Source organism: Ursus maritimus, unplaced genomic scaffold (assembly GCF_017311325.1).
Source record: "Ursus maritimus isolate PB19 unplaced genomic scaffold, ASM1731132v1 scaffold_3, whole genome shotgun sequence".
In the NCBI taxonomy this organism is placed as follows: domain Eukaryota; kingdom Metazoa; phylum Chordata; class Mammalia; order Carnivora; family Ursidae; genus Ursus; species Ursus maritimus.
The window spans coordinates 6,712,465-6,851,448 of NW_024425563.1; the positions used below are offsets into that span (position 1 = coordinate 6,712,465).

General features: G+C 53.0%; 4 protein-coding genes and 10 non-coding genes across 22 annotated transcripts in view; 6 read left to right on the forward strand and 8 right to left on the reverse strand.

Moving 5' to 3' along the window:
- Positions 1-11,485, reverse strand: part of SSPOP — a 51,156-nt gene extending 39,671 nt beyond the window's left edge. The window contains 27 exon segments of the mRNA XM_040644530.1: positions 16-185; positions 272-365; positions 497-646; positions 977-1,086; positions 1,174-1,301; positions 1,428-1,624; positions 2,285-2,419; positions 2,746-3,002; positions 3,181-3,275; positions 3,396-3,585; positions 4,343-4,577; positions 4,819-4,984; positions 5,188-5,415; positions 5,499-5,674; positions 5,760-5,874; positions 6,682-6,826; positions 7,125-7,365; positions 7,571-7,742; positions 7,960-8,097; positions 8,569-8,648; positions 8,737-8,895; positions 9,567-9,666; positions 9,762-10,006; positions 10,259-10,438; positions 10,553-10,635; positions 11,046-11,204; positions 11,436-11,485. Of these exon segments, the coding sequence (XP_040500464.1) occupies positions 16-185; positions 272-365; positions 497-646; positions 977-1,086; positions 1,174-1,301; positions 1,428-1,624; positions 2,285-2,419; positions 2,746-3,002; positions 3,181-3,275; positions 3,396-3,585; positions 4,343-4,577; positions 4,819-4,984; positions 5,188-5,415; positions 5,499-5,674; positions 5,760-5,874; positions 6,682-6,826; positions 7,125-7,365; positions 7,571-7,742; positions 7,960-8,097; positions 8,569-8,648; positions 8,737-8,895; positions 9,567-9,666; positions 9,762-10,006; positions 10,259-10,438; positions 10,553-10,635; positions 11,046-11,204; positions 11,436-11,485 (4,198 nt within the window).
- Positions 11,486-14,401: 2,916 nt separating this feature from the next.
- Positions 14,402-23,007, forward strand: ZNF467 (zinc finger protein 467). Of its 8 annotated transcripts, none has more exons than XM_040643832.1 (6): positions 14,403-14,939; positions 16,548-16,702; positions 16,948-17,023; positions 17,507-17,623; positions 18,425-18,538; positions 21,118-23,007. In XM_040643832.1, the coding sequence occupies exons 3-6, from the start codon at positions 16,990-16,992 to the stop codon at positions 22,614-22,616; spliced, it is 1,764 nt and encodes a 587-aa protein (XP_040499766.1). In that variant the 5' UTR covers positions 14,403-14,939; positions 16,548-16,702; positions 16,948-16,989; the 3' UTR covers positions 22,617-23,007. The 8 variants fall into 8 exon arrangements, with proteins under 8 accessions (XP_040499771.1, XP_040499772.1, XP_040499766.1 ...); XM_040643833.1 differs by having other exon boundaries at positions 14,403-14,852; XM_040643835.1 differs by lacking the exon at positions 14,403-14,939 and adding an exon at positions 15,519-15,558.
- Positions 23,008-47,901: 24,894 nt separating this feature from the next.
- On the reverse strand, positions 47,902-62,998 carry KRBA1 (KRAB-A domain containing 1). The gene is made up of 17 exons (XM_008697387.2): positions 62,965-62,998; positions 62,443-62,562; positions 61,626-61,772; positions 60,845-61,000; positions 59,810-59,941; positions 59,400-59,573; positions 58,094-58,249; positions 57,211-57,429; positions 56,602-56,775; positions 56,053-56,226; positions 54,201-54,353; positions 53,321-53,503; positions 52,321-52,497; positions 52,092-52,223; positions 50,982-51,083; positions 50,378-50,539; positions 47,902-48,922 (listed from the first exon to the last, which is right to left on the reverse strand). The coding sequence occupies exons 1-17, from the start codon at positions 62,996-62,998 to the stop codon at positions 48,003-48,005; spliced, it is 3,315 nt and encodes a 1,104-aa protein (XP_008695609.2). The 3' UTR covers positions 47,902-48,002.
- A 10,843-nt stretch (positions 62,999-73,841) lies between these two features.
- TRNAC-GCA lies at positions 73,842-73,913 on the reverse strand. The gene has a single exon. It is a non-coding gene; the product is annotated as a tRNA-Cys (tRNA).
- Positions 73,914-77,215: 3,302 nt separating this feature from the next.
- Positions 77,216-77,287, forward strand: TRNAC-GCA. Its single transcript has one exon. It is a non-coding gene; the product is annotated as a tRNA-Cys (tRNA).
- A 3,848-nt stretch (positions 77,288-81,135) lies between these two features.
- Positions 81,136-81,207, forward strand: TRNAC-GCA. Its single transcript has one exon. It is a non-coding gene; the product is annotated as a tRNA-Cys (tRNA).
- A 3,752-nt stretch (positions 81,208-84,959) lies between these two features.
- TRNAC-GCA lies at positions 84,960-85,031 on the forward strand. The gene has a single exon. It is a non-coding gene; the product is annotated as a tRNA-Cys (tRNA).
- Positions 85,032-90,014: 4,983 nt separating this feature from the next.
- Positions 90,015-90,086, forward strand: TRNAC-GCA. The gene has a single exon. It is a non-coding gene; the product is annotated as a tRNA-Cys (tRNA).
- A 6,693-nt stretch (positions 90,087-96,779) lies between these two features.
- TRNAC-GCA lies at positions 96,780-96,851 on the reverse strand. Its single transcript has one exon. It is a non-coding gene; the product is annotated as a tRNA-Cys (tRNA).
- Positions 96,852-104,701: 7,850 nt separating this feature from the next.
- Positions 104,702-104,773, reverse strand: TRNAC-GCA. Its single transcript has one exon. It is a non-coding gene; the product is annotated as a tRNA-Cys (tRNA).
- Positions 104,774-106,126: 1,353 nt separating this feature from the next.
- Positions 106,127-106,198, reverse strand: TRNAC-GCA. Its single transcript has one exon. It is a non-coding gene; the product is annotated as a tRNA-Cys (tRNA).
- Positions 106,199-107,152: 954 nt separating this feature from the next.
- On the reverse strand, positions 107,153-107,224 carry TRNAC-GCA. The gene has a single exon. It is a non-coding gene; the product is annotated as a tRNA-Cys (tRNA).
- A 4,122-nt stretch (positions 107,225-111,346) lies between these two features.
- Positions 111,347-111,418, reverse strand: TRNAC-GCA. The gene has a single exon. It is a non-coding gene; the product is annotated as a tRNA-Cys (tRNA).
- An 18,577-nt stretch (positions 111,419-129,995) lies between these two features.
- Positions 129,996-138,984, forward strand: part of ZNF746 (zinc finger protein 746) — a 19,149-nt gene continuing 10,160 nt past the window's right edge. For both annotated transcript variants that reach the window (XM_040643828.1, XM_040643829.1), the window contains exons 1-4: positions 129,996-130,092; positions 133,090-133,389; positions 133,520-133,601; positions 134,562-134,675. In XM_040643828.1, coding sequence (XP_040499762.1) covers positions 130,069-130,092; positions 133,090-133,389; positions 133,520-133,601; positions 134,562-134,675 — 520 coding nt within the window. In that variant the 5' untranslated portion in view covers positions 129,996-130,068. The remainder of the gene's footprint in view (positions 130,093-133,089; positions 133,390-133,519; positions 133,602-134,561; positions 134,676-138,984) is intronic.

Below are 138,984 nucleotides of genomic sequence, written 5' to 3' on the forward strand. Positions count from 1 at the left end.
GGCAAGGACACTCACCCTCCTCGTCTGAGCCATCGCCACAGTCATCCTGGTTGTCACAAAGCCACGTGTGGGGCACACAGTGCCCACTCTCCTGGCACGGGGCCTCCCCCTCCACACAGCCAGGCGCCGGCTCCTCACAGCGGGTCCCGGTGCTCCCGCAAAGCCACTGACTTTCCTGGCATGTGCTGGGCACACAGCATCCTGGGCTCAGCCACGGCGCTGGGCTTTGCCAGCCCAGGGTCAGGGGCTCCCCTGGGGCCCCCCCACTCACCAGTTGCCACAGTCCTTCTGCAGCACAGTCCCCGGCGGGAAGAAGCTGCCCCCTGACTCACAGGGGCAGGAAGCGGGTTCTAAGCAGACTCCTCCTGGGATCACAGAGGGCAGGACAGGAGCAGATGGGACACAGCGGCTCCTAGCGCCAGCCATGTCACCACGGCCCTGTGGCTGTCTTCCTCGTCCCAGCGCTGCCCCCCCCTCAGATTCTGACCCTACCCACCATGCAGCAGAGTCCCCTCGGGGCAGAAGCAGCCCTCCACACAGGCGACAGCCTGGCAGTGCCACCCTGGCTCAGGACCATGGTCATGACAGGTGGGGGGACACACGGGGCCACAGGCCTCGTACACCTGGCCCCCTTCACACTGCAGAGCTGGGTAGAGAGGAGAGAGGCTTGAGTCACTGTGGTGTAAGGGCGCCAGGCTGCAACGGCAGCAAGAAAACCAGCCCACGATGATTCACACGGAGGGCACCGGGAGCACAGTGTAGACTCTTACTGAGCCCCTCCCAAGGCTGTTTGCAACATGAAAGTTCTCCAGGAAAGCAAGCTCAGCATGCTTGGTTCATCTAGAAAGTGTGCCCACCCCACATATTTGCCCTTGAATGAATACATGGCTTGCTTGCAGGCCGGGAGGGACACGCACAAAGGAGCTGAGGGCATGGTGGGACAGGGCTTTGGGGATCGAGGGCAGGGCACACTCACGGCAGAGCTCCTGGCTGCGCCAGCGCACGTGGAACCCATGCCGGGCACACTCGTCTGCATAGGTGGCTACGGCCGAGCAGAGACACTCACAGTCGCCCCCTGAATCGCAGCTGTGGAAGGGACTGTTCAGCCGCTGGACCCCCTCCCCACCCCCTCCCGACCCATTCCCACCCTGTCTCCAGGCTCGCCCCTCTCACCCGCAGGCATCATGCACACACCACTCGTAGTGCTGCTGTGGGGGCACCTCTCCATGGCACCGGGCAAAGAGCGACTGCAGCATCACCCCGCAGCGGGTGCGTGCCCAGCTGGCCCGGTGGGCATTCACCTGCGGGCACCGCACCGTGGGCCACCAGACCCCATCCACAGCACCCAGCCTCCGGATCCTCCCCCACCCCCAGCAGGTTTCCTGCAGCTGCCCCCCACGCCCTTCCCCCTGCCTGCCCATGCTCACGGTGCAGGGGTGTAGCAGGTCTCCTGGCTCGGGGCAGAACGGACTCAGGTGCCAGGAGTGGGCAGCCAGCTCAGCTGTGGGTTCCAGGACCCCCTGGCGGCTCCGCAGGTCATTACTGGCATCTCCATCAAAATCTCCACACAGCCCAGACACACGGCCGCGAAACTGCGGGGACAGCTGCACCAGGACCCGGGTGCCTGGGCAGGGAGGGCAGCAGGGGGCAGCGTTGTGGAGAAATGACCCCATGGACCTTCCTCAGGGCCAGGGGCTGGTGTTCTGTGGGCCTGTTCAACCATCTGCACAAGGCCCATCGCCTGGTTTTTCCCAGAGGCTGATTGGCCATGATAAGAGACGTACATCTGGGGGGCAAGGGCAGAAGTGAGAGCCTACTCTCCTAACCAAACCCAGGTTAGGGGGAGCAGGGAAATTCTCCAGTGGGCTGGATTCCAGGTGGGAACCAGGCTCCAAGACGGACTGTGACACCCACCCGCCCCAGAGACCTTGGTGGCCGGAGGCTCAGAGGCAGCCCCACTGCGCTACCGAGGCAACTCCTTCCCTTGTCAGGGGTTACTTCGGTTTTCCTCAATTTCTTAGTAACTGGTATTTCTCAAATGCTAACTGCTTGGGTTTGGGTGGTGGGAGGTTAGATTTGTTTTCATTTCTTCTTTCCCAAACTGGGTATTTTCTAAATGTTTCTTTGGCGAGGAGGTATTGCTTTTACATTGAAGAGAAACATAATTTTAAAAACATAATTTGGGAACTCCCACCACTCGTATGGAAGAGGAAGAGTCTGGGGGGAGTCGGCCTCACGATGCTAAGGTGGGCATGGGTCAGGTGGTTAAGGGTGGGGGCCTGACCTCCATCCCAGAGTAGGCTGAGGCCCAGGCGGGTCGTGAGCAGCAGGAAGAGACCAGCGCGACGCAGGCTCAGCCCCGGGCCCGTGTAGACCTTGGGGAGTGTTATGCTCACCCCATTCACCATCACTGCCCGGCCTAGGGAGGAAGAGAAGCATTCAGTCTCTGCCTTGGAGTCGAAGGGCTCCCAGATTCCTAGAGCCCTTTCCCAGCCTGCCTCCAACCTTCTTTTTTGCTTCTCTGGCTATGTGACCTTGGTCAAGTCATTAGGCCTCTCTGGGCCTTAATTTGTTGGAGCCTTCCAGAATTAGGATTCCCAACCAAGAGGAGAGAGGAGAGGCACCCGCCCCACTGCACTGATGGTGAGCAGTGGGGGACCCCAGGCCTTGGCCCCCTACAGAAGTGTGATGCCGGCCGGCGTGCCCCTCCCCCCTGGCAGTGCCACCCTTCCACGTGGCGGCCACCTCTGAGCATGTGCACAGCAGTGCTCTGTAGCTGCACGGTCAGCGCCTTGGTGCAGGTGAGGCCGCTGGCCCCACAGGGCAGGTTCTGGGCAGAGACGGTGAACCGGCCGCTGGCCTCTCGCACCAGCAGATATTCGCAGGCTCCAGGGAAGGTGAAAGCCAGCCCATCGAAGGTCACGTAGTGGGGGGCACCAGACGCCTGGCACCATCCGCCGCACCGGTGGCTGGTGCAGTGCCACTGCCGCCCCTGACATACGCTGTGGCGGGGGGGGGGGGACAGAGGCATGAGGACAAAGACCCAGGGCTGTATCCAGGGGAAGTAGCTGTCCAGGTTGCAAGCAGCAGACCCTCAATGTGGGGGAATCCTGGAGTGCTCCCCTTGCCCAGACCAGTGTGGATATCCCACCCCAACCCAGTGCAAGGAGCTAGCCGTACCAAATGTTGCAGTCCTCCTGGATGGTAGCGTTGGGCGGATACCACTGCCCGCCGTGACGGCAGGGGCAGAGCTCAGGAGGCACGCAGCGCTCGTTCTGGGCAGAGGTCGGGGACAAAGGGGCACCTTGGAGGGCTGCCTGACCCGCCACCCACTGTTTCAGACAGCCAGGGGGCTAGGCCAGTGCCCTGCGTAGAGCAGCCCATCCCAGACTTACCAGCAGCACGGTGCCTGGGGGACAGACACAGCTCCCTGTGCTGTCCGGGGGGCAGGGGTGGCTGGCACCAGGGCTGTCACAGGTGAGGAGGCAGGCACCAGGGATGTAGACAAGGTCACGGGGGCAGAATGTCTGCTGGGGACCACAGCGGTGAGCAGAGCAATTCCAGACGCCCCTCTCCTGGCAGACACTGCCGAGGTTGGGAGGCAGGTAAGAGGCAGGCCCAAGGCAGGACTCACCTCCAGGCGCCTCTGGTCTGACCTGGGAGAGTCTCAGAAACCCAGGGGCGTCCAAGCCCCTAACGGCGACTCCAGAGACCTGACTGTCTCGTCCCCACACCCCAGTTATAAGCACAGGAAGTGGGGCTGCTCACCGCACCAGCCATACCCGGGATGGACACAGCCACCCTTTCCTGCCCCGGCCCCAGTGGGGCCATTCTCTGGGCTCTGAGGTTCTCAAAGAGCCCCCTTCCCAGCCAGGAAGGAGAGGGATTCTCTGAAGTCTCATCCTCACCCACCGAGCGCCGGCCACTGGCCCTGCCTCCACGGGTCCAGAACCAGCCTTTACTTCTCCCTCACCCTTGGAAGAGCCTCTGGACCACACTGAAGCAGAGATCTGGGTTCTAGCCCTTCATCATTAACCAGCTGTGTGACTCTGCAAGTGGTGTGGCCTATTGGAGCCTCAGTTTCCTCATCTGCAAAATGGGAACAATTCTTCCACTTCCTACTTTACTAGGTCATTGTAAGAATTCAGTAGAGTTACATAAGACAACTTTAGCTTTATAGGCCTGAAGTGCTCCAGAACCAAGGAGACGTTATCAGTGCTCTGTCACCCGGTGTGTGCATGTCAGGCCCTAACCCACAAGTCTACAAGCCTGGCCCCTTTTCTCTAAGCTCCCCCTCCTCACCCCCAAGCTCTTTGCCTCCCCTCAAGGCCACCGCCCTCACCAGTGGTTGCAATCCTTCATGGTGGCACTGCCAGGGGCATAGCGACGAGTTCCAAGCTGGCAGGAGCACAAGCTGGGGGGCACACACTCGCCCTCGGGGTCCCACAGCAGTCCTGGGGGGCAGTTACAACCAGCCACACAGCTGCCCAGCTCCCCACAGTCTTCTGGCTCCCCACAGTTTTGACCACACGCTGGGGCACACTCCTGGTACTCCTGGCCCGCAGGACACAGGACAGCTGGGCACAGAGACACATGCAGGTCAGGGGCATAACTGCTGCTGCTCCGCCCACCCTTCTGGAATTCACACCCCCTATGCCTCTGAAAGAAGGCAAACCCAGCAATCTGCCAAGGTCAGAGGGCCTCCTGGGGACCTACCCCTGCTGTGAAGCTTTTGGAGCCCTCTGGGCCATTCCTAGAAGGGGCGGGGACGAGGAGCTGGGGGGAGAGGGCAGGGTCTGGCTGACTGAGCAGACTCACGGCAGAGTGTCTGGGTCCTCCAGAGAGACAGGGCACCCTCCTGGGCACAGCGACGAGCAAAGGCAGCGAGCACAGGGCACAGGCAGTCCTTGCCAGGAGCACAGCCGCACACGGCTGCCAAGCAGCGCAGGTGGAAGGGCTCCCTGTCCACCAGGCCTTGGCATTCCTGAGGGGGGAGAGGAGGGAAAAATTGGGTCGGCCCCTCCTCCGCAGATTCCCCTGTCCCCTCGGGTCTCCACTGCCACCTCCCTGTGATTGGTAGCCCTGCCACGGCAGGGAGCAGGGCCCTCCCAATAGCTGAGAGTGAGGGCAGAGCAGGTGCTGACCCCGTCTTACCGGTGCGAACAGGAGCACCCCCAATCTGGCTACCTGGAAGGTTGGGCCACGCAGGACAGCACAAGCTGCCTCCGCAAAAACGTGGCGCTGAGTGTGGGTGCCACAGGGGGAAAGTGGGGCGCTGTCTTCTGAGGGGCACCTTCCCTCGCCTGCTGCCTGGAACTTGCTAGCAAAGGCTGCAATGCTGGTCTCCACGTCGCCAGCAGGTGTTAGGAAGTCATCCTGCTGGTTCCAGGTGAAGGTGCCACACAGACCCTGCACCTGGGCCACAGGAGTGGGCATGGGACAGTCGAATCCATGCCCACAGTAGCTTTGCCCAGCCACTCGCCTGCCCCCCAGCATACCTGGTGGGCATGGCGGGGGTCCAGAGTGATGTAGGTTGCAGGGTCAGACACTCCCCAGAGGACCTGGGCCCCAGGCCAGCGCAGCAGTAGGAAGGCGGAGGAGGCGCGGGAGACCCTGAGGCCCTTAGGCCCACTCCACGGCAAGCCCACATCCTGCCCATCAATGAGCACAGCCCCTGGAATAGGGAGCCTGTGAGGGGCTGCCCCTGCGGGGCTGGGCTGATGAGGACTGGAGGGGAGCACATCACAGGAGAGGGCTACCTGAGTCTCTGAGCTGGATGTGGGTGTCCCCCAGGGAGACAGAGATGGCGTGCAGGCAGCTCCCAGTGTCACAGGCCCCGTGCTCCAGCACAATCAGCAGCTGCCCCTTCAAGTCCTGGGGCAGATGGAGAGGAAGGTGGTAGGGTGGGGATGGGGAGGACCCCGAGAACAGAGTGTTCTGCACCTCCTCCTGTTCTCCAGGACACCTACAGCACCCACCCGGAGGCAGCTCCCACCCAGCGCATGACCACCTTCCTGCCAGCCAGACTCTGTGAGGTATAGGGCTTAACCCTGGCAAGCGTTGGCACTCTCGAGTATCTCTATGTGTGTATGCACACAGGCATGTGTGTGTGTAAAAGTGTGTAGAGGTGTGTGTGCACACGTGTGTGTGTGTGCATGTTGGTGCAAGATGCCTCCCCCCCTCCTCCCCGTGGGTATGTAGTCTCATGTCTCTGTCTCTATGCATACACAGCTCAATCTATGTGCACTGTCATGAGCCTGCTGCATATGTACACACCTGCCTGTGTCTATGGACCTGAACATGGTAAATCACCTAACTTGATTGGGGGAGGGCTGGGGAGGAAGGAGAACCCAGATTTCTCCTGGGGTTGTTTTGCAGGAAATAGCCTGTGATAAGCCCAGCCTGTCCCATCTGTGAGAAAGGACTGTGAGGATGGGTTTTGCCTTGTGCTCCTGGGCTAGGGTGGGAACATTCGCGGGAACCTAAGGCGGAAGTGAGGACCCCAAGGGGAGATTTTAGGGGTCTGCGGCAAGCCATCCTCCCCCAGAGTCGGTTCTCTCAGCTTTTCCCGGAATGACTGTGTGTTTCTCATTGATTTACTTAGAGGTTCCCCGACAGTCACCTCTCCCCCACAGCACCCCAATGAGGGCTCCCCCCGCCCCGCGTTAACCCCCTACCCACCTGCACCAGGCTGGAGCGGCAACCCGGGCTGCCGCGGAAGGAGAAGCTCCGCCCATCGAAGGTGAGGTAATGGCCGTCCCCGCCCACCGCGCACTCGGCTGGGCACGGCGCCTGCGCGCAGAGCCAGCGGCCGTCCTGGCACACGCTTTGGGCGCACGGGGCGGGGAGCGCACTCATTCAGCGCCCAAGACCTCCTGCCCCCGCCCAAGCCCGTGGCCCTCCCTCCCCCAGCCACCCCTCTAACCCTGCAAGGTCTGGAGGTCAGCTGGTGGAGGTCACTAGCTAGGTCTTTAAGCAGGGCCATCAATTATGCCAGGAGGGGTCACAGGTCCCCTGTGAGGGGCCCCCGGAAGGGGAGGCAGGTTCAGGAGATAGCATAAGGGAGGGCTCCGAGGGGACCGCGCGGACTCCAACCCCAGCCAAGGGCCAGCCGGCGGACCCACCACGGGTTGCACAGCTGGCGCACGGTGTCTCCCGGGGCGTAGCGCCGGCGCCGGTGGTAGCAGGGGCAGCGGGCTGCAGGCACACAGAGGGCGCCGTCCCAGAAGAGGCCGGGCGGGCACTCGCAGCCGCTCACGCACGCTTCCCGGCAGGACCCCTCCCCTCCTTCACCCACTGCCGAGCAGCTGGGTGGGCAGGCCGAGGTGCAGTCCGAGTACAGTTGGCCCCCAGGACACAGACGCTCTGTGGGCACAGGAGTGGGCTGTGAGGTCCGAGGGTCCTCCTCCTCCTGCCAGACCCCCCTTGCCTGCAGCCCGAAGAGAGGGTGCTTGGGAGGAGGCCCAGCTCTCAGGAAACCAGGGTCATAGGGCTGCTGTCTGGCCGTTCCCAATTCTGCCGGGTGGGGAGGCCAGGGGCTATGCAAAGGAGGGACAGGCACCAGCCCTACCGCAGAAGCCTGGCTTCCTCCAGCCCACGTGGATATGCTGTTTGGCACACTCCTGGGCATAGTTGGCCAAGGTGGTGCACACGGCTTCCCGACGGGCCTCTCGCCCACTGCCTGCTGGGGCCCCAGAGCAGTAGGCAAAGAGGCAGGCCTGGTGGTACTCAGCAGGGGGAACCTTCAGAGAAAGGACAGCCCCTCAGTCAACCAGCCTCACCAGGTTGTTTCCATCGTGCCCTGACTTATTATAATCAAACAGAATGAGCACTCGGAGGGACCTCTGAGATTCTACATACAAAGCAGTGACAGGACCAGAGTCCCTGTTTGGCACCTCTCTAGCACCCACCCTTTCCCGCTCCTCTGGTGGTGGAGACCGCCTCCACCCCCAGCCATACCTGGGCGTGGCATTCCCTGAATGGACTGTCCAGCAGCTGGTGGCACACATCCTGGGCTTCAGCCTCCATGCCTGCCTCTGTGCCGCTTGGGGGGTCCTCACAGCCCTGGGCTGCCTCCACGGAATCCAGACACCCAGGCTGGAGACAATTGAATTCAGGTCAATGGGGGATGAGGGACATTAACCAGGACACCAGGAAAATGGACACTACCCTCATGGCTGCTTCAAGTCTGCACTGTCATGGCCACCAGCCCAGACAGCCTGAGGTTGGGGGGTGGCAACAAAGTCATAAGTTCTGGTAGGGGGTGGGGGAGCTGGGGTCACATCAACCCAGAGGCAGGAGGTTTGATAACTAGCTAGTTAACCAAAACTGGTCAGTGACCGGGTTGCTGAGTGTGTCCCCTGGGTAGTCAGTTCACCACTTAAATTCCATGGGGACCCTGAGCCTGCCCCCCACCAAGGACCTGGGAGAGGGCCAGGCCCTGTCCCTGAGAAAAGGCCAGTGATGAATACAGAGAGCAGAGGCTTGGAGGTATCAGAGAAGCCAGGAGTCGGGGGGCCACCAGGAGCACGGCAGAGAGCCTGGGCTCCGTGAGGCCTGTAGGCTCACCTCTGAGTCAGGGAGCCTCCAGGAATTCCCAAAGGTGGCAGCTAACACAGCCAGTCTCCCTCCAGGCTCCAGAAAGTCATCTGGGGAAGGGTGAGGCAGAGGTGTGGTGTCTGGGCTCTCCAGTCTTTCCTTCCCTCCTGTACCCGCAACCGAGGCATGCCCACTTACCCTCAGGCTGGCCATTGTAGACTCCACAGAGACCTTGAGTTTGTCCCTGGAGCTCATAGTCCACAGAAATGGAGACCGAACTGGACCTGTCCAGGCGCACAGTGACCCCCAGGCCCCCTGACAGCACCAGCCAGTCCCCTTGCCACTGCAGGCTTAGCCCTGGGCAGGAGAAGGCAGGAGTCACCCTTTCTACCCCTTCCACCATCACGCCAAGGCACAGACTGCCCAGGGAAGGAGAGGAGGTGGTTTTCCCATCAGAGCCCTCTTTGAGAAGTTCGTGGACACTACAGGTGCTCTCTTGAGCAAGTACTAAAGTAGTAATTAAACTACAAAGCTCCCGCGAGCACACACACAACCCCACCCCCACCTCACTTCATGGACGGAAGACCAGGTCCATCTCATGACCCCGAGATCATGACCTAAGCCGAAATCAAGAGTCAGAGGCTTAACCAACTGAGCCACCCAGGAGCCCCTTGACAATTTTATTTTTGAGTAATCTCCACACCCAACATGGGGCTCAAACTCACAACCCTGACATCAAGAGTCCCATACTTCACCAACTGAGCCAGCCAGGCATCCTGACACTCAAAGAGGTTAAGTAGGGGGACTCGCCCTAAGCCACACTGTGAGGAGGAGTCAACTTGGACACTAGGTCCGTGCCTGGCTCCTCAGCGGCCTCCCTCATTTCCAAATACCTCCCTGTAGCAGTGGGGGCGGGACAGCAGTCTCCCACTCAGCTGGCCCTTTTGCTGCCCCCTGCCCCGGGGGATAGGCAGGCTGTCCCCGAGGAACAGATGGGGCCTTGGGAAGTCCCCTGCTCCCTACAGTACCGTGGAGCAGCTGAGACTCCGCATCAGGTACCAGCTTCCCGTTCACAGAGACGTTTTTGCCCTGGATCAGCACCTCCTCGGGTCCCATCATTACTCGGGCCTTGGGGGAGACACAGGGTGGAAGAGGGGTTCAGTGGCTCACCTCCTCCCACGTCCAGCTCCCTTCCTGTGTCCTTCCCCACCTGCCTCCCTCACCAGCTGACAGTGCTCAGGCTGGGGGCAATGCCCCCTGGGCGTGAGGTGGACAGCCCAGGTGGCATCAGCGGCCCCTGCCAGCAGGTAGGTGCAGCGACCCAGGAAGCGGTAGTGGCGCCCATCAAAGGTTCGGTAGTGGAAGCCTGACCAGGTGGCGCAGGTGGCCGACGGCTGCTGGCGCTGGCTCCAGAACTGGGCCACGGCCCCCGCCAGGGGCTGCAGGAGGGCTGGCGCGGGAGCGTTGCCTGGAGGAAGTACACCCACGGTGAGCCGCTGAGGGCAAAGGCAGGAGCGTGGAGGATGAGGATGCAGGGCTTCTCCCAGAGCAGGGGGCAGGTCAGAGTGAATGGTCATTCTGGACGCGGGAGGGATGGGAGGTGACTCATCCGAGAGCACAAGGGAATGGGCATGAGCCCTGCAGGAAGGCCCAGAGCTCAAGAATTCTCTGTGGCAGTGCCTGCAGGGGGAGAGAGTGCTGGCCAAGGCTGCAGACCCACCTGGGAGGTGTCGGCTAGAGCAGCTGAGGCAGGCCCAGGAGCTGCCATCCCGCCAGCTGTGTCCCCAAGGCCAAGCACAGCACTCCTCCAGGCTTCCTGCAGAAGCATTAGCTGAGCCTGCTTGCGGCTGGCACTGCTGCGTGGCAAAGCAGTGGCCCCCAGGGCTGGCTCCTGCAAGGGCTGTGGTGGCTGGAGGGAGAGAACGGGGCGACCCAGACAGTCAGCCTGGACCCAGCTTCCCTCCCCACGCCGCCTCCACGAAACCACAGATCTGGGCTAATAGCAGGTGCTTACCCAGCGTGCAGTGGGTGCCCCCCCAGCCTGGGCAGCAAGCCCTCACTGTCCGGTTCCTTGCAGCAGGCCGGGTTTCTGGGGGCCTGGGTCCACCGAGCGGGCAGCAGAGAGAAGATGTTAGTATTTATCCCAGCCCCATCTCGGTCCCTGAGTATGGCCTGGGACATTCACTCTGGTCCTCTATTCTCTGAGTGCTTTAGCATCTAATTTCCCTTCCAGGTCTTAATTTCCCCTTGTGCAAAGTGAGAATGATGTTGGGAAGGCAGAGTGGAGGGGAGGCACAGGGAACAGACATCGTACCTCTCCCTGCGCTGCCTGATCCCTGCGCTGCCTATCCCCAACCCCACACCCCTGAGTCTTCTCGAACCCAGCCGGACCTATTGCCCTAACACCTGCTTCCCCAGAATACCACCCGGTTTACCTTCCCCCCAGAATGTTGGCTCCATTGCTCTCTCCTGCTCAGCAGCTAACCCAGGCTCCGAGCCTCACTCACTTGTAGATGGGACAGAGCCCGGCACGTCCACTCCAGGACGGATCCAGTTGCCAGCCCAGGCGCTGGTAATGGTAGAGGCTGGTGCAGGGCACCAGGTCCTCCTGGCGGGGGGTCACTTCCTCCTCCACCAGGAAGGTTTCCGTATGTTCACACCACCGCCTGCCCACAGATGGGGACAGCCACTGCCACCAGCCCTTCTATTGCCAAGAAGCCCTGTCCTGTGATCCCACTCCCCAGAGAGTCCCTCCCAGGGAAGTGTTAGCAAACTGAGGAGGAGGCTGGTTGGGAGCAAGAAGCATAGGGGACAGCGCCTGGCTGCCCCAGAGGGTCCTGTTGGTGAGGCGGGAGCAGAGGACCTCCGTCAGAGGGGCCCCAGGCTGGGCTGCTTACCCGTTAGCCAGGGTCCATGCCATCCCAAAGAGGAGGGCAGGCAGCAGCATGGTGCTGCCCCCCAGGTCACCTTTGGGGGGCTGTGAGGCTTGGGTCTGGGGAAGGCAATGCTGCGGCAGGTGAGCAGAAAGGCCAGTGCTGGGCTTCCCCGCCCCACACTGCAGTCTCCGGCAGCCAGGCGTCGATGTGCCCAAGGCAGCCCAAACAGCTAGAATGAGGCCCGTGGGGCTGGGGAGGCTTTATCTCGGCCCGTGCCCTGGGGCACCAGCTGCTCGGAACCAGATTGGACCTGCCTGCACATTGCACAATCCCCTCAGAGGCCAGCTCTCCCTGGAAACAGTCCCCTTCCTACCCTTCTTGTGTGTGTGTATATATGCATGTGTGTGTGCGTGCTCGCGTGTGTCTGTGCGCTCGGTGGGGGAGTGCATGTGCCCCAGGCCACAGCCAGACACTCTAAGCCTCTGATATTTTTCCACCCTCAATTGTACCTCAAATTAAGGCGGACTCCGGACAAGCCACCTTCTCTTTCTGAGCCTCAATTTCCTTGCTAGTAAAAAATTTAGGGACTTCCCAGGGATGCTGGGGGGGGGGGACTCAGGGGCTCCACTTGTGTGTGGGCAGGGGCACTTGGTTGACTCGGCTGATTAAGCATCGGACTCTTGATTTCGGCTCAGGTCATGATCTCCGGGTTGTGGGATCAGGCCCTAAATCAGGCTCCACGTTCAGCATGGAGTCTACCTGAGATTCTCTCTCTCCCTCTGTCCCTCCCCCCACCTCACACCTGCACAAGCGCCCACTCTCTCTCAAATAAATAAATCTTAAAAGAAAGAAATTGTGTGTGTACACATTTTCCTGAGGATAGTTCCGTAATTGTTATTCAATTCTCCAGAGGAACCAGGACCCCACAAAATGGTCAAGTTATTGTGCCAAATGACTGATATGGTCTTCTAGCCCTAAAATTCTGACTCTGATTCTCTCCCTGCTTCCTTTCCTGCCTCCTCCTGCCCCCTCTCCCAGCAGGCACTTGAGAAGCCAGGACCAGTGAGCCGAAGGAGCTGAGTTTCCAGGCTGGTTGGACTGTGTGGAGACAGGGGGAGAGCATGTGCCCTTTCCTCTGTGGTCTGACTTCTTACTGGGGGTGATTATGTGTGGCTGGCTGGGTACACCCTGGTCTTCTTTTGAGAGAGTCTCCTAAGGTCCAGAACCAGGAAGCCTGGGCAGGGGAACAGAGCAAGCTTCAGGAAGGACTGGCAAGGGTGGAAAGTGTGTGTGTGGGGGGGGGGGGGGGGTAGGAGACAGAGGGGCTGGAAGGCAGCTCCCCCAACCCTGGGGGCAAGGCAGCCGGATGGGATCATCTGAGTATCCGGTTGGGGCCGGAGGTGGCCCAGGTGAATCCTGGTTACATCTTGGTTACCAATTCCCAGGACACCCAGGCCAGAATGTGGCCTGGGCCTCAGATTCCGTAAACCTCGATCCCCTAAATCTGTTGTCCTGCTGAGCACCCCACATAGTTACCCCACCTAGGGCCAGGAAGCTGCTGGGAACCAGAGCCACGCTAGGCATTTCTCTTGGGCCCACCATTGGTCCTGTGGCCCAAAGAGGGTGCAGGGAGTTCCTCAGGGAACTCTCAGGTGGGGTCCTCAGAAAAGGCCAGGGTTGGGCCATGGGTGTGTTGCTGTTGCTAATCTCTCACACATGTACCCCATACACTCTCTCCCACACCCCCGCTGCAGGTCTCACAAGTGCTCACACCTCACCCTAGCACAGAGATACACTCTGCTCCCAGGGCCATGAGACGGCCGGGGGCACTGCCTAGCTGAAGGAGCCCATCCAGGAGGTTGAAGAGCCTTTCCCAGCTGATTCCAAGGTACCCCGCGCTCTTCCAGGCACCACCTGCTCCCATGCTTCTCCTAAACATCAAGGAATATTGATGGTGCCCCTGCTGTGCGCTGTGCTTCTCTCTGGAGGCCTCACTCCCAGCTATGGATTCTAACCGCAGGTGAGAAGGCAACCCTTGGATTGGGGAGAAACCCAAATCACAATGCCCCTTTCCCCTAAAGGGGACAGAAGGGAGGAAGCTGGAAGCCAGGGGAGATTGCAGAAAGAGATGTGGGAGAGGGGGCCTGGAATAACCAGCCCACATTTCAGCTCGACAAGGACAGGATATAGGGAGCTTCCAAAAGGAGTCAGGTGCCTGGGTGGCAAGGCGGAAGAACACCATCATAACCCAGGCAGGGACTCCCAAGACCCCCAAGTCCCCCCAGAAACCGGATCTGAGGGCGGAGGGCATCGCTCCACACCTAACTGGGACAGGGTTCCAGGCCAGTAGGAGGACCAGCCCCCACCCCGCCCAGAGAACTCGCCCCTCTCCGCAGCCCCCTCCCCCGGACCCCGCCCTCAGAGTCTCTGCCCAGCCCGTCTTCAGCCTCACCCCCCTCCCCGTGCCTCCTCTCCAGCCCCGCCTTCTCCCTGGGGACCCGGCTCAATGCCCCCACCCCAATTTCTGCTTCAAAGGGCCCGTTCTCGCTGAGGCTCAGCTCTGTCTCCTTCGGCCACGGCCACCCCTCGCTGCCCCAGGGGACCCGGCTCCCGCCGCGGGTGTCGCATCGGGTCCTCCGGAATCGGGGTCGGCGGTTGTGGGTCTGAGCGGATCCGGGTGGAATCGGAGTGGAGAGCAGGGGCGGGTCTGAGTTTCCCAGACCAACACCACAGACCGACAGTCCGGAGACTCGATCCCACCGCGAAGCGCGGCACGGATACGCTCCAGGGGGGGGCTCGCGATTCAAAGACAGCAAAACAGACACTCACGGGCTCTCCTCCCCCGAGCACGCCCCCTCCTCTTCCCCTCCCCAACTCCTCACCGCACCCCCTCCCCTCGCGCTCCACCTTTCCCCTGGCTCCTCCCTCGGCGCCTGCGAGCACCCTCCCGCGCAGCCAGCGTGCCCTTCCTCCCTGCCTCCTCTCCCTCCTCCACCCCTCCCCCACACTCCTCCCTTCCCTTCCCCCTCTTCCCTCCCCCCCCTCCTCGTTCCTAGGCTCCCACTTTCCATCACCTACTCTGGGCCTCCGTCCCTCCACACCGTCACCTGCACGCCTAACCCCGCCGTGCGCCCTCCCGCGACCCCACTCCAGCACCCCCCTGCCCCTACCTCCCCCACGGGGTGCCCCGCAGCTCCCCTCCCGCTTCCGCGCTCCCCTCCCCCCTGCCGGGCGCTGCTTCCCCGCTCCCGCTCCCTCCGCGTCTTTTCCTCTCCCCTCCCCGCGAAGTTTCGGGGCTGTCAGTCTGTCAGTCTTTCGGGCAGTCGGCACCCGAGCTACAGGCAGCGGGCGCCATTGCGAGCAGAACCGGCCGGGGCAGAAGGCCCGGGCGCCTGGGTCCCGCCAGCAGCGGGGAGACCCGACCGGCCAGCCCGCCAGGTACGGGCCGTGGAGGCGCCCAGCGGCAGGCGGCTCCGCCCGCTTCCCCTTCTACACCGACACTCAGTCACTGCCCGCTCCGCGCAGGTGACAGCCCCGGGGGTGGGGGCGCTGGGAGCGCTGGAGGGGTGGGGTGGGGGGGGAAGAAAGGGCAGGGGAGGGGCAGGGGCTGGAGGAGGGAGGGGCTGGGGCTGAGGAGTGAGGGCCTGGCTAGGGGGTGGTCTTGGTAGTAGAGAGGAGAAGGAAGCCCGGGGGTCTGGAGGGAGGGGCGGAGGCTGCAGAGTGGGGCCGGGTGGGAGTCCGGTGGGAGAAGGTTGGGAGGCTCCCGAGGGGAGGGAGTGAGGAGTCTCCGGAATGGGGAGAGAGAGTGTGGGAGGGGGTCGTGGGGGAAGGGGGGCACCGAGGCCAAGGGATCAGGCCTTTCGGGAGGGGCGGGAGAGAAGGGCGCTGACAGGTGAGCCCGGGAGCCGGGGAGGGGCCGTGCCGTGGAGTGAGGTCTGGGAGGAGAGGCTCTAGGGGACAAACGGAGGCGGGGAGGTGGGACGGCAGGGGTTTGGTCGGGAGGAAAACTTGGGGGGGGGGGTAGAAGTCAGTGGGGAGCAGAAATGGGGAAGGTAGCCACTGAGAGAGAGGGGAGGGAAGCGGAGGTGTGTTGGGAGGCAGGGGTGGGGAGGAGCAGGGTCAGGGAGAAGGTCCAGAGCGAGCCGTAAGCCACAGACTCCCAGGCTTGGGGGAGCCTGGGGACAAGGGAAGGAGCTCGGGGAGCGGACTGGAAGGGGGAGGGGAAGAGCGGTTCTAGGGACTGGGGACCGGGAGGGTAGGGAAGCGAGAGCCTGCTGGGGAGGCAAAGGGGGAAGGGAGACGGGGGCCTCGGAGGGGAAGGCAAGCTGCAGGAGGGAGGCAGGGGGGGAGGGAGGGAGGAGGATGGTGTGGGGAGAGGGGAGGAGGGCTGGGGAGGGGGGAGGAGGGAGGGAACTGAGGTGAAGAGAGGAAAGGAGAAGGAAGGGAAACCAGAGTGGGGGAGGAGAGGGAGAGGGGAGGGGAGTGCGGGGTGAGGGAGAAAAGCGGGGAGGAGGAGGGCGGCGTTAGGGAGGAAGGAAAAGAGGAGGGGGAAAGGAAGGGAGAGGGTGTGCAGCCGGGGAGGGGGATGGAGCCTGGGGGGAGAACCGGGAGGGAAGGGAAAGGCGGCCCTGAGCCGGGGAGGAGGAGGGGAGCGCTGTCGCCGAGACTGCCCAGAGCTGAGGGTCAGGGGGGCGGTGGCTGGGGAGGGCCTACCGGTGGGGGCCGGGAGGGGCTGGCCCGGCTGTGAGCAGGGGGAGGAGCCGGAGGGGCGGGGCAGGGGGCGGAGCTGGGGAGCCGGCCAGATTCGGTGGGGAGAGAGGGCGGAAGGCAGAGGGAGTCGGAGAAGGGAGGGGCAGAGGGAAGGCTGCCAGAGAGATGGGGGGGAGGGGAGTCTGAAGGGGGAGGGGCAGGGAATCCGCTGGAGGAGGAGCTGGGAAGGGGGCTCGAGGGCGGGGTGTCCCTGCCAGGGGAAGCCCTGAGGGGGAGGGGCGATGGTTTTGAGGTAGGGTTTTGGGGAGAGGAAGCAAAAGCCATTTCCTGCCTTCAGCAAAGACCCTCTTCTGAGGGCCTCCCCCACCAGTTGCCCAACAGTGACACTCACCTCCGCCCCTCCGCTGGCTCCTATTTCACCAGCTCCTGCAGTGACAGCTGGAGGGCCCAGGAGATGAAGTTCCCGCTCCCCACCCCGGTCTTCCACTCTCCACCCTCTCCCCAGAGAATCGATTGATTCCTGACGTCCCCAGGCAGGGGAGCACTGGTGGGCTGGGCCTGCTTCAGAGACCTGCCAGGTGAGGGTAGGGGTGCAGCTGATTTCTGGAGCTGACCAGAGCCTGCAGAAGTGGCTTCAAGGCCTTGGCCTTCAAAGATCTCTTTGCTTTCTGAAACCCATCTTCCCTCATTCCCCTTACCTGTACCTGGGGACATCACCTTTGGAGCTCCTGGGGATCGCTGATGGGGAGAGGCTGGGCAGAGCCAAGGCCCAGGTGGCAGCTGTCCGGAGAAGAATGTGAACAAGGATGTGTTTTCTCCTTAGGGTGTGTGGCCTGATTCCCAGGAGGAGCTACCCTGGGTTGCCATGAGAGAGACCTTTGAGGCCCTCAGCTCCCTGGGTGAGCCAGCAGCACTCAAGGAACGTGGGTGGATGGGGGGCAGGATTCAGGGGCACCCTAGGCCTGCTGCTTCCCTACCATTCGGACAGTCAGGAGATGGCAACCCTGAGACCCCAGAGACCCCCAGGGAGCCTGTAGGGCAGCCTCAGCTCCACCAGGGTCTATTTCCATGTCTGGCCCTGCGGAGGCTGTGCCGGATTGTATGTGCACAGGCGCACATGGGGACTCACAGAGCACCCGGATATTTAAATCTGTTCTCTTCCTTCACCTGCCCTTGACTCAGTGCAAAGGGACTGAGGTGGATACCTGGACAGGCTGCTGGGGAGCCTCGCTGTCCCCTGTCATGCTGGCTAGAGACCCTTCCTTCCTGAGCAAGTTGGAACAAGCCCCTGAGCTGTGTTTGGGAAGGGAAAGAGGCCCTCCCTTTGATCACCTGTTCTGTACTAGACGCTTTACTTGGTCCCATCCTTCTGCCTGTAACAGGATTCTCTGTGGGACAGCCGGAAATGGCCCCCCAAAGTGAGCCTGGGGAAGGGTCCCATAATAACCAGGAGCGGATGTCCCCTTCCAGGGAAGACAGCATGCTGGGCACGTGCTCTGGTAAGTAGGTGGGGACCGTGAGCAGTGGCTTGGGGTGGGATCTACCTTTCCTTCTTCATCAACTATTTGTTGAGCACTTACTAAATGCCAGGGTGCTATTCTCCATATTTGGAATACCTGAGTGACCAAATAAAGATCCCTACCTTCCAGGAGCTTAATCTTAGGGCAGAAAGTCAGCAAACAACAAATACAAAAATAAATGTACTTATAAACTGTGTCAGAAGGGGATATGTGCTATGGGGAAGGGCCCGAGGTGGGGGTGGGTTGGGTTGCAGCATTAAATAGTGTGAGAGTGAGAGCAGGCCCCGTTGGGGAGGTAAGACTTGAGCAAGATTTGGAAGAGGTGAGGAAGGTGGCTAAGGAGCTCCCAGAGGGAGAAGACGCAGAAAGTAGGCCCGCGTCTGGCTTCTTGACATTCTGATCTTGCACAAGGATTTGCCTGGCACTTGGGTCCATCTGGTGGCTGGGAGGTCTGCAGCTGTCCTCCTAGGAGTCTTATGCAAGCCTCAGGGCAGGGACCTTTCCTTGCTTCCACTACCTCCCACACATGTTCCAGAAGCTTCTCACAGCTGTGGCTCTCACCACCTGCACAGCCTTTGCTTGCAGCTGCCCCTGCTTGAAGGAGCCTGAGGCTGCCTGGGGGAGGCTGGGAATTCAGTCCCTGCAGGTATGATGTGGGACAAGATCCTGCCGGTGGGGCTGGGACTAGGGTTTCAAAAGCCCCTGCTTGATAGCACCAGTGGGGACCTCTGTCCGGCTGTGATGTCTTTGGAGTCCTTGAGGTAGCCTGTTCTCTGCCAGGGCACGAGGCCCCCAGACCAGAGGAAGGCACCCACACGGAAGAAGCTCAAGCCGCCTGCAGAGGAGGCCAGGCATGCGCACCACAGAAGGCCGAGCCCATGGGCTCCTGCCCAGGTAAGTCTGCCCACCTCTCCAGCCCACCTGGGGCCCAGGCAGCAGGGACAGGGGCTTTGTCAACTCCCAGCTGCTATCTGATGAGGCAGCCACTTCAGGCCCTTCCAACTTAAGATGAATCAGTCCCTGGCCCCTTTCTGCTGTAGAGCTTCCGCCCCCAGAGGGAACTCCACACCACAGAAGACAGAACTCAGAGAGGCCGGTCACCCAGAGAAACTGACCCTCACCTCAACATCCTCTAGAAGTCTTCTCCTCCCACCTCCCCGTCTACGTGTGTACTTGCTGACTTGACTTGAATTACCATTACCATGAAGACCTACCTTTTCATTGCCTCACCCCAGACAAGCTCCCTCCCCCAAATCTCCACTGGTCTCACGGGTACCCAAATGCCCCAAATCCGTTGTACTGGGCTCATCTCCCCCACACCCAGGGTGATGGAACAGTTGATTTCTCTCTCCACAATGCTGCCATCACTCCCTTCCACTACCAGCACGCTTAGCACCTTCTGCCTGACTGCTATCATTTATTCCAGGGGTTTATTCAGTGCCTGCTGGGTCCAGGCTGTGTTAGGCAGAAGGGAATGAGATTGCCCCTAGGCTGACACAGACTTGGTTTGAATCCTTCCTCCCCATTTCCTTACAAGTGACCTTAGATAGGCTCCTTCACCTCCAGGAGCTTGCTTGTTCACCTGTGAGCAGGGAGATGAGTCACTTCATGGTTGCTGCGAAGCTTTGGGACAGTGGACGGACGGGGTGTCATCTGTGGTTGGCACTCAATAAATGGTGGCAATCCTCATTTTTATTAGACACATACAGAAATGGAACACAAGATGTCTGCCTTTCAGAAGCTAAAATCTAGCTGAGATGACATTAATTTGAATAGAATAAGGAATTAAAAGAACAAATAAAAATAAAGCCATTGCAAGGCCATGTAGCGGCGTTAACAGTTAAGTGCTATGGGTAGATAAGAGATCCTCACCTGCTGGATTTGTCAAAGATTTTGGGGATCTGTGCTGCATTTTGAGGGAGGTGTAGACATCAGCTCTGATGGTGGGGTAGAGGGTGGGAAAACATTCTAGGCTGAGAAGAGACTTTAATACAGAAAAGTTGATGTGTGGCTGGGGTTAGAGCAGACCAGCTTGGCTGCAGAAGAGCGTTTATGCCTGGAGGTAGTAAGAAAGTTGGTCTAGGTGGAACTTACTTTATCCTGTAAATGATAGGGAGCTATTGATGGTTCTTTTTTTTTTTTTTTTAAGATTTTATTTATTTGACAGGAATAGAAACAGCCAGCGAGAGAGGGAACACAAGCAGGGGGAGTGGGAGAGGAAGAAGCAGGCTCCCAGCGGAGGAGCCTGATGTGGGGCTCGATCCCAGAACGCCGGGATCCCGCCCTGAGCCGAAGGCAGACGCTTAACCGCTGTGCCACCCAGGCGCCCCTATTGATGGTTCTTGAGTAGAACAGTGGCGCAATGAAAATGAAAGCAGTATCACAATAGGATAAATAGTTGTTTGGAACTGATGGATCGGTAAAAGAAATTGAGAGTAAATCTGTGACAGTCCGTGTGCGCATGTCCAATAGTGCTCGGGCTATTTCAGACTTTCAGAGCCAGACAGCAACTCAGATCATCTGGTTCAAGGGCTCTTAAACAAGAATGACTTTGGGAGCTTTAAAGAAAGAGAACCCATTCATGCACCCTGCTCCCACAGATGCATTTGGTAAAAGTCCCCAGGAGAGTATGATGTGGCGCCATGCTTAGGAACGGTGAACTAATACAGCCCTTCTATCTAAGCAAACTAACACAGTGAGCTCAGAGCAGTAACAGAGGTAAGCGAACCAAGGTCACAGTACTGGCTAGTGGCAGAGGAGAACCCAAGTAGACACAGTAGACACTCCCAGTCTGGGTCCTGAGCTCCTTTCTCTTGGCTCGACCATTGCAGTGCCCAAGAGGGGCAAAGCTCCAGTGGGACCCACCTCAAACCTGCTCCCCCAGAAGGCACTCTCCACTTCTCCAGAGTTGGCACTGTTCACTGGTTCCCCAATTCCTGTAAACTCCATCCTCCTCTTCCTAAACTGGGATTTCCCACCTGGCTCCAGAGGCAAGAATGAAGGGAGTTAGGGGCAGGGGCAGCTCCGTAGCCACCAGAGGGGAGTTAGAGCTGCTCAGCTCATGGGAGACTGGTTCCAAAAAGGGCTGCAAGATCTGGGGGGAGCCAACAATGTGAGCAGATGAACCTAGAGTGAAGCCTGAGGACCGAACTTGGAGCCACGTCTATCTTCGGGGACACACAAGCACACTGTGCCTCTGCAGCAGAGGCAGGGAAAACACTCCTCCGTCGGCGGAAGCGTAAGAGACGCCCCGGGAGGAGCTGGGGGCTCCCACCAGCTTCCCGGGCTGCAAATAACCAAGGAAGAGGACTGAACGGTGACCTTCGGATTTGGTCATTCCCCGGAAACTTCCAGTAGAATGGAAAGAACAAAAGCCAGACTGCGGGGCTCCAGAAGTGGTGGTCCCATTGGCAAATAAACGTGGCATAAATAAAAGTGGGGCTTAATTGGCTCGTCTGGTTTTGACTTTTCAGGGGATGAGTGGATGATACGGAAGGTGAAGGTGGAGGAGGACGATCAGGAGGCAGAAGAGGAGGTCGAATGGCCCCAGCATCTGTCATTACTCCCCGGCCCTTTTCCAGCGCCGGACCTGGGGCCTCTGGCCGCCGCGTACAAGCTGGAGCCTGGGGCCCCAGGGGCACTGGACGGACTCGCGCTGGCCGGCTGGGCCCCGACCTCGGAGAAGCCTTATGGCTGCGGGGAGTGCGAGCGGCGGTTCCGGGACCAGCTGACTTTGCGGCTGCACCAGAGGCTGCACCGCGGCGAGGGCCCCTGCGCCTGCCCGGACTGTGGCCGCAGCTTCGCGCAGCGCGCGCACATGCTGCTGCACCTGCGCAGCCACCTCGGCGAGCGGCCTTTCCCCTGCTCCGAGTGCGACAAGCGCTTCAGCAAGAAGGCCCACCTGACCCGCCACCTGCGCACGCACACCGGCGAGCGGCCCTACCCGTGCGCCGAGTGCGGCAAGCGCTTCAGCCAGAAGATACACCTGGGCTCGCACCAGAAGACGCACACGGGCGAGCGGCCCTTCCCCTGCACCGAGTGCGAGAAGCGCTTTCGCAAAAAGACGCACCTGATCCGCCACCAGCGCATCCACACCGGCGAGAGGCCCTACCAGTGCGCGCAGTGCTCGCGCAGCTTCACGCACAAGCAGCACTTGGTGCGGCACCAAAGGGTGCACGAGGCGGCCGGCCGCGCCCCATCTTCCCCCGACGCGCCCGCTTCGCCGGGTTCCCCTGCCCCGTCCCCCACCCCGTCCCCTCCCGGGCCCAAGCCTTTCTCCTGCTCCGAGTGCGGCCTGAGCTTCGGCTGGAAGAAGAACCTCGCCACGCACCAGCGTCTGCACCGCGCCGAGGGGCGCCCCTTTGGGTGCGACGAATGCGCGCTGGGCACCACGGTGGACCCCGCCGCTGCCGAGCCCTTGGCCTGCACGCCCGGAGACACCCCGGCGACCCAGGGGCCTCCCGCCAGCGAGCGGTCCTCCTGCGCGGACTGCGGGCGCGGCTTAGCCCACGGGCAGCACCCGGCGCGGCACCGCCGCGTGCACCCGGGCGAGCGGCCCTTCGCCTGCGCGCAGTGTGGCCGCCGCTTCGGCTCGAGGCCCAATCTGGTCGCGCACTCCAGAGCCCACAGCGGCGCCAGGCCTTTCGCCTGTGCGCAGTGCGGCCGCCGCTTCAGCCGCAAGTCGCACCTGGGCCGCCACCAGGCGGTGCACACGGGCAGTCGGCCCCACGCCTGCGCCGTCTGCGCCCGCAGCTTCAGCTCCAAAACCAACCTGGTGCGCCACCAGGCCATCCACACTGGCTCCCGCCCCTTCTCCTGCCCGCAGTGCGGCAAGAGCTTCAGCCGCAAGACCCACCTGGTGCGGCACCAGCGCATTCACGGCGAAGCCGCCCACCCGGCCCCCGACGCCGACCTCTCGGCCCCAGCCTGGCCCGCTCCCACAGAGGTAACAGCGCCCCCCCTCTTTTTCTGAGCTTTGTTCTCTCCAGGACCCTTCCTTGGCTCGCTGGTTGGAGAAACCCACGCTGGAGATCTTCTGGACGGTGGGCAGGATGGCCTGGGCCCCGATGGCTCTTCTTCCCTCTTTATCTTGCTGGAGAGAAGTCCGGAAAAGATAATCAGCTTTGACATTCTGTGACAAAGACAATGTTAAGAGTGAACCCTTGCTGGGAACAGTTCAGGCGTGAGTCCCGAAAAGAATCCCACCAAGAGACCCCATCAGAAAGCAGACGTTTATTTCTTGGACACCCCCCCACCCCCCACCCCCGCGCCACCAAGGACTGACTGGGTCAGGAGCCTCTCCAGGGGGAGTGAAAGAATGGTTATGTGTGTACTTAAAGTGTCATTAAAATTAAATTCTGAAGGTTCTGGGGCTGTTAAATGAGCACAGGGTGGGAGCCCCTGACTCTTCTCATCCACTGCCCCACCTCAGTCCTCCCCAGAGGACCATCCCTTCCTATGGGGTGAGCTAAATTTAGCCAGGCGCTGGTAATGGCTCTACCAAATGCGAATATAACAGAGGTAACCGTTAAGCCGCTGTCCTGCTCCCTGCTTCTAGCTCAGACATCTGATGGAAGATGGACATGCACTTCTCATGGCGGGTGTTGAGGCTACAGCTGTAGGGAGTGCAGAGAGGGGCAGGGCGCCCTTTGGCCATTCCCATGGAGATGGCACGCTGAACGGTGGGCTCTGGAACTCTCCCGGGGGATCTCAGAACTGCCTGGCAGCAGGAGGAAGGACATGAGCAGCAGATGAAGGTTGCTTCCCCAACACCATTTTCCTACGTTCTGGCTTTATGACGGATGCCCGATCCAGATGTCTCTGTAGCTGCATGTGGCTGGCTGGCTGGCTGGCTGGCGGTGAAGGGGAGTGGAGGATGATGGGAAACATGCTGGCCTTGGAGAAGGCTCGGGTCTAACCCCTCCTGTGCCTCTCATAGGACTTGGAGCAGAGCATTCATTTTCTTGTGACTCTGCTTTCTCATTACCGTAGATTGTCAGTTGATGAGGGCTGAGGCCATTTCCAACTCTAGCATTACCATCACCAAAAATAACCCTAGCCAATATTTATTGGGTGCCTTCTGCCTGCCAAGCACTACACTAGGCACTGGGAAACAATAGTAAGCGAGACAGACAGACTTGCAAAAGATGTCAGAAATCCTCAGCTAGGGCGAGCCCAGAGGGCTTTGCGGGTATGTGGTGAGGGCATCCCAAATCTAGGAAAGGTCAAGGGAGGTTGGCAGGATGAAGACATCTCTACCGTGAGGCCTGAAGAATGAGCACGAGGAGCCAGGTGAAGGGGGAGATTGGAGAAGATGCGGCACGCAGAGGGCCAAAGTCCAGCACAGGGGCGCGGAGAGTGAGCACTAAATAAGAGGCCCAAGTAGCCCGAGAAAGAGGACGAGGATGGGCAGACTAGGAAAGCCTTCAGCACGGATCAGGGAGCTCAGACTTTATCCAAGGGCAGCGGGAAGCCATGGAAGGGACTGGGCAGGGCAGGACTAGGATGACGTTGACACGGATGCATTTTAGAAAGATGACCAGCTGCCTATAGAGGATGGGCTGGCAGGAGGCAGGGAGGCTGGAGACCAGCCCATCAGCAATCCCGGAGACAGGTGGTGGGGCCTGTGGACCACGGCGGTGCCAGAGAAGATGGAGAGAAGTGAAAGACTCAAGAGACACTTACCAGGCACACTTACCAGGCACGGGGTGAGTTGCCCAGTGTGGAGAGGGAGATGGAGGGTGGTGACGTCGGCGTGATTTCTGCTTGATGACTGACTACCCGACAGCAGCGCTCCCCTGAGATGGGCGACATGGGAGGAGGAGCAGCCTTGGCTCTGTGGAGTGGGTGCGACCAGTGCGTGCCCAGTAGGAAGCAGGCCATGTGGGGGCAGAGCTCCGGAGGGGTCTGGGCTGGAGAGAGGTCTGAGGCCCATCGACAGGTTTCTCAAGCTACGGGGCAGTGGATGGTCGGTGAGAAGCGAGTGTGGAGTGAGTGTGGAGGGGGCCTGGGACAGAACCCCCGGGACACTCCCGTTCAGGAGATGGCATGCAGAGAAGCCTGGAAAGATCGGGGGCATGCGGTGCCAGAGAGTGGAAAGGAAAGCCCCGAGACGCACAGTGGGGCTGAGGAAAGGCAGTGTTTCTGGAAAGAGGAGGAAGTCAGCAGCTTAAGGGGGTCGAGAGAAAAAGTAATAAGAACTTCCGAATCCTCCTGGATTTTGCAGCAAGATCGTTGGCAGCCTCGCTGAGAGCTGCTTCTGGGGCAGTGGGGACAGAATTCGGGTTGCGACGGGGAATCACAGATGCACAGTCCCCTAGAAGGTAGGAGAAAATGAGACCAAGGCGCCGGCAGACGACTGAGGTGGCATAGGAGGCCCTTTGACCGTGAGACAAAGGAAGGAGGACACGTGGCTGTGAAAGCAGGGAGTTTAGCTTTTGTGGCCAAGAATGAGTAGGTGACTCCCCGTGACTGTGGCTGTGAGGCCACAAATAGGAGCCACTGAGTTTGGCCCCAGCAGCATTTTAAATACTTGGAAATTTCACTTGAAACTCTGGACTTCCAGCTCATCTTGGAACAGCTGGAAGACGCAGCGACTAGTGGCTGGAGCTGAGCGCAAGTTGGCCTCTTCAGACGTAGAAGAGGGGGCGCGGTGTGTTGGGCCCTCGGCCGCCCCGTCGGCTGTGCTCTCTGGAGTTGCCTCCTGGGCCTCCCAGGCACTGAACTTGTGATTCCTGCTAAAAAAAGTAACCTCACAGACTTTGAAAATCAAACACATGAAAGCGACATTTATGTTGGTTATACCAATGTTTATATTTCTCTAAACATTCTGGAATTCTTGTGTAAAAACAACTTTTAGGGGCGCCTGGGTGGCTCAGTTGGTTCAAGTATCTGACTCTGGATTTCGGCTCAGGTCATGATCTCAGGGTCCTGAGATTGAGCCCCCCGTTGGGCTCCATGCTGGGCATGAAGCCTGCTTAAGATTCTTTTGCGCCTGGGTGGCTCAGTCGGTTGAGCATCTGACTCTGGATTTGGGCTCAGGTCATGACCTCGGGGGTCGTGAGAGCCTCCTCTGCACCCAGCAGGGAGTCCACTTGGGATTCTCCTCCCCCCTCTCCTTCTGCCCCCTCCCCCCCGCTCATGCAAGGGTGCATGCTCTCTTTCACGAGTAAATAAATAAATCTTTAAAAAAAAACAAGATTCTTTCGCTCCCTCTCCCTCTGTCCTTCCCTCCACGCTCGCGCTCGCTCTCTCTTAACAAAAAGAAAAAAAAAAACACAGCTTTTAGATCCTGCAGCATATCTGGGGAGAACGACCATGTGCCAGACATTTACAGGACTTCCCATTCTCTTGAATCTTCTTGACAAGGTGTGTCTTTGGCCTTTGAGTTTGTTTGCAAATAGTTAAGGCATTTAATGTCGAGCCTGGTGGTCATCAAAACAGGAGATGGTGCTCAAAACCGCAGTGTGTCCGCAATGAAAGACCGGGATCCTGGAGGGCTGCTTCCAGGGAGGGGCTCCGAGCGGAACAGTGGCTGTCTCACCGACAGGATACACCCCCCACGCCGCCCCTGGGGGGAGCCAGCCCAGTATGACCATCCTGGTAAAGCATCTGCCTTTTTACCTTAGAACCACATTCCAGCACGTGAAGTAAAGCACAAATGTTCTAGTTCTATGTAGAAAACAAAATGTTTTATTAACTCACTAAAATTTATTGATTTTTCCCTGATCTTGTTCCTAACAAAGATTGACGGTAGCCACTGGGTAGAGAGTACCCGGTCTTTGCACCCCCCGGCTGTACCAGCCACAGACAAACATGGAGGCGTTTAGCCACATTACGTGGCCGTCAGGAACTTACGCTGGACACCAGAGATGAATGTCAAGGAAATGCCACGTAAGCGCTGAGTGGCTCTGTGGCTCTGAAGACTGGAGAGAACAGAGTGGAAGATGTGGGCCTGAACACAGAGCTGGGTAGACGGGGTTCGGCCCAGGCAAGGAGGGAGGGAGAGGATGGCTCGAACCCCGCCTTCTCCCCACACGCCTCTCTCCCACACCCCTTGAAGCCCCGTGGGGTCCTCTGGTCCTGCTCTCTCACAGCCAGTGACCCTCCCCCTCTCTCCTAACTGCCACAGAAACTGTGATTCCCAAACTTTCCTTTCAACACGGCAAAATCTACAGCACATGAAATGGACCATTTTAACCATTTCGAAGTACACACTTCAGTAGCATTAAGTACAGTCACAACGTTCTGTAAACAGCACTGCTATGTTTCTAGAACGTTTTCATCCCAAACAGAAACTCTGTCCCATTGTGGTTTTTGTCATGGCGTATGTCACTAAGGTTACCGTTGGGGTCAGGGAGAGGACAGTACAGGCCTGCTGTGTTAGCAGGGGGTGGCGGGGGAAGCTGCCCTAGAGCCCAGCCTGCAGTCCTGGTAGCTGGGAGAATGACCTCACATCCCCACAGCTGCCAACAGGTTAGAAAACTCTTCCATCCCACAGATCTGAGTTCTAGCACGTGAGGGAGATGGAGTCCAAATTCACTTGCCACCGAAGTAGAGGATATCCAGCAGGTTTCCCTGAACAGTAATAGTTCACAGAGACGACAAACACCGTGGAGGCCTGACCCCCACCAGGTGTCCACCTAGCCTTTCCTCTGGCCTAGATTTTATTACAGTCCTCAGGCCTCTCTGTATCCCAGCTCCACTGCATCTCAAATGGATGGGCTGGGACCACTATCTTATTGCTATCATTTTCCAGGACTGTTGGTGGCCATCACCACTCACGTGATCTGTACACATAAGAGCAAGGGACTCAGTCCTGATTGACAAACCCTTCCCCTCCTCTAGGTCTCCTGGGCTCCCACCTCCCTCCTATCCCAAACTCCTAACCTCCAACTGACCTAACTGGGAGATCTTAGAATGCAGCCCCAGAGCCATTCTGGTGATGACTGTGGTGCCGGCGGAGGCAGAGAAAGATGAAGAACTGTGTTGGCCTCCTGCATCAGAGCACAGTGGTGAACAGAAGACGGTGCTTCTTACCTGCCTGGGCCTGCAGGACCATCGCCAACGGCTCCACTGCTCCTTCCAGCATGAATACCAATGAGCGGGGGCTCTCCACGCCTGTGCTGTTGCTGCTTGTCACCTTGGGCAGGAGGGGAGAGGGTCAGTGAAGGAACCAGCCTGGCGTGCTGCAGATAAACACATGGCCAGTGTACTCAGACTGTTGCTGTTGTCTTTCTAGATGACGCCAGGCTTGGGAAATTAAATTAGTGCTAAAGAGGGTGTTTGGCAGCAATGAAGTGAGCAAAACGAAGTGGGTAAACGTATGAGATACTTAATCCAGGCTTTAGTGAAATCTGCCTAGCCCATGTTAGTAAGACAAAGAAACTTCCATGTGGCCTGACCTCCTGTTTCTTCTCCCCCTCCATCGGCAGGGCTGGACAAGGGGACCCGCTGGTCAGTGGGACCTGCCGGACATCCCTACGAATCTCACCTCAAAAAGACTCCATGCGTTTCCCCAGGCTTGGTCAACTTAGCAGGCAGGGACACTCCGGATTTTTATCTTCCACCCATTAAGATTGGCTGAGCTTTCATGTCTACCCAGCCTTGTGCAAACACTGTAGGAATTCAAGGAAAGATCTTGCCCTCGTGGCATTTAGAGTCCAGAAGAGAAGACCAGCCGTGGGTTGCTCTGGGGCCCAGCATTCTGGCTGCTCCAGGAGACTCCGAAGAAATAAAAGCCAACATCCTGACTCACAAACCTGAGCCTTAGGGAGAGAAGACTTGAGCTTCGCAAAACCCCCAGACCCTCCCATGTGGTGGTATGGCCCAGCCATGAGCACAGGACAAGGGGAGGGCGCGGGCCGGAGCAGTCAGGGTCGGCTTGGTACGTACGAGGCTCCCGAGTGAGTCTTGAAGGATGCCAGCACCGGAGCAGACAGAGAGGAGGTGGGAGAATCCAGAACAATCCAAGATGGCGCGTAATTAAGTGCTGAGCTGTGCAGTCAGGCTCGATGCGCCCGGAGGTCAGGTATTTTGGGGTTGTCTAGCTCAGCGCCAGTGCACAGCAAACCCACGTCTCTGGTTCCTCTGATGGGACATCAGATAATCGGGACTCCTTTCTTCCACAGCACTTCACAAAGCTGGCTGCCGGGGCACCACACCTCTCTGGATCAGCCCCTCCAAAGCAGCTACTGAGGGTTGGAGCAGGTGGTATGAGAGCGGTTTGCCGTTACTACCACCGGTAAGACTCGTAGCTAATATTTACCTAATACTTGCTGTGTGCCAGGCCCCGACCTGAGTTCTTCATATGAGTGTGTGTGTGTTGTGTGTGTGTGTGTGTGTGTATACAAACGCGGCCAATCTTCACAATAACTACCATTATTATCTCCACTTTATAGATGAGGAAACTGACGCACAGAGCGAGTAAGTCATTTGAATGAGGACATTCATTCATTCAACAAACATGAATGGGGCACCTGCTACGTGTCTGGCACTGTGAGATGCTGGGAATAACAGTCATAAATTAAAATATCTTGAACACTTACTTTGTACTAAGTACTCCGCAATTAAGGGTTTTGCAGGGGCTGCTCCCTTTTCCTCACTACCACCCTATGAGTGGGCGTCATTGTCCTTGGTTTAGTTTTTCTGAGGAGGTAAAAGAGGCTCAGAGAGTCTAAGTCACTTGCCCACAATCACACGGCAGTACATGATGAAAGCATCCCAGCGGTTTGGTTCTAGAGCTGGTCCTTTAAAAACAAAACAAAACAAAACAAGATTGTCTTGAGTCATAGTAAGATACACATAGCCTGAACAGATAGCATCTTAACCCTTTGTAGGGGTACGGTTCAGCGGCATTCAGTGAGCTCACATTGCTGAGCGACGGTCGCGTCCATCCGCCTCCTGAACTCTCCTCGTCTTGTGTGATGGTTCCTTTTATGCGCCGACTTGGCTGGGCCATGGTGCCCATATGTTAGGCCAAATATTATTCTGGATGTTTCTTGGAGGGTGTGATGGGATGAGATTAACATTTAAATAGGTGGACTTTGAGGAAGGCTACTTGCCCTTCATGACGTGGGTGGGCTTCACCCAACCAGCTGAAGGCATGAGTGGAGCCAAGCCTGACCTTCTCTGGGTAACAACCATGATTTGCAGTATAGGCCCTTGCTTGGGTCTCCAGCCTGCTGGCCTCCCCTGCAGAGTCTGACTGGCAGCTTCCATAATCACGTAAGCCGGTTCCTTATAACAAACTTTTCTCTCTCTCTATGCACATCCTATTAGTTCTGTTTCTCTACAGAACTCTGGTTGATACATCTTGCAAAACTGAAATTCTGTACCTATTAGATGACAGCTCCCCAGGCACTCCCCACCCTCTAGTCCCTGGCAACCACTATGCTACTGTTTGTCTCTACGAATTTGACCACTCTCCCTCAGATAAGTAGAATCACACAATATTAATTTTTTGGGACGGGCTTATCTCACTCAGCGTAATGTTCTTGAGGTTCATTCGTGCTGTTTCATGTGGCAGCGTCTCCTTCCTTCTTTGAGGCTGAATAACAGTCCATGGTAGGTACATATCACATTTTGTTTATCAACTCATCCATCAAGGGATGCCTGGGTTGCTTGCACCTCTTGGCTATTGTGAATAATACGACTAGGAACACGGATGTGCAAATATCTCTTTGTAGCCTTGTTTTCAGTTCTTTTGGGTGTACACCCAGGAGCGGAATTGCTAAACCGTAGGGCAGTTCTATTTTCAATTTTTGGAGGAAGCATCACATTGCTCGGCACGGTGGCTGTGGCATTTTGCCTTCCCATCACCAGTGCACAACGATTCCAATCTCTTCACATCTTTGCCAACACTCACTGTTTTCCGGTCTTTTGATAGTAGCCATTCTAATGAGTGTAAGTTGATCTCTCATGGTGGTTTTGATTTGCATTTTCCTAGGGCCCGTACTTTTGTACACCTGACTCTGCTACTTCCTTGCAGAGAGGATGCTCACATTCCTGGTCTTCAAGGAGCTTAAGTGGGTGGACCCACTGGGTCAATGTATAAGGGAAGTTATATGAAGAGTCCTGGAATGAGGGGCGCCTGGGTGGCACAGCGGTTAAGCGTCTGCCTTCGGCTCAGGGCGTGATCCCGGCGTTCCGGGATCGAGTCCCACATCGGGTTCCTCGGCTGGGAGCCTGCTTCTTCCTCTCCCACTCCCCCTGCTTGTGTTCCCTCTCTCGCTGGCTGTCTCTATCTCTGTCGAATAAATAAATAAAATTAAAAAAAAAAAAAAAAGAGTCCTGGAATGAAGAGTAGGAAGCAATGGATCAGACCTGGAGGGTCGGGAGGGCCTCTCTGAGGAGGTGAGGTAACTTGCTGAGGCCATGTCCCTTGGACTAGGCTCTCGGCCATGTGGTCACATTGCCCCACTGCATTAGTGCACGTGTGTCTCCTGGGAGAGAAAAAGGGTCTTCTGCCCCTGAGGCCCAAGACAGGAAGCCACATTTCCAGGTGGCACAGACCTGAGAAAAAACACAAAGCTTCTGGAAGTGGGCTTGAGCCTCTGTTGCAAAATGTTCTCCTTCCCGGAGCGACTGTGAGTTATGGAGTCACGCTGAGTGGTGAGAAGGCTGCCAGCTGTGATTTTTAGTAGTGAGGACTCATCGCGTGATGGAGCTTAGTCTCCATGGTAAGCACATTTTGTAACATCCTGAACAGAGGCAGCAGGAAGAGGGGCTAGTGTCCAGCAAGTGCATCGCAGAGGGGATGCGGCAGGGTGGACAGAGGCTCTGAGGAACACAAGGAAGGAAGGGTGTGTTCATGGAGCAGGTGGGTAGGAATCTGGGGCAAGAGCCTATGTATCACAAATTTAGTGACGCTGCCCAGTTGGGGCCCATCTCCAGGCCCCGGAATTGAGACCTGCCTCCAAGTTGCTTGCCTAGCTTGCCAGCTCTGCTTGCTTCCCCTGCACGCGCACACACGCACGCACACACACGCACGCACACACCCCGGAGTCGGCTACAGGGCTCCTTCACCAAAGGCACTGGATTACTTCCCACGGCTGCTGCAACAAAGTCCCACAAACTGGGAAACTGAGAAATGTATTCTTTCACAGTTCTGGAGGGCAGGAGTCCACCATCCGCGCCCTGCCCCTTTGAAGTTTCGGGTCGGGGAGGGGGGAGGATGCGTTCCAGGCCTCTCTCCCAGCTTCCGGTGTTACTGGCAATCCTTACCGGCCGTTCCTTGTCTTTGTGAAAATTAATAAAGGTAACCTTATTCAAAATGGAGTCTGAAAAGTCACGGAGGGATGGCTATCATGCACTACCACCCGCAGTAGCTCACCTCCTACAGCAGAAGGAAGATTTCCTCTCAGCCCCACAGCAGCAAGCTGCCCTCACCTGCAGCCAATGAGAGGTCACCACTTCAACCTCCTGCAGCCAATGAGAGGGCACCATTTCAATCTCCTGCAGCCAATGAGAAGGCACCACTTCAAGCTCTTACAGCCAATGAGAGGTCACCATTTCAATCTCCTGCAGCCAATGAGAGGCCGCCACCACTCTGGGCTCCCATTTTCCTGCAATGAACTTTTGTTCATAATACCCCCTTCCCAAATTCCCCCTTTCCTCTATAAAAGTCAGGGTCCACCTTTGCTCTCCAGACTTGCCCATGGTTCCCCATCCTTGGTGTGTTCCGAGTTGCGATTCCTGTGCTATTCCCAAATGAGCTCATTTGCTGCTGGATACTCTTTGCTGTTTAGCTTCTGAGGTTGACAGCTTGTAGGCACATCACTGCCATCTCTGCCCCCGTTCCCACGTGGTCTTGTGTGTGTATATCTGTCTCCGTGTCTCCTCTTAGAGGGATCCAGTCACATTAGATTAGCCCACCCAAATGGCCTCATTTTAACTTGATGACACCCGCAAAGACCCCATTTCCACATAAGGCCACCTTCACGGGGACCGAGGTTTAGGGCTTCAACACGTCTCTTTAGGGGACAGGGTTCAACCCAGAATACAGAGCTTCACTGCGATGCCGAGCCACAGCTTGAGGAGGAGAGGCGGGAATTCGGGGTCCTGGCGTTGGGCGGGGACGGTCGGGGACGGGACGGAGACGGGGCCAGCTCTGTCCGTCAGGGGAGGGCTGCGGGCAGGGGTTCTGACCAGACGCCGGCAGAAGCGGACCTGGGCTCTCCAGCGGCTTGCGTTCCCCCGAGCTCTTGTACTGGCACGGCGATCGGCTGGGCATTTTTGGAGATGCATCCTAGCGTTCAAAGAAGCCGAAAGACAAAAATTTTGCTTTGTGTTCCTTTATTCCACAAGTAGTTTTTAAATTTACATTTCCTTACTTCTCTAACAGTGAAATAGCTTTGGCATGACCATAAACAAACAAAAAAGCACAGCTGTCTTTCAAGTGACTGTAGGAGCATCAGAGAACGGAGCAATCTTCCATCAAACATGACGGCTTTGTCTAGTGTTTCTGTAAACCGCACGCAAACGTGTGTGTGTGTGCGTGCACCTGCCTGCTCTGGGGCTTAACTCTGAAGAGATAGAGCGTGGAGGAGCCACACAGCAGTGAGGCTTCCCTCGAGGGGTGAGCGAGTTTGAAGAGGGGCTGGCGGGGGTGGTTTGGAGGGATGGTGGAGCTGGGGGGGCGGGGTCCCCGCCAGGATCCTGGGGGAGAGTATGGGCAGACTGAAGCCGGGCAGGACACGGTGGGACAGGGAGGGCAGAGAACAGGTTGGTCTCCAGTAGGGCAAGTTCTTCCTGCCCCTGGTTACTCAAGACCCCTCCTTGGTGTCGAGGCAGAACCTGGCCTGTGGTCACAGCATGGCAGATGCTGTCTGGGAGGAAAGTGATTCCGAGGGCCTGGGAGGGAGACAATGCCCCCGCCCCCCCAGGGTGGGAGAAAAATGACTCTTCGCTCTCTATTTATCCTTGGAATTTCTTTAACCAGAGACAAGTCTTCTACTTCACAGTCAGAGGTGATCCCTCTGTGGTAAATAGGTGACATCCTATCTTTTCCTGAGAGCTTTTGTCTGGGGAAAGGCTGGTGCGTGCTGTGGCCATGCAGAGTTGAGAAGCAGCAACTGGGGAGAGGGGGCACTGGGCAGAAAAGGCACTGCCGTCAGGGCCTGATGGAAAGCTTTTAGGAAACAGATTTTCCCAACTACCCAACAGAGGCCAGAGCTTCAGACTAGGCTTAGGTCAGCTTCAGGGCAGGGGCATTCTTGGTCGACACCAGAACACGGATTTATGTCACGGGCTTACATAACGTCATTATGTAACATCATTAGGAGCATTGCAAATTGGATTCTCCTTCAGGCTCTCCAGAAGCCAGACCCTGGGCTCTCCTCCAGCCCAGGGAGGCAGTTCCTGACTAGCGCAGAGCCCCCTTTCTCCTGCTGGGATTTCTCCTCCCAAGCTTTCCCTGGAGGGCTGTCGGGGGGCCCTTGGAGACCACCAGTGTGCCATGGCTTCTTCCCAGAAGGCTATAGTTTTAGAGGATGAGGCTGACTCTCTCTGAGTAGGCTGGGCCATAGGGATCCTTTCTTCCAGAACAATGGTTCTCGCCACCAAGGCACACTTGTAGTCCTGATGCACGTTCCCCCTGCGGCACTTGGCCATCCACACAGGTCCAGGCTTGTGGGCCACCTGGACTATCGATATCTTCGATCAGGTCTGGTCTTCAGCTGCTCCTACCTCGCAATTTATCCAAAAACTGAGGGGTTGGTCTTCCTTTAACTTGGTACTTATATAGCCTGCTATATACACTTTCATTCATTTCCTATAACTTAAGTGCATCTTGAGTCAGAATAGCCAAACCCCGGAGTGGTTGGCGCATTGTCTTATGTCTGCTCTGCATGCATCCATCTCCTGCCACGGGTTGGGAGCTCCCTTGGTGCCCAGCCTGGCACCCATTGCCCAGCCAGCACTCAATACACGTTTGTGGTTTTAATCCAAAGCCTTCTGCAGTTGGCCCGACAACCCCTTTTGAACTTATTCTCCAAACTTCCTGGGTACAAACCCTCCCTTACCCCCAACAGATCTTGCTCTTGTCTCCCGAGCCTGCCAAGGCCTTTCCATCTCCCCTCCTTGCCTCCCTTGGTTTCCCCATCATGAAGTGCCCACCCACCCTGACTTCCTCTTTAAGCCCAGATGGGGGTCCCCTCCTCAGGGTGGCCTGTCTTGAGGGCCCAGCCACAGGGATCTCCTTTTCGAGTCCCTGGGGACCTGCTGGTTGCCACTTTACCAGACATGCATGCAGTCATTTCCACACAGCTCAACGTTACTACGGGCTTACTGTGACCCAGGCTCTCGCTGAATTCTCCCGTCACCTTTGATGGGGAATTAGTATGCTCATCTCACAGGTACAGAAGGTGAGGTTTGGAACGGGTAAGCCATCTGGGTGTGAGGGCCTTGTCTTCCCCAGCCCCCCGCGAGTAGCTCAGGCCAGGTGTGGTATGTACTCCTCTGGATTCCCGGGACCTGGTGCCTTCCCTGGACAGCAAGCTTATTGAACAGGGTGGTGGGAAGAAGAGAGCCTTCCGAAAGCCCACCTTTCTCAAAATCTCTGCCCCGCTAGGGAGCCTTAGGGCCTAGAGTCCACCTGCTCAGAGTTAAAGCTTTGGGCTAAGTTGCAGTGACAGCCAAAGTGCAAATTCTAGAGAATTACTCAATATGCCCCAATCTACTTTTCTCCCTTGGCTGCCAGAACACTTAAAGCTAAGGTTACTGCTCGGATCCTCTGTCCCAGCTGGATGTCTGGTATATGCCACATACATCACGTCTCTCCCACGCTAACAGCCTTATTGTCATGTGCCATCTTTATTGTGGTTCTCGGAGCCGCTCTCCGCGTATGCTCCTAGGTGAAAAGCCAGCCGCACAGACCGAGAGGAGAAAAGGACACTTGGGGAGGGTACTGAAAGGGAAAGCAAGAGCCAAGTGTCAGAGGGGACTGGGAATTTTCTAGAGCAGACGTTCCTAACCTCTGTATTGCTTAACCAAGCACATTGTTAAGTTGCTTAAAGCTCTCCTCAGAAAAGTGGTGTAGAAATAATAGTGTGCATGTCAGTTCAGAGGGAACGTGGACACCTGTGCAAGCCCATCCATGGCCCTCGAGGTCCCTGAAGCTGGCTTAAGAACCAACTTTAACCCCTCATCCCACACATGTGAGAGCAAAGGCTAGAGAAGGAGAGAGACCCCTGCTGGGACTGAAGGGTGGGGGGAAAGGAGAGGTGGAATGTGAGGGTCTTCCAGAGCTGGCCCTGCTACCAGATGTCCGGTTCCCCCTGTGACGCTGGGCCCGGACTGCCCCTACTGCAGGACCAGCCTAAAGGCAATTTGGGGACCACTGTGGGGCCAGACAAACACCCCTGCTCTGTAACCACCTTCTCGTTTGGCAGCCTAGGGGGGGTGAGATATTCAAACCCACAACTTAGGGGGCTGAGAGCCTGGGGCCAGATCCAGATAATTAGCCAAAGGACTCCCATCCCCAGCCCCTGCTTTGCCTCCAAGACGGAGGCCCACCCACCTGGCGAGGCCTGGGGGCCAGAGTGCACCCCTGGGAGGCCTAGCTGGGTGGACCCAGAAAGCCCAGGTTGCACACTCGTGAGCTGCCCCCCTCTGGGAAGAACAGCCTGACTAGGGGCTCTTCACGTTACAGCTCTCCCCCAGCTGCCCGCCCGATGCTTCTCTGGCTCCCCCGAGCTTTGTTTCGGGAAGCAAACAGAAGAGTGAGGGCTCACCCTCACCCCCACTTGTATTCCCGGTCAGGACGCAGGCTTCTCCTCTCCTCCTGGGTCCGTGCTAGTCCTCTGAGCTGTCCACAGCTCTGTGGGGTGATGCCTGGACAGCCACTGCTGTGGGACAGGGAGACGGCCAGAAACTCGAAGGATCCATTTTAAGTCAAGTAGGCACCTGAGAAGACCTGGGGGGAAAACTCCGAGGACCTGTCCAGTATCACCGTGGGGATCTGCCTTTTGCAAACGCACCTGGTTCATCAGTGAGCTGGGCTGGGTAGTTGGGGAGCAAGAGGCAAGAGAAACACTATCTTGTTCTCCCCTCATCACATCGGAACACGTTCTATCAGGTCTGCCATCTCCACGGTACCGGGTTTACACTGCGGTACAACAAATCACTCCAAAACGGGCCGGTGCTCATGGTGGGTCAGCACCCTGGGCCGCTCTCAGCTGGGGTCCACGCAGATGCAGTCATCCTGTGGCTTTGGGGCTCAACAGAGCCTGGCTGGTCCCAGTTGGCCCCATTCCGGTGTCTGGGGGTTGGCGCTGCTTTGGCTGGGCCCCTCCTGCTCCAGGAGGCTGCCCTGGGCTCCCTAACGGGGTGCCTCTGTATTTCAAGAGGTGGGAGGGACCAGAGTCTGTGAGGACTTGGCTCTGAGACGTGCACGATGTCACTTCTGGTGCGTTCTCTCCATCAAACCAAGTCACAAGGCCAGCCAGGTTCAAGAGGCAGGAAGCCACCCCGGAGCAGACAGCAGCAGTCACGTGGCAGAGCGGGAGGGGCCGCGGCCGTCTTTGTGGACAGTCTGCCACTCCGCACCGTGCGGCAGGTGCACCTCATTTTCCGTCTGGTTTGATCGAACCCCCTCCCGCTCGGGGCTGGCTGTGCCTCTGTAGACTGACGGGAAGGAGCCGTAGGCCTCAGTGTCTCTCCACCCCGACCTTCCCCACTCCTCCTCACTCTCCCTGCCTCAGTTGGCCCTCCCGGGGGATGGCAGGCTGGAGGGGAGGAAGAAAGGTCTCGTTAGGCTGGCAGTGGTGTCGTCTGGCACAGTGTCCTCTGAGGGGCAGGAGGCTGCTGGAATCCTGACCTTTCCTCTCACAGGTGCTGGCTGAGCTCCTCCAAGTCGCTGGCTCCCCGAAGGGACGCTGGCAGTCCGCGCTGTTCCCCAGCGAGGGCAGTGCACCCTTGGGACGGCCGCTTTCCGCTGGGGTGACTCACCAGACAGGGGTTTTCTCACCCCTGCTTCTCTGCATCTGTTCATTCCTTCTCCACGGACCAGCTTTCCTGCCTCTTTTTTCCCGTGGCATGGTGAAAGTGGCCTCCCACGGCTTCCACGTTTACCTGCTACCAGTGTGGTCAGTTCCAAATTCCTGGAAGAGAAACAGCGGCTAAGCTGAGGTCACGTTTACCCCCGCTTTGATCCGCTGTGACCGGGGGCCGGCATCACATGGTCTTAACCGGGTGCTCTGTCCCTGCCACATGGTCAGCACTCGAGAAGTGTGAGATATTGTGGGCTATCTGCAGTGCTTCTTCATACTCTTGCCTTTCCCAGATCTTCTGTCATGACGTTTTATAAACGATCAGAATGAAGATTCCTATATGAAGACGACGGAGCTGGCACATGGAAGCGTACTTCTAATCTGTTGCTGCAGGACAGAGAGCCACACGCTCGGTGGCTGGAAACAACACAGTTATCTGACAGCTTCTGCGGGTCAGAAGTCCAGGCACAGCCCAGCTGGGTCATCTGCTCAGGGTCCCCAGGGTCCAATCAGGGGGTCAGCCCAGCTGCTTTCTCATCCGAGGCTCAGCTGGGAGGAATCCGCTCTGGACTCACTCAGCCTGGCAGATGCATTTCCCGTGGCTGCAGGACTGGGGGCTGTGGCTCCCCGCTGGGTGATGGCTGGAGGCCACCCTGGATCCGAGGTCACCTGCAGCTCTTCTGAAGGTGTCTGTGTTCGTGTGGGCTTCTCAACACGGTGCTTACTTCATTAGGCCAAGAGAGTGTCTGCTGGTAAGACTCAGACTCTTCAAACCTAATGTGACCGTGGCAGTGACATCCGTCACCTTTGTCATATTCCATCTGTCAGAGGCCATGTTACAGGTTCCTGCCCACATTCAGAGGAGGGGATCACACCAAGGACTAAACACCAAGAGGTGGGATCATGGGGGCACGTGGGAGGCTGTTCTCCATGGTCAGTTTAGTGGTTCTGAGGTAAATGCCAGAGTTCTAAACTCATAATTTCTTAATCTAAAATGGAGACCCTCTGGGGCTAGGGGTCCGGGTTTTACAGGAGTAGGGGTCTGGGAAAGAAGACGCAGTATGACCACGGCACCTGAGAAAAAGAGAGAGCGTTGGTAAGTGCAGAAGGGCATCTTCCCAGCTCGTCTGAGACTGGGAGGGTGGATGGACCCTAACTGGCTGGTTTGTTTGGTATTTTGGCATGGGCTTGTTGTTGTCTGTCTTAAGCACTAACTCATAGGCAACACCTTTCATGTTGCTGAGCAGAGCAGAGGGAAAGCCTCCCACATGAGTGTTCCAGAATATTCTCTTCCCCTTACTAGGATGGCTCTATAAACAGGGCTCACAGCAAAGGTGGAGAGGCCCAAAGTGAAGAACCACGTTAATGAGAGAATAAGGAGGGGGTGGATTTTAGGAGAAAAGTTGCCCATGAGCAATAGGCACAGGTGGGATGTGGTTCATGCAAGGGGCACATGAGGGCAGGTCGGACAGTCTAACTTGGGCACTGTGGACGTTCCTCTCTCATTAGGCGGCATCTCTCTCTCAGATAGTAGTGATAACATAAAGTCTAATTCCCACAGCAGACCTACTTTTTTTTTTTTTTAAAGCAGGCTCCACGCCCAGAGCAGGTCTTGAACTCACAACCCTGAGATCAGGACCTGAGCCAAGATCAGCAGTCAGACACTTACCCGACTGAGCCCAGGAGCCTCAGGCCTACTTTTAATCGTGTATGTCATAAGCAATAGCATTTGGAGGGCTCCGAGTCAGCTAGCTCAGAGACCGGCCTCTCCTTCCCTGGGGCCCCAGAATGCTGAGGACTTAGCTCCCAGCGAGAGGACCCGCAGGCGAGGAGGCCGGGAGGAAGGCACCCATTCCTGGGGCCTGTCCCAGAACTGCTGACGCGCATCAAGACGGGGTGGGGGGCAGCTGCGCTCTGCACCAGAGCCGCCCTCACCCCCGGGCGCGGTCAGGTTTGAGAACCGCACATGAGCGATCTCTAGATGCTGCGGAACACCGGGTCCCACCTTTCACTGCAAAGAGATTCCTGTTAATTTGTCTAAAACAGGGGGCCTGGGCGGCTCAGTCGGCTGAGCATCTGCCTTCAGCTCAAGTCATGATCCCGGGGTCCTGGGATCAAGCCCCAGGCTCCCTCCTCAACGGGAAGGCTGCTTGTCCCTCTGCCTCGGCTGCTCCCCACTGCTTATGGTCTCTCTCTGTCTGTCAAATAAATAAATAAAACCCTAAAAAAGAAAAAAGAAAGAAATGTTAATATCATGGAAGAAAAAAGAGTAAGGGAAAGTTCTAGATTAAGAGAGACGAAAAAGAGACATGGCCATCAAATACAATGCATGATTCTTAGTTGAATCATGGACAAAAAAAACTGTAAAATTATTCTGGGGACAATTGAAGAAATCTGAATATATGCATTGTGCAGTGATCTTTTTTAAGATTTAATTATGTTAGAGAGAGAGCGCACGTGGGGGAAGGGCAGAGGGAGAAGGAAAGAATATCTGAGTGTGGAGCCTGACGTGGGGCTCAATCTCACCACCCTGAGATCAGGACCTGAGCCCAAACTGAGTCGGATGCTTAACCGAGGTGCCCCTGTGCAGTGATGTTATTATCTCAATATTCAGTTTCTTGCAGGGCGTTAGCAGTAGTATGATTATGTGGGAGATTGTTCCTCTTAAGATATATATGATGAGGGGCGCCTGGGTGGCACAGCGGTTAAGCGTCTGCCTTCAGCTCAGGGCGTGATCCCGGCGATCTGGGATCGAGCCCCACATCAGGCTCTTCCGCTATGAGCCTGCTTCTTCCTCTCCCACTCCCCCTGCTTGTGTTCCCTCTCTCACTGGCTGTCTCTATCTCTGTCAAATAAATAAATAAAATCTTAAAAAAAAAAGATATATATGATGAAATATTTTGTGGTGAAATACCCTGATGTCTGAAATATACCTACAAATGGTTCAGCAAAAAAGAAAAAATTTGTACATATATATGGAAAGAGAAAGGGAAAGAGAGACCGATAATGCAACTGTGGGCAAATATTCACATCTGGTGAATCCTGGGTGAAGTATATACGGATGTTTATTGTAGGGTTCTCTCCCGTTTTCTGCAGGGTTGAAATTAAAGGGAAAAATATCAGTTCCACTCCATGATATATATTTGTAAAACTGATACAGCTAGCTACTGTTAATGTCAAAGAAATAATACGTTTAGAAACAATAGACTTTCCCTGTCAGATCCCTAAAATGCACATGTTCAGTGAGCCTATTTCTGGAGATCTGAAAGCAGGAAAAAAGCCACAAGCACAAAGCTGTTCACTGCAAGGCAAACATCAAGCAGTAGAAAGATGTCTAAATAAATGATGGGCCTCAGTTGCCTGGAATATTGTCAGTGATAGAATTATAATGGGAAACAACAGGGTCACGTGGAAACATGGAGGCTACAGTAACGGAAGGGGGCAGCAGAGAGCAGCAGCCAACGACAGGAGGAGTCAGTCCCCACTACCTCTGAGATTTGGGATTTAGGACAAGCTCCCAAACTCAGTACCTCTGAAGCTCAGTACTTTAACGCATAAAAAGGGGATAACACACTTTACCTTTTAAGATTGCTCAGAGGATTAAATACCTTGCAAGCCCTTAGCACCGTTCCTGGACATAGGGCGTGCTTACTGCATACGTGCCGTCGCTGTTGTGACTTTATCCCTTCTGAGGGCAGGAATCTCGGTGCAGGCACCCACGTTGGACTTTACTAATAAAGTGGACTTAGTCAAACAAAACGTGACCGTCGAAGAAGGGGACTGCTGGCGGGGAGCAGCAAGGCACCTGCACGGGCTCAGCTTGCACAGGGAGCGGCGAGAAGCCCAGCGCGGCTGGAACAGAAGTCCGTGGGGGAGTGCAGGGTGGCGAGTGTCCCGGCCGCTCACGGAAGGCTCTGGGTGCCAGCCAGCCTACCGCCTAGGACTCGGTTCCGTGCCCTCTGGGGAGTCTGGAGGAGCTGCCCCACACCGCCCCCCAGCATGGTGGCCGCAGGAGCCGGGAACACAGGATGGCCTCCTGTGCAGGACAGTGGGCGCTCCGAGGGGGCCCTTGAAGTTGCGTTTGGAGCAAGAGGGGCCGACCCCCAGCTCTCAGCCTCTCTTCCGGCACCTGCACCGCGCGAACAGCCTGCCAGCTGTGAGTGCTCGTCCTTCCCTGCGGGTGGCGCTGAGGCCCGGTCTGTCGTCCAGATCCCAGCTTGGCCAGGACTCCGGAGATGCGGCTCCGGAAATGACCGAGCCCAGCCCGCGCGGTCCCCTGCGAGGTGACCGACGGCGAGAGCCATCCCAGACCAGGAAGAGCCTCCCTTTCTGCTCACAATAGCCTGAAAGTCTAAAGATAGGTGATAGATTGATAGAAAGACAGAAATATCAATGCTGGGCCCCACTCCAGACCAATAGAACTAGAATCTGTACGTTGGGCGGGAAGCAGCTTTCTTGAAACCTTTACCAGTGTGCAGGGAGGGATGAGGACCGCAGCTCTAGGGCCCTCCTGTCCTTCACCACCTTAAAGATTACCGCCCAGTCCGAAACATTTTATAACTTTACAGTGGAGAGGATGGGGTGTCTGAGTCCGGGGGGTGGTGGCGAGGCTCCAGGACTAGGAAGGAAGCCATCTCTAACTTCTTTCCTGTAAGGAGGCATGACCAGCCTGTTAACACAGGGAAATAGTGCTGAGCTCCCGGTGCCAGTGCCGATGGTACCAGCTCGCAGTATCAGTTAGAATCCAAGGCCCTCGCTCCCCGGGGTCCCAATTCCAGATGAAAACGTTATCCAAATACAGCACATGTTTATCAAACCCCGACTCTGCCCCCCAATCCCCCCCCACCCCGTGTGGGTGGGTGAACAATACGCATCTGCTCTCATTGGTAGAATTTATAACAGGAGGCGGGGAGCAGACAGTTAACAAATAACATACAAAAAAATGCTGCAGGTTAGGTTAAACATGGATGTTTTTTCTTCCTCCCTGAACGGCTTCAGACTCGACCAGATCCAGCCTGAAGACACAGCCTTCAGGGTGCTCTTCCCCTGCCATGTTCTGAAGCCAGATTACCGCAGCTCCCAGCACAGCTCAATCCCCCACCAGCTGTGTGACCTTGAGCAAGTTTATTAACCTCTCTGTGCTTCAGTTTCCTCCTCTGTTCAGTAAGACTGGTAATAATCTAATTTATATCTACCTAAAGTGTTCTGAGGAACAAAGAACAGAAAATCATTTAAAAAGTGCCCAATAGTTTTCTCCGTATAAATCTTCCGTGGATATTATCCCTAGATACTTGAATTTTGTGTTACTGTAAATGAAAATTTAATTTTTTCTTTTCTGCTAGTTGTGGATACATGCAAATACAACTTATTTTGGCATATTGGGTTTTAGCCAGTTACCCTATAAACTCTTAAGCTTAATCATTTATCTGTAGATTCCTTTCGGTTATCTATGTTTATAGTCCAATCACCTGTGAGTGATGGCGCTATTGTTTTTTCTTTTCTGGTCCTCATACCTTCTTTTTGCCATGTCTTACTATCCTGGCACACCCATTGTAATGCTGAATAAGAGCATAAGGGTGGGCTCCTTTTCTTGCTTCTGATCCGAGCAAACACTTCAATATTCCACCATTAAGTATTATTTGCTATAAGGTTGGGTTTCGTTTTTTTTTTTTTGTAGATAATCTTTATCAAATTAAGAAATTTCCTTTCTCATCCTCATTTATTTACGGATGTTGGCTCTTATCAAACGATCTTTCTGCAGCTATAGAGATGACCACATGATGCTTTCCTTCATGACTGTGGGTTACCACGAGTGATTTTCAAATGCTAAAACCATCTGTGAACCTCTGTGAGAAACCCAACTCTGTCATATTTTCGTTTTATAAACTGCTAGATTGTTTGATAAACTTTTTTTTTAGAATAGTTGCTGCTCCGTAACTGTAGCTTAGCCTGTGATTTTCTCTGGTACTGTCCTCAAGTTTGGCTTCAGGATTATGCTAGTTTCATAAAAGGAAGCAAAAAGTGTGTTCTCTGGGACGCTATGTTTGTGTGGCGGTGGACCTGTGGGAAGAACACAGGTGAAGACCGGGAGAGTTTTACCACTTATTTTATTACTTATTTTCCACATTCTTTAAAAAAAAAATAAAGACTTGAACTTCCTATACAGTCTGATTATTGAAATAACCTCAAATGTGAAGTGGAATTTACAAGGGAAGCCTCCTGGGTCTGTAGCTTCCCTTATGGGAAATGTATGATCACAGAAGCAATTTTTCCATGGTAGGGAACAATTCGGATTTCCTATTTCTTCTTGAGTCTGTTTTGTTAAGTTGTATTCTCGCGGGAGTTGTATATTGTAATTGAATTGTCAAACTTTTGGCAAAGAGTTGCTTGAAATGTATTCTTTTATTTGGTCTGTAGGAGCCTCTGTAGTGATGTCACTTTCTTCACTCCTGAGATTGGTTATTGTGCCTTCTCTTTGTTAATTGATAAATGACACCACAAGCCGGTCGGTTTTATTAGTTCTTGGCTTTCTTGATTGGATCTACTCTATGTATGCTGCTGCACGGATTTCTTCTTTTTACATGCCCTTACCTTTCTGGGGGGGGATTCCCTTTGCTACCCTATTTGTACCTCCTTGCAAATTCCCAGCCTTTCCTTTTTCACATACCTGTGTGTGCCGTCACGTTTCTAAGTACTGAATTAGCTTCCTACAAGGTTTGATACAGGGTACTTTCTTATACCTTATTCTTTGACACATGGGTTATCAAGGAGCCTAATGCTTGATTTTGAATATATAAGAATTTCTCATAAAAAAATTGCTTCTAGGGACGCCTGGGTGGCACAGCGGTTAAGCGTCTGCCTTCAGCTCAGGGCGTGATCCCGGGGTTGTGGGATCGAGCCCCACATCAGGCTCCTCCGCTATGAGCCTGCTTCTTCCTCTCCCACTCCCCCTGCTTGTGTTCCCTCTCTCGCTGGCTGTCTCTGTCAAATAAATAAATAAAATCTTTAAAAAAAAATTGCTTCTAGTATGGAAGCAATCAAAGATTCTTGATAGTAAAATATGGTCAGAGAACATATTCTGTATAATCCTAGTACTTTTAAATTTGTTTAAACTGGTCTAGGGCTTAGCATACGGTCACTTTTATAAATGTCCTGTGTATATTTGAACAGAGGGTATATACTGGGCTTCTGTGGTTCAGTGTTCTATATATTCACCCATCAAGCCGACTTCATTAGTTGGCTTGTTCAAATCTATATCTTTCCTGCTCTGCTTCTGTCAAATTCTGAAAAAGATATGCTAAAAATGCCCAAATATGATTGTAAATTTGGATGGTTTTCCTCCTAGTTCTTTAAATGTTGAGGCTAGCAGAGGGAAGATGAAATGATTAAACACAGACAAAATCCACAAGCCCGTCAATTTAAAAGAAGGCAGGAGGGGCGCCTGGGTGGCTCAGTCAGTTAAGCATCTGATTCGATTTTGGCTCTGGTCATGATCTCGGGGTCGTGGGATAGAGCCCCGCTCCAGGCTCTGTGCTCAGCGGGGAGTCTGCTTCTCCCTCTGCTCCTCCCTTTCTCTCTCTCTCTCTCTCTCAAATAAATAAAATCTTAAAAAAAAATAAAATAAAAAGAAGGCAGGAACGGGAAGAAAAAACCCAGAACAAGCGAGACAAACATAAGCACAAAATAAGACTGTATATTTAAATCTAAATCTATCATAATTACACATAAATGGATTAAGGGCTCTAAATAAAGAAAAGAATTTGTCCAGCTGGATTAAAAAATAAAATCCAACCGTAGGCTCTTTACAGAAGCCACGTCTGGAACAGACACAGAAAGGTGGAGTAAAGTCTGGTCTGCCAGTGTGCCAAGCGCCTCCGGGAGGGAGTGGTGACATCAGGCATCGGGCAGCAAACTGTGGTCCATGCGCGCTCCCACCCCACGGCAGCCCCCCTTCCACTGGAGCCCTCCGCCGCCGGCCTGGAGGCTGTGGGGAGCCCGCTCAGACTCTGATAGGCTGCGCCCCTTCTCACTTTTCCGGGCCTCAGGCTGGAAGGCAGCAGAGGGCAGTCCTCAAGGACCCCTGCCTTGAGCTCGGGGTGGGCGAGGTTTGTACCCGGGTCAGCTGGGAGCCATTCTCCGAGCGACTTCCCACCAAGAGGGCAGGCAGAGTTAGAGCCTTCTCTGCTCTCCCCGCCCCTGCCCCCCCAGACCCCTGGAATTCCTGAGTTCAGAAAGGCCCCTCTGTCCTCCTCACCAAAGACCGCATTTCCTCGTGAAGCAGGTGACGGAGATGCACACGGACTAAACCGCACACAGATGTCCCACCAAATTAGTGAGTCTCGATTTTCTCGTTAACAACCGTAAAAGGGTTTTGTGCTTGTGCGGCAGTGCACCTGTGAGGCAAACACGCAGATCAGGAAGCTTCTCACCATTCATTTTATTACTTGTTTTCCACATTCTTAAAAAACAAAAAGAAAAAACAAAGACTTGAACTTCCTACATGGTTGGATGGGATCTGGACCACTGAGACCGGGCTCACCCCGAGCATCCCTGTCTGCTGCGGAGATGAAGGCTGCAAGGAGGGTCACCCAGCAGGTGAGCAGGGGCGCCCAGAACTCTGCTCCTGACTGCACCCTCCGCCCCCCTCCCCCAGCCCTGTCCTCCCCTTTCCACGGGCTCCGAAACAGGCCCAGCCTCGCTCGCTGAAGCCTGAAAAGGAATGGGCTCATCTTCCTGAGGTCTTTGGGTGGAAAATCTAGAAGTTTTCTATTCCTTATTCTCTTGTCAACTGCGGCTAGATGTGAAAACACTGCCTATTCGAAGCATCCAATTACGTGACCTTCTAGACATGAGCTTCCGAGCCGGTTCCTGGGACTGACTCAGTCCTGAACACATGGCAATCAGCCCATCCAGGGACAGGCTGTCAGCCCAGCCCTTCCCTCCTGCACTGCTGCCACGGGGGCGACCGGGAGCACAGGCCGGGCCCTGCGCGTGTCCCGCGAGCCCGAGCAGGCACAGCAGCCACAGGGCTACGGCCCCTTTGGGCCCCGCGTTGGCTTGGCCTCAGCACCGGCACCTGTGTTCCCCGACAGCAGAGCGGGCCGGGCGGCCCCTCCTGGGCAACGTGTACACAGACAATTCCCGAAGATTCTTCACCTCTTCTCACCTTCACCTTTCGTAAGGACGAAAGTGGGAACATAAGCCTGGGGGAAAAGATCTGACCCTGGGGAAGGATGTGAGGCAGGTAAGCCACAGCAGTACTCCCAATACACGACCGAGTGCCACGCGAGGGGTGGGGCCCAGAGCAGGCCCCTCTGGCCTGGAGACACCTTAGTCATGCCTTCTTCTCCCGAGACGAACTCAAGAAGACTAACCCAGTCCCTTACACGTGTTATTCTTTGAATCGTGCCCCCCAAATTCATGATGAAGTCCTAACTCCCAGTACCTAAGAACGTGACCTTATCTGGAGATAGGGTTTTAAAGAGGTCATCAAGTCACAGTGAGGGCATCAGGGCAGGCCCCATCTGACACGGTCACTGTCCCTACACAAAGGGGGAAAGCCCCGTGAACATGAAAATGACCGGTGATAAGCCAGGAGGGAGCCCTGGGGCGAACTCCCCCTCACCACGTCAGTAGGAACCGGCCCGGCCACCATCCTGACCCCCGACTCTGGCCTCCAGGCTGTGGGAGTGAGTGTCGGTTGTTTACCCTGCCCGGTCTGTGGGCTGCGCTCACGGTAGAATGTGCGGGGCTCTCCCAAGGACCCATCTGTGAATTCTGTTCCGCGGCCGATCTTCCCAGCCTTCCGGGAGGCCGCGGAGTTCTCGAGGGTGTGGAGAGGCAGGCAGCTGAGCCGACTAGGTCCTCATCCTGGTAACAGACCCAACAGCGGTCCCGGTCCGGCCCCGCGGGGCTCCTTCCTAGTAGCCAAGGGCCTTTCTCTCAGTACCCCACTTCTCTCATGTTAGACTCCACACGGGCAAACGCAGGTTCAGCCGAAGGGCAGGGTTCTCTCCAAGTGAAACTCATGCGCCTGACGTACCAGGAAAGCGAGGGCCAAGCCCTCCTCAGTGCTGAGATCAGGAAGGGCAGGTGCGAGGAAGCAGGGCGCTCGTGGTCCCACTGCGGCTGCTGGAGCGTCTAGGCAAACGCGGTGCGCACGTGCGCGCGGGCACACCGGCCACCTGCAAGCTAGGACCGATCCGGGGGGGGGGGAAGGACAAGACCGATCCGGGGGGGGGGGAAGGACAAGGAAAGCAGCATCTGAACGAACCTGAGCCAAGAAGGCCATAGGCGTGGCTGAGAAATGCACCCCGAAGAGCGGCCTCCCTGAGCGAACAGCGTCCTGGAGTCAGGGGTGCTCAGCCCCTTCACGGCGCGGAAGTGGGGAAGGTTCGGCTGGAGCAGGGCGAGGGCGCGGAACAGCCCCTAGGAGAAGTGGCCAGGCTGGGGACAGCTTCAGCAGGACTGAGCTGATGAAGAAGGTGGTTAGGGGCCCCCCACCTCGGGGCCCTGTGTTCCCCACCCCACAGTTCCACCTCAAGGGCTCTCTGGACCCCCGCCATCAGGCCGTTGGGATCCCTGGGCCGGCTTCGGGCCCCAGGCGGCACCGCTGCTGCAAACAGCGGCTCTGCATCGACCCTGGGTGCCGAAGCCACCTGTGGGGGTAAGGCAGTAGGCACTGAAGGGGTGGGGGGACTCTGGTGACCCCCAGTGTGTCCAAGGGAGGCATGCACAGGCACCACGGCACGGCAGCTGCGTGCTGAGAGTGGCTGCTGGGAAGGGCTGGAGTGGGGCCCAGAAGGTTCTGCCGTGGGGGCATCTGGAGGCAGCTGAGATACTGGGCGGAACCTTCGGCAGGAAAGGCCTGAGGCGTCACCAGCCCTGCCTCCGTCCGCCTGACCACGCAGGATCTTTGGTTTCGGCCTGGCGGGGCCCTTCTGTCTCCAGTAGGGCTGGTGCCTGTGAGCAGGGCCGTTGGCCCAGCGAGGTCCCCGGGAGGGGGCCCATGGCCAGGAAGCCTGGCACTTCAGCCCAGGGCCCCGAGGGCGCCTCCCTAGCCGATCCACCTGGGTCCTCATGGTGGCTACTTCCTGAGACAGGCCTGCCAGGGCCGCGGCGAGCCGATCCAGCTTCTCCGAGAGGGCAGCGCCGAGGCTGCGGAGCTCGGGCTGCAGAGAGCTTCCGCAGGGGCACGGCTGGGGGGGTGCCTGCGGCAAAGCCGGGCGGAGGGCAGCCGCGGGGGGCGGCTCCGGCAGGCCTCTGGGAAGTGGCTTCCCGTGGGTCCCGGCTAAAACCAAAGCAGGGACACAGGGTGAGAGTTCGCGGGCTGTCAGAACCTTTCTCCCCGCAAGGGGCCCCTACAGCACTGAGGCCTGGCTTTAGACGGGACGGAAATGACTCAGGCTCAAGAATACGGATGCCAGTGCTCAGGACATCAAAGGGGGCACATCTCTTGGCTGCTCCCCAAATTCACGGACAGGGTAAACCATGGACTGGGTCTCAAGCTTTCCTAGGACAGTCAGTGGCCTTGCCATCTGCTAGGAAAAGGACCACCTTTCAGAGCAAATGGCATCCCAGACCACCGAACCCTGCCCTACCGCATCAGAGGGCAGGGTCTGGAGCAGGCTTGGCAGACAGCAAGAGGCCAAGGCTGTGGACAGCACCCGGGAGAGGGGCCCGGAGGGCCGGAGCAGCCTGGGGCAGGGACGCTTCTAGTGGGGTGGCCAGGGGCCTGCAGCAGGGCCAGCACTGTTGCTCAACAGCACAGCCGTCCTGACCTCCGCCCTCCCTATTCTGAGGTCACAGTCCGAGCATTTTAGAGCTTAAATTAACTTTTTAAAAAAATCACCTAATCCTTCACCATAAGGCCCCTTGGAACTGGTCTCCACCCCAGGCAAACCTCACATGAAAGCCTGGTTACCATGCCGGACTGGGGGGTAGGATTTGCTTTCCCCCGCTTCTCTGCACCCCAGCCCAGCTCTGCCCCCTCTTCAGCACGCCCAGGCTCCAGACAGAAGGACGAGGAGAAGGAAGTGACTTGAGGAGCACCATGGGCACCTCCGATGGTCTGGAATGCTGCCTGGTCAGCGTCTTCAGGAAGGATCTAAGCTAAGGGCTAGGACGCTGGCAGCGTGGCGGGTCCACCCGAACCTGAGGGACTGTGCCTCCAGAGCAGTGAAGCGGCGAGCCAGCCATGGAGCTCCAACCAAGCGGCCGGGGTGAGGGTCTCGGCGCAGGTCCCACAGCGAGCCAGGAGACTGAGCCCCACGCGCTCCCTCCGTGCCTCTAACAGGTACGGGGAGGAGCTCCCTCGGGGTCAGGTGTGAGGCAGACCCCCGTCTCTCCGGATGCCCTGGGCCACGTCACTCAACACTACTGGGCCGGTTTCCTCATCTCTCTGGAAGGTCTCCTCAAACCCCAGACTTTGATTCTGGGGGTCATCTACACTAGTAGGCTTGCCTCTAGAAAGTACTTTTATGAAAAAGACTGCTATTTCTGTGAGAAAACACTGAATGAAACAGCAACCTGGAGTTCAGGGTGAGACCCTTCCTGCCTATGACAGAACGAGCTGGAAGGCTGCTAGGTACAAGCTTCCCCCAGGCTTCTGGCCAGCCTGCCCCACGGGAAGGAGCTGATTAGCAGGGAAGGAAGGCGGGGGACCACTGCAGATGCCAACCTTCTGCCCACCCTGTGCCCGCAGGGCTCCTGACAACTTGAGGGGACGGGGAAGCCACCAGTTCACCTGCAACATTTGGTCTTCCGTTTCCAGGCGCCAGACCCCTGGATTCTTCACTGACCCTGGGCTTCCAGGACAGGGACCCAGGGGCTGATCCAAGAGGCTGGCAGGGCCCCGCCCCAGGCCTTTTCTCCAGCTGAGGGGCAGGGCAGGGGTTTCCAGCTGCCCCTGCAGAAAGAGCACAGAGCACCTGGGATAGCCCCCTATCTGATTTGCGGGTATTTGGACATGGCCTAAAAAATGGAACTTTCAACTTTCACAAATTGGTTAGATGGGATGCAGGACAGACACGCCTGGCCTGTCAGGGAGTCTAACCCTGGCCGAATGGCCCACTGGGGCACGTGTGATGAGGGTGCACTGGATTAGTTCTGGAGTCCTCTGCGCCCAGGGAGTGACCCCTCTGGCTCTAGCCCGAGGTGAAGGCCGGAGGGAGCAGACAGAGAGGCCGTGATCTGCAGGCCCCACCCCAGTGAGGGTCCCCCAGGCACGTGCTGGCGGCGCCCCGTGGTTCACGGGAAACTGGTCGGTGCCCAGCCCACTCTGCCCTGTCCCACTAGGCCCACTGAGCCGTGAGGGAGCTCCCGTCCCCGACTGTTCACCGCACCCCTACCTCCTCCAGCACGGCCCAGGGGGCCAGGCTGGCCCGGGATTTCCGAGTACACATCTCTCCAGGGCAACTGGGACCTGCCCCCCGTCTTCTCTTCTGCTTTTCCTGCAGGAAGGAACACCGGGTCGGGCCTGCATTGAGGAGCGAGGCTGCCGGGAGAGCAGGCAGCATTTTCACGGCAGGACAACCTCTAAGTTCTCCCAGGTGGGAGAATCTCCCTGTTGACACTGCTTTTGTTTATTGTCGAATTTGGAAAATGTATATTACGATCATCCTCATTATACACACACACACACACACACGGACACACAGTGGAAGTGCCTGACTTAGAGCTTTGGATCGCTGCGCCGTCCATTCAGAAGACATCTGTCTTGGCTGAACATACCGTTGGCTGCCCGACACAGCGATGAGCAAACCCCTAGACAAGGAATCAGCCCCGCCCGAGCCATGAATGTCCCTCGTTCAGAAGGCCCAGTGACACCTACATTTAGGTAACTGGCCACTTGAGCACCCCCGCTTCTCCCTCCCCGTGCCCTAACTCCCGCTCTGAGGCTTTGAATTCACCAGTAAAGAGCGAACCCACCGCCGGACACCCCACCCTGGAACCAAACACAGGCTGAGGCCCAGGTGCGTGCGCTGCTCTCGCTCTGCCTCCCTACCTGCGACCACGCTGCGTGCCCCGCGGGGACTGCAGTAATAAGTCCCGCTCCTCCCAGTTCCCTGATGGCTTTTGCTGACATGCGTCCTATGATTATAAGAGCCACAGGACTAGCCCCAGAGGGGTCAATGTCCACGGGGCTCCCTACAAGTAACATGGGCTGGGAGAGCGCCACCTCCGATAGGCTGGGACCAACACAACACTATACACGTGAACAGATGTTATCGGCGCACACGACGTGCACGTTATAGAGCGAGCACATATACACATTAGGTTCATTGCCCGGCTTTCTAATTCAACACACTTGTTGAACAATCCTGGGGCACGATGCCCTACCTTCTCTCTCAGATGCAGCTCAACTGGCAGGGAACTCAGGCAAGACAAAAGCAGAGAACTTCGGCGAGAGTCAGGCAAAGTGAGAATACAGGCCCCCTCCCAGGAGCCCCCCAGCTCACCTGCACTGGGCCTGCAGTGGTCCCCGGCCTCTGCTCTCCCTGGGCCTTCTCCAGAGCTGCTGCCGGTGAGGGTGCCGTCCGGGCGCGGGGACAGAGGGCCAGGAGCCTTGCAGCCGGGAAGGCGGTCCCTCTCTGGCAACACAAAGCCGGTGTCAGGGCAGTGGCTGCACCCCGGTGGGGGGTGGGCGGCAGATGGCTCCCTGGCCTCTTCTGTTCCCTGCAGGCTCACCCTGTGGGAGCAGCTGCCAGAGCTCGTCTCCTTCTGAGCTGCTGAAGCTGGAGCTAGAGCCGGGGCTGGGGCTGGGGCTGGGACCTGCCAAGCAGGCGAAGCGTAAGGGCCTCCCAGGCAAGATCCCCTTCAGGGAGTTCTCCAGACAATGGAGCGGGGACAGCTTCGTGGCTGCACCTGGGCAAATGACAACAGAACATTCTGTCCATCAGCCTGATGACAGGCTGGAGGACCGTCTACCTTAGTGAACAGGCACGCAGAGCTGGTCCCCTTTCAGGTCAGCCAACGGCCTCACACAAGCTCTGGGAGACCCTGAACAGCTCCCACTCTGGCCATGGAAGGTGGAGAGGAGCAAAGCCAGCAGGGAACTTTCCTGGAGTCTCAAGTCCCTGGTACTAGCCAGCCGCTGGCTGCAGACAGGCCCAGGGTATTAGAGCCAGGTGGCCCCTCCTACTTGCTTCACTCAGGACCAGTGGTCCAAGAACAGAGACTCAGTCCTGTCCACAGGAAGCTCCCCAGAGCCAGTTCTTTTCTGCTGGGAATATTCAGAAATACCACATTTATCCAAATAAACTGGACCCTGCCAGCCCACTCCGGCAGGGCTAGGAAGGAACACCGCTGTAAGTACAAATGAACAGTGCCAACAGTGGAGAAAGATTCCCTCACCCTGCCACCCTACCCCCACGGCCCCAGGCAACCACTACAATAAAGGAAAGAACAGTCGTCTCCCAGAGAAACCTGATAGCTGCTGAAAACCATCCTCCCCCCTTCTTTTCCACGATCCAGTTTACGGTCTTCTTCAGCGCACCTTGGGGCATGCAGCCAGCGGTCTGGGGAATGCACCTGCTCCAGCACGCAGCACGCAGCCCAGGCTGCCAGCCGGGGCACTGGGCGGGGGTGGAAGGAGCAGAGGAGACTAAAGGGGGAATCTAGTCCCTCGTCGAAGACTTTATTGGGAGGGAAGACATGCCATGAAACCCCAAGGCAGATGTCAGCTCACCATCTTGGAGCCACCTCCATGGCCCTGGCCTGGTGGCCCCGTGGTCTTTGAGTCCTCGCTGGTAGCAGACGGGCACGCTGCCGGAGGTAAGCGCCTGGGGGCTGCCCAGCCGGAAGCTCCTGGTGGGTGCTTCCCCCTGACTCTGTCCCAGGTGAGCTGACTCACAGGCCTCGCCTCTCAGCCCTGTTTCGATGAAATGCCCCATGGGGCACTGAGGCAAGGAAGTCACTGGACAGAGACTAGCTTCTGCCACTGTTGGCTTCTCAGGCACATGAGCTCCAGGTGTGGGACACACACCAGGCCTACAGATGTTCCCAGGAGCCACCCAAATCTTCCAGGACCTCTTTATCCCCACATCTGGCCACCTGGACTCTTGGGGGCCCCACAGCACAGAGACTGTGTTGGACACCAAGGCATGGGGGGCCGACACAGTCAGGACCGAAAGGTACTCTGCTGCCGAGGCCCTGGCTCAGGCCTGAACTCAGAGCAGATGGTGGGGCTTGCAATTCACCTCTTGGCTGGTCCCAGACCCCCAGCCCCAGCCCTGGCTACAGCCCCAGCCCCAGCCCAGCCCAGGCTCCAGCCCCCCAGCCCCATCTCCGGCCCCAGCCTCGGCCCCAGCCCCAGCCCCAGCCCGGCCCGGGCTCCAGGCCCGATGCAGCCCTGGGTATCCTGCCCTGACTCCACCCACGACTCAGAGGCTGGCAGCACTGTTCGGCTTCCTGGCCTCACACAAGCCTCTGCCCAGGCCATTTCCAGAGCATCTTCTCCTCTCAGGGCTGGATGTGGGCCGGCCAGCTGCGTGGGGAGGCAGGGCCAGGGCTGGCCGTGTGAGAGTCGCCCTTCCCTGCTCTCAGACACTGGGGCAGCTGTGCTTTACCTTCCTTGTCTGCCATCCAGTTCTTGGGCTCCGCTCTCTGGGGCCCCCTGTCCCCTGCTGAGGACCAGGACGAGGCTGACTGTGGCCTGAGCACAGGTATCTCTCTGAGACAGTTCTCCAGGCCCTGGAGTGGGGAGCTGCCCACTGGGCTTCCTATGAAAAATCCAACATTTGCCATCTTGGATGGACAGAGCTCAATCTCTGCGAAGCCCAGGAGCCTTGCCTACAGCCCTGTGTCCAGAGCAGCTGGGGCCACGGGAGGAGGCACAGAGCACTGGACCTGTCATGCCCTGTCCCCACCATGTGTCTGTCCCGGCTCTGGGCAGGCCAACCTGTCTGAGCCATCTACACAGAACCTGGTCAGTGGGCTATGACAAGGGCCATCAGCCACAGGCACAGGCTGGGCTCCCTCGGACACTGCGCTCCACCTTTGGGAGGCCACCATGCTACCTTGCCCACAGACAGCCCTGAGGACCGAGCGCCGTAAGGGCCCCTCCACTAGTCACAGGGAAACGCTAAAGGTGCCTTCACCTCCAGATACGATGTAGCGGGTTGAGAAGGCCAGGGCTAGTGTAGTGGCCACTTGGGGGAAAAAACAAATAAATTGCAAATATTGCATTTCTAGTGACAGAGCTGTGGAAGCAGCAGATGAACGGACAGTCCGAAAAAGGAAAGGCCCTTCCTACGTGAGCTGACATCGTGGCCACGCTCTCTCCTGAAGGCGTTCGCTGACGCCGGACGAGGCAGGGCACAAAGAAAGAGAGTATTGGAGCTTTGCGCTGCCGCGTGGGGCTGGCACGGCAGAGTTCCATTACAGAAGCCCCAGATGCGGTTTCCCTGAGCTCTGGAGCAACAGAGGGAGCTGGGCAGCGAGGCTGGAAGCTTCTACAAGGCAGCAAGAACTCTCCTGCGGTTTGGGCTCCTTAGAAAGCAAAGTTAACTCACAGAGGCCACACAAACAAGCCACGTGCTGACCCCTGTGGACGGGTACTGCGCAGCGGTCAGGACGAACGCGGTGCTGCTAGTGTCTGAGAGACATATAGACAGAATTCAGGAAGGTGCCAAAGGGAGATAATAAAACAAAAAGCAAGGTGGGAAAGCTGTGTATAGAATGCCACCGCCTGTGAGAGGGAAAGCCCCCACAGCGAGCGGCTGGCCACAGTGGGTGCAGGGATCCAGGTGGCCACGGGCACTGGAGGCCCCAGCACGGCTCCAAAGGCTCCCGCTGGCCCAGGGCAGAGTCCTGGGGCAGCTCCAGGCCTTCCGCAGCCAACAGACGAGGCAGGATACAGAGGCGGGCAACAGGGGACCCGGTGTCTGTGGCCAAGGCAGAGGAAGAGCGCTTGGATGATTCAAGTGGGGACAAAGGTCCAGAGGGGACACTACAGAGTCCCGCAAGATTCCAAAGAGGTGTGACAGCTCACCGTGGCCACCTCCGCATGGCGGGGGGCGGGGGGGGGTTGGAGAGACATAGGTCACCAAGACACTCCTTAAAGTGCTTTTACATGAACCTCGGGACATTTGTCCTAAGTCAGAGATCAGTTCGGTATTATAGGCATTCCTTTACGGCTGGGGTAAGGAAGAAGCTGACACTAAAGAAGACCTCTTTCTATTTTGTAAGGGGTCTCAGATGTTGTCCTGCCCTTCGGAGCCAAGTCGCTAAAATGGATACTGCACCCCCACCCCACCCCACCAACCCACCGCCACCCTGCAACAAGTCCCCTGTCTGCTCCTGCTTCCACTTCCCCAGCTCTGCTCCACATGCCGGGCATGGCAGCCTGACCGGGCTGGGTCAGAGAGGTCTCCCATGCTTCCCCAGGACTGACTCCCAGCCTCAGGCCTGCCAGCTCACCTTTTCCAGGCGGACGCCCCTGGCTGCCCCCAGGGCTCTGGAAATCCAGGTCCCCATCGGTGCTGCTGGATGAGGAGAAGCTGGGAGGGGTGCTGCGGGGACCTGAGGGGAGGGCGGGGCTGCCTCTCACATAGCCCTGCAGACTCAGAGCCAGAAGAGGCCCCACAGTCACCTCTGCAGGAAACAGCACAGCTGACATCATGAGAAAGCCACTGGACAAGAGGTCCCCTGGGCCCTGGGCTGGAGGTGGGCACCCAGGACACCTATCCCAAAGGATCTCCCACAAGGGTCTCCCCTTAGGTTAGGGGCTCAAGCACTGGTTAAAAAACCCACGTGAACCCAACTGTTGGTCTCATGGGACTAGAAAGTTAGTAAGAGCCCTCAGAGGGGGCAGCGGGCAGGAAGAGTTGGGCTTCCACCACATTCGGGAATGTTTAGAGGAGGCATCAGTAAGGGGCTACAGAAGGGCCTGCACCTCCAGGGGCCCAGGATGAGGAGCAGAGCGCCTAATGACATCCTCAGCACCCCTGAGCCCAGGGCCCGGTCTACCTTCACTGTGTGATCTGCAGGGCTGAAGCTCGGGCCTCTGAGACCCGGGGTCTCCTGGCTGAGGGCTCCGGAATCCAGAGGCGGCCGGCGGCTGGGGAGGTAACGACCCACTCAGGGGAATGCCCTTCAGACAGGCCTCCAGGGCTTCCAGGGGTGAGCTCGAGGCACTGCCGGCTGGGACAGGGGAGATGGCCCTATCACCATCTCGGGCACGTTCCCCTGGCCCGGCCCTAGGCTGGCTGCCCCAACCTGCCTTCAGCAGGGTGACGAGTCCTGCACCAGGTGTGGAGGCCTGCCAGGCAGGACACCCTGTGGGGGACTTTGATTCGCTGTTTCAGGGCAATGACACAATCTGCGCCCCTGACCAGGGGTGGGGTGGGGAGACCCACATGTATGTAGTGGCCAGTTTCCTGACAGGCAGGAAATCTCTGTAAACAGAAGTCCTTACAATGGAAAGCTCCCAGGCAAGCGCCCGGATTTAGGAGGATGTGGGTGAAGAGAGGGGAGTCACTGCCTGAGAAGGACCTGCTCCCTTCCCCGTGGGCTGGCAAAACCTCGGTGGGGCTGAGAATCCCACTGGAGGACTTAAGAGATGCCCCCAGGCCTCACCTTGAGCTATGGGACCCCAGCTGGACACTCGGACCCCTCTGGTCTCTCCATCACCCCCCTGGCCCCTGGTGGCAGAGGGGCTGTGGGTCCACTTGCTGAGCTGACAGGATGCAGGCACTGGGGGGCTCTGGGCCCAGCCGTCCTCCATCTTCACCACAGGAAGCGCGCTGCTAGCTCCTGGACCAGGGCCGGGAGGAGGGGTCTGGAGGGGTCTGGGCTCTGTGGGAAGCCCCCGTGAGGGCGCTATAGGGTCAGGACAGGGCTCCCAAGGCCCCTGGCCCCACCGCAGTCTCTGGCTCCAAGGCGGTCACTGCTCGAACACCAGCACATGGAGCAGCTCACGCTCCCATCTTGCCCTGGGCCTTCTGGGGCGCCTCCAGAGGTTTCTACTCAGAGAAGCCACATCGAGCTCCTCGGGTGGCACCAAATCAGGCTCTTTCCTCCAAGGCCAGCAAGTCTGTATCAATTCGACTTTACCAACAGTCTGAGAAGCTACCGAGTCTTGGGGGCGCTACAGTGTCCGGAAACGCTACCCCAGCCCACGCGAACATGACGAGAACGCCCAATTCAAAACTATGCCCCAAGCGTCTACAGGACCAGAGCTCTATCTTCTGTTCTCGGCCTCCCCCTCCCTAAGGTCTGTTCCTCCCTTCTGCAACTTTCAGCCCTACTCTAATAGCCAGCCTGGATAGTGATCATGGACTGATGAAACACCTCGTAGCACCTCCCTAACTCCATCGACAAGGATGGTCCCTAACATGTGGCAACTCTGACCTACACGCAGAGGCGAGGGCCTGAGGGCCTGATGTGGAGGCCTGCTTGCAGCAGGGAGACGAAACAGATGTTGTCCTAGGGCCCCCCCTGCCCAGCCAATGGCCTTTACCTCCAGAATTCCCTTGGCAGGCCCCTGGGTCCTCTTGCAGCGGTGGGTCCCCCACTCCTGAGGGGCTGGGATGCCTGTGCCGGGCCTCTGGGATCTCCTTCAGACAGTTCAGCAGACCCTGGAGGGGACAAGCCCCGGAAACTGCCTCTGTCTTCACTATAGGAAAAAGGAAGGCATTTTCGCCCTGAGCCCAGCCACGACAAACAACAAAGAGTGGACAGTCCAGATGAGGGCCAGAAATCGGGAAATGTGGGTCTTCTTGCAGCTGATTTAGACCTGCACAGGCCACTGTCTCCTTGGTGCTTGGCTTAAAAATGCCTGTCTTGGGGCACCTGGGTGGCACGGCTGTGGGATGGAGCCCCATGTTGGGCTCTGTACTTAGCACAGAGTCTGCTTGAAACTCTCTCTCCTTCTCCCTCTGACCCTTCCCCCCACCTCTCCCCTGCCTCGCCTAAAATAAATAAATAAGTCTAAAAAAAAAAAAAAAAAGCCTGTCTTCACACCTCCCTGAAGCAGACGACTGGAAGGAGGGAGATGAGAAGGTGCGGCATCAAGGCGGGGGGCGGGGGGGACATACATGGAGAAGGAAGTGAGTGGACAGGTCCCTACCTGCCCGCGGTTCCCTGGGCCCTGAGCAGAGCTTCTCTCTGAGGAGGACCAAGCTGTTCTCACACACACACACACACACACACACACACACACGCACGCGCACACACACACGCACGCACACACACACACACACACACACACGCACGCGCACACACACACGCACGCGCACACACACACACGCACGCGCACACACACACACACGCACGCGCACACACACACACGCACACACACACACGCGCAAATACGTCACTGTACCTGAAGGTGGGAACAATGACCCCCTTTCACAGATGGGGAAACCAAGGCTCAAAGGCTTCAGGAGCCTCTCACAGTCTTCACTGCTCCTGCCCCCACCACGCCGCCCGATGCCCCCTTTGCACCCCCTACTCTGCACCGTTTAGAGTCAACGCAAAGCGACGCTCAGCAGCTCCTGCTCAGAGGTCCCGTATTAGCACAAGTAAAACACAAAAGGACCCAGAGCCAAGTCTGTTTTGAGCTTCCTTCTACCAGCAGACCAAATGTCATTCTCCTAAGAAAGTCACCTGGCTCCAGAAACAGGCCGCTGATGATAGGGGAGCAGCTGTGCCGGGCGTGCTCCTCCGGGAAGACGTATTTACAGAGAAACAGCTACAGAAGGGCAATTCGAGCTTTTCAGGGGCTTCAGAAACCTTGGCCGGAGACAGGTCCCCAGGGGACTCACCTCCCCAGGGTGGGCTCCCAGGCCCCAGCTCCGCTCTGGTTAGCTGAGAAGCGCCCTGGCTGGGGACAGGAGGCAGCAAGCCTGGGGACAGCTCAGGGTGCTGCGGCCCAGGCACAAGGATTTCCTTCAGGCAGTTGATAAGGCCTTGCAAGGGGCTGTTCCCAGAAGGGATTCCTACGGCACCTGCAAGACCAGCCGAGGTCAGGGCCGCCCTGATGATGGCGACTATGGGACTCTGAGACGGTCTGAGATTCCCACCTGTGTGAACCCGGACACCTGGCGTGCAGGGCTGTCAGGGGGCCGAGATGAAAGGGCCACGTGACAGGCTTGTGTGAACCAAGCATGCCTCCATTTCCCTTCCCTGCTCAGCTCCAGGGCACACCCCACTCTGGGCAGAGCCAGCCTCTCACCTGTCCCCAGGGTCTCTCTCTCCTGTTTTCCATGGCCCTTCTTCCTGCTGGGGCTATAGGTAGGAGGGCTGGGCTCCCCACCTGGGGCTTCTGGGCCCTCCTTCTCTGTAGATCTTGGTTTGTCAGCAGTTTCTGTTAGAGGAGAGACAGAAAGGTCTTTCTAGCTCTGGCTCCTGGCCCTGAGGAACTGCCCCAGATTGGTCCCCCTAGAGGACAGGCCTCTCAGTGCCCCCCGCATCCCCGGGAGGCAGCCAAGTCCTGGAAACTTGGATTTGTGGCAGAGTCAGCTCCTGCAGGCTTGTCCTGGGAGTCCATCCCGGCAAAGGCAGGGCTCCTTTCCCTGTTTCCTTCTGGTGTCATTGTAAACACCAAGACTGCTTGCTGTGAATAACTCGGAACCCTCCAAAGCCAGCCTCTGACTCTGGCTCAGTAAGTGAGTCCAGCAGCCTTGACACACAGGGCCCAAACTTGTACTCATGCTTCTCAAATCTAAGCATGTGGACCCCCAGAGCCAATCTGCCAGGTGACACCTAAAATCACAGGCTAAATGGGGTCTGTTTTTCAGGAGTGCCAATTTTAGTCCATATTCATTTAAAATGTTTTAAATAAAAAACAGATACCCCAACAAATGCAAAGTTTGCAAGAATTTTTAGAAATACAGTGAGACCCCGGAGAAATTCTAGTGGCTACCCTTGCCGTTCTCTGCTCTTAGGGCTGCCTTGGTGAGAAGGTCTGAGACTCAGGTCAGGCACACATAGGTGTCCCTCACCGACAGGCCTGCATGTTGGAAACTGCCCTCTGCTCATGGTGAGTCAATGCACAGGACTCTGCATGCAGGGCTGGGAGAGAGCTGCTCGGGGACCGAGTATCACACTTCCTCTCTGCTCTACAGAAAGGGGCCCTTGTCCTGCTCTTTGGGGAGCCAGCTCACTTTAGCAATAAGGGAAACTGAGTCCTAGAGATAATGAAGAGGGCACAGAGTCCAGTCTCCCTGCCTCCAGGGTCAGAGCCCTGCCCCTGCTGGGTTGTACTCACTGATGGGAAGGGGGCTCCCCTGGCCCCTGGCCCCCGGCACATCACTGGATGATGAGCTGCTGGTAGATGTGGCGGCCAGGCGTGGCCAGCCTGTCGGCGTGTCTGGAAGGCAGCTGAGCAGACCTCGGAGAGGACAAGTCTCCACGGTCACAGCTGCTATTGGGGAGGACGGAGAGGACATGTGAAACTAGACTTAAGCCCAGCAGTGGGTAAAATGCCCCCAACATTGTCCCATCCCGGCCCTTCCTTGCCCTGTGCCATTGACAATGACCCGATGTCAGTATCCTCTGCATTGTCATTCCCGGGCTCTGACACATAGACTCACAGCCCCAGTCTTGTTCTGGTAAGATCCCCCCACCCCGACTTTCTGTGTCATTTGCCATCCACTGAGCAGGCTCAAAGGCCAGGGCTGGTGGGGACAGACTTCTCGAGGAGGTACGGTCTGAGCTGAAAGCACCTGGTGAACAGGGCAGGGGGAGGACCAAGACTCTGGGGACGTGGGCGGAGCACAGACTGGGGGGGACTGGGCCCCACTGGCCACGCAAACTGGGCACAGCTTCGTCCCCCTCATCTCCAGAATAGGGACTGGCCTCACCTGCCACACAGGGCACAATGGGACAGCACGAGAAAGGCCAGGCGCCACTGTCTCACCCACCACCCATGCCTTCTCGGGGGCAGACGTGCTACCGGGGCGTTCGCGACCCAGGCCACGCCACCCAGGGTCTGGCAGGGGCTGCGCAGGCCCACGGCACCCAGCTTGAACTTACGTCGTCCGACTTACCCTCGGGGCTGCCCCGCTCCCCGTCCAGGCTGACTGCCGCGCTCCCACTCTCGCTCTCCGGGCCGACCTCCCCAAACAGGAACTCCGGAATCTCCCTGACCAGCTGCACCAGCGCAGTGAGGTGCAGGCTGTGCGGGGGTGCTCCTCCTGCCAGAGAGGCCGCGCTGAACCCCCACGCCCTCGGTCAGCTCGGCACTCACGCTCTGGCAGGACTGCCGACCAGCGTGTCGTGCCATCCTGCCACGCGGGCAGCGGCCAAGGAGAGACTGATGTCCGGGAAGTGAAAAGGCCCCGCCCCGGGCACAGCCGGGACTACGGGCTGGGGACTCTGGGTAGTGTCCCTCATCACTTGGTACTTCTCTGACGGGAATGCCACGGAGGGCTGCCTCCCCACCCCCTCCCACTGGCCGGGCCCTCTGCCCTTCCTGGCACCCCTACCCTCCCAGCTACATCCATCCTCTGAGGCCCCCAGAGGTCAGCCCTGTGGCTGCGCCCTCGGGAGCTGCAGCCTGGCTCTGCACGTCAGTGGCAGGAAGGGGGGCTTGAGCAGCGGATACTCTCCACAGGCAACCTCAGGTGTCTTCCTAGCATTGCACACAACGGGCAACAGCGTGCCGGGGGGCCAAGGGTGAAAGGTCACAGAGAGGTCTGGGTATAGAGCACAGCAAGGGCTGAGGTCACAGTGTTCCCCGAGGAGTAAAGCCAGGGGCAGAGGACCTCACAGTGGAAGGGACAAGAGTGAGTCCACCTGAATCAGGCTGCCCGGGGGACCAGGACACCCAACGGGGCCCGACCTTCATCTGTCAAGATTACTCACCTGGGGGGCCTCCTCCCCTAGAAGGCTCCTGCCCCTCGCCAGCGGAGCTCCTGCCTTCCATGGCTCCTCCAGCCTCCGTAGGAGACAGGAAGGCAGAGAGGGGGAGCAGCTCATCTGTCCCTGGGAAAGAAAAGAGGGAGGGACAGCCCCTGGGAATGGAAGCTGGCCTCCACCCACCACAATCACGCATGCACCTGTCTACGTGTGTGTTCGTGTGATCACCCAAATCCCGAGAACTGCGGGGCCGCCGGATGCTCAGAAACCAGGCTGCTCAGTGTTCTGCCCGTGCTGGGGTGCCCCGACCAAATCTTACCCAGAACCCTGGTGCAGACTAGGGAAACAATAACGGTATAAAAGATCTGTGAGGCCCTCGGCTCAGCCTGAGGTGCTCAGAACACCACCAAACGCTGTTCGTTTTGTAGATAAGACTCAGGCCTGGCGGGCTCAGGGTGACTCAGGACCTGCCTGGTCCTGGATCCCGCCTCCCTTCCGTTTCCCACGGGGCTGGGGCAGGCTCCTTACCCAGGGAGCGCAGCGTCTCGTAGTTCTCCCGCATCACGTCCCGGTAGAGCGCCCTCTGCCCCTCCGCCAGCAGCTGCCACTCCTCCTCCGAGAACCTCACTGCCAGGTCCTGGAAGGCCACGGACACCTGCGGGCACAATCTCCGGGGAGTTGGCGGTTCCCTCCCAGCGCTGCCATCCTCGCCGTGTATCCAGGGGTACACCAGGGAGTGGGGAGCAGTGAGAGTGTGGCGGGGACCTGACACGTGGGCGCAGGTGAAGGAGTGGCGGGAATCTGCTCACCAGACAGTGATGGGGTTTGGACTGTGTCCACAAGAAGGTATGCTGAAGTCCCTACCCTAGTCCCCCATGAACAGGGCCCTATTTGGAAATGGTGTCCTTGCAGATGTAGTTAGGGTGAGGTCAGACTGGCCTAGCGGGGCCCTTAACCCAGTATGGCCGGTGTCCTCATAAGAAGAGGAGAGACACAGTCACACGGGGCGGAGAAGGCCTGTGACAATGGAGGCAGAGAAGGAAGTGATGCAGCCGTAAGCCAAGAACACGTGGGACCACCGGAGACTGGAGGAGAGGGGGAGGGTCCTGCCCCAGAGCCTTCCCCCCCCGCCCCTGCACTGGTTGTGGTTCCCTCACCTCCAGCACCACGAGAGGACCCACTTGCCAGGGAAGCCTGCCAGTCTGTGCCAGTCCGTGGTACTTTGTGACAGCGCCCCACAGAAGCCCTCCCCGTCCGTGGTCCCCCCAGTCTGTGGCCCTCAGTCTGGGCCTGAGAAAAGGCCAGCTCCAGGCTGGGGAGCCCAGCCGGCCCGAAATTCACCATGGGAGAGAGTCACTGGAGTTAATAAGCAAACTCGCCTCGAACGTGCAAGGACGTGAGGTCCTATCACTAGGGCACTAAAACAAGATCACAGATAAAACGGACAGTAAGTACGACAAAGATCAAAACACTCCGTACTTTGTAATGCGGATGACCCAACAGTCAGGAACCAACAGTCAGAGTGTTTACGCGGCTCCGCCCAAGGACAGCGAGAGAGAACACCTCAAACAGCCTGGCACGTCTAGAGGAGGCAGACCCTCCCGTACCAGGACAGACAGATGACCGTGCGACTGGGAACAGAGAACAGCAGCCAATAGACCTGTGCTCACTGGTGGCCCTTGATCTTCACACCCCAAATCCTACGGCCGCAGTGCTTCTACGGACCCTCTGGCCCAGCTGCTCTGCCGGACTCCAGGCCTGTGCTGGGCTCAGCCTGCCCTCACTTTCCTGGTCTCACGGTGATCCCCACGGCCGTGACCCAGAGCACTTACCACCAAGCCCGTGCGGCACGTGGGCACTATGCTCTGCAGGAGCCCTTCCAGGCCATCCTCCAGGCCTCCTTGTCCCCGTCCCCACTCCCCCATCCTGGCCCCCTCCTGCACCTCTCCACTCTGCACCCCTGTGGGCTTGCAGCCTGGTACGCTGCGGCCTGCTCTGCAGGGAAGGGCTCCGAAGAGACCTGGAATCATCCTTGGACAGCATCCCCTGCTTTGTAAGATACAAGAAACATTCTGTCCTAAATTCTTTAAAAATCATCACTAAGTGGGCTTTAAAATGGCCATCAGACCTTAGAAGATTACCAGCACCTGATAGGCATGCATCTAAAATTACAGCAAAAATTAACTTCATGCAAATTTAGCAAACAGAATGTAAATTATGGGAAGGGTCCTTCTGATGTAAAACAGATGCTAAACTATTTGTAAGAAAAATGATCGAATAAAATGAAAACACTGCTAATAAAGCAAAGAAGTTAATCTACTGCCTTGTTTCATCAACTCAAGTCAGTGACTTTAAAAACCATCACTGCTGCCAACTCTCGCCATGGTCACCAGTGGCATCTGCCCCCCACTTTACCTGTCACCCTCTGACAGCTGACACCATACGGTCACAGCAACTGCCCTCCACTCTTCCGCTCAACTGGTCCAGACCCGGTCCACATCCCCGGCTGGAAGCAGCCTCTCCACGGCCTACCTGCCTTTGGTCCCGAGTTCTCAAGTTCTCTCAGCCAGCCAGCAGACCCTCTGGAAGTATCTCCAACCCTCTAGCCCAAGTACGCTTGCTCCCTTTCAGGAACACGCTCAGACATCCTCTCAAAGAGCCATGCCCATTTCTTCCCCGATTTTGGACAGATACAACAGAGCCAACAGTAGGGTCTACCTGCTGACCCTCTCCCCGTGCCCTCTCTATGGAACGCAGGTCATGTGAACTACAGCCGGCCTGAGCATCTCCCCCCTGATGGCGACAGCCGGAGATCACGGGCATGTGGCCAGGTTTCCCGACACGTGCTATCGTGCGCGTGCACAGGCACCCGAGACACTCGGCCCACATGGGCTCCCTCTCCTCTCCCTGTCCCCTCTCACCCGAACACTCACATGTTACAGGCACTCTGCTGGACGCTAAGTGAGCTGCGTCCCGCGCAGGCTTTATTCTCAAGGCACCCAGACATCAGAAGTGGGATCCTTCGTTTCGGAGCATTTCAGAGCTCACCAATTCACAAAACGGATCTCTGCAGGTGGCTGGTCAGACACTGTTAGCCCACGTGACAGGTGAGGGTTCCACAGTGCCAAGCGGGGAAGCAGCGAGCTGAGCTGGTAGACAACTACAGTGCCAAGTCTAGGACTGGGACCTCTGAGCTGAGATCTGGATGCCTTTTCTGCTGTGCTTAATTGTGACTATAATAACCAATGATCTTGGTAAACCTTAAGAAAACAAGCATCAAACATCTATTTTTCAAAATTATTATTACCCAGTAAGGTTTGTAGTGGCAGATGTTGGGTACAAAGAAATGTTCCCATAGACACTGCTGAGTGGCAGAGTCCAAATGGCATTGCTCTGGATGGGGAAGGGAACATGGGCGTAAGGCCCCAGGGGAGCCACGCGACAGTTGGGGGAGGGGAGGCAGTTTATCCCCAGATGTCAGCAGACAAGTTCTCTGTTTAGCAAATTGAGTGAAAAATACTCTCTCCTCAGCTTCTCCCACCAGAAGCTTTTTACAACATAATGACTGAAAAAACAAAAGCACTTTTAGGTTCAAACGATTTACTTCAGGCTCCTTTTAATTATTAGGGCTGATTTCCCTGCCTCGATTTACTAAACCAGCAGTAAGACCAGAAATCTACGTTTTCCACAGTTTCTCAGTTTAGAGCCCCAGGGCAGGGGAGCACTGCAGCCCAGTCATAGGCTGGAGCCCTGCCCAGCCCTGCTGGGAATGAAAGTATGCTGGGGAACAGACCCCTGAAAACAGACCCAGCCCTCCTTCTTCCCAGGAGCCAGCTCTCAAACGTTGTGTGTTTGTGAACCAGAAATCAGACAACTGCCTAGACCTTTAAGGAGCAGTGATCATTTAATGCCGATTTCCACCCAAAATGGGATGTCTCTTCAATTTCTCCTTGAATGCCTTCAGTAATGGGTGGCTCACCACATTCCCAGCAGCTGGTCCAATCAGTGGCCCAATCTGGCATTTAAGAAGTCCTGGACACAGGGGCACCTGGGTGGCTCAGTCAGTTAAGCATCTGCCTTTGGCTCAGGTCAGGATCCCAGGGTCCTGGGATGGAGCCCTGCGACTTCGATGTCATGTGGATGTCAGGCTCCTTGCTCAGCGGGGAGTCTGCTTCTTCATCTCCCTCTGCCCCAAGCCCCTGCTTGAAGGCAGACACTTAACGACTGAGCCACCCAGGCCCCCCTTGACCCAGGACTGTTTTAACTGCACAGCCGCCTAGCTCACTGCTGCCACGCTGGTCTTACTAAAACACTCCTTCTACCCTGTCACTAGCCCAGCATGAAAACCACAGCTTGGGTGCCCACAGGATCCGTCCACCTTTCCGCAGTCCTTCCCAGCCTAGACCCATTCTCCCAGCATGCCAGGCTTGGGTTCCCAGTTTGGACCCTGCACCCTGCTGCTCCCCACTTATGGGGTGTGCTCACACATCCCTGGGCTTTTAGGAGCCACAATGGGCCGAAGGACAAGAGGTGTTCCCTATAACTATCCATCTGTTATCTACCGCCCCCAAAGTCACTCCATGAAGCTACACAGGGTGAGGACTCATCCTTCTGGATCAGCAGACCTGAAAGATTGGTGGTCCAAACCCCTCATTTTGGAGAACAGGAAACTGCACCCCGAGGAGAGCCTAGCACAGGGCCAGAGGGTACCTGAGCAAGGGTGTCCTTAGGCTGCTTCACTGCACGGCCAGAGCTGCAAGGAAGGCGGCCCCTGCTCCCACAACACCCACTTTTCCCGGCTTCTCCCAAGAGCTTGCCGGCCATGAATGACTGGAGGTTCTGGATCTGGGAGGCTAGATCCGGCCATCCCACTACCCACCCACCTCCAAACCACGGAGTCTACAATTGGCTGAGGTTGGCCCGAGTTCATGGCCACGAAAATTACAGAACTGGCTCCCGGCGCCCACCCACAGGAACTGCGACAACTCCCCATTGGTATCATCATATTTTCCTGGCGTCTTCCCAAACCCCGCACACTCGCCAGAACGGCCCAGGCTGTGGCAGATGGGGCTCTTCCTCCAGCTCTAAAATCTACACACCCTACCAGGTGGATAAAACCTGGGACCTTGTTTCATGCCCCCTCCAACAAGGGTCCAGGATCCTACCAAGAATAAAAACATCAGATTTACTCATTCCTCTGAGGCCTTCATGCCCACGATTCCCAGGTTAAATAATTAAAAGAAGCCGCGCCGAGGGAGGGAGATGCGTAACCCAAAGGAACGAGTTTCCAAAGGTAGAGACAGGCTCCACGTACAGGGTACTGGGAGACGAGGACTGGGGAGGAGACCGGGGGTCGTCCGAGGGCCTCGACTTCTCCGCACGAAATCCTGCGCACCAGGCCCGCCCGGCCGAGCACAGCCCGATACCAAAGTTGGAGGATCCCTGGGTCTTTGCCCCCCTACCACGACACCGCACCACGCCGCGCCTGGCTGACCGGCCGAGGCTTCCGTCGGTCCGTCTGTCCTCCCAGTTCGCCTCACCTGACGAGCCATCCCGGGACTCAGCCTCCGCTCTCAGCTTCCGGCGCGGCCCGCGGCGCCCGCTCCCCGGCCGCAGACTGTGCCGCGACCCTCGGCGACAGCGGCGACCGAGGTCAGCGCGGGAGAAAGCGGAGCTGGGGTCGCGGGCAGTGGGAGAAAGGAGAGGCTGAGCACGCTCGGGCCTCCAGGCGCCCCCCACCCCCTTCCAAGAGGGGTGGTCCGGCTTCCGCCCGGAGACCCCCGGCCTCGGCGGCCCGCTGGGCGCAGGCGCGAACTACACGTCCCAGAGGGCACCGCGGCGCGGGCCGGGGGCGGAGCCGGGGCCGCCTCCTTGAAGCCCCCTCCCCACCTGCTTCGCTCAAGACCCCAGGAAGCTGCCGGGAGGGACTCGGCGCCGGGTCCCGCCTGGTGGCCAGCTTGCGGATGTGTTTTTCCGAGGTACGCATCCATCCGTCATCATCCATCCATCATCTGTTCATCCAGCGTTTACTGAGCTCATCCTCTGTGCCAGGTGGAGATGCTCGGACTGAAACGGGACCCGCCTCTCCCAGAGGTCACATCCCGTAAACCGACCGTTTCCGAGGCCGCGGGGAGGTGTGGGGTGGGAGGGGAGCGGCCTCCGGGGTGGGGAGGGGGCTGCAGGCCAGACTGCGCTGGCCGCGGTCGGGGGTGGGTCTGAGTGGCTGCCAGACCCCCGCGCACCCTCAGATCTGCTACCCCGCTCCCTCCCTCACCGGCATCGAGCCGGCTCACATCTCGTGTGACCAGTTGCTGGTCTATTTAGTTGATTTAGGTGACCCCAGAAGCTCCTGGAACGTAGGAGGCCCTCACAAATGTGTGATGAGTGAATGAAGCGTGGGCCCACCATTCTCCTGGTCTGGACGCGGTGGGCTGGGGGTGGGGGGCGGATCCCGGCTGAGGACTGGGAGCCTCATTCCGGCTTTGGAGAACCACCCCCTGTTAGAACGGCTCAGGGAAGGTGGCCGTGTGGAGCCAAACTGGCTCTTTGAGACAGAAGCAGGAGTCCAGCGAGGGGGAGATGCCCGCCGTCCGTGGAGCCCGCTGCCTGGGGAGCCCGCTTCCCTACCCCGTAGGGTCTCTTCCTCTGGAATATTTGGGGAAAGATAATTTCTCGCCCAGCAGTCCCAGTGTTGGTCCCTGAAGCAGCTCTGGCCTGCGATGGGTCTCCGCTGGCCTTGCCGCTGGTCACCTCCCAGAACTCTGGGGTACAGTGTTGACATCCTTGGCCTGGCCTCCAAGGAAAGGCGTGGGGGGAGACCACTCTCAGTCACTGCCCAGATCTATACCCGGGCCAAGCCCCCTCGTTCAGACCTAAAGAATCGCTGACACAGCAGCTGTGTGTGTCTGTGTAGCCAGCTGTAGGAGGATTTAAAGATATCGCAAGCGTTTCAGGGCATGGAAAAAGGAAAGCTCCAAGCTCATCACCTGATCTCAGGATCCCTAAAGGCCATAGAGCCTTGTGGTAAGCCCCTTGCCTGTGCTGTGTGACCCACATTCTTGCTGAGGTAGACTTCCTCCCACTAGCTAGCGTGGCCCTTCTCCCAGTGCCCCCCCTACACTGGCTCTCAGTTCAGGATCCCTAAACTTTAAAATCCCTTAATTTAGAAAAAAGTAATATCTCCACCCCAGACACATGTTTAATGTAGCATGTACAGAGTCTTGGCACCTCTTTGACTCAACCTCCCCCTACCTGATCAGGCTTGGACCCCATTTGTAGACTCTGGGTCAGCTGTTGTTAAAATTAATTCACCAACATCCAATTTGCTGAATGACCAGTTTGTCAAAACTCAATTTGCTGAATGGCCAATTCTCCCAGTAATTGAGAAACCTTCCTATCCCTCTACCCCCAAAGTTTTATTTGTACCTCTGACCGCATTCCTGCATCCCCCCTGCCTCTGTATCTGCATGGCAAGATGATTGTGGAGAACTGTCCTAAATTCCATTCCAAGTGTTTATTTGGCAGTTCTGGACAGGGACAAAGGCAGGAGTGCAGATGGAACAGATTTTTTAAAAAAGCTTAATAATTCAGATGGGTTTGCAGCAAATCGATATTCAGTGGTTTAATTTTCATCATCTTTGGCTTTTAGCTACCTGGCCATTCTGTGAATTGGCTTTTGGTGAATTAGCCAGCTATAGTTTTCCCAAATTGGCTAGCTTTCTCTTAAAGACAAATGGTGCTGTCCACACCTCCATGTGAAAATGGCTGCAATTTAAAAATATTTTTTAGTTTTCATTATTTCTTTTTCTATCCGTGAGGTTATTCAAAAGTACTATTTAGTTTCAAAATGTATGGGTCCTTTTGAAAGTTATCTTTTTGTTATTGAGTTTTACCTCATACTGAGAGAATATAGTGTATGATGTTGCTTTATGTTAAGGATTTGCTGAGACTTGCTTTGTAATCAAGTATGTAATAAATCTTTGAAACCGTTCCATGTTTGCTTTGAAAGAGCGTATATCTTCTAATGTTGGTTGTAGGGATCAGTTAGGTCTATCAAATCAAGGTTATTGATTGTGTTATTTGTGTCCTCTCCATCTTATCACTTTTTGCCTTTTGATGTATTGGTTACTAAGAACGATGTATTAAAACCTATTGCATTTGTCAATTTCTCCCTGTATTTCTGACAATTTTTGCTTTATATATTTTGACACTGTGTATACAAGTATAGAATTGTATTTTCCTGGGAAAGGTCGTTTTATTATTATGAAGAACACTCTTTGCCCTGATAATACTTTTAATCTATAATTCATTTTGTCTGATATCGATATACTGAAACTAACTTTATTTTGGTTAATATTCGTTTGATATATCTTTTCCCATCCTTTCACTTTCAAACTTCCTGTATATTTATGTTTCAGGAATGTGTTTTATAAAAGCATACAGCTAGAGTTTGTTGTTGAATCCTATGTGACGATCTCTATCTCAACTGGCAAATAGGCCATTTGCATTTATTGTGATTAGTAATATATTTTTCTTCATTCCTACCATCTCTTTCGTGCTTTCTATCTATTTTTATTTTTTCTATGCCTTTCTTTCCATTCTTCTATTGGATCGATCCCTTTTTCTTTTTTCATCTTTGACGAATTCACCTTGATTCACCTTTTTCTCCTAATTTGAAAATTATTTAGTCTTCCTTTTCTATAGTTTTAGGGGTTACTCTTTAAATTTTTACACATTTTACACACACGTCTGATGTGATATAGTCTAACAATAATTAGTATTGCCACCCTCCTTCCACACACAACAGAAGAACTTTAATGTCTTAGTTCAATCACGTCATTGCCCTTGTCTTCTGTGTAATTGTTCTCTTTGGTTAAGTCTTATTTTTAAGCCCTCCCCAACTCATTTTTTTGTCTTGTATCATCAGTGCTTTTTATTTTTTATTTTTTTTAAAGATTTTATTTATTTATTCGACAGAGATAGAGACAGCCAGCGAGAGAGGGAACACAAGCAGGGGGAGTGGGAGAGGAAGAAGCAGGCTCATAGCGGAGGAGCCTGATGTGGGGCTCGATCCCATAACGCCGGGATCACGCCCTGAGCCGAAGGCAGACGCTTAACCGCTGTGCCACCCAGGCGCCCCTAATCAGTGCTTTTTAGATTCACCAGTATGCTCACTAGTATTTTTGTTCACCATATTTTCTCTTGTCTCTTTCTCCTTCCTTCTGGGTTCAGTGTTCTCCTTTTGGAATTACAAGTTTTAAAAGTTGCTTCAGCAAGGATATCTTAGAAGTAAATGCTTTCAATATATTTCTGTCACTTCTGAATGATAGTTGAACTGAGTAGAGAATTCTAACGTGTTACTTTTCACTCAGAATACTTTATTCCATCGTCTTCTACCCATCATTGCTTCCGTTGAACAGTCTGCTGTCATTCTAATTATTATTCCTCTGTCCGTGATTTGTCTTTTCTGTTTGGCTGCTTTTAAGATCATCCCTTTGTATGGCACTATGGTACCATGAAAGCACTGCAGTGTGCCTAGGTGTGTTTGGGGGTTTTTTGGGAACTCATTCCTAATCTGAGGTCTTTGTACTAGTCTGGAAATCTCTCAGCTATTATATCATTATAGTTTATACTTGTAGAATTCATATTTGACATTTATCAGAACTCTATTCTACTCTGCACTCCTCTTAGCCACTCTTTTTTGTTTTGCATTTTTTTAGACCTTTATGCTTCATTCTTGGTAGTTTTTTAAGACATATTCTATTTCGTTCACAAATCTCTCTTCTTTCTGTCTATCTGCTATTATACTATTAATTTCAGTTATTGTATTTTTCATTTTAGATGAGTCTTTTTCCTCTTTTTGAAAGTCATATATTCTCATACATTCAATTTCCTATGTCTTTAATAATTTTGACCACACTTACCTCATAGTATCTGTATATTTCTCCTATCTGACATTCTTTATTTTGTCTGATGGTTTTTACTCATGGTTGGCTGATTCCTTGTTGATTTTATTATTTTGAATTGTGCACCCATTTTAAGCCAGGTGTCACCCGTGGGAATTCTGTGTGGCCTGGCCTGCAGCTGTGCCCTCAGAGTTTGTGTCTATTTCTTCTGAGTACTCCACAATCATTATTAGCCTAGGCACACTTTTTATGTCAACTTTTAGCATGGGGAATTTCTGAACCATGCAGGTAGCGTAAATTCAAAGTTCTAACAAGTATGAAGATAAATCTCTGGTTATGAATTTTCAGGGGAGATGCCTCCTCCCCCACTGAGAAGAGAAAGACCCCTTGTCTGCTCGTGCTCATGTTTTGCTAACCCACCCTTGTACTAATGGTGTGGCTCTCTGGGAGTCTGACTTTACAGGCAGGAGGGGCGTTTCAGGTCTAGACCTAATCTCCGGGATCCACATGGCTGTTAAAACTCAACACCTCTGCTGTCTCACCATAACCACAGGCATTCTTGGGGTCAAAACTTCAGTTCATTCCCCTGCCCCACCCCCAAGATAATCCTTTATTGTCATGCGAGCTCAGCTATACCTGTGATTGGGTATTTGTTTGATACCGTTTGTTAAAACCCTATTTTATGTTTCACTTCTGGGTGTTTTGAGGTAGAAGGAGTTTTAGATGATCTAGTCTAACATATTCCCAGTAACAGAAATCCTTTTATTTTAAAATAGCCCTCTCTTCTGTCTAGCTGTCCTCATTCCCATGACCATTTCTTTGTTTGACTGTTCTACCCACTGCAGACAGTTCTTGCTCAGCTCTGTCTTTCCTGTGTCTGGTATCAAGTGGGAATCAAATATGTCTTGAGTGAATGGATGAGTCCATGGATGAACAGATGGATGTCAGCCACTGCTCTGATGTCAGTAAGCATTGAGAGGATAGAGTAGGGGTCAAAAAGCCCATCCATGCCTCTTTAGGGAAGATGGATTAGGGACGGTTTGTGCTAGAGCTGGCTCGCACCAGAGAGTCACTTGTTAGCATATCTTCCCCATTCCATGTTCAGTGATCTTGTTTGTAGCTTGAAATTGACCACGGTGAGATTATTTACACCATGAAACTGGGAAACACTAAAAATCAGCAATGCCCTTCCCCCAAGAGCTGGTTGTTAAGTATGTAGCAGCATACCACTGATGTGGAGCAGTGAAAGTGTGTAGAAAAAGGGAGCCTAAGCCTACGTAGAACAAGACCCATGGTGAGTGAACTATGAAGTCACAGTTGGAGGAACCTATCACTCTGGGGCTGTGGTGCTCAGCGCCAGGGTTTTAAGCTGCCCCGGACTTTTTTTTTTTTTTTTTTTTTTTAACCAGATTTGGAAATGCTCCATATCCTGAGGCTCAGTATTAGGGAAAGGAGCTGAATCTTTAATACCAGCTCCAGTGAACAAAAGTGAGAGACAGCAGGGGGCACCTGGATTTGAACCAGGGACCTCTTGATCTGCAGTCAAATGCTCTACCCCTGAGCTATACCCCCTGATGTAGGTGGGGGCCTAAGTAATACCTTTTACCTGTGCAGCCACACCCAACACCCCTATAAATTTTTGTCATAAACGTACATTGGCTGGACCTCCTGGAAGCAGCCAAGCCTACCTCACTGCAATTTTCTCTCTCTGATGAAAAACAAGCAACCGGTTCTCCTCCCTGTAGCTGCCTCCCTGCTTTTTCTGGAAGAGCACTGACACCAACATTTAAAGCTGGAAGGGCCTTCAGAGTCGCTAGTCTATGCCATTCACAGAGGGCATCTGAATACAGACATTCAAGATTACTAGTCTTTCACCACACAAAGCCCTTTACTGGTGGGATGAGAACCTGAATCCACTCTTCCTGACTTTGGGTTTAGAACCCTGTTACTGAACCAATGACTCTCTTACCTTCCTCTTGTCCCTAGCTTCCATCAGTCAAAATATGTAAAGGCCACATAATAGGAGCCATCTGAACAGATGTATACAGACCTGAGGCCATCAAAGGGACTAGAATGCAGGCTTCATAGAGCATGAGTGTGCCACACAGCTCAAAGACCACAAGGGGAAAGCTGATGGAGGAGCCCAGGATGTGACACGGTGCATGAACTGCATCCCTTGGGCCAGTCTCAGATTTTTGTACTTACGAATCATCTCAGGAGTTTGTCAAACATGCAGATATGATCTGGGCTAAGGAACAAGCTCCTTTTGGAAAGTCAGGAGACCCAGTTTGAGAAACACCTGCCACAGGTTTAGCTCGGCTTCCTCTTGCACCACCTGCAGGAAGACTCGGGTACCGCAACACCCAAGAAAGGAATGGGTTTGGAATTTGAGCACCCTCTGGGATCAGCTGGGATTATAACCAAAGACCAGGGTCAAACTGCTCATCTTCTGATCTCTGCTCTAGGTCAGTGGTTCTTAATTTTAGGGGGCCTCAGAATCACCTGGAGGTCTTGTTAAAACAAAGATGGCTGGGCCCCCACCCTAAAGGTTTGTGCTGACAAGTTCTCAGGTAATGCTGATGTTGCTGACCTGGGACCATACCTTGAGCAGCACTGCTCTAGACCTCCACACATCTGTGACCAGGCCCTTATCATACCTGCAGCCACACCCAAGGCACCTGTCCACCGTTGCCTCTTCTGCACATTCACCGGACACTGGGGCCTTCACTCTGCCAAAGATAGTGTCCTGAGGTCCCGCTCGCTTTCCTCCCACCGCCTGCCTGGGACCAACTGTCAATTAGCCCTCCTTCCATTTTCCCATTTAGGAAACTAACACCCAAGAAGACTAATACCCCTCCCCAATATGGGGACCCCTTGTTCAAGCGAGTAAAGGGGGAGATGCACCTGTTCTGTCTGGAGCAGCCCAGTATGAGTTCAAAAGCCTAGTTTGTCTCAGCAAACCAGGCTCGAGGGTGTTGTAAAATTATTCCTGTCTACAAATGAAACGGGAGATGAGAAAGTGTCTTCGGCCCCACAAAGGAAAGTATCCAGGTTAGACCATGGACATATGGAAACATCCGAACATTCTTGTCTTTGGACATTTCCTTCGCAGAAACTTACTTCTTAATTTGCTACGAGTTGTTTTTTTAAGCCGTGAGTAGTGAGACAGATAATGAACACGGATCTATCTTACTATAATGCAGGTTGTAATGGGAACTGTGAGGAAAACAAAAACAGAGCAAGGGGATAAAAATGATGGGATACAGTTTAGACAGAACCACAGGAGGCCCTGCTGATGAGCTGATGCTGGGCAGAGCCCTGAGCAAAGAGAAGGCGCACCGGGAGTTTCTGGAGCAGTGCCCTTGGAAGAACAGCAAAGACCAGTGTGGCTGGAGGCAAAAAGGAAGGAGTTCGGGGAGGAAGCAGCTGGGGCCAGGTCCTGTAGGTCCCGTAGGCTGCAGCGTGGACTTTGTTCTTGGGGGAGCAGGAAGCCACTGAGCAGAGCGGGAAACGTCATCTGACTCCTGTCCGAAAGGGCTGTCTCAGTGGAAATAGAAGTAGGTGGAAGAGGCAGGGGGAGACCTGCCAGGAGAGGGTGGTGACGGGTCAGGTGGGCCTGGACCAGAGGTCATGACCGCAAGAACTGCTCAGATGCAAATATGTCTCACAGCAGAGTCGACAGGACTTGCTGCAGGCTTTGGATGCAAACAAAAGGGGTGACCCCACAGTGGCTGGCCAGTGTTTGGCCCTTGTCGCTGGGAGAATCATAGCACTTAGGTGGGCAACACGGGGTGGGAAGGGAGCTGGCTAGGGGTGAGAACTAATAATTCTCTCCCATGTTCAGTTTGAGGGGCCTATTAGATCTCTGAATGAGGAGGTCAAGTCTGAGGCTCTGGCTCCGGGAGGAGGCTGCTGGTCCCACTGGAGGGGCCATCATCCATGGGCTTTTCATGTCCTTGTTTCTCCCCAGGGTTCATGTCCATTCTCTGTCGGCTGTGGATTTAGTGGGATTCTGCTCTAATACATGCTTTCAGATCTTGTTCTTCTGGAATGTCCTTCTTTTGTCCTCATGCTTAAATATTAGTTTCCATGATTCAGAATTCTAGGTTGGAGGTTATTTTTCTTCATATGTAAAAAAATATTTATTTTATAATAGTATAAAATATCAATAAAGACAACTTTATTATTCTTCATCTCACCAAAGCAATTTTTTTTTTATTTCAAAATGCCACGGTTCAAGGTCTACACAGCTAAAAGGTTGTATATATCAGTGCTTAATACTTTGGATTATAATTCTCAACTACAACTTAATTTTTTTAATAACATGCACAGTAAAGGAAGGAATTACATAATTTAGAAAATATGCATTTTAAACAATCCTTAATAATTATGACCATCCTGGGTTTAATGTGAGAATATTTATGTCAACAAACAATGCAAACAGTACATTTGGGGCAGTGGTGATCTGAGCTGCAGTTTGAGTTTTTTACTTTGGGGGAAAATGTCTGTGGGGGGGGGTTCCTACTAAAATATAGATCTGTTTGTTAGGTCTATTTAACTTTATTTATGTATATATTTTCACTTAAATATACAACTTTTTAAAATAAGAACGTTTTCCTGATTATAACAAAGCAATAAAGACGGTAGAGACCCACGGGACAAGATGGATGACTGTTAACTGGTTTCACATAGAAGAAAAAAAAAAAATCATTCCCCTGAAATATAGTCTGTAGAGGAGTTAGTAGGGGAGGCTGATGGCCGGAGGGGTGCGGTTCTGGAGGCTCACTGAGAACGAATGGCAGTTAGTGTAGCGTTGGACACCCGGGTATTGCAACATAGTGAAAAGATGCTAGTTCAAAACATATGGTATGTGTGGGGGTATAGCTCAGGGGTAGAGCATTTGACTGCAGATCAAGAGGTCCCCGGTTCAAATCCGGGTGCCCCCTGTTGGTTTTTCTTTCCCAGTCGTTGCTTGTCCAGAATCAGACGTTTTGTCATGACCCTCTGACCAAAGTATATGTTTGGTGAGCTCTCCTGAGTCCACAGGAGGATGGGGGCACACACAGAAGCAGCCGCTGCGAGAACTCATAGGTTCAGCCGCAGGGGGGCGCTGTTCGTGCTCATGTGCCCTGGACTTCAGCCCCGGGGACCGATGCAGTACTTTTATTGTAAAAACGAGGCACACCTCTACCCTTCCTCCTACCCCCTCCACCCCGATGCTCACTAGACGATCTGACAGGCACGTTTGATTCTAAAGGGAGCTTGGCCTAAACGTGTTTGGTTCTCAAAGCCGGTGCCCTCGGCAGGGGCCCGAGAAGCTGCCAGGTGCGGAAGAAGGCCTAGTCAGAAAGCGGTCCGTCCCGGTGGCAGACCCCGCGGGTCTCAGGCAAGCCCACGGAAGACGTCGGCGACTTGCTGTGCTAGAGTCCTGGATAGGGCAGCTGGGGGAAAGGCGCCCTGGCTCCCGGGCGGGTCTTTTGAACACAGATCACGTGGTCTCTGATGCGTAATCCAGGGAGCGCCCACCTGCTGTCATTAAAAACATGCATGTTGTAGACTTTATTCTTAGAGCAGTTTAAGGTTGGCAGAAAAACTGAGCAGAAAGCACAAAGAGTTCTCATTTAACCCCTCCCCTCACCCTACCCCACCCCCCAGTTTTCCTGTGGTTAAGATCTTGCACTCGTCTGGTACATTTGTTAAAACTGGTGAGCGAATATCGATCGATACATTATTATTAACTGACACCTACAGTTTTATGGATTTTGACAAATGCATAATGTCACGTATCCACAATTAACTAGCATCATAGGGATAGCCCCAGTGTTCTAAAAATCCCGCCTGATATATCTAGTCATTTCTCTCCTCCCCCTGCCAATCCCTGGCGACCACCGGTCTTTATACTGTCCCAAGTTTTGCCTTTCCCAGAATGTCATCCAGTTGGAAGCACACTGTATGTAGCCTTTCCAGATCGGCTTCTTTCACTTAGCTATAGGCACGTAAGGTCCCTCCATATCTTTTTGTGTCTTCATAGCTCATTTCTTTTTATGGTTGAATAATATTCCGTGGTATGCACCTGCTGCCATATTTATTCAGACTTGCTGGCATTCCAGGTAACTGCCTCTTCCTGCAAGTAGGGAAGAGAAGAATTAAGCGTACACTTATCTTGATGAGCACCGAGGAATATACAGAAGTGCTGGCGCACCACCCTGTACACCTGAAAGTAATATACTGCTGGATGTTAACGACGCTGGAATTGAAGAAGCAGAAGAAAAAGAAGAAGGAAGCGGGGAGGGGGAGGAGGGAAGAGAGAAGAAGCAGATCAAGCCTTTGCCAGAAAAGCTCCCCAGGCTGTGGCAGTGCTGTACAATTTCCCCCATTCCTTATTCCAGCACTGATCTAGTCTCACTTATGAGATCTGCGGTAGGTATATGCAACTACCTTTCTGACACCCTCAATGTTTGAAATTCCTTTCCGTGGTGGAGGGGAGGGGGATCCACAGCTGTCCATGACTGGTGGAAACCAGGACCTACCCGCACTACCAAAGGCAAAAGTACCAGACTCTGCCCTCCCACCAACCCCAGCAATGCCCTAAGCTTAGCCATCCACACGCACGTGATTGAGACTTGGAATATGGAATGAGGGACACACAGGCAGGAAGAGTCTGGAATTTATTCCAGGGGAGCTCTGGCATTGGCAGTGGGGCTGGGGGCTACAGCCAGTGTGCAACAGGGACATCACCAGCCCCCTAACCAGGATGCTGTTTGGGGGTGAAGGATCCTGACCCCCTGGCTGCCCTTTAATTCTGCCCGTTTTCTGAGTGTAGATCGCTAGGTTTCCTTGAGTGGTCTGAGATTTTTGTCTTTGTGCCAGTCATTTCCTTGTTTGCATCAATTAGCCATTATCAGTTTCAATTTTTGAGACAGAATGCTGCCAGTGTGAAAACTGATACTGGAAGTCAGGTGCAGGAAGTGAGGGGAACGTGGCATCAGTTATCTGGTCGGGTTGGGGCTAAAAGCAGTGACCACCTGGCCAGGTATTCAGGAATTGGAACCTGGCCATCACGGACACACAGTGACAAAGCAGAGAAGTTGACTATTGCCTGGGTCACCTGGAGCCAAGTGCCCAGGGAGGGCCAGGCCCTGATACACTAAGTTACCACAGGGCACCGGGAAGCACTGTATGGTAGAGCGGCTGATTCTTTTGGCACAGGAACTCAGAGAAAGAAAATGAAGCTCAAACATGTAAATCCTCTATTCTCGGCAGCGCCAAGTGCACAGAGCCTTATCTCTTACTCCTGAATAACTGAAAAGGCCTCCAACCGAAAGTAGGGTTTGATCCTGTGGGTTACAGACTTACTATGTCAGTTAAAGGAACAATATCCTTGTCTCATGCGTGAAAGACAGGACACTAATCAGAAAAGAGTAGGGGCGCCTGGGTGGCACAGTCCTTGGGCGTCTGCCTTCGGCTCAGGGCGTGATCCCGGTGTCATCAGATCGAGCCCCACATCAGGCTCCTCCACTAGGAGCCTGCTTCTTCCTCTCCCTCTCCTCCTGCTTGTGTTCCCTCTCTCACTGGCTATCCCTATCTCTTCAAATAAATAAAAAAATAAAATCTTAAAAAAAAAAAGAAAAGAGTGGGATCTGCGCACGCACTCGGCGCTAATACAGTGAACTCAGAAACAAAGGTCAAAACTTCTGGCATGGAGGCTAGGAACCAGCTCCACCAAATGGATTTCGCCTCACCCGGGGAACCTGGCCATGCCAGGGAAGGGCACCCGACATTCCAATTACGTCCCCTAATGAAAAGATGGTGTTTTAGAGGCTGGACAAGCGGCCAGCAACACGGGAGCAGGTCGATTATGTGAGAAACATCACGGACGGGGCGCTCTCTGTTCTCACCGGAATGCTGATTTTGAGTTTACCTTATGTTTTTGAAGTGAACCACCTTACCCGTGTAACAGAGGAATGTTATTGGTAAGCTGCACAGGAATGAGAAAAGAATCTCCCCTCTTCTACCCTATCTTCCACTGCATAGCTCAGTGTCCTCTGTGGTCTCTGGAAAGTGAATCTCACCCGTGTCTGAGGCCACATAGCGTCCCCTTCGGTTACTGCCCTGATGCCTTGTAGGAAGGACGGTGTGTGTGCTCTATGCACGAAGGTCTGCGAGCCGGGAGGGAGGGGATGGGGGTTCACATTCAGGGCCTGGGCTCTCCTGCTGGGGGGCAGAGGAAAGAGAGATCTCTGACCATATAGCAGGGACCCTTGAGCCGGGGCTGTGGGCCCCCAAACAGCAGCCTTCATGCGGCGCCCTAGCTTCCTCCGCTTTGCTGCCGGAAGGATTCAGGCGCTACTGCCTCTCCGGCTTTGTCTCTCCTGGGTTCACCCAAGCCCCTAGGAGACTGCCTCAGGAGGGCACTGGGCCGGGGAAAGGGGGGAGAATGGGAAGGCAAACAGACAGCCAGCTAGGGTGAGGCTGGGGAGGACGGGGCGGAGCGGGTGGAGCTCAGCGAGGAGGGAAGTAAGGAAGGAAGGATGGGGGGGCGGGGTCCCGCAGAAACCTGGTACCTCCCGCAGTTCTTGCGCGGCTAGCGGAAAAGCTCCTATTAGCCAAGCGAGGGGTCTCTGGGGGAGTGGGAAGGCGGCCCCATGGGCACAGAGTGGTCTCTAGTGCGTTTGTGCTAGACCTGCTAATTTCATAGGCCTACCAGCAACGAATGGAACTCAGGGGGCGCTGTGGAATGCTTGGGTGCGGCGTCACAGGTGAAGTAACGTAAAGAGGAGCCAACCCAGCGCAAGGGGGTATAGCTCAGGGGTAGAGCATTTGACTGCAGATCAAGAGGTCCCCGGTTCAAATCCGGGTGCCCCCTGCTGGACCTTTGCTTTATTGCCGAAGGCGGAGGAATGACTTCCCAAGTACCACCATCCATTTAACGTGCCCTCCCCGCCGCTTTCCCCAGACCTTGTCTCAGGTGCCTTTTCTCCCCCAGCATTGACCCATTGGCTGCAATTCTTCACCTCTAGGTTTCTGTGGCTCTTGCTTGCGACTTTTCACTCCCAGAGGTGAGAGCACTCTGCACCCCCTTGCTCTGGGCTCGGCGGTAGGTATCAGTCTGGACCAACCAGGAGACAAAACCCACACAGTAACTTAAGTGGGAAGTTTAATAAAAAGAATTATTGTGTTATAAAAAGAGTAACTACGGGGGTGGGGGAATGGGATAGGCTGGTGATGGGTAGTAAGGAGGGCACGTATTGCATGGTGCACTGGGTGTTATACGCAACTAATGAATCATCGAACTTTACATCAAAAACCAGGGATGTACTGTATGGTGACTAACATAAAAAAAAAACCACTGGAAAAGAATTCGGTACAAACAAACAAAAGAGTAACTACACAGATGCAAAGAAAACTCTAATGTTATCCTGGGGGGACAGGGACACAAAGAAGGATAAATTTAGAAGGGGGACCCCTCCCCAAAGCTGGGACGAGACCCTAGGGAAAATGTGGTTGCAGTCCACGCTCCAGGTTGCCGCAACCTGACCTAGTCACAGTCTTGCAAGCAGGAAGCAAACTTCTTGGGCACAGGAGAGCGACTTGCAAGTGTGAGGTCTGGAGCGTGCAGCATCTGCACCTGGAGGGCTCGGGGACCAAACCTCTGAGCGGCAGAGACAAGCGGGCGGGCCGGCGCCCGCAGTGCGTGGGCGGAGTTGGGAGCGCCCAGGGTGGGTCACCCGCCGAGCTGGGGCTGCGAGGTCGCCATGGGACTTCGTTCTCTGGGTGCCTGGTTGGGTCCTCACACACTGACACCTCTGACCAACCACGCAGCAGAGACCAAAGGGAAGGAGGAAAAACAGAACAAAAAACAAAACCACCACCACCAACACGTAGCAAAAATCAGGGAGACAATCCCTTTTTTCCTACAACATCCCTCCAGCGCCCTCTACTGACAGCTGTTCATATTACAGGGGAAACGCTTCTAGAAACCTGTCGGTTATTGCAGGGCAGGTATGGGGGCATGAATTTGGACCCGACATTCAAAAAATTGATAGCTGGCACATCGTGTGACTTGTTTTGGCCAACAGGATGTTAGCAGGTGTATGCAGGCAGGGGCCTGAGATCAACTTGCGAGATTGGGTTTGTCCTCTGGCGCTTCTGCTATTACCGTGAGATGTGTTTATCCTGTGAGCTGCTGCCCCTTCAGCCTGGGCCCCAGCATGGACACACAGGGCCCGGCCCTCAGCTCGGCTCACCGAGAGCAGCCACAGCCGGCTGGACCTGCAGCTTGAAGCGGACTTACCCAGCCAAGCCCAGCCTAGATCAATTGATTCACGTTCAATATTCTGACCCACGGGCATGAGAATAAACGCTTATTGCTGTGTGTCACCGGTTTGGAGTGGCTTGTTTTGCGACACTATTGTGGATTAGGCTGGCAAATACTGAAGTCGACATACAGAAGGGGACTCCTGCTATAACAAAAGCCTAAAGTACGTGGCATGTCTTGCCAATGAAACAATGGGTGGCAAGGGAGCTGTTAACAATCAGCTGAAAAAATAGGAAACTATTGTTGAGGGCAGAGAAATCAGAAGCTCATGATAACCTTGAAGGCAGAAAATACACTTGAACTTGTAACGTTGGGGGTAGGATATTTCAAAGAAAAATATTGAATGCATGAGCTATCTTGTGTAAGGTCCTACAAAAAAAAAAAAAAAGCTTTGAGTTCAGAAGAGAACTTACTGGTTTGCAGTCAGAATTTAGAGGCAATCTAGATAGTTCAGAATTGCATAGTCAGAAAAATGAAACCATTCTCTCCAAAACAAAGGTGAGGCTATTATGATATCACTTTAGGAAAAAGACTAAATCCAGAGCCTTCCGGTAAGACATAGTCTCAAACCAAATCAAGCTTAATGCCCTCATAGTTGGAATGCACTTTATTAAGAACACTGAAGACTTGAACTGGTACCAAGTATATCGTCTCAGTTGGACAAAAGTATCCCCAGAAAGACTAAGGATGTGCCCAAATAATTATAATTGAGCTGGAGGGAGAGCATATGTCAAAAAGAATTGTGATCACGTGGCTTTGGCACATGGATTCAAATAAATAGAAAACCCACACGTTGCTTGAGAGAGCGGTACTGTCAAGAGCATCACTAGCCTGAACAAAAAGACACGAAGACTGGAAAGTAATAGGACCTGGGCTTCCAGCATTCTACAGGGGGAAGCGAGCTGGGAAGAATGTCCAGCCACCAGAAAGGACATTTTTCCAATGATCTCTTCAAAAATTGCAGAGAAGCCGGAAGGAAAAAGAAGACGTCTCAGAGTCATGCAGAACAGTGGACAGGGAGCTCTCCCGAGTTAGCAGAACCAGAGCCAAATCATGTTGAATTTTGGGGTAGTCTGTTAGATAATAATATTGCAAAAAGGCTGGCAAATACAGACATTGGGATCCAGAAGGGGGCTCTGGCTGGAACAAAAGGCAAAAAAGAGCACGGCCACTTCTGCCTAGCATTTCAATTTCTGTGAGTCAACTTCTATGACTCTTGTGTGCTTCCCATCGGAACCCGTCTTTGAATGTAAATGGTTTACTGCAGTTAAGTCTGTTCCTGTACCATCAATGGATTTTGGGTGTGTGAGTGGTAGATAATTTGTTTTTTAAGTTTATAGGTCTCTGGATTAAGAGAAGCCTCTCCTGGATCTAATGTAGGTCATAAGATCCTGGACTTTGCCTGAATGAGGTTTGGGGGGCCTTGGGATAAAGCTGAGTAGATTACACATGCGGGAGAGATGGAAGTAATTACGACCAAGAGGGCAGACCACGGTGGATGAAGATGTTGGCCCCAGTTCTGTGCTTATTCAGTGTGTTCCCTTTGCCACAAGACTTTTCAGATGCTCCCATTAAAAGTGGAAGAGATTTCCCTGCCCTTGATGCAGGGCTTGGTCCTGAGACTCCTTTCACTGGTGGGATGTTAGCACGTGGACACAAGCCGAGGCTTGAAACCTGCTTGCATAGTTGGCTGGACTTTTTTGCATTTCTACCGTTGCCAGGAGAAAAGTTTCCCTTCTAGCTGCCGCTTTTCCAACTTCGACCCAGGAATAAACAGACTTGGAGCAAACCTGAGCCCAACTCACATCAGGGATCCAAGCACAGATGACTCCCAGCTTGAAGCCGGGCCGCAGGTCAGGCCCAGACTAGATCCACTGACTGATCGCCATGCATGTTGCTGACCTGTGAACGTGAAAATAAATGCTTACTGTTGCATGCATCTGCATCTGGGGATGGTTTGTTATCCCCAAGCATTACTGGACATAGCTCATCCAGGCACGATTCTTACACTTCCTCTCCCTTCTCCTTCCCACCGGGTACTGAGTGAGGCGAGGGGAGGAGACCGCAGTTTACCCAAGGAGCTCAGGTTGTGGCTACAGAAGAGAAGCGCTATTAAACAAGGGAGGGTCTCTGGGGAATGGAAGGACCAACTCCTGGCCAGGGTGGTCTCCAGCCAGTTTATGGTGGGCTTGCCAGTTTCATAGGCCGAGCAAGAGAGAATAGGGTGTCCAGTGCACTATGGAATGCTTGGGTGTGGCAGTGCAGGTGAACTACACTAAGGAGGAACCTCATTCCACCAAGGGGGTATAGCTCAGGGGCAGAGCATTTGACTGCAAATCAAGAGGTCCCTGGTTCAAATCCAGATGCCCCCTGCAGGTGGCTTACCTTATTGCCAAGTGCAAATAAATGGCCTCATTTAGGGTCCTGCTCATTGTAAAATCACCTACATCAGCACCCTCCGTGCCGGGTCTGTGTCAGTTTCCGCAAGTGGCTTCTGGGGTGCTGTAGCTGTCATGGTGCTGTTGTTAAGGATGTATACGTGGCAGAAGTTTCTTACTTCCTCCTTAAAGCTGATCAGTTGTTACCCAGCCTGGATGTATACGTGGCAGAAGTTTCTTACTTCCTCCTTAAAGCTGATCAGTGGTTACCCAGCCTATCTGCCCCAGAATTACTTAGGGACCTTAGTAAAAATACAGCTTAGCCCCAGGAATTATGACTTAGTAGGACTGAGGAGATGCCTGGGAGCTTCCGTTTGGGGGAGGCACACCTCCCTACTAATTTCGATGGTAACATCCAGCCAATCCAAGTGGCTGGAAAGTTATTTTGGAACTTACGATGCTATGTTATTTTAAACAACATTCTGGTGGTAAACATCAATGATTTTTCAAGTTAGTCCTTCAGCCCAGGACCGAGGGAATTGTAAGAGGTGGGCTGTAGACGGACAGAGAGTGGACAGGGCGCAGAGGTAAGAGAATGTGGCCATGGTAGCATGGTGACAGATGGCACTGGCACAGTCCTGCTAGGTGGGCTGACAGCCCATAACTAATAACTCGACTCTGCATTAAAGTTCAGAATTGAAACACACTTATTTGACAAAACCGAATAAAGCATTTGATTGACAACCTAGAGGTCCTGATTCCAATTCAGATGTGTTCTTCTTCCCTTTCAACCTTTGAACCCTCTTTCCATCTTTTGAGGATCCCCAATTATGTGAGCCCTGGTGGAAGAAATGGCTCTGCTTGCAGCTGCAGAATTAAAGGCTTTTTCTCCCTTCTCCTTCCCCCCCCCCACCCCCGCACTTCTGGCCAAATAGGTGCTCCTGACTCACACTACACTTAGACCGAGTGACACAAATTCCAGGGTTGGCAGAGTTCAGGCATCACCCAGCATCTCCCTAACGGGTGCGCGAGAGCCTAACTGGCTGAGTCCCCTTGGATCGCCCCTGCCTCGCAAACCTGCAAGCCCCAACCTTCCCTTCAGTGCTTTGGGCTCCCTGCCACCTGGACAGTGATTGTCTCATCTTTTCCAGTAGGCAGAACCAGCTTCTGTTTCTGTAACAATATGCCTAAGCTGATACAACATTTGGAGTCGGTTGCAGGCAAAAGACCTTAAAGAAAGTGGGGTGGATGTAGAATTGCTTTTCTGTTCTACTCGGGTTTGAAGTGGAACTCCAGTGAATCCTTCAGGGCTGAAAATCTGAGAACCAATGGGCTCTTAGTGGCAAATGAGCTGATTGATCGATCACATAGATTCAATTGACCAATGGATTGGAGGCAGCTTATCCATCTGGTAGGCATTTAAAGGCTGTTTATGGCTGACGTCTATTCTGATTGGTCAGTGTCCGTGCTGCAGCAATGGCTAAATATTTTGAGTATCACCCCGTCTTGGAATAAAGTTCCCACTGCAGGACAAAACCTTCAGGGACCAGCAGGTTATAGAACAGGATGAAGGGACAAGCCAAGGTGGACGGTCTAGGGAAGCGCAACGTCATACAATGGAAAGCTCAAAAGTCTATCTTCTCTTCTCCTGACACAGACAGACGTGGCAGACTTCCTGACCACTGCGCTAAAAACTCAGCTCGTGCTGCTGAATGACTGAGATCCGAAACACAAAGACAAGATCGTCCAATTGCAATCCTAGTTGGGTTCACAGTTTCACCCGCCTCTTGGATAGCTGCCACTTCACTGAAGCTTCATGGGAAGTCAGGGCACCTCCTCAAATTCCACAGGCAAGTTTCTACATCTGGCTTTCACCTTAGCCCTTATTGGGGCTTTTCCCATTCCCCAGGTAATGGTGCCAGGGAGGACAAAATACTCGGGCACAAAGGATCTCCCCAAATGGTCAGGTAGCACAAGGGGCATGGTTACTCCTTGCCAAGTTTCACCTACATGTATGTATGTTTTTATACTGTTTTTATATTTTATAATCCTCAAAGCTTTTCTCTAATATTTAACTTGTGTGCACCTGTACACGCACACGAACACACACACACACACGCACGCACACACACGCACACACACATGCACACTTTGATATCTCCCATTTGAATATATGTGATGGCTTAAACTTTCTGCTTTTTATTCAATAATGAGTTGAGCTTTGTAATAAGAGAAACAGCCCTGTTTCTTAGTCAAGGGCATATTTAGCAGATGCCTCAGCAAAAGATAAAGAACAGGAAAGCGCTGAACTCCTAAAGTCCCTTTCTCTCATACGTCCAGATGTGACAACAACTATTTCCTTGGTCAAGCACAACGGCCATTCCTATATATTTGCTGATGCAAATGTCTCAATAAAAACTGGTGTTGTGGACATGTAGGAATTGTTTTGGCTTCCCAACATCCAACTCCCGTCCTAATAATATCCCAATTTTCCTTGGATGCAGGCTGGTAAAACTGGAATCTAGGGCCCTCTATACCTAGGAGGTAGGCATGCCCTGATACTAGCTGTCTCATGTAGATGCTGTCGTTGGGATTCCGGCCATGGACAAGAGACAAAGCGCTCAGAGTGGCTGGTTCTAGATCGTGCAGAGGGACTTCCCTGCCCACACTGGCCTCTTGCCTTTCCCAAGCCTTATCTTCTGCTTCCTAGCAATTCTGTGATGTATTTCCAATCAGTTCCTTTCTAAAATTAAAAAAGGCAGTTTGCTGAAAAATACCAACTGATACAATGGCCTTCACTTTCTTCTTGCTTTCTAGAAATTAGAATGTGGCATGATGACATACTTGGACTGGCCCAGTGAATGAGGGACAGAAGCTTTGTAAGAAAAATCCATCTGATTCTACAGAAATGCAAAAACTCTCCCAAATAATAAAACCACTGGAGCCACCAAAATGATCTTGAATCTGGTGTCCCCGCACTCTGAGACCACCAGCCTGTGCACTGGGTCCTTAGTGCAACATTATCAGGAAGGGAACAGGTGGGATCAGGGCCGTTGGGACCTGTCTCCACTGACCCATTTCTAATCTTGATGGAATCAGTCTCTTTTCAGATAAAAGCATCTCTTGTTTAAGGGATACAGACAATTGGAATCGTTGCTTTTTTTTTTTAAGCAAAACTAACGTGTGTGGAGAAAGCAACTAGATCATTTCAGAGATAATATGTTTATAATTTATATATCCCTTTCTTACAAAGATGAAACTCTTTTTCTGTGATGTTTTTAACATTAAAAGGAATTGATTACTTTTTCATGCCAATAAAAAAAAGCTTTTAGGACACCTTTTTAGTGGCTGCAGAGGGTTCTTCCATATGGCTGCTGCGACTACAACAGACTCAGCCAACCACCTCTCCAGTTTCTGACTTGCACTGTGCGGACAAATCTGCAATGGGTCTGTTTTTCACCTAGTTTTGCCTCCACGTGTGATGCCCATTTGGGTGATTGTCCTTTCTATGCATTCTTGGGGTCTCTGTGGTCTTTTGGCCCCATAGGGGTAACTTCCAGGGGAAACATCCACAGAGGAAGAGATCCCTGGTCACAGTCCAGGAGATAGTAGAGGCTTGAGTTTGGTGCTCAAATAGCCAGAACTTGTATCTGGTCTCAAGTCCTCCAGCTGTGCTGAGCTGATGGTGGGGAGTGGGGAGCTAGCATGGCGTCATGACCTCCTGGTGAGGCAACTTCCTTTAAACCCAAGGAGTAAGGGATGAGAAGAGCGGGGGGAGCAGAGGAAGCAACGTGAGAACCCCATTGTGCCGAGGGTGAGAGTCAGAGTGGGACTAGGGGGAGTGGGGCTGGTGAAGTAAAACCTGAGTGGGAGGGAAGGAACGAGGGAAGATTCCTGCTCTAAGCGATGATTCGTGCCCCCCACAGAGACTGAGGAGGTGGCAGTGCTGTGGGCAGAGAAGATTTCTAGAAGTCTCTGGAAAAGGACAGAATAAGTTCAGAGTCAGACAGAGGTCTGTCTGGATGAGGTGAGTCAGTCAGTTCCCCCTAGTTCCCTAGAGACGAGAAGTTACAGTGCACGATGGCTCACAGGTGACATGGGGCCCATCAGCAACGCCCAAACCGATAAGGGGGCAGAGTTCGGGGGCAGAGCATCTGACCACCTATCAGGTAGTCCCTGGTTCACGTCTATGTGTCACCTGTTGGCCCTTCCTCTTGTTCTGACCACATGTTTGCAATCACCCTGTCCTGTGTCTGTGCTCCGATGACCATAAATCTCTCAGTCCCACTTCACTGACATTCCATGCATTACACCCTCTTCAGGTTACATCTTCCATCCGACACATGGAAGGGTGCAACGAGCAGAATAAGGGGACAAAAGAAGACGGAGGAAGGGGGTAGTTCATCTCCTGCCCAGTCTAGTGCAAAGAGGCCTTTCATCATAAATGTGGATTCCAGTGCTAACTTGGTCATTAAACCAAGCGTGTTTTGTTTGAGCACGATTTTAATTACTGACGTTTTTTTCCCAGATCTATACCATGCAGGCCACAAAGTAAACTGATAGCTCCAAAATCATCAGGAGCTTGTTAGAAGCTCCAGTTGTCCCTCATCCCCTTCCCAGAGAGTCTGGTTTAGGGGTTCCCAGGTGGGGCCCAAGCCCTCCCCGACCCTACCTCCCTGACCCTAACCTCAGAGGGTCTGTGGAGCAGCTAGTCCTGAGTCCTGCTCTTCCAGATGAGTCCAGAGGATGTTCTAGCCGCAAACCTCAATGTTTTCAAGGCCAGTGCCTACAGCTAGGGGCTGTGGGGTGGAAGAACGCTGGTTCCAAGTAGAGGTAAGAGGCAGGGGTGGGCATAGCATGTGGGGCATGCTTACAGGGGTGTAGGACGGCAGAGCTCTGCCAAGAACACATTGCAAGCTGGAGACGGTCAGGGTGTGGCTGTGCATTAGAATGCTTATTAGACACCTAGGAACAAGTGGGGGTATAGCTTAGGGGTAGAGCATTTGACTGCAGATCAAGAGGTCCCTGGTTCAAATCCAGGTGCCCCCTATTATGCCTGCTTTTACCCCCCATAACAGCTGTTGTGCCCCCAACCCCTCGGTTTCACTTCCTGTGTTTCTCACAGACTCAGGTGGGGTCTACCACCCAACCCCCTGTGCTGTGCTGGTCAGGCCCTCTGGTGGCTGCAGGTGGGTATTTGTGTTACTCTTTGCCCAGCACCTGAACCCCAACCCAAAATAGTGAGTCTTGGTAGAAAGCCCAGCTCTGCAACCTGCTATACCAAACAGATGTGCCAAATACGGCAAACCCCACCCCCCAACTGCTGGCCAAGGGCCCGGCTCAGACCTTCCAGAGTGAGCTTCATTCCAGGATCTAGAGCTCTGGCCCCTCGGCAGAGCGGGTGGTTCGTCCAGCGCCCCCTGTGGGCTTCAGTGCCTCCTGCCCCACATGCTACTCTTGTGGCTCTGGCTGTGACTGGGGCCACTGGGGTCCCTTGAAGCCTGACTCTCCCACCCTCCCTGCAGGGCCATGGGCTCCTGCCAGCCTGCCGGCGACCATCTAGTCTGTTTCCCTCAGACAGAGGCACATTCTGGGTTTGCACCTGTGCGTGACTAGTACAGGAACTGGTACCCAGAGTAATTTGCAAGCAAGAGATCCTCAGAGAAATGCAGACGTGGGGGGATCGGGGGTTAACTGCCAGACCTCGTTGTATTGAAGGCGGGAAAAGTCCAGCTGGTCCCTCCTGGTTAGGAAGCTAGTGGACCAGGGTTAACAGACGCAAAACAGCTGAATGCATTGCGGCCTGTAGTCAGCTGAAATGAAGTGCCGAGGGAGAGCAAGAGCCCTGGGGGCTGATTCTAACACCCCGGGAATGACTAGCTCAGAGGTCCAGCTTCTACATCCAGTCCTCAGAAGGACACACGGGGCTTCCGACGACCGTGCCGAGAAAATCTGCCCAAGGCACCACGTGGCAGAGCCGAACACCAGAGGCAAACTTTGATCCAGCAGTTGCTAACTTCCCTGAAAATCGGAGCCTCCTTGGGTCTCTTGGGTGAACGTTGGGGCATTTATCAGGGAAGAACAGTCCTCCCAAAATTGTAAAGGGGATCTATGAGAGGATATGGAGAACTCAATCCCAACTCCAAAGGCCACCAATCCCCATGGATTTCCTCTTACATCTGGACTGATGGAACAGCTCGCAGAGGGCCCAGCACCCCTGCCCCGTCCACCGAATGCAGAAGCTGTCCACTCACTGTGGAAACTGCAAACACCCAGGGGGCTTCCCTGCCCCTCAGCATCTTTGTGCTACAGGTTCAGAATCCGCACAGCCTGTGGCTCCAGGAGGAAACAGTGTGGGGTCCCCTGCAGGAGAGAGGGGGGTGTGGTCTGACTGTCCCAGGCAGTGGCTCAGCCAGCAAAGTGAAGGTCCCTGTGCCAGTTCAGAAGGCTTCTGGGCTTTGGTACCCCAAACAGGCAGCCTTAAACCCCATCCCTGCCCCTCCAGATGTGCAGAGCCCCAGACATGAGGCCTTTCGAGGCAGATGGGGCTGCTTACCGGGAGGTCAGCCTCCTGGCCAAATGCCTCCCCCAGGCTCAGCCCCAGGATTCGGCCTTGGGATGAAGAAGGGAAAAAGGAAGCAACATCCAGCCAGTGGTGGAACAGGTGAAGCTGGGGGAGAGGAGAGCAGGGGTTAGGACAAAGTAGCCCAGGAAAGGTGGGGTGAAGAGGGAAGGTGGGGGGGAAGGAAGAAAGCGTACCAGTGAGAGACAGAAGGAGGGGAGGGACTGGGCAGGGCAGAGGGGGCTTCAGGGCACTCAAATGAGAGGTCAGCGGAAAAGGGGAGGGAGATTATGGCCAGGAGAGGGTGAGTCAGCCAGGACATGGGGCCGGCAGGAATTAACAGAAACTACTGGGTCCTGGGGGGGGGTCCCTCCGTGGGGGAGGCCACAGTCATGAAATGGTGTCAATTAGGAAACAATGTGAAAGTGAGCTCTGGCTCAGGGGAAAAGATCTGACTGCAGGTCAGGAGGGCCACGGTTCAAATTCCCAGGCCACTGGGAGTTCGTCTCATTTAGTACTGGATGTGGGGTGGGCATCACTCGGGTCATTGTTTAGAAGGCCTATCTCATCCAGCCCAGGGCGGCCTCGGCTATGGGAGGGGGAAGCAGCTGAAGGCAGTGGGCCCCGTCGCGTCTTGTCCCAGGTTAGGGAAGTGCAAGGATCCCAAGTCCAGCCAGGTGGGATCTGGCCCCAACCCTGTGATTAATCAGGTGTGTGTGCTTGGGCACATCTCCTAATTACGGCCTCTTTTCAAGCCTGTAACACGGGGCACCAAACTAAATTGGCGGTTTCCAGTTCTGACTTTCCACTGGGATCATCCCATGAGCTTGTTAAAAATAGAGTCCCTTGGCCCCACGCCCAGCTATGCTGCTGCAGGCGGTCTGACCTGGAGCCCGTGAGCTGTATTTCCATGAAAGCACACTCCACGGCCCTTACCATCTCACAAGCCAGGTGCTGTGACGGGCATCCAGCTGGGGACCCGTGGCCTTAGAGAAGTCCAGAGCCCTCCACCCACACAGCCCTGCTCTGACACTGCCGTCCTTGGCCGTGGACGGCTGGCATGGCAGAGGATGGTGCAGGGGCAAGAATGCCCTCGACTGCAGCACAGCAGGGCTCGTGGACTGACTGGACATGGGGCGTATGTCAGTGTCTGAAGGAGTTCTGGAATGAGAGGCAGAGGCCAGAAGTCTTCCTGTCAGAGTGAGGTGAGCTTTTAAGGACAGATGCTCCTCCCCTATTCTTGTTCTTACTGATTTTTGGAATGCGACGCCAGCTTCCTGCTCTTCCCCAGGGCGTGGATCTTCGAGTAGGGAGCAAGGCCCCAGGGGGAGCTCTACAACTCAGTCCAGCCTCAGTCTGGCTTGCAGCCGGCATGCTGGGCTCCAAACACTGAGCCGCTCCCCTACTGCTGGGCTCCTGCTGGCTCAGCTACTCCTGTAAAACAGGGAGCCCACTTGTGATTAAAAACTGATTAAGAAAGGGGGCACCCGGATTTGAACCGGGGACCTCTTGACTGCAGTCAAATGCTCTGCCCCTGAGCTATACCCCCTGACCAGGGAAGTTAGTGTAGGTAACACCTTTTACCTGTGTTGCTACATCAGGCTTCAGCTCTGCTGGTTGGAAGGTCCTGGCCGGCTCTGCTTCTCCCGGCTCTGGCCTCCCTCCCACAGGAGCCCAGCCCTTCCTCTTCCTGTGTCCTGGGTCTCTACTATATGCACCTGGCTGACGACACCCCTGGGCGCCTTGTTGACCTTCACAGGTGGCCAGAGCTTTAAAATCATCCAGATGTCTCTCTTCAGCCATAACGGTTGTCGAGCACTCACTGCAGGTCAGGGACACGGGGATGGTGACATAACCGTGACCAGGTGACAGGCCTTCCCTGTGCTGAGAGACGGTTCAGAGCCCATGTCCAAGGGCTCAGTTACGCAGAAGAACGTCCATAAGGGGCGCCTGGGTGGCTCAGTCCGTTAAGTGTCGGCCTTCAGCTCGGATCATGACCCGGGGGTCCTGGGATCAGAATCCCTGCTTTGGGGGGAAGGGTGCCTCTCCCTCTGCCCCTACCCCCCACCTGCTCGTGCTCGCGCATGCGCACTCTCTCTCCCTGTCTCAGATAAATAAATAAAATCTTCAAAAAAAAAAAAAAGGAACATCCATGATAATCCGTCAAGTGGAAAGGCAGGTGAGAAAACAGTGTCTGAACGAAATTGTAGATGATCTCAGCTTTTTTTCTGTGCTTCTATTTACCTTTCAAGTCTTCCATGTTGAGCTTGTGGCCTTTGTAAAAAAAATTTTTTTAATTAAAAAACAAAGTTTACTTAGGAAAAATTATACTCGAGGAGCGTTCCAGTCCTGGGAAGTTATCCCTCGGAAGTACTCACGTGAATGCACAAAGACACGGGTATGTGGGGACTCGTTGTGTTAGCAATAAACTGGAAACTACCTAACTCTCCACTGACAGGGATGAGATTATGACATGGTGCTGTCATCGGTGGGATATGATAGGACAGAAAAAGATAACATAGGTCCAGAGTACGAGCACGGAAAGGCTCTCAAACAATATCACTAAGGGCAAAAAGCAAACTGCGTGGCATGAGGATGATGTGAACTCATTCGGACTTTTAAACAGATACCAGGTATATATATTATTATACAATCCGGGGCGCCTGGATGGCTCAGTCGGTTAAGCATCTGCCTTCAGCTCAGGTCATGATCCCCGGGTCCTGGGATGGAGCCCCTCGTGGGGCCCCCTGCTCAGTGGGGAGCCTGCTTCTCCCTCTCCCTCTACCCCTCCCCCCTGCTCATGCTCTATCTCTGTCTCTCTCTCAAATAAATAAATAAAATCTTTTTAAAAAGATTATACACACATATAAAGGTATTTATGTATAAACATATATTAAATTTTTATATATATAAAAAAATTTTTTGAGAGAGAGAGGTGGGGAGGGGCAGAGGAAGAGGGAGAGAGGGAATCTCAAGCCAACGCCATGCTGAGCACGGAGCCTGACCCAGGGCTCTTGATTCCCCCACCCAGAGATCACGACCTGAGATGAAACCAAGTCGGATGCCCAACCAATTGCGCCGCCCAGGCGCCCCTAAAAATATATATTTAAATATAAATTTTTATATTTATTTATATGTTATATATCATATATGACACATCTATAAAATATACATATCATCTTCTATGGGAGAAAATAAACCAAAGAGCTACTGCCAACGAGGGGATGGGGGATTCTTTTATTTTCCAATTTATACACATAATAACCCAAATGTGTACACACTCCAGCCTTCCAGGTACTGAGTAGTTAAAAATAGCTGAGAGAAAGCATCACGAATATTCTTTCCTTTCCTGCCTCTGCAGCTGCACACGTCCTGATTCCTCCCTCTTCCCTAGACCCCAGTCATCCCCAAACCCCAAGCCCCTCCTGGTCTGCCCTTCCCCCACCACCTCTGTCCCGTGCTGGTTGAAGGCATTTGTCATTTCTGCTGGTTTTCTGCCCCCTCCCCTCCAGTGCTGTCACTGCTTTCACAGGCCGGGCGTCCACTGTCCAGCTAGGATGCACAATGTCCTCGGTTGGTCTGAGGGCAAAGGGCCAGCCCACTGTCCTCTCGGGACTCCAGCACCGCCCGGCCCCTCAGCCACACACCACCCTCCTCCACACCTGACCTCTCAGCCTCCCCAGAGGCGTCTCGGACTCAAGGCTCTGGTGCCAACGGTACCTGGAGGACACACCCGATGGGCATACAGACCCCCGTGAGGGGAATGCTCGCCTCCCAGGTCAGCGGAGACTCACAATAAAGTCAAAGGGTGACATTTCTAAAGGTAGAGAAAGGTTTTCATATTCACACTTGGAGCAAGACGATCGCAGAAGGGACGGGCCCCAGCTTCGCGATGGAAATTGTACACGCGGCCTCATATACACAGGCTCTGTCCATAAGAGGGAGATGGCTAAATCAGGGGGCAGGGGGCACTAGGGGCCCTGGGGAAGGGCAAGAAACAGGCAGCTCCCGCTCAATTCCAGTGGGCCCCACAGGGAAGAGGAGGAAATGGACGGAGGCTGCCACCAGAGAGGTCATTTTCGATATCAGAAGGTGTCGTGGGAGGGCAGGGACAGGAAAGGGACAAGCCACCTGGCTCTCTGCCAAAGTTCCAAGTGTTTATGAACCTGGAAAAACAAGCACTAAGTCAGAAATTCTAGTCTCTCGCTAACAAAAAGGAGTCAGCTTCAGTGAAAGGCAAACTCCAAAGCACATCCCTGAAGATAAAAGAAGTTTTGTTTTTTCAGGCACTCACGTTGTCTGCTGATAACAGAACTCAGGAGAGAGAATATTTGCAACCCGGGGTGTCAGGCAGACAGCTCTGGGCCAGCTTACCGAGTTAGGCCACGTCTGACCGCACTGTTTCTCTGCTGCCTTTTCCCGCTGTCCGGCGTAAGGGGACTGAGGCTTTCTTGCTGTCAAATAATTTATTATGAGAATCTGTTTTAGCCCCTCGAAAGTGTAGATTTCTGTTGATCGGAGCCTGGGGGTGGCGAAATGCATTTTTGGGAGTTGGGAGAAAGGTCATAAAAGATGATTGGTGTAAGGCGTGATAGAAATCACGACTTGCACTCGTGACTCCCACGCCGAATCGCGGAACTCACAATGAATTCTGAGATAGTCTACCAACCTGCTCAGCGGCTCGTTCTCCAAACCACAGAAAGTCATTAACTCTTTAGTTTTGAGACGGGGGATATAATTCACCGGTCCCTTAAGCAGAAGTTTACTTGTAAAGCTTGAGTAAGACATACGATTGTCTTTAATAGTTCCTCATTGTGCCCGTGAACATGTGGAGAGGGACCCACCCTCCAAGCCGCAGCTCCCAGCCCTTTGGCTTGGAAAGAGAAGATCCCTTCCACCGCGTTCACAGAATGCCTGAATTGAGAAGGGGGAGCATTGAGGACACGAAGGCAAGGACAATGACTGTTCCTGGAAGATACTGTTAACGTCGGGTCACTGATGATGCCCACTTAGGGGTGAATCAGAGGAGACCCGGAACACAGGGAGCTGGGCAGACAGAGCAACTATGGTAATAAGCGTCACCGTTTGATGGTTTCGGGGAGAAAACAACTTTACATTGATGTCTATTAAGGAAGAGGAAGTTTTAAAAAATGCAGCATCAATTTAAATTAGGACTAAATAGGGGGCACCCAGATTTGAACTGGGGACCTCTTGATCTGCAGTCAAATGCTCTACCCCTGAGCTATACCCCCTTCCGCTATGGTGTGACTTAATTAATATCCTTCATCTGTGCAGCCACAGCCGGACTGCCTATAAAGTGATGAGTAACCCCTTTGGCAGGACCTCTCTCGGGAACCGCGGGGCCTGCTGCAGTGAAAACTCGCCAACATGCTGCATAACAAGCAGCCCCCCTCAAAAGCCCTGCAGCCCGTGCCCTCCTGGCTTACAGCCCCCGGGTGCAGGCAGCAGCCTGGAGAAGTTTCGACACTGGCCGGCAGAATGGCCTGCGGAGGCAGACCCCTGTGCCCGTCCTGGTGAGTACCGGAAAACCAGAAACTTGACATGACAGTGTGTCCAAACCGACGTCATGAGGGCCTGACCCTCACCACCCTTGTGGGCTGACGTTCGGTTCAGGGTACTCTCCACCAAACCACAGGCTAGGACACAAGACGATCCTCCCAGCAGCCACTTCTTCGGTTAATATAGACCGAGGAGGATCCCCTCCAAGAAGTCGTCAGCAGTAGGTGGTGACGGAGATTTAGGAATCCCCAAAAGTATGAATTTGAGGACCAAGAAATGTTACTAGAAAAGATCCCCCTTTGACCCGGAGGCATTCTGATCTGTGGGCGGTGCCCGATCACATCTAGAAGATACACTTACTTTCATTAGCGCTTCGCATCTCCAGCCGTGCCAAGTTCCTGCTCCCACTGCTGTCACGGGAGCTGGCGAACTTTCTCTTCTGCAAACCGTCTCTCCCCACTACTGGCATTTCCCTCCCCACCAGCCTTTCCCTTGGAGGCCTGGCGATCTCCTCAGAAGCCTACTCGAAGCTTCTCTTCTCCCCTCCCGGCCAGGAGGCTGCAGAAACGCTCATCTCTACACTGATTTCTACCGTAATGCTAAAGTCCTCAGGCGTTCTTGTTTCTGCCAAAGATGGGTGGACTGCCAGGTCAAATGGAAGGATTCATGAGGCTGCAAGAGCACAGAACTCCCCAGAGGCCAGAGACTGGGTGCCAGCAAGAGCCCCGGAAGTAAGGATTAGGGTGGCCTGCAGTGTCAGTAGTACAAGCGTGAGGGGGCCGTTCCGGGGATGGAGCCTCAGGCCCCACACATGGTGGGCAATCAGAAACTAGACTGGTTTGCTTAAAGACAGCACTTAGGAAGGGCTAAGCTCTTAAGGAGCAAGGGATTCGAAGACAAGAAAGAGAAAAGCAACCCCAAGCACCCACAGCCCCTGGCCGGCTGACTTGCTTGGGCCCTGAGCGGGCACGTCTTCATCTGGTCTGAAAAGCTACAGGGAGTTATTTTCATTCTCGCTGGACTCGGGTGGATGGTGCCCCAGGTTCCTAGTCAAATGAAAATCCTCCCTGAAGGAAGGCACCAGGAAACAAGCTTCCTAGAACTCCCACGGGCGGGTTTTAACAAATCTAAGTGTGTGAGAAGCAGCGCAGCACGGAGGCCCGAGGCACGGAGTCCGGAGACGGAGAGCCTGATCCAAGTCCTGCCGCAGCCGTGAGACCTCGGCCGGTTACTTCCCTCTCTAGGCCTCGCTGCATGGGCTATAAAATGGTAATAACATATACCTGATGAACTGGTCTGTAGATTAAATGAGTTAATCCACGTAAAACACTTGAACCAGGACTGGCACATAGGAAGTTCCATGTCACTGTTTGCCAAACAAATTTAAAAACGCACGAGGAAACTAGTTGACATTCGTGAGAGTTGACGGAACAGGAAACATCGGAACTGGACCTGCAATGACTCCACCTTTGAAAGTATTTGAATAAATCAAAGAGGATCTTAAAAGAGAGAAATGAAATCTAAACTGAGGAGCAAAAGGCTCAGACATGGTCACATATATTGGAAAAACCAATCAAGACATTCTTGAAATGTAATTAACTTGGTTTTACTTCCTATTAAAGTGTAACTTGCACAAAGCACACAAATCTTAAATGTACAGCCCACTGAATGTTGACATATACACACACCCAAAACCACCGCCCAAATCAAGACACAGAAAATCCCTAGCACCTCATAGGGTTCCCCTACCCCCCTTCCCCACTGCCCCCCTCTCCCCAAAGATAACCACCATTCTGTCGCCATGGATTAGTTTTGCCTGTTCTTGGATTTATTCTTTTGAGTCTATGTCTTTCACCCAACCTCAGGTTTCTAAGATTAGTGCGTGTTTGGCCACTATAACAGTACTGTGTTCTTTTTTTATTCCTGTTTAGCATTCCATTGTAGGACTACCTCATGATTTATTTATCTATGCTACTGCTGATGGACATTCTAGCTGTTTCCAGCAGGGAGCTCTTAAGAGAAAGGCTGGTATGAAGCTTCTTAGATGTACATGTGCACTTCAAGTATATAGCTTGGAATAGATTTGCTGAATAAGAGAGCATTCATATTTTCAACTCTAACTGATAATGGCAGACAGTTTTCTGAAGTGGACCTATCCAATTGCACTACTACCGGCGGCGTGAGAGAGTTACTACGGCTCTACATCCACACAATGCTCAGTACCTTCAGTCTTCTCCACTCTAACCATCCTGGTGAGAATCTAGTGGCATCTTCTTGTGGCTTCAATTGCATCTCCCCAAAGACTAATGACATTTGAGCATCTTCTCACATCCCGGTTGATCATTTGGGTGTCTACTTTTGTGAAGGGCCTGTTCAAATCTCTTGTTCATTTTTCTATAGGGTTGTCTGTATTCTTCTTATTGTTTTGCCCAAGTTCTTTATATGTTTTGGATACAAACCCTTCATCGGTTATATGTATCCATGTATATCATGTATTTACAAGGAAGTTTGGAGGACCACGTAAGAGTCAAAGTTTTGGTGAAGGAAATGCCTTTGTTGGAAGACAAGAGAGTGAAGAGCTTTGCCGTTCATTGGATAGGAAGTTGGTATATTGGCACCTCTATCAGTTAAAATCTTGGATTTTGGGGTGTCTGGGTAGCACAGTCGTTAAGCGTCTGCCTTCGGCTCAGGGTGTGATCCTGGCGTTCCGGGACCGAGTCCTACATCGGGCTCCTCCGCTGGGAGCCTGCTCCTTCCTCTCCCACTCCCCTGCTGTGTTCCCTCTCTCGCTGGCTCTCTGTCAAATAAATAAAACAAAATCTTTAAAAAAAAAAATCTTGGATTTTTCCACTGACCCAGCTCAGTCCTGCTAAATTCACTCACTCACTCTGTATAAGTTGTATTGTCCCAGGAAGTTTTCCATGCCATCTGAATATTATATTTTATTGGCACAAAGTCATTCCTAATATAATCCCATGATCTTTTTAATGTCTTTGGAAAGTGTAATAATGTATCCTTTCAAATATCTCTTATGTTGGTTATTAGTGGTTTCTCTTTTTCCTTTATCAGTCTTGTCTGGGTGATCATTTTCATTATTTGTTTTAAAGGGCAACTTTTGCTTCATTGGCCCTATTTCTTATATATTTGTTTTCTATTTAATTAATTAATGCTTTCATTAATTTGTCTTTATTACTTTATTTTTCCTTTGGCTTTACTTTCAATATTTTTCATTTTTTTAATTTTTAATTTTTTAGAGAGGGTGGGGCGGGTGCAGAGGGAGAGTGAGAGAGAATCCCAAGCAGACTCCATGCCTACCCAGCATGTGAGTCCGACATAGGGCTGGATCTCACGACCCTGAGATCACGACCTGAGCCGAAATCAGGAGTCAGTCGCTCAACCAACTGAGCCACTCAGGCGCCCCTTTACTGTCCCTTTTATATTTTGGGGGGGATAGATGAAGAATTAGTTAATTTTCACCTTGTCTTTTCATAATGCTGTGGGTGCAGGAAGGTGTTAAATTGCCCTCTGCACACTGCTATGGCTGCAACTGACAAGCTTCAATATCTGGTATGTTCATAATTGTGTAGTTCAAATATTTTCTAACTTTTAACTCAATTGAAATTTCCCTTTTGGCCCCTGGATTATTTAGAAGTATAGTTTTTAATTTCTAAGAAGATGGGGATTTTCTAATTATTTGTTAGGTTTTCCCGTTATTTATTGTTACTTGAATTTTAATTTAATTTGGCCAGAATACATACTCATTGTGATTGAAATACTTTGGAATTTCTTAAGACTTGCTTTACACTCAGAATACGGTCAATTTGTGTGAATGTTCCATGAGCGATTGGGGGGAAAATGCATGTTCTTTAATCGCTGAGTGTAAGGTTCTTTATGTGTTAATTAGGTCCTGTTTGTTAATCATGTTGTTCAGATCTTTTGTATCTTTCTGATATTATCTCTGCTCATCCTATCAATTCACAAAAGAGGGTTTCAAAGATCTCTCCCACGACTAGAAAGTTGTTCATTTCTCCTTTTAATCTGTTATTTTTTGCTTCATATGTTTTGAGGCTTTGTTTTCAGGTGCATCAAATTTAGAACTGTGGTACCTAACTGGTGAATTGAACTTTTTATCAATACAAAATGACCATCTTTATCTCTTATAATGATTTTTTTTAAAGATTTTATTTATTTATTCGTTCAACAGAGATAGAGACAGCCAGCAAGAGAGGGAACTCAAGCAGGGGGAGTGGGAGAGGAAGAAGCAGACTCATAGCGGAAGAGCCTGATGTGGGGCTCGATCCCAGGACGCCGGGATCACGCCCTGAGCCAAAGGCAGACGCTTAACCGCTGTGCCACCCAGGCGCCCCTCTTATAATGATTTTTGCCTCAAAAACTATTTGTCTGGTATTAATATAGCTACATGATATATAGTTGTCATAGTTACATCTTTCTGTCCTTTTATTTTTCAGATATTTATATCCTTATATTTTCTACCTATCTCTTGTGAACCTCCTATAGTTGTTTTTTTTATCCAGTTACATTCTTTGTCTTTTTATTGTAGTATTTTATACATTTATATTTAATGTTAATACTGACAACATTTTGGTTTAAATTGTCTATCTTCTTTGTCCTTCAAGTTTTAGGTTCTTTTGCTCTCTTTTACTGTCTTCTTTTGGCAACTATAGGAAGAGACCCCGGGAGTTGAGAGATGAGATCCCTGCACCGTGGAATGTAACTGGTAAAAATCCGCAAGAGTCCATGGAGCTAACAGATTTCTTTTTTTTTTTTTAAGATTTTATTTATTTATTTGACAGAGATAGAGACAGCCAGCGAGAGAGGGAACACAAGCAGGGGGAGTGGGAGAGGAAGAAGCAGGCTCCTAGCAGAGGAGCCTGATGTGGGGCTTGATCCCATAATGCCAGGATCACACCTGAGCCGAAGGCAGACGCTTATCCGCTGTGCCACCCAGGCGCACCCTAACAGATTTCTCTTGCTGATAGGATCACACAAAAGATGGTGAGTGTGGGGCTGACAGACCCTGGAATCAAAGTGTAAGCAAGGGAACCAGCAACCTTGTCTGCTATTGAGAGTGACCTAGACTCCTTGGATTGGCACTTGCCTAGAATAAAAAGCAAGGAGCTAGAGAATAAAATCATTAGCACTTCTCCTGTGCTGACCTGGGTGGGGACAAGTGTCTCTAGGGGACAGCAATTTTCTCACTCTCCACCAAAGGTGGACTCACAGAGGTGCAGAACCCGATCACAGCTCCAATAAAGCTACACCCCTTTCCCACAGCAGACCCTCTGACTCCTTTATTTCGATTACAGGCTCATCAGGGACATGCTCCCCTCCCCCACTACTATGCCCTCATTCCAGCACAAGACGCTACCCCTGCTTAACACACAGGACAGAAGAAGCCAGACCACAGCTCTTTGCTTTCCCGCCACACCTCAGAGACCCCTCTCTTCACCTCTCCTTTCCCATTCTTCTCAAAGAGAACACGCCCTTCCTCCCTTCCAAGTAAACCACTCCATCCGTACTCTGGTCCCCACGACAGAACTGACTCAGTTCTTTCTTCATCTTGTTCTTTCCCCTGACCAAAAGCCTGCTCTGATCTCTAGCCTAAATTAGATTAGGCTTCTCACCTTCCCTGTACCTACTCTGTGTTGCTCTTTCTGGACAAATGTAGTCCTCAGTATCCGACTCTACGTTCTCACACTATTCCTCGTCCCATACACCTCATCTGTCACCAAGTCCTGTATATTTTATCCGGAAAGTTTCTCTGGAATTCCTTTTCTCCTCTGCTCTGCTTCCTTACTCCATCTGTGTCACTGGGCAAGTTCTTTAACTCTGTTAGCTTCAGTTTCCTCGTCTCAAATGGGGATGAGTTTCTTGTGACAAATACAGTGAACTTCAGATAAACTGCCTGGCATGGTACTAGCACATAGTAGGTGCTCAAAAAATAATACCGCTTAAGGAAGGGTCTTTTGGCAAACTTGGTCATGTAGGCATTCTCTGTAATGTCTCCTAAATGATGTCCTGAAATGAAGAGACTGGCCTTGCTGCTGCTTTGCAATCTGTAGGACTCCCTGGGACCCACAGAACAAAGTCTGAATTCTGAAACCTCCCTTACAAACACACTCTCCTCTGTTGAACGTCCACGTCTGACTTTAGGTCACAGTCATGTACCCTCTATCCTGTCCCCTGCATAGTCATCGTGCACACACACACACACACACACACACACACACACACACTTCCAACCTCCTCCAGGTGCACACACACACCCCTGCATGCATGATCACACACACACGTGCACCCACTCTGCACACACAGGTACTTACAAATGTGCACCATGCATACATTTTAGACCCAGAAAGCACTCCAACACATGGCATCTTTGTTTCTTTGTGCGTGTGTTTCCCACGCACGGCCTGATATTCACCGTCCAGACCCACCTGACCCCACCATCTCTGTAGAGCCCTCACCGAGTCAGCCCGGAGTGGCCAGGCTCCTTTCTAGCAAATCATTCTTCCCCACAAGAAGGAAAGCCTCTGAAAAGAGGGAGGAAAGAAAACGTCTGGCTAGATTTCACTCACCTCTGGACCCCCAGGCCTGGCCTCTTGCTTGGCACAAGAAGCATTTGAGGAATTTAACGAAGCGGGGCCGATTGCTCTCTGGGGTTTTGTCCAGCCCCGGGGGAGAGAGAGAGATGGGGGAGGGGAGGCTGCAGGGCTGCTGCCAGAGGGCTCCCAGGTGTCCCAGGGGGACCCAGGGGCAGGGGGAGTACGCAGCAGAAAGACAGATGCATTTTCAGTGGGCAGGCTGCCTGCTGCCTACGGGTCAACCCTGCTTATTCGGGAGGACAAAATCACCGGTGTGGCTTCAACGTAGAAAAGGCACTTGTTGGGAAGACACACTCATTCCTCTGTGCAGTGACAGGACACTTAATAGCTTAGATCTAGTACACTAGACAGGGGACTGAGAGGTCTCTGGATCACATCTCCATGCCCACTACTCTCTCGCCATTCTATTCATCGAACTGCTGTTAAATGTCAAGACCCTTTTCCCTCAGTAAGTGGGTGAGCGGTGACCAGGAACCTTCTGGACGGAGGCAAGGTTCTAGCTCTGAGTCTTTGTCTGACTCAGGAGCTCACAGCCTTTTCAACACCAGGCAACTTTTCTCCCAATTCCATGGGTCTCCAAGGTGGCCAGGGGAATCTGTTTGAGACATCAAACTTTACTCCCACTAGCTAGTAGACTCAGAAGGCCTGCAGAAGATAGCCAAGTACTTGACCTTGGAAATAGGAGAAAGAGTGGCAAAAAGAGAAAAAGAGGATCATTGGATGTGTGTTATAGGTTGACTGGCTGTGTGTGAGGCTCAGAGGAGGGAGCATGGCCTTGTACTGCAGCTGTGTGAGAAGCCAAGACCTCCCTCACCTGGTCTCTCCTCAAACACACCAGGCCCTGAGAGTCCTAAGTGACAGGAACCTAAGCCTCTGCAGGAACCCTGCAGACCGGAATGCAGGATGCCATAGCCCATTGCAATCCTATTGCAATGAAAACCCTTGGCACATAAATAAGGGGGCACCTGGATTTGAACCAGGGACCTCTTGATCTGCAGTCAAATGCTCTACCCCTGAGCTATACCCCCAGGTTGCAAATACTGCATAATTAATACTTCTCATCTGTTTGGTAACACTCAGCACTGCAAAAGGAAATCATGGCCCCCTTCCAGGACTGACTTTCTGGAAGTTGCCAGACCTGATTCATGGTAAGACATCCTCCCTCAGCCCTGTGGCTTCCCAGGCCTCAGTCCCTGGTGAGGTCATTAGCAAGGAAAAGAGGAGAGAGCTGCCTGAAAAACCCCCAACCCATTGCCTTTTTGATTTAGCCCAAGACCTGGCCAACATGTCACCAAAGACGGGTTCAGATTTTTTCCTTGGTTTTCACCAGGCACCAAAAGATTACCCTTTCTCCATCAAAACTGCAGACCTAGCCTCCCTGGCCACTTTGATTCAAGGGGAGCAGGCAAGCTCAGGTGTAACCACACTGCCATTCAACATGCTTCCGCTCCCTTAATGTTTCCAGGAAGCTGTAGAGGGTGGCCTCTATCTTTCACTGGCCCTGGAGTCCACAGACAGAAATGGGCTGCTGTTTCGAATGCTATGAGCTCAACAGAGATTCAGGGCTTTTATTACATAATTTGGGCCTATAGGAACAATTCTTTAGAGACTGGAAAGAAATTCAAGTAGCATAAGAAGCCCTGTGGACCCCCTCCTAGCCGGGAATCAGCTTGTACCAATCATAGCATCTCTGCCACAGGGAACAGAGACAAGCACCCCCTCGCCACTGCTGGCCTGGTTCTATGAACTTCTCCAGAGGATACTGGTCCTAGAGTTTCATATCCACTGGAAAGAGTAACTCAACATCCACTAAGACCAAAATCATTGCCTTCAGCAGACATTCTCCAAAATAATACAATAATGCAAGGACTCACAAGCCACCATCTGTTCATTTACCTGAGGGCAGATTTGCAGCTAATAATAAAAACTGACATCTGTGTACTAGGTATTGTTCTACATGCTTTAAATTCTCTCTCTCTCTCTCTCTCACACACACACACACACACACACTCTATGAGGCGGTACTATTATTATCCCCCATTTTATAGACACAAAATCTGAGGCACAAGGGAGATTGAGCAACTTATCTGAGGTGACACTCCCTACCTCCCCCCAGTGACCCTTAGAATCAAACCAGACTTCCCACCAGAAGTTTTGAGGTCTTCCTATTGCTGCTAGATGTATGCAAGGAAAACTTGTGTTCACAACTCTGAAGTTTGGCAAAGTGCTTGACACCCGCCAATAGTTGGTGTTCAGTGATTCAGTGAGTGTAACTGGACCATCTGTGCACAGCCTCCTGGCCCCTTTCTTCTTAACTGGGAGCCTAAAGGAAGAGGGACTGGGAGGCAGGGGGAAGGACTATCCAAACTTGCACATAAATAAGGGGGCATCTGGATTTGAACCAGGGACCTCTTGATCTGCAGTCAAATGCTCTACCCCTGAGCTATACCCCCAGGCTACAGATACTGCATAATTAATACTTCTCATCTGTTTGGTAACACTCAGCACTGCAAAAGGAAATCATGGCCCCCTTCTGGGGCTGACTTTCTGGAAGTTGTGAGACCTGGTTCATGGTAAGACATCCTCCCTCAGCCCTGTGGCTTCCCAGACCTCAGTCCCTAGTGGGGTCATTAGCAAGGAAAAGAGGAGATAAACCACCTGAAGAACTCCCAACCCATCTCCCATTGCCTTTTTGATTTAGCCCAAGACCTGGTCAACTGTCTCCAAAATTACCCACCCCGTCGGGGCTCCCAGCCCTTCACTTTTCTCCCTTCAGTGAAGACAGAAATGGACTCTAATTCAGACAGTGTTGCAGAGCGCCAGTAGTTGGGGAGCAACACTTGTCTGTCTCTCTTGTTAGAGTAGCTAAGCCAGACTTTAGACCCAGAAGGTTGAAGAAAGTACGTGAGTGAGCTCTGGTGTGGGAAAAAACAGATCCCCAGAGGGAAGTGTCTATCCTACATGGAGAGAACCTGGGTGCTACGATTTGTCTCTGTAGGTCTCTCCATAACTCCACTGTGCCAAACTGGTTTTGGTAGGAAGGAGGGGTGAGGGTGATGATTTAAGGTTACCATTTACTCTCTGATCCTGGAAGTCTGTTGTATCTACTCCGGTCTGCCCTGGAAAAGGCCAGCAGAATTCCCAGCATACATCCCTGTCTTCTCTTTGAAGACCCAATAAGAGTTGAAGAAATTAGGTATATACAGAAAGGGGGGAAAGCTAGATTCCAAGAGGAAGAGGGATACCTAGAGCATTGGTCTAGGCAAACATACAAGGGGCAATCCACCCAGATTGCCATTGTGCAAGGGCTGACCTATGGCTTCTGATTTTAGGAAGGATCATAATTAGTATGAATGAAAGGAAATTGGAATATGGGCAACAGCTGTGAAGAGGAAAACCAATAGGGAAGGGGGCACCTGGATTTGAACCAGGGACCTCTTGATCTGCAGTCAAATGCTCTACCCCTGAGCTATACCCCCCTGCTTGGCATGGAAGTCTAATAAGCACCTTTCACCTTCATAGTCACACCCAGAACTCCTATAACACATTGGGAGTTTCTACATGTCTCTAGAGAGCTGATAAAAACCAGCAATTTATTCCTCCATAAACTCACCCCAGAGAGGTCCTCGCCCAGTCCCCAGAGCCCCCAGCCTCACCCCACCGCACGCCTGCATCTTCCGCTGTTCTTCAGTCTGTGGTGACAGCAGCAGCCCGAAGGAGCATTGACTTTAACTACTGGAAGGGCTTTTAAGATTCACTTGTCTGTGTTTCTCTTATTTTACACCACAGAACAGCAGCTTGAAGAGATCCTGCCTGACCTCTTTGGAGACACATGCAGTACTTACATCTGAAGATGTCTCTCCAGTATGTGCGTCTATTCATCAAACCTGCAGGGTGGTGTTGGGGGCAGCTGGGGGGCGGTTAGTGAGATTTCCAGTCCCTGACCTGGATCAAGGAGTTGTCCTCGAACCACCATGGAGACATGGAGACATGAGAACTACGCAGAGCTTCTGGATTCCAGCCAGGGAACTTCTGAGCTACAGTGAAAAGCTCTACCCTGAGCTACACCTCTACCCACAGAACATGGATGCTTTTAATATTGTGTTTTGTGTTTTTATTGAAGGATCTTGTGCAGTTATTTTTAAAAGTCAAACATTGTTTTTAAAGCTTATCACAAAAAAACTCAATCCTTTGTGTCTCCCTCCTGCCACCCACAGGCAACCACCCTCTACCATTTCGTCTGTTTCTTTTAGTCTATTTGCTGCCACGATTTCAAGTAATATAAATATGCCATAATATACAATATCTAACTTAATCAAGTTTAGACATCAACTGTCTTACTTTTATGATGAAGATTATAACTTATGTGCCTCCTTCCCCTCTCAGTTCCGTATTATAACTGCATCTCGGCTTTTGGTTAAGTAATTTTCTATGTTTCTATGTTTAATATTTTCGTTATTAGTTAATAGTGTTCACAGTGCTAAGTGGAACTAAGAATTCTGGTAAAACTTTTTGTTTTTCCTGAAGTTAGTATTAACCTCATGTTTCAATTGCTTAGTTTTCTTTGAATATTTAAGGTTTCCCACAAACTTTAATCACTCCCTAGCTACCAGAAGAGCCAAAATGAACTCTGAGGAAGCAGTTCTAGCTTCTTCATCCCCAGTCCCTCCTGGCTGATGTGGATGTCAGGGATGAGGAGGGCCTGCTAGTGAGCGGGGAGGCACACTGAGAACAAAGGAAAACCAACAGAACAAGACCCTGGGGCTCAACTTCCAGAAGAAGAGTGCGGATCAAGAGGTCTGTTTCAATTCCGAGTGCTCTTCATGTAGTCTGGCTTAACATCCACACAGATGGTTCTGAACTTCTCATTACTTTGCACCTGCTAGGTCCTGAATCTGTAAAGTCTACAAATAAAAACCACATGGGTTGGAACCTTGACAAAGCCCACTTCAGCCTCAGAAGGATGAGCTCCTCATGGCAAACTCCCCTCCTCTCCCTCCTGGCCCCACTCACAGGCCCTCATCCCAAACCATCTCTCGTTGTAAAGTCCTGATGAATGCAACTTCCCAGAGACTCCTGGCTTACCTTGAAAAGACACGTTTATGTCTTGGGCCCTCAGGAAATAATGTTGATTAAATAGTACCACCCGGTGCTCCCCTGGAGGAGAAAGGGCAGAGTGGTCTGGGGTGCAATGCAGTGTCTTTCCGACCAGAGTGGAGTGACCTGACCTCAGTGAGAGATGAATATTGATGCAGAGAACAGAGGGGTAAAAGAAAAGTCTGGAGGGCTGAGAAAGGATGGAGGGTTTCAGTGGACTAAAACCAAATTCCAAGCCCTGAATATAAAGCCCTTCAAACTCTGTCCCCTGCTCCCCTTGGAGCTTCAACCTGCTCCCTCCGCTCTTTGTCCCCAGGCATTCAGGACACCTCTGGGGGCACTTTATGTCCCACCTTTGCTTGCGTTCTTTCTCCTGTCCTGATTGCCCCTGCCTGCATCTCTGTAAGAGCCAAGGAGGCTTCCTGGAGGAGGCACCAGCTTGCTTCCACACTCTTCAAAACATGCAAAGAAACTGCCTTATGTCTTACAACATAATGGTATTTGTCCCTTAGGCTGATATTTTATGTGAGTAAGCAGATTGTAGCCACAATGATATTATTATTGACTATTATTATTTCTTTGTTTGGTGGGTGGAGAGGGGGAAACCTGCCAGGGATTATGCATGACTGGCTTTAGATTTTTGCTTTTAGTTGTTGCCTTTGAGTCTATGGAGAGGTCAAATAGGGTGAGAGGTTTCCTGGTGTCCTGAATAAGAATTTCAAGTGGAATAAAACAGAGCAGTAAATTGACACATTGCAGTCTTATCAGCTTGCAGGAATGGCTGGGTGAGAAGCACCCCCTGCCATGTGACCATGACATGGGCATATTGACCTGAAATGTGAACTCCCTTGAGGGACAACTGGTCCACCATCTAGATGCTGGCACAGAGTATAACTGAGCGCTAATTAGAATAGAACTGAAACCACTGCTTTTCCAGTCTGCCTCCGAGATTCCACCAGCCAGCATTAACGAACTCCCTGGTCACCTTATTCATCTTCCTGAGAAAGCATGTTGCAGCGTACTCACCCTCGTGGGCCCTGCCTGTCTCTGCTGCTCAGATGGAAAGCAGACGTCCCACAGTGCATTCCCGGGGTCCCTGTATGAATGCAGGGGGCAGAGAAGTAGCCCCAGGGTGGCGCAGGGCCTCACAAGCAAAGTGGCTCACAGCCCCTTGTCCGTAAAAGCCAGCTCCTGGCAGTCAGCATGCTCCCTGAAGGGCCCCCTGGCCGCCCTTCCTTTAGGCCCTCTGCTCTGGGCGCTCCCTGCAGAGGCAGCTCAGGGCAGAGCGGCTGGAGCCCCAGGGGTCTGCTGTGGGCACAGCCCGCTGCTCAGTAGGGATCAGTGCCTGCGAGAGGAGCCAAAGTTCCATTCTCGCCGCCACGGAGGTGGCCCTGTGTGGTGGAGGTGGGACGACCCACAGGAAAGGTGACGTCTGCAAGGCTCTAAGGGTAAATGTTAACAGGGGGCCTCGGTCAGTCCTGAAGAAGTTCGCCTGCAGCCACAAGAAGCTGGAGGGGCTTTCTGGCAAAGATCCACACCGTCTGGGCTCCCTTCTCTCCCTGCAGGGAGACTCAACTCCGTAGGACCCAGAGGTGAAAAGGCAGTCCTTCGTAAATAAAAACCTGAACAGGGGTAGGAGACACGTGGTTTGAAGGAGAGACCACTCGATCTGCAGGTAGACCCCCTGCCTCCTCTTGTGCCCCCACTTGTTCTAGCTGTCTCCTAAGCACCTGTGTCGCCCCATCAACACCTCTGTTTATTTTCAGTCAGTCCATGAGACCGGCTCCGCCACAGACTGGATCCGTTCCTGCTCACCTTCTCCTTCCCCCGCCCCAACCTCCTTCCACCTGGCAGTCCTGCAGCCCCCCAGAGCAGGACCAAGACATCTAAAGCCACTGATGTTACCCTAGAAAGACATTTAGAATGCTCCAGAACAGCAGTTGCTAAATGTAGCAACCCAGGAGAATCATCTAGTGTTTCTGTGATGTGGGTAGATGAAAAGAAAGAGGGTGTTAATGAGAAATAAAGCTCCTTGGGCCCCAGCTCAGACCAGTAAACCAGACTCTCTGGATTGAGGGCCTGGGAAATACATGCGTTTAACCATGTTCCCTGGTAATTCTCTTGCTCAGACACACCTTGGGTCCATATATCACCTTCACAACACAACGTGGTCATGGCTCGAACCACATTCCTGGTTCTGGGACTTTCCATTGTCCTAGCTCAAGAGGTGACTTAGAGAGGGGCGCCTGGGTGGCGTAGTCGTTAAGCGTCTGCCTTCGGCTCAGAGCGTGATCCTGGCGTTCTGGGATTGAGCCCCACATCAGGCTGCTCCGCTAGGAGCCTGTTTCTTCCTCTCCCACTCCCCCTGCTTGTGTTCCCTCTCTCGCTGGCTGTCTCTGTCAAATAAATAAATAAAATCTTTAAAAAAAAAAAAAGAGATGACTTAGAGAGCTTCCCTTCTATCCCCCACCGCTTTCACAAAGGACTAAAACTGAGATTGGGTCAGGGGGCACCTGGATTTGAACCAGGGACCTCTTGATCTGCAGTCAAATGCTCTACCCCTGAGCTATACCCCCTGCTTTGCTAAGAGTCTGATAAATACCTTTTCACCTGCATTGCAACATCCAGCTGCCTTGCGCACTGAAAATTCCATTTATTTTTAGAAAGTTCTGGAGATGTGGGAAGTATCCCTTCAGGAAATTAGCACCTTTTGGCCCTGTTCCTTCACATAGGTCTCCCCATTTAACTCTGGCTCCCAGAAACTTCTTTGCTCACAATCTTGCAGGCTCGTTTTTCTTAGCACCACTTTGAAGGCACTGCTTGAAAACTCATTGGGAAGAGCTGGACCCCTTCTGCCTTCCTCACTGTCCTCAGCAAGCCCCACCCTCTTGAGGCCTGCCTTCTGCACCCCCATCCCCCACACTGTTGAATGGGGGCGGGGGGTTGTTGCTCGTCTCCTTTCTGCTCTGTCTTCTCACCACAGTGACCTCCTGGCTGTTGGCAGGGTCCTGATTAAACCCAAAGTACTGGAATTATTTAGCCAGAGAGGTTGCAACCCGCATCCTGGAAGGGGACGCCCGGGAAGCTGCCCCAACTGTCCCAAGGAGCCTCCCTCCAGAAGGTCAGCCCAGCTGGAACAGCAGGCACTGTGCCCGAGAACCAAGACCAGAGATGCCTCTGCTGGACGGACCCCTGTCCTGAGGCACAGCGCGGCAGCCCTAGCAAGCGAACCTGGCAGGCCCCCGGCCAACACACCTCCAAGATCAAAAGGCCATTGATCTCAAAAGCTCGGAGAGAGGACACTGCCCAGAGGGCCACAGAGGCCGTGAGAGTGCCTGGCGTGTGTGTCAGGGAAACCCATGCTCGCGGAGCACAGACTTGCAAAGGAAAGCCCAGGGTGGGGAGTATCTCCCCATTATTCCTTCAGTCAAGTTCAGTGCCTTAGGTTTATGCCACAGGTAGTAAGTCCTCCTTGTTGAAAAAATAAAAAGCAATGTCTCCGCATCTTTCTGCAGTGCCCACCGCGACGTGAAGCATAAAAGTTAGCAGGCGATAAACCTGTTGGACGGAGGGACAGAGAGCAAACTTCACAAAGGCGTCTAAGTACGGAATAAACACAGATTATCTGAGGCGCCCCCAGCCAAGCGAACACTGCTGGTGTTCTGATGTCCGTTCCTTCAAACTTCGGCACCTCCATTCCCCCAAGTCGGGGCGCTCCTCTCTATTGCCAGAGATGAGCCGGTTCACGGCCACAGGATGACCTTACCAGCGGCTCTCCCTTGCTGGTCTTCTGGCTCTCTTAGCAATATTCTCCTCTCTTACTGAGAAGGGAAAAGGCAGGGAAGGAACCTGAGAAAGCCCCATACTAAAATTCCTCTTGTTGGAAAAAAAAAAAAAAAGACACAAAATCCATTAGGAGGGCGTCAACAACAACAAAAATCCACCTCCATGGATCATGATACTCGGTAGGGCGATGTTGGAAGCCTTCTCTCGAGAGCTGGAAACAAGGCAAGGATTGTACCTAAAACCAGAGACGGTGTGTCAGGGCAAAAAAAAGGGGAGGGGAATGGAATGGAAGAAACAAAGCACTCATTATTCATGGATACTATGATTATCTCGATGGAAAATAACCTACAAATTATTTGAATTACCAAGTTTAATAAACTTCAAGATAAAACATAAAATTATTAAAATCAAATCTACTTCTATACATCAGAAATGAAGAATTAGAAATAAAATATTTGAAAAGATGTCATGTAAAATAGTAACAAAAATACAGGATCCCTAGGAATAAATATAAGCTGTACAAAACCTTTTTTTTTTTTAAGATTTTATTTATTCATTTGAGAGAGAGAGAGAGTGTGAGCGCACGAGCAGGGGGGAGGTGCAGGAAGAAGCAGACCAGGATCCCGAGACCATGACCTGAGCTGACTGAGCCACCCAGGCGCCCCCAAAACCTTTGCTTACACTATTTTAAAGTTTCCTTAAAAGGCATTAAAGGAGACCTAAGCAAACGAGGAAATATGCTATGTTTTTGGCTAGGACAAAACAATAATTTGATAAAAATGTTAATGTTCCCCAAATTCATCTGTAGTCTTAATGCAATTTCAAGCGAAATCCCAATCATGATTTTCATAGTGCTTGACACTCGAGTGCTAAAGGTTAAGCGGGAAGAGAAAGAGCTGGGGACAGCTAGGGTTTTCCTAAAGAAAACGAGCTAGACAAGGAAACTAGACCTATCAGCTATGGAAACTTATAAAGCTGTAAGGCAGTGTAGCATTGGCACAAGGACAAACAGACAAGACCAATAAAGCAGGATAAAGATTCCAGAAACGGAGCCATTGGTAGAGAGAAACTTGCTATATGGGGAGGTGGCGTGGGGGGCAGAGCCGTGGGAAGGGATGTGCTTTCCGGTACACGGTGCCAGGACCACCGGATATCCGTACACAGAATAAACCCCAGGTGGATCAAAGACTTAAATATAAAAGACAAATCTTTTAAACTTTGGAAGAAAACATAAGAGAAAAACCTTTAAGGTACTTGGCGTAGGAGAAGGGTGTCTTCCTTAAGACACACACATAAAAACCATGAATAAAGGACCGACGATGCACTCTAGCTCCCTAAAATGAAGACCTTCTCTGTACTAAAAGCCTCCAGAAAGAAAGTGAAAAGGTGAGTCACATATCAGGAGAGATCTGCCCATGAAGGTACAGTCAGAAATCAGAAACAACACTGGGCATTTCCACGGAGAGAATGTAAAGTGGGGAATTGGTTCAGTCGTCCTCAGGACGTGCAAGCGAAGAGAAGGAACCGCAGGGCAACGCAGGCTTCTAACCGCAGGAGCTGAGAGGAGAAAAGGAAGGAGCTTGCAGTTTTCAGAATGGAGAAGCCTGGAGGCCGGGCTCTGGAGAGTGGGGGCTCACACTGGCCGGGATGGGGTGCTGGTGGCTCAGGAGCTCCGGGCCGGCTCCTGGGGGAGCACTGCCGGTCAGACTGGTTCAGGAGAGCCCAAAGAAGGTCGGCAAGCGGAACCTACGCGGCCGTGCGCAGAGGATCAGCGGGGGCTACCCTGGCGGGAACAAGAGGAACAAAGCACGCTCTGATTGCCTTCTGTTCCGCTAGCTTACTTTGCATTTTCTAGTACGGTATAAAAGTGGAATTACACTTTATGTCCTTTTTTGTCTAGCTTCTTTCACTCAGAAATGTTTTGAGATTTGTCCCTGTTGTCGTTATGTGCCAATAGCTCATTTCTTTCCCTTGCCGGGTACTGTTCTAGCATAGAGCTCTATTAATGCTCACCGCTCACCTGTTCTGGTCTTTTCTGTTATTTCCGGTCTTTGGCTATCATCAATACAGCTTCTTACAAACATTCACGGGCAAATCTTTGGATAGAGACTTTCATTTCTCTTGGCTAAATACATCCGAGTGGAATGACTGGACCCAAGTGGTGGTGACATTTTACAGTCTGACCAAGGGCATCCGTGTTCCACATCCTTGCCAACACTTGGTAGGCTCAGTCTTTTTAGTTTTAGCTATTCTAATGGGTGTGCCATTATATGAGGTGGTTTTAATCTCATTGTGCTTTCAGTTTGCAGTTCTCTAATGACTAGTAATATCGAGCACCTTTGCATGTGTTTGGTACAGATGGAACTACTTCCCCAGAATCATTCCCTAGTGTAGGTCAAGTGACAGTTGGCCAAAGGAACTTGAGGTGGAAGTGAGGCAGCGGCCATGACGCTCGGAAAGACGGGTGGTTTGGTGCTGGGACACACAGACACAGGTGTCGGCAGGTCCCGGCTTACCTGTGCTCCCCGCTGCTGTGTCCAGCTTTCCTTCCCAGCCACCAGCACCGTCTATCACCAGTAGCCCCAAGGCAGCCACCAGACACCTGCCCGAGCACAAGAAGTGGTAGCTAAGCAGAAGTGGTAATTTTCCACCAAGTTTTCGCCAGCCCCTTCCAGGTCCCATCCTAGTGGCAGAGTGGTTGGCCTCCCAGATTCCCCTTCATCTCTGTTCCCACCTTGCTGTGCGTGACCATCTTCGATCCTCCAACTCCCTCTCCTGGACTGTTACGTCTACCAGCTCATCATGTAATTGTGCAAAGTCTTGTTTCTATGATAATTCCCTTATTCAGTAGTACTTACAGTGAGGGGCACCTGGGTGGCTGAGTTGGTTAAGCTTTTGACTTTGGCTGAGGTCATGGTCTCCGAGTCCTGGGATCAAGCCCGGCATTGGGCTCTCTGCTCAGCGGGGAGTCTGCTTCTCCCACTCCGTCTCCCTCTGTGCGCTCTCTCCCTCTCTCTCTCAAATAAATAAATAAAATCTTTTTTTTTTAAATATAAGAATACTTACAGTGATTCCACTGTTCTGATTAAATACCGGCTGGCACATTCCAGTGGGTTTATTTTTTAAACTTTTTTATTCATGTAGGAAACATACAAAAATGCACCAATTATAAGTGTTCATCTTTATGAATTACAAAAAAAAACCACACCTGTGTAACCCAGGTAATCCAGATCGAGAAATAGAACATTATTCAGAGGTGGATGGAAATGAGATGTGGAGGGCTGGAATAGGGAGTGGCTCTTCCCTGAACATACATTTTCACATTGCCTTGACTTTTGAATCATTTTAATGTTTTACATTAAAAAAAAATAAGTATGCGGAGATAAATCTAAAAATAAACATAAACAAAACCCCAAAACCTGACGGTATATCATATTGATACCATGACCACAAAAAGAAAACATCTGCAGTGCTGTGTATTCGAAGGGAAGAAAAGAGATATTGAACTACAATGAGACATTGAACTTCACTTGCTAAGTTGCTTTGGTATAACGTACAAAATCTATTTCTGAGCCAATAAGCAAATATATTGATGTTTGGGGGAACCAGGGCTCTAACTGTGGGGGGCAGGGGATACTGATGTAGAGTGGAGGAGGGCAAGGAACTGGAATTCCCCCTAGAGAGGGACTGGACTTGTCAGCAGCGGTGTGGATATACCCACGCACGTGCACACACAGGCACACACACATTTCCTGACCCTGCCTCTGGAAAGGGCTAGAAACAACGACGCGATGGCAATGAGCACTCCTCATGCTTGTATTGTGGTTACTAAATCCCATTAAAAGGAACCAGGAACTCTTAGAGAAATGGATGATTCCAGGGCCAGGCAGGAAACCTAAAAGGTGAATGACGCAGCATCTTGTGCCAGAGAGAGAGAGAGAGAGCTCCAACACTGTGAGTCCGTGTCAGCAGAACACAGGGCCTGCTTGAAAAGGTCTGGCGCTAGCTCAGTTTGGCACGATTTGAGCATCCAAACAAATAAAGATAAGAACGTGTTATGGCTCATTCAATGAAAGAGTCCACGAATCTGTGTTAATACTGTTTTTAAAAAACTTTAGGTGGAGAAAGGAAAACTGTTCTTTCCAAAAAAGCCCACTAATAAATGTAAAAGGACGGATAGAAATATCAAATCACCATTTTATAACCATCAGTGTAATAATTGATCTTGGGAACAATCAGTAATGGGTGCTGAATTTGCAAGGTGAGGATTGTTGGGGAAAAGGATATAGAAAAATCTGTCAAACAACATTTTAAGTGAATAATCAAATTCAGTCTCATCAACAGTGGAGCCATCGTTGCCTCTTGCTGTCATGCACGGACATAAGACAAACACGTATAACACACCTATATATAGACACATAAACGTAAATATAAATATAATATAACATAAAACCTGAGAAGGACAGAGTATCACCTAGGTAGTCATTTTGCCAAAATACTGAACTTCAAATAATGAGGAAACAATCAGACAAATCCTTCTCTCCAAAAGTAAACCACTATCCTGTTAACACATTTTTGGGCTATTTGTGGACTTTACATACTTTTGGTGAGAAAGAAAACAGAAGACTGGAGAAGTATTCTGGATTAAAGCAACCTAAAAACACGTGACCACCACATACACTGCACGAGCCTTGGCTGGACCCTATGTTGGAAATAAAAGACAGCTAACGATGACGTTATTGGGAGAATTGAGAAATACAGGACACAGACTGCATAATAAATGACTGGATCATATCATTGATAAGCTCCCCTCATGTGTCGTGGTTAGGTAGAATGCCTTTGTTCTTAGAAAATTCATGTTGGAATACTTAAGAGTGCCGGCATGTCTCCCACAAACTTTCTAATGAGTCAGAAAAAACCTCACACACACACACACACACACACACACAGAAAGAGAGAGAGAGCACAAGTGTGGCAAAATGTTAGCAACTGGTGACACCTGTAGAATAAAAACGTTCATTGTACCATTTTTATAACTTTTCCATAGATTTGAGATTTTTTGAAATAAAAAGTTAGGTTATGTTTAGCACTTCCCTTGTAAACAAAAAGAAGAAACATCATTACCAGCAACCCCAACACCCACGCCTGTGCCTCGTCCCCGTTGTTAACATCCTCTCTCCAAAGTAACTGCTATTCCAACTTCTGACCCCGTCTGTGGCCTATTTTTGGATTTTACGTGTCTTTCTCCCTTTGCTGTTTGTGATATCCAGCCACACTATTGTATGTGAGAGGGGTTTGTTTCCTTCCATAGCGGCATGGTATTCTGCTAAGTGAATATTCATTATCTAAGCTGCTGTCGAAGAAGGTTTAGGTGGTTGCCAGCTTAAGGCTATTACGAATAAGCAGCTAAGAAAATTCTTTTTTTTTTTAAGATTTTATTTATTTATTCGACAGAGATGAGACAGCCAGCGAGAGAGGGAACACAAGCAGGGGGAGTGGGAGAGGAAGAAGCAGGCTCCTAGCAGAGCTCCTAGCTCGATCCCATAACGCCGGGATCACACCCTGAGCCAAAGGCAGACGCTTAACCGCTGTGCCACCCAGGCGCCCCTAGAAAATTCTTGTGCCTGTCCTCGATGAACTCATGTACGCACTTCTGTTAGCAGCACAGTTGCTGGGTCATAGACATGCACCCGTTCTGTCTCAGTAGTTACTGACATAAAATTTTCCAGGGTGGTTGTATGGACCCATTTATTGGCCATTTGGACAATGTCTTCTGTGAAATGCCTGCTCCTCTCCCATTCTTCTATGGGGTTGCCTGTCTTTCTTCTCACGGATCTGTAGGCATTACTTTTATATTTGGATATAAACCCTTTGTTAATTATATGCATTGCAAATATCTTCTCTTTGACCTTCAGCTTTCTTAAAGCTGTTGTTGGATGAACTGAATCCTTAACTATGACGGTCTGATTTATCAGTATTCACCTGTATGTTTAGTGCTTTCTGCATTCTCTTTAGTAAATCGTTACATTTTCACCAGATCACAAAGATATTCTTTAAAGGTTTCTTCCAGAAACATATCATTTTATATTTTACATTCAGAGCTACAGTCTACCAGGAATTAATTTGGGAGTATGGGGTGAGAGTCTAGACCTTTTCGCAATGGGTATCCACTAACCCAGCCTCGCCCACTGGAAAAACCATTCTTTCCCTCACTATGTGCACCAAGTTTGTCATAAATCAGGTCCCCACGTATGTGTAGATCTGTTTTCTGGACTTTCTCTTTTGTTCCGTTGATTCATATACTTACTCGCCCATCACTACCACCCTGTCTGATGACTATATACACCCAACTTTGTTCCCCTTCCTGAGTGTATTGCTGTTCCTGGCCTTTTGCATGCCTATAAAAATTTTGGAATCCGTGTGTCAATATCCACAAAAAAAAGTATATGATTTTGGTTGAGATTATCCCAATCTATAAAGATGGGAAAAGAACTGCTACTGTTACTCTACTTAGCCCTTCATTCTACTAACTTAATATATCCCGCTACTTTCTAGGTCTTTAATTTTTCCCAGTGATGGTTTATAGGTTTCTGTAGAAATATATTGTACATCTTTGGTTATTTTTACTCCTCGGTAGTTGGGTTTTTGTATGTTATTGGAAATAGAATTGTGCGAAGTGTTTCTACCTTTTAAATTTCTGTCATATAGAAATAGAATTGATTTTTTATTGTCATCTTGTATCCAGCGACCTGGCAAATTCATTTCACCAATGGTTCATCTGAATATTCTTTTGGATTTTCTGCACACACAATACTACCAACTGTGATTAATGGCAATCTTATTTCTTCCTTTCTTATTATTTGTGCTTTCTTATTCATTTTTTTTTCTCTTCTCCTTACTGCACTAGCCAGGACCTTGGAAACATAGTTGAATAGAAATGGTAACTCTGGGGGTGCCTGGGTGGCGCAGTTGTTAGGCGTCTGCCTTCGGCTCAGGGTGTGATCTCAGCGTTCTGGGATCGAGCCCCACATCAGGCTCCTCCGCTATGAGCCTGCTTCTTCCTCTCCCACTCCCCCTGCTTGTGTTCCCTCTCTCGCTGCCTGTCTCTCTCTCTGTCAAATAAATAAATAAAATCTTTTAAAAAAGAAAAAAACGAAATGGTAACTCTGGATGTCCTTTCCTCTTTCCCAGTCTCAAAGGAGAGCCTTCCAGTATCTTCTTATGAAATGTGATGCTTACTAGGAAAGTCTTCTAACCGCCTTTATCAGGTTAATAACTTTGCCTTCCATGGAGGGCTGAATAATGGCCCCCAAAGATATCAAGTCCTAATCCTTGAAACCTGTAAATGTTTCCTTATATGGACAACAGGGTCTTGGCAGAGGTGATTAAGTTAAGGATCTTGAACTGGGAGATTATCCTGGAAAATCTGGGTGGCCCCAAATGCAATCACAAGTGTACTTATAAGAGAGAAGCAGAAGATTTGACGTGGACAAAAGAAGTGAGGGCAACACGACATGGAGGCCAAGGCTGGAAGGATACAGCCACAGACCGAGGAATGCCGGGGCCACCGGAAGCGGGAAGAGGCGAGGAATGGATTCTTCCCCAGGGGGCGCGCTGACACCTTCATGTTGGCGCAGTGAAACTGATTTTGGACTTTCGGTCTACAGAGCATAAAATAATAAATGTGGGTTGCTTTAAGCCCCCAAATCTGAGGTTGTTACAGCAGCGGTAAGAAACTACATTGCCCATGAATAGTACGCTCAGTGTTTCTTCATCACGAAGAGACGCTGAGTTTTTCAAACGCTGTTTCTGCATCTATTAAAATGATTGTGTGATTCTCCTCCTTTATTCTATTAATGTGATGAATTATATGGATCAATGTTAAATCAACCTTGACTCATTCCTGGAATAAATCTGATTGGTGGTGATCTTTTATCCGTTTCGATATTCTCAGATGCGTCCAGTTCATAAGAAAGATTGGCCTATACTAGTCCATTCTTACCCTGTCAGGTTTAAATATCAATGTTACCTTGGCTTCATAAAACATGTTGGGAAGAATCCCCTGTTTTCCTAATTCTCTGGAAGGCTGTATATGTGTTTCGTATTAGTTCTTCCTTACATTTGGAAGAATTCGCCAATGAAGCCATCAGAGCCTCAAGTTTTCTTTCTGGAAAGTTTTTTCTAGGTCGACAGTCTATTTAACAGATGTGAAAATATTCCATTTTCTATTTCTTCTTAGTCAATTTAAATAAATTACATTTTTCAAGGAATTTGACATTTTCCTTGAAAACTCGGTCAATTTAAATAAATTACATTTTTCAAGGAATTTGACATTTTCCTTGAAAACTCCATCTAAGTTTTTAGATGTCTTGGCATCAAGTTGTTCATAATATTCCTCCTGTATCTCTGGTGTCTCCAGGACCTGAAATACTCTCTCATTTGTCATTCTTTTTTTTTTTTTTTTAAGTACGCTCCACACTCAACATGTGGCTTGAGCCTGACCCTGAGATCTACCGACTGAGCCAGCCAGGGGCCCCTCATTTGTCAGCCTTCATATTATCCACATGTATCTTCTTTCTTTTTCTCTTGATCACTCTTGCTAATGGCTTATGGATTGTGTTGGTTTATTCACTCACCAACTTTGGCTTTGCTGATTCTATCTATGAACATTTGTTTTCTTTTTTTTTTTTTTAAGATTTTATTTATTTATGTGACAGAGAGACAGCCAGCAAGAGAGGGAACACAGCAGGGGAGTGGGAGAGGAAGAAGCAGGCTCCCAGCAGAGGAGCCTGATGTGGGGCTCGATCCCATAACACTGGGATCACGCCCTGAGCCGAAGGCAGACGCTTAACGACTGAACCACCCAGGCGTCCCTGAACATTTGTTTTCTGTTCTTATCTTTATGATTTCATTCCTTCTACAACTGGGGGGGTTTCATTTATTGTTCTTTTTCTAATTTCTTGAAATGGTAATTTAGATTACTGATTTCTCAGCCTTTCTTCTTTTTCTAATATGTGAATTTAAGGATTTAAATTTCTATCTAAATGTAACATACAGACTTTGCATATGTTCTTACATTATCATTCATTTCAAAGTATTTTCTAATTTCTATGAGTTATTTAGAAGTGTGTTGTTTAATTTTCCATCCCCTCCCCCATGCTTCGGACCTAATTCCTGTCTGGAATGTTCCTCCCCCAACCTTGTCTGCCCAGCAAACTCCTGCTGACCCTTCACTGTTGGGTTCAAGTTGCGTGCTTCGAGAAACCTCTGCCCACTGCCCCCCACCCCCAGCAAGACGTAGCACTCCTTCCCTCTACTGGCTTTGTCTCCAGATTCATGCTCCTCCCATCACTGGTGTACGCATCGGTCCCCCCCCTGAACAGGGAGCTCCTTTCAGGCAGTGATCCATCCGTCATCACTGTGCTGAACCCTGATCAGTTTTTGTTGAACAAATGAACTTGCGTGCTTGTTTACTTGCGTGCTTGTTTTCCTTGGACAATTGTTTGGGTTTTTTAAAAGATTTTATTTATTTATTTATTTGTCCACAAGAGAGAAAGCACAAGCAGGGGGAGCAGCAGGCAGAGGGAGAAGCAGGCTCCCCGCTGAGCAAGGAGCCCGATGCGGGACTCAATCCCAAGACCTTTGGATCATGACCTGAGCAGAAGGCAGCTGCTTAACTGACTGAGCCACCCAGGCATCCCCTTGTTCAGTTTTAATTTCAGTTATTCCCTTGTATCCACAGGAATCTATTAAATTGTCCCAGATTTTTCTAGAGCTAGGGTCCAAAAATTACATCTGCCAGACTATCTCTTAGCACCAATAAATGACATAAAAATCCTCTGTGATACTAAAAACCCTGGGGGTTTTGTTTAGAAAATATGGTCGCCTTGATTATATACTCTTCCTGCCCAGTACCAGGCTGAGAACCTGCTAGTGAGTCAGTATGGACTTGTTGACTAAATTCTCACTGAGTGGGTTTTGTCCCTAGCCAAGCTAGAAATAACTCGGTACCCCTATAAAATATTCCTAATTTCAGTTGACTGGCTTTGATGTGACAGGTTCCCCCCCAACTCCCGAAAACCATAAGGCGGTATTGTATTCATTACGAGGTCACCCAAAATTGATGACTCAAGTGTTAGCCTTATAAAACTTCAAAATCTCTCATAAAAATGAGTCAGATCTAGTAATAAGCTTGTTTCTATTATAATTAATAATGTCTTTGCCAGGGTGGGCCATGTTCTGCACAGTGTTCTTTAACGTACACGGTGAGAAATCTAATTCTCTTAACTATTTTCAAAAGCTGTGGGGAACTTAGTTATGGGGAAATTCAATAACTTCAGTTATTGAATGTTTAAAATAAATCTAAAAACAAACTCTGATGCTTGTTTCATATAAGTCTGGATTTTTCCACATTTGGAGTTTGCTTAAAGTAAGGCCCACCTACATTCTTTTGCTATACTCCACGTCTTTACCAGCTCCAGGTGACCTCACTTTTCGGCCCCAGAGAATCCAGGCCCAGAGCCTTTTCCTCTCTTGAGGAAGGCTGGAATGCCCTAGGGTTCAAGCCTTCATTCCTGACGCTCAGAGCTCTGTCCCCATGGAAGACGCCAGGGCCCTGGGATGGGTCACTCTCTAAGCTGTCATTAGTCACTGGCGCCTTCAGCGTAGGCAAGTTTTGACATCAGCATAGTAGAATAACTGAGGCTACAGAAGGTTCTAGAAAGTATGAAGGACAATCACAGATGCCAGGGCACTGAATCTTCCTCTACATATTTGCTACATGCCCACCTTACCCCAGCTCTCTTATGCCACCTCAGGAGCTGACCTCCAGGTTGGGTAAGAATGGAAACTCAGGGGCGGCTGAGTGGCTCAGTTGGTTAAGCATCCAACTCTTGGATTCGGCTCAGGCCATGATCTCATGGCTCGTGAGACTGAGCTCCTCGTCGGGCTCCACACTCAGCAGGAGTCTGCTTGGATATTCTCTCCCTCAGTCTCTTCCCCTGCTCTCTCTCTCTCTCTCTCTCTCACACACACACACACACACACACACAAATAAATAAATAAATCTAAAGAAAAAAAATGGAAACTCAGCAGCCCTGAGACCCCAGAGCTAGCTTTCTCTGACTGAGGCATGGACCTCCCCACCACCGCAGCGGGCGGCCCCAAGTAACGAGGGGTGTGGGAGCAAGAGAAAGGTCTTGAAGCATTGAGTCATCATTTTTTCAGTAGTCAATAAGTCCAAACAATCTTTTAAAATTCAAACGAGCATGAGAATGTTATAAAGGAACTCCAAGATCGTCGTGGATCGTTAGTGTATGACAACTCCTGGCTTGCTGAGGCCACTCCCGGCAGCGTCCAGCCCCACGGGACACTCCCTCACGGTGCTCTGTCTTGGGGCGCTGCCGGGCGGAATGCCGGGCAGGCGCTGGTCCACAGCCGCCAGGTCCTGGAGACCGGCAGAGCCTCCTGGCCGCACAACAGGAGAAGAGGAGCACCTCAGAGCTGAAAACAACGCCCGTGCAGCTTTCCCTGAGCAGTTCGAGGAAAGGCCCTGGCGCGGCCGTGGAGGAACTCCAGAGCCAAGTGCGAGTTCTCCAGCACTTGGCCCGTGGGAGCTGCAGGGCAACATTCTCTGTGGGAGCCCGGAGTCCCTTCTTTTCCCCGAGAGGAGAAGTCAGGCTTGACCAGACACCACGTGCAGCCAGGGACACCTGGCCTCATGCCTGGCCAGCCTCCACCGGGTCCTGGTATCAGTCAGGGTGGGTGAGGTTAAGCTGCTGTAGCGATCGACCCCCAAACTGCCGGACTTATTACAGAAAAGGGGTTTTTTTATGCTCCTGTTACATGCTTATCAGGGTTGGTTGAAGGTCCTATGCAGTGTCTCCCGGCTGTAGACTAATATATTAGCCACCTTCTCAAATATTGCTCATCACCATAGTGGAGGGAAAGAAATCCCTGGAAGGTCCCAACTTATAATTAAACACTCAGCCCAGAAACGACAACGTCTTGGCCTGATCCAACCAGAAGAGGCCAGGGAACACAATGCAGCCACGTCCCCCAGGGAAGCCAACTGGAAATATTCGGTGACCAGCAGTCATGACTACCATAACCTTTTTGAAAGGCCTAGCACCGAACTTTTGGGCTGTGTGCCTGGTCCCAAGGGAAAACCTTAGGCCTAAGGGAGCAGCTGGGGAAATGGAGGCCCCTGCATACCACTGCCCCTGCCCCAGCCCGGGAGGTACAGTGGGGGTCCGCATCTGAACAGTCTGAGCCACATGCTCCAGGCCTCTCCAATCCCCTGGGTCGACAGAGGATCTCAAGGTCACTCGTCTGCCCCCTCCTGCTGGGTGAGCTGCTGATGATCCATGACCACCCACCGTGGATTTTTCTGGGAGGCTGGAGGTGACGGGAGTGGCAGTGGGAATGGACCAGCAGCGAGTGATGAGTTTGTGAGACCCTCGCTCATCACACCACAGAAAACAATCCATCAGGGGCGCCTGGGTGGCTCAGTCGTTAGGTGTCTGCCTTCGGCTCAGGGTGTGATCCCGGTGTTCAGGGATGGAGCCCCACATCAGGCTCCTCCGCTAGAAGCCTGCTTCTTCCTCTCCCACTCCCCCTGCTTGTGTTCCCTCTCTCGCTGGCTGGCTTTCTCTCTGTCAAATAAATAAATAAATAAATAATCTTTAAAAAAAAAAAGAAAGAAAGAAAGAAAATAATCCGTCAAGATTAATCCCCTGTGATTACTGTAGGCTCAGTAAACCTACCCTAGCTGGCACCGTAGAGGAGACAAGAAAGAAGAAATAGCCCCTGCTGTCGAGAAGCTTATAATCTGTGAGGCGAGTTAGGACCCTGTTACCTTGTGTTACAATTTTTCTCTAAGCGCCAAATGAATGGTACCAATACGAAGTTATGAGCTTGGCCAGGACAGAGTTCATGCAGCCTTGACTGGAATGGAAAGGCTTGGTGGGAGAATTAGGGCGTGAGCTGGTCTGGGACAGACTGGGGGTCTTCATGTGGATAAAAGAAGAGGAAAGAATATGAGGAAAGGCACAGGCCTGGGAATCCTCATGCCTGCTTCTGACACGTAGATGGACAGACTGCACCATAAAGTTGGAAATGGAGGGAGAGGCTACAGAAGGTCTTGCGTATTGATCTAAGGAGCAGAAAGGTAAAAAAAAAAAAAAAAAAAAGTTAAAAAAATGGGGCGCCTGGGTGACTCAGTCGTCTGAGCAGCTGACTCTTGGTTTCAGCTCAGGTCATGATCTCAGGGTCGTGAGATCAAGTCTGCTTGAGATTCTCTGCCTCTCCCTCTCCCTCTGCCCTTCCCCCCTACTCATGCTTGCTTATGCTCTCGCTCTCAAATAAAATAAATTAATTGAAGTTTAATGTAATGGGGGGAGGGGCTGTCTTTACTCTTTTTGCAAACAGGGGCTGGAGGGCCAGCCAGGGAGACTTTGCAATGGATTCTTGTCTCAGGTGGAAGGTTGGGCCAGTCATTCTTTCCCCAACTTGGCTGTGCCCCAGCCCCACCCCTGCACCCACCCCCCTACTATAAGCTTGTTAAAAATAGATCTTTTTTAAAAAAGATTCCCCACAACACTCAGCACCTATCCCCAGAGATTTTGCTTCTGCAGATCTGGGACAGGATCCAGAAATCTGTACCCTTCACAAGCTTTCCCACAAGGGAGCTGGTCTGAGAATCCACTAGGATAGGCACATATCAACAGTTGGAGTTTTAAGTCACGTTCCTGAAAACTAGCTCCTGTGTGTACTCTTGTTTCTGTGGCAGATACACGCGCCACCCCCCTCCTTCAGACGCAGCCGCTCAGCGCTCGCTGGAACTCTTGCTCACATCAACTCCACTTCATTATTGCATATCATTTACAGCTCTCTCTCGGTTGTTCCTTCCTTCCTGGTCCTGCTTCTGCTACACTTGGCCAGACGTTTTCTCACCTCCCGCTTGGACTCTGCAGGACCCTCCCGGCGAATCCCATCCCGTTCAGCCCTCCCCACACGTCGCCTTCAGGTCAGTGTCCCTGTCTGGCTCATTCACTGCTCAGCCCCAGTTATTGGCCGGCTCCTCGGCCTGAATAAAGTTTGTAAAGCTTATCCCAATATGGCTCAGCCTGTTCTCCCTCGTGGTTTAAAGTCCTAGCCAAACGGGCCCATGACCGTGTTCCCTCTAAACATGCTTTGTACCTTCCTACCCCATTTCTTTCTCGACTATTCCCCTAGCTAACATTTCTACTACCACCCTCTGGTCTGAAATGCTCTCTGCTTATGAAAATTCTGCCCGTCCTTCAAGATCCGGCTCAAATTTTATCTACTTTGTAAGGTCTGCCCTGTTTGGAAAACACAGGGAAAACTACATATACGCATAACACGCACACGTGCACACCCACACTTTCATCCCAGGGGCATGCTAGCAGTTTGCCAGCCTTGGAAAGTACAGAGATGAATGGGTCCAACCGCCTGTGGGTGTGCCTTTCAACTGTGCTCCGAGGGGGCACCCTTTGCTGGAGGGAGGAACCAACAGGCAGCTCCTCTCTCCTGGAAAAAATTCATTCCAGAGACACAGGTTGAGCCCTGCCCACACTGCTCACACCCCCTGTGAGGCAGGTGACACATGGCATCACGGAAGCCTGGGGACCCTGAGGGGCCATATCACTGTGGAGGTAACACCTCTGTCTCGAGAGGGAGGCAGCCCCCTTGTCCAAGGTAATCCAGGAACTGGCCAACATGTGGTATCGTGAGACTCCAAGCAAGCTCTCCTGCACAGCCCAGCACAGGGGCCACGGTGGGAGCAGACACAGCGGTCTTCTGCTGGGTCAAAGCAAACCGGTGGTGAAAGAAAGGCCAGGCCCAGGAAAGTCACAGAATAGCCCCGTCCAATCTTCTCACTACATGTGAGGGGCTGACTGTCTTGCCTGGAGATCTGCACCAGCTAATGGCAGAACTTTCGTTATTTCTCTGACTCCCACTTCCTCCCGCAATACCCCCAGGGCACACGTCCCATTAGACAGGCTTGGGTATGTTCCCATGCTGTTTTTTGTTTCGTTTTGACTTTTAATCAAGGACCTTACCATGAAGCTAATAAATCTTCAGATTCGGATCACCTGCCTGGCACCAGCTCTGTGCCTATCTTTACATTTGCAATTTTGAGAAGTTTTTTTCTTAATAATATTCTCTAAATCACACAAGATGCAACCATTTCAAGCCCATAAAACCTGAGTCCACCCTGGCAGAGGGAATGTGTTATTTGGGAGGGGAAGGAATCCTGTGGAAATAAAGGTAGAAGAAAAAAAATAGGAAAAGGACCATGGGCAGGTTCAGGAACATTCTCCTACAGTGAGCGGGTCTGCTATATCCTTTCAGGGACTTCCTCCAAAAGGCGAAAGGGTGCCATGGGCTCCACCCTGGCAATTCCCTATCCTTCCCCCACACCATCCCCACATTTGAGGGGCAACCTTCAAGAGCTGGGGGCATCCAAAAACAGATGGGCTAGCATCAGTAAGAAAGAGAAAATTAGGCTCAGGGCGCTGACTCTGGAGTAAAGTGCCCCCCCCACCCCTCCTGGGGAGATTCAACTTTTACACATTGAGAAGAGTGCATCCGGGATGACCCCCGGTTTTGTAGCTTCCGGCCAGGCTGATGGAGAGAGAGCAAAGAGCATGTGGAGACCCCTACCTACTAGACCCCAAAACCCAGCAGAAGTCTGGACCACGTGGGGCACAGGTTCCTCCTGGGAAAAAAGAGTCCCACTTAGAGGAAATTCTGAAAGTTTGAAATGCCTCTTCGTGACCACATGGGGGCCCCATTCAAAGGCTCCTTCCATCCGCGAGCCTGGGTTTGCCTCTTAAGGAGTTTTTCCATTTATTTATTTAATTTTTGTCTCCTTTTTGTTTAAAAATTCTGTTATTACTACAAAATACAAACAGGAATTGAAAAAAATGTTAGAAAATATATTTAAAAAAAGGCCCGTGGTCTCAGTGTTAAAGAAAAAGGAAGCTACTTTGTGTTGAATTGTATGCTTCCAAACTCACGCATGTGTTTTTTCTTTAACACTAAACTGAGATCATTCTGGACAGACTTCTCTTAGAATACCGCGAACGTCTTCCCACACCAAGTTCCTCACCAAAATAATTATAAATGTGGTATTGTGTTCATTACATTTAGAAATATTTATTATAAATAATAAACACATTACAGAAAGTTCTAAGCGGCTGCCTACCGGTATTTACCGAACTATTTTCCTATTGCTGGAAGAATTTATTCCATTTCAAACCAAGGCAGACGTGAGTTACAGCTGACCAAATAAATAAATAAATACATGAAAAGCCCAAACTGCCCAGCAAGGACCTAAAGCAGCAGAGGCGATGTGGCGGATGCCCTGTGGGAGAAGGCACGGGTCTCCTGGGGCTGTCGCCGCGGTCACCCGGCCCGGCCCGGCTGGTCCCTGGAGCCGGGAGATTCCTTTTGGTAAGCGAGTCCCTCGGGGTGCGTGGGGTCCAGAGCGCGAGGCGCGGCGGGCTGCGGGTCCGTCGCGGGGTCCAGGCGGTGCCTCGGCGCACGCCCGGCCGTAGGCCGGGGGGGCGGGGCGGGGGGGGCGGTCTGTATGCCCGTGGGTCGTAAGGTCAGGGGCCCGTGGGTGGGACAGCGTTGGTGGGAAGGGGGTGCCAGTGGGTCTGGGGGTCCAGAAACCTGTGGGCCGAGCAGCATCGGTGGTGGTTCAAGGGGTCTGGAGGCTGGTGGGTCGGCTGGCCCGTGGGTCGGACAGCGCCGGTGGGTGGGTGGACGGGTGGATCCAAGTGGGTCGGCGGGTAGGGAGGCCGGTGGGTCTGTGGGTCAGTGAGTCAGGGTGTCGGAGGGGTCGGCGGGCCGGTGGACTGGTGGATGGGAAGGTCAGGGAGTCGGGGGGGCGGTGTCGGAGGTCGAGAGGTCGGTGGGTCGGGAGGCCGGTGGGTTGGAGAGTCGGGGGTCTGTGGTTGGGTCGGGTGGTCGAGGATTCGGGAGGTCGGTGGGTCGAGGGGTCGGGAGATCCAGTGATCCGCTGGCTGGTGGACCGGCGGGTGGGTGGGTCGGCTGGCCGCGGGGCGGGGCGGGGCGGGGCGGGGCGGGGCGGGCGCCGCGCCTGCGGTTCGCCTCTCCGGGCTGCAGGTGGGGCTGTGCGGCCGCGCTGCCTCCAGGAAGCCTCACGGGCCTGCGCCGGCTCCCAGGATGCAGTGTGGACCGGCCGGGCGCTGACGGCGGCGGCGCGTCTGCGGGCGGAGCGGCGCGGGCCGGCCAGCTAGGAGCGCGGCGACGCGGGCGGGGAAGGCAGGGCCGGGCGGGCGCCGCCTGCGGAGAGGCCGGGAGCCGGCCTGCGTGGAGCCGCGCGCGGCGGCGGCGGCAGCGGCAGCGGCGGCGACTTCCTCCGGGCCGGGCCGGACAGCGCACGGCCATGGCCGAGGCGGCCGCGGCTCCGGTAAGGGCGGCCCGCGCGCACCGACGCGCGGACTCGGGGCCCGGGCCCAGCACACGGCGCCGCAGGCCCTGGGGAGGGGCTCCGTGGGCCGGGCCGGGCCGCCGGGCCTGGGCTCCGGCGAGCGGGGCGCGGGGTCCTCCGGGGCCTACGGCGCCCGCCGGCCGGGCCCCCCATTCGCGGCCGAGCCTGAGCAGGGCGGAACCGGCCGACCCCGCAGCGGAGGCCGCCCCACGCCGAGTTCCTGCAGCCCTCCGCGGCTTCCTGCCCCCGCCCCATCCGCTGGCCCCTTCATCTCCGCGCCCCCCACCCCGCGTCTCCTTTCTCTGCCCACCGCTCTGCCTCAGCGTTCCCTACCTCCCAGCTCCCCCCAGCGGCCTGGTGGCACCTGGGAGGTGTCCGAAGCGGCTTCGATTCCGCACACGCCGAGTGCCCAGCTCGATCGAGGTCGGGGCGGAAGACAGCTGCTCCCTCTTGTAGAAGCAGGCGGGCACCAGCCCTGTTAGGCATTATTTTGTCCTCACAACAAACCTGTGGGGCAGTGCTCGTTCCGTCATACAAAAGAAGACCCCGAGGCCTGGAGAAGTTAACTTGCCTAGGATCGCACAGCTAGAAAGTGTGTGAAAAGACACAGTTGGTCTGTATTCAGGGACACATCGTGTGCTGGGGGAAGCAGGCAGGTACACTGGTGATAATGGTGCAAACAGAAAGAGGTGAGTGGTTCTTGCATCGAGATAGAAGGGTGCTGTGGGAGAGCAGGGGAAGGAGAGGGAGGGGCTGGCACCCCTTTGTGGCCTGTGCTTCTGTGATTTGAGCTGGGCTTTTAGGGAAGCCTAGGATTTCATCAGGCTGAGTGGACCAGTGGAGCTTTTCAGGTGCGGAGGTCAGCTTGCGCTGGGAGAGAAGGCAGTACCGGTAGTGTTCGAGGACCAGAATCCAGTTCCTGCTCCACGGAAGATGGTTTTGGTAGGGAGGCAGTGGGAGAGAAGGCTGCGGGGAGAGCTGGAAGGGGTTTTAATGCCTGGACTTCATCATATGGTGGGGGGTCCTTGAAGGATTTGGAGTTCTCTTACCATCAGCTCCTCTCAAGCATACGGTTTCCCCTTCTCTGGCAGGAGTCTGAGGACAGCCCCATATTATCCACCCACCATTTAGTAAGGACTGGGCCTGAGCAGAAACAGTCACCAACTCCCCCTAAATAGTGCGAAGGCCCAATACAGGGCTCCCTGCCCCGTTAAAATGGTAAACACACCTTGTGCCTTACTGTTTAGAAAGGTTATGCAGGTGTCCTTTTCCTGCAACGCAAAGATTGCAGTCCTATGGCAGTCAAGTGCACTCGGAGGCCGAATAGGATTTCAGTAGCTGGGGAGCCGGGTGACGAAGCGAATGGAGACTTCTGGAGCAAACTCTTGGAGGCTGGGGTCAGGTGTCAGGGATTGATCAGAAAGGACAAGTGGGCAAGGAAAGGAATGGCAACTGTTGTAGACCGTGGCCCAGGGTGCCAGCCCAGCGCAGTCCCTGTAGCCTCGGGGCACAGGCACCTGCCTCCTGAGAGCAAGAGTCCCGCCCTCATCCAGTTGTGTCCCTCCAGCAGCTCTCTGCCCATCCAGCTCCTCCCCAGCGAGAGCCCTTCCTTCTTCAGGTCAGAGGTCATCTGGTGCAGCCTCCCTCCAAACAAGCACGGAAGTGCTGATGGTGCTTGACAATGTTTTGGCCTCTGCTCACAGTCTCTGCTCACTGTTTTCGGAGGTGTCCACCCATGCTGTAGTTCTCGAGGACTTTCTCCAAATGAGCCCAAGCTGCTCCCTACTCGTCACTTCTTCATTTTGCAGATAGTCACCAAACATTTGTTTGGGAATGGTTTCCAGCATGTTGTAAGGAAACCTGCGTCCTCAGGCACAGCCAGGACAAGACGCAGATATCTGGACCTCCTCTCTGACCCAGGGGGCCACCTTCACATGTGGGTTGGTCAGGTGGTTCAGCCCCTACCCAAGGCAAAATGTGCCCTTTCCTCGGGGTCTCCAAATGCCAGTCAGGTCACTCAAGCTACATGGGAACTTTCCAGCAACAGGGAAGTAAGTCACTGCTTGGGGGAAGCCTTATGACCGTGGTCATACGTATAAAAGTCTAACCTCGTGGCCTATGTTTTACCTTCCTCACCAATCTGTAAGATGTGTCACTGATCCCAGAGTAGCTACAAAAATGTCAGAGACTAATTTTCCCCTTGGGAGGGGTGGGGACAGTGAGAGAAACAGACTCTCAGGGCCCAGTGGACCCATGTTGATTTTGTCCCCTTGACCCACCCATGCCACGTGGGTCAAAAAGTCTAACTCTTGGCTGGTGGAGGTTTGCAGTAAGGGTGATTTTTAGTTTAGGGAGGAGCAACTAGGGAGGGGACAAAATCAGATGGCACTGGGGGGGGAAGGGATTAGCTGTTTGATTTTTATGTTTATTAAAAAGAGACACGAGATGCTTTAAAAAAAAAAAAAAAGCAGTTGAGCAATTCTCATGTTTGTGCCGGTTCAGTGAACCAGCTGTTTTTTTTTTTGCTAGGTCATCATCCGTAGACAGTTCCTGTGTGATTATGATGGGAGGTGCTGGCTGGCCTCTCGTAAATCTGCAGTTGACTGTTTATCCACTGAAATGCCCCAGCGGTGCTAAGTCACTGTTTATTTAGCAGAATTGCACTGAGCACCTTCCACAGGCCACGCACTGTGCCGCAAAAAGCTGCAACACTGCCTTCAGAGAGCCCGTCCAGGCAGATGCAGGAGGTCCCCAGGCGGTGCGAGCCGAGCCTGGAGGGAAGGCACCTGCCTGGACTTCGGCCGTGTCTGAATTACCTAGAGGAGTTGATCCTAGGCTGAGATCGGGCACACGGCCCAGGGCGTCCCTGCTTTCTATCTGAGCTCCCCGCCCAGCTCCCCAGCACCTAGGGGAGAGGGGCTCAAGGAATGCAGTGGATGGAATGAATGATGGTGGACTTCTCTTTGTTTCCGAAAGATTTCTCCGTGGACGATGGCAGCCACAATTCAGGCCATGGAGAGGAAGATCGAATCGCAGGCTGCCCGCTTGCTTTCCCTAGAAGGGCGGACGGGGATGGCCGAGAAGAAGCTGGCTGACTGCGAGAAGACGGCCGTGGAGTTCGGGAACCAGCTGGAGGGCAAGTGGGCTGTGCTGGGGACCCTGCTTCAGGAGTACGGCCTGCTCCAGAGGCGGCTGGAGAACATGGAGAACCTGCTGAGAAACCGAAATTTCTGGATCCTGCGCCTGCCCCCGGGCAGCAAGGGGGAGATCCCCAAGGTATCTCGGACACCTGGGGTGGGGCAGCCCGAGGGACTGTGCCTGTAGGTGTGTGGGTGAGCGTGCGTGACACTTGTGGCTCCAGGTGCCCGTGACCTTTGATGACGTGGCCGTGTATTTCTCTGAGCAGGAGTGGGGCAAGCTGGACGAGTGGCAGAAGGAGCTCTACAAGCACGTGATGCGGGGCAACTACGAGACGCTGGTGTCCCTGGGTAAGGCATGATACTCATTCTTCTGTTAAGTGTGATTTCGAGAGTCCTCAAACCTATCCATGCTGGTGCTTTTCATCGCAACCATATGTAAATCGCTAGAAACTCTGACCGTGCAAAGGGTTATCTCCCCCTCCACTAAAAAGGAGCACCAGGTAGCCCCCTCAACCTCGTGAAGTTCATGGGTGGCCAGACAGAGAGGGGTGGTGGTGTTTCTCCTAACCAGGCCCGGAGCATGGACGTCTCTGTCCTGCTGAGACCAAGTCTGAAGCCTCAGGCTGCTCTCGGGTCCAGGACGTAATCGACCCCCATTCCTTTAGCCTTCCCTTACAGGGAACCGTGACCTTTCTGGCCACACTCCTCCGGGTTAGGGGAGAATGTGGGCAGACCATGCTTCCCGTGGCCAGCGCTGTCGTCATGCCTCGAGGCTCTGCTCCCTCAGACGCGGGGGCCGCCGTCACTGTCCACATGTGGCAGCTCCAAGAGGCTGTTCCTGCCTGGGCTGCTTTCCTCTTGGGATGGCTTCTGTGTGACCCCAGATCTAAAGGCGATAAGTCAGGCCCGGTGAGGAAGGGAACGTGCAGGCATGATGGTCTGTTTCGGTTTGAAGAAATGCACTGCTGCTTAATGTGGAGGCTCTACCGGCGTGTCGTGTGGGGCCTGCGTGGACGTTGGGGCCGGGTGATTGTTGTGGGCTCGTCTGTGCAGTGTGGGTGTTCGGCACCCTGGCCTTGACCCACCCATGCCAGGAGCACCTCACCCCCAGCCCCCGGGGATGACAATCAAAAATGTCTCCAGACTGCCAGACGTCCCCTAGGAGACAAAATGGCCCATGGTTGAGAACCAGTGCTCTATGCTAATCCAGAAGTTTCATTTCTTGGCCACTCTTGGATTTCTAGGCTGCGGGTCCCCAGCTCTGAATGGAACCACATGGCAAAAGCTAACCTGTATGTCCTTCCTCAGACTACGCCATCTCCAAGCCCGAGGTCCTCTCCCAGACTGAACAGGGGAAGGAGCCGTGCAGCTGGCGTCGCACTGGCCCCAAGGTTCCAGATGTTCCTGTGGACCCGAGTCCAGGTGAGGGGCTGACAGAAGGCCAGGGACACCGGGCAGTCAGGTGGAAATAGAGGGTCCCCTAGACCCCCCTAGAGGGTCAGAGAGAGCATGACCTTTCCAGGAAGAGCCGAGGAGAAACCTCAGCCTTGAATGTTTTAAATCTAAGTTCTTTAATAGTTGAGTTATGACCTGGGGCCTGTTCCCCTGACGCTCCAGGAACGCTTCCCAGCGTGGAAACAGGCAGCAAACCTAGTGTTTTGGAAGAGCTAGAGCCAGTGCACACAATTAGGGGAGGAGGACACTCGTAGAGAAGGTAGGAGTGTGTCCAGGACAGAATTTAATTTCTTCCCAGTTGTATGAAGAGCCAGCCTTGCCCCATCCAGGAGCCAGTCCCATTGGCTGGCCACATGTTTCAACACGACTAGAACGACAGATTTATTTGAGGTGAATCTGGATACCTGATAGCACTGCCTCGGATTTTCCTGGAGCCAGTCAGCACCTTTGAAAGTTAAGGGAGGGACAGGGGGATGCGTGAGAGAAGCCAGGTTACTGAACTGAATGACCAGGAGACCCCCCTTCTGCAGGCTGGAGCCTGCTTTCTGCACAGACCCGCCGGGTCTGTCCCACCTGCCTTGGGTTCCCCTGGCGTCTGAACACCAGTGTTACTGAAAAGTCTCGCTGTGTTTCATTTGTGATTAATGACATGCATCTTGCGCGTTCGCTGTTTGATCGCAAGTGGGGTTTCATGCTGCCAGAGCGGCGCACGCGCAGAACCGGCCATTCCGTCGATGCTCAGGAGCGCGCTCACCAGTTTAGTTCCACAGACGTCCTCTGAGACTTTGCTAGGTGCCAAGGACAGAGCTGGAAGTGGAGGACAGAGAGATGACTAAGCAGAGCGCTGTCTCCGTGGAGAAGAGGGCTCTGACACGGAGCCCGGCCTCCTAGCCTCCGGGGGAGGTCCAGGGTGGGTGGTTCATTTTACTTCCCACCCCCTCATTCGTGGGAGTGAAAAGGGGCCCAGAAATACGGTGGCTGCTGGCAGGACCCCCGCCACGCCCTCCCGTCCAGCACGAACTCCACTCTGTGCTGCAAGCCCGTCAGCAAGAACCCCGTTGCCCCCCACCCACCTCAGCGGGAGAAGCGGGAACGCCCAGCTCATGCCTCACCCCCTCTGGGCTTGTGCATCTCCTTGGCCGACCTCCTCTCCACTTCTCTTCAGTTCCTAAATTCTCCCGCCGGGCTTCGGGGAGCTCCGCCCCAGCAAGACCTCACATCCTCAGGCTTTTCCAGAGCATCCCTGCCCTTTCCTATCCAGAGGAGCCCTGGTTCTTCCAGGGGCCCTGCATCTGCTGCGGCCCACCCCGTTCCCACGTCCCTCCTAGCCCCCGCCTGGAAGGCAGTAGCGTCCTGCTCCTCCACATGGCCTCTGTGCTGGTCTCCTCTCCTCCCTGCAAACCCCCACCTTTCACTCAGATGCCTCCCGTCTTCCTCCCGCCTGCTGCAGACCTCGTCTCTGCTCCTGCCATCATGCCTGGTGAGGGCAGCGTGCACAGACAGCCCTCTGAGCACCCCAGCCTCCACTCTCTCTCCACCACCCACCCCGAGGTCACTCCCCTGTTGCCCACAGTGATGCACCCTTCCCATCATCTCAGTTTGAGCTCAGCCCCCCAGTGCCCCTCCCATCCTTGCGGATCTCTCTTCCCAGTGCCCCGACCCCAGCATCTGGCCCTTTCACCGCCCAGCTGGTCCGGAGTGCCCTCTTTGCCCAGCCGAGGTTCTGGTCCAGATTCCCCCTCGCCCCTCTTAGTCATTGTGCTCACCGGGCAGAACCATAAACTTGGTTAAATCTGTCTGCCTGTCCCCCACCTGTTCCCATGCAGCTGCACAAGGCTGGAGAGACACCCCCCCCCCCAGCACAGCCCTCTTTTTCTCACCTGCAGTCCCTGGGTCTGCCCCCCAGTCACCCGGCATTTCCTTTGTCCATTCAGGTGCCCAGAGGCTGGCAAACTGTGGCCCGTAGGCCAGATTGCCCACCATCTGTTTTTTGGCTCGAGAGCTTAGAATGGTTTTCACGTTGAACAAGTACTGTTTAACTGAAAAAAAACAAAGAAACAGAACTCACAGCACTCCCACCCCACTGGCCTGTCTGCTTGATCCAGGGGTCAGCCCCGACCCTTTCTCACATGCGCAGCCATCGGCCATTGGAGATCCTAGTAGCTAGCCCTCCCTTCAGACTTGTCCAGAATGCTGTCACACCCCATCTCCTCGACCCTGCCACCCAAGCCCATCGACTCCTGCGCTCACCTCCCAACCAGCCTACCCGCTCCTGCACTAATCCCCCAGAGTAAGCCCTGCGCCCTTTCCTTCAAATCCCCTTACCAGCTTCCCACTGACTCAGACTGGCTCATGTTTCTGTTTGTGTCTCACTCCCTCTGTTCCCGCCATGCCGTCCTCCCTGCTGCTTCCCCCCCTGCTGCTTCCCCCAGCGCTCCTGGCTGCTCTGGACTCCGACTCCAAGCCTTTGCACCCCCTTTAGGTCCTCCCAGGGCTCCACCCATTACCTCCTTTGCGGCTCTGCTTATTTAACATTTAAATCATCACCTTATTTAAAACTGCAGCCCCTGTCCCCACCCAGAATTTCCAGTCTCCTTTCCTTGCTTTGGTTGGTTCCACAGCAGAGAGCATCATCTATTATGTGTATTTCTAGATTGTTACATATATTTTACATTGATAGAGATATAGATATTACATGTATTGCAGAAAGAGAGAGGATAGATTTCACGTTTATAGATGAATATATGGCTGACTGGGCTCTCCCCATTAGGATGTAAATTTCAAGAGGACAAGCACTTTTATTTTTTTCGTATGATCATTTCAGGCACCTCAAATACTGCCTAGCACAGAGTAGGAACTCAACAATTATTTGTTGAATGTTAGTAGTGTACGTAATTTAAAATATTTCTGTGTTAAAATATGTGTGTTAAATTCATTGTTAGATTTCCCAGTCTCATTCCTCCCCAAGGTAACCAGTTGTCCTGAAGTTGATGTTTATCCCTTCCTTCCGCATTTTAAAACTTTCATTTAAAACTATTATGTACCTATGTAGCCTTAAGCAATATATGATATGGTCTTGTGTGTTTTGAGAAATGGTATAAATGTCATTATATTTATCACTCAATATCGTGTATTTCAGATTTATCTCTGTTGATGCAAGTTCATTCATTTTAACAGATGCTTAATACCCCAAAAGCAACTTCGTTCCAGCTCGTTCTCCACTGGTCTGTTGATGTGCACTTCAGCTATTACTGGTTTTTCACTCTCACGAGTGGTGCCGCGGTGGGCAGTCTTACCCCTGTGCGTCTGTCCATGCGCTGCCGCCTCTCCGGGGAACGGACCGGGGTGGACCCCCTGCGTCGCGGGGCGTGCTTGTCTGCACCTCCGCCATCGCCATGGTTACGCAGCTGGTCGTGCTGCCATCAGCAGCTACGAGTGCCCGTCGTCTCACATCTTTGCCCTCTTTCTGCATTAGCTTCCTGCCAGTCTGATGGAGGTCGAAATGGCATCTTGTTTTGATTTGCGTTTCCCCGACTCTTAGTGAAGCGGGGCGTCCTTTTCGTGCTTATTTGGTTTCTTCAGTCAGTTGGCTTTTTCTGTTTTTCCACTGTTGCTTTTCAGTCTCTCACTGATTCCGGCTTCTGTCTATAGGTTCTGGATCTGAACGCTCCATCTGTTCTTTGCATCACAGATGTCTTCTGTCGGTCTCTGGCAGGTCTCTTAACTTTGTCGTGCTTGTCCTGAAGTCTTAATTTTGGGGACAGTCAAACCTACCAGTTTTTTTCCCTTGTGATCCGCTTTTTCTATCTTAGGATTGCCTTCCCTACCTCACTCCAGGTCAGAAAGACATTCTTCTCCATCTTCTTATAAAACTTTCAAAGTTTTGCTTTGCACATTTAAGTCTTCAGTCTATCAAGAATTAATATTTGTGTAGGTTGCAAGGGAGAATTTAAATTCTTTTCCCCACAAGGACATCTGATTTCCCAACAAAGTCTGCTGAATATTCTGTCTTTTCTCTAGTGATTCGTAATGCCGATTTGGTCAGCAACCAGGTTCTCATGAATGCACGTAGTTTCTGGGCTGTTTATTCTGGTTTCTTGGTCTTTGTCTGTCTTTATGCCAATGCTCTCTGTTTTAGCTTCCTAAGAAGCCCTTGTATCTGGAAGACTAAGCCTTCCCTACTTGCTCTTCAGAACTTTTCTGGGCTATTCTTGGACCTTTGTTCTTCTGTATGAGTTTCAGAATCTTCATGTCACGCTCTCAGAAAATCCTGCTG

What these genes read in the sequence shown, in the direction of transcription:
- KRBA1 (XM_008697387.2), bottom strand. Translation starts at nt 62,998, where the DNA reads ATGCGGGAGAACTACGAGACGCTGCGCTCCCTGG. An exon ending in CGAGACGCTGCGCTCCCTGG is followed by an intron (nt 62,563 to 62,964) that starts GTAAGGAGCCTG and finishes TTTCTTTCCCAG; the next exon opens with GGACAGATGAGCTGCTCCCC. An exon ending in CCACTGCAGGCCCAGTGCAG is followed by an intron (nt 51,084 to 52,091) that starts GTGAGCTGGGGG and finishes TCCTTCCTGCAG; the next exon opens with GAAAAGCAGAAGAGAAGACG.
- ZNF467 (XM_040643832.1), top strand. Translation starts at nt 16,990, where the DNA reads ATGAGAGAGACCTTTGAGGCCCTCAGCTCCCTGG. An exon ending in CATGCTGGGCACGTGCTCTG is followed by an intron (nt 17,624 to 18,424) that starts GTAAGTAGGTGG and finishes GTTCTCTGCCAG; the next exon opens with GGCACGAGGCCCCCAGACCA. An exon ending in GCCCATGGGCTCCTGCCCAG is followed by an intron (nt 18,539 to 21,117) that starts GTAAGTCTGCCC and finishes TTGACTTTTCAG; the next exon opens with GGGATGAGTGGATGATACGG.